Below are 144,179 nucleotides of genomic sequence, written 5' to 3'. Positions count from 1 at the left end.
CGATTCCCGAAATCTCTAGAGTTTCTTTATTTTTTTGCATTTCTAGCTTTCATTAGATTAGAATTCAAAACTCAAATTCCATCCGAACTAGCTTGTGAACGCATAGATTGAATAGTCAAACATATCCATTCCTATGGGACGATCCCTACGCTTGCCGCTATAGTCAATATAGCCGGTAGTTTAGGTGTTTTATAAATTTTGTTTGGTGAGGTGTATTTCTATTCAACGACGGAAAAACACCTTATCAAAATGGCGCCGTTGCCGGGGAATGGCATCATTGTTTGATTCTTCATTCTAGTTCGCTAGTCTAGTTCTTTTTTTTTCATTTTCTTTTTCTTTGAAAACCGAAAAAATGGCAAATTCTTTTGTTTCTCAAGATGATGAGTCGATTTCACTTGATGATCTTCTCTTTCTCCATGATAATTTCCTAAGCTCTTTGAATTTTGAACCTCCAAAATCATTAATTATGAGGCTTGCTTTCATAAAATATCTTGAAATTCAAGAAGAGCTAAGAATAGAATCTTGTTTGTGTTCATTTGAAGTCATGCCCCAACAAATTGTAAAAGGTTTTTTGGGACTTTCTAACCTATTGCAAGAATCTATTAAGGAAGTTTCATGGAGAAGAGATGAGTTTGAGGCTACATTGCCACCTATGATGCATGACATTGAGGAGTTGAGTATTGGAGAGTTTGTTCCTACTCGTTCCTCTTTGAGTGAATGCCTCGATGATGGTGATGAAAATATATTTGCTCCATTTTGCCTTGAAGTGCTTAAATCGATTCAAATTGAGGAAAAAAGTGAATGTGCCAACCAAAAAGATTTTAAAGTGAATGAAGGATCTTATGTTGAGATTTCTTGTGCTTTATGTGATGTGAGTGAAGTTGTTTGTGAATCTTTGGTTCCCACTCCCTTCCCTCATTCCCCTTTCCGAAAGAAGAAACTCAACATTTATCCTTCATTTCCCATTTCTTTTCCCTTTTTGTCAAAACTCCCGCCGCTTGAGGATTCCTTTTCCTCTATTGATCCTAATGATTCTCCTTTACCAAAGGAGCAAAAAGAAGGGAGTATTTCTTTTATTTTTCTTTTTGATTTTTCTTCTTTTTGGCTCCCCGCACCTTGTAGGCAGGGAGTTGTATTCTACTTTGTGCTTGCATCTCATTTGACTCTTGCCTACTTGTTACTATTGGATATGTTTGCCATTGCATATGAAAAACTATTGCGATCGTTGTCGGTGTATTTACTAGAGGTAAGAAGCGTCAAGCTAATGACGTAAAAAGAGCGCTTCTCGGGAGGCAACCCGTGGGTGTTGGCCATTTGGCCCATGTATACTAATTTTTCTTGATTTTTGAAGTTTTTTTTGTGGCTCAAGCTTTCTTGATGTGGAAATCTTTGCATCCATCTTTGCCATGTCCGGCTATTCTTCTTGGTGAGTTCGTTCGTTATTACGGTTCTTTGCGGGACTTGCTCCCACGTCATCACCGGTAATATCCTTCTAACTCACATGCATTCTTTGGGTTGGGCATCTTTATTGCGGGGCATTGGTTGGATGGGTAGCTGTGCCCCTCCTAGTTTCGTTTTAGGCCTTGAGGACATGGCCTAATTCGAGCTTGGGTGGAGATTCTATTGTTTGCTACTTTGATCTCCGTGTGATGGATTGCTTGATTTTGTGAATATTTTGGATTTTGTGCATATTTCTTGTTTAGTTTCTTTTATTTTCTTTATTTTCTTTTTCATTTCTTTCTTTCTTTTTCCTTTTCGATCTTTGTCAAGGCAAGCATTTCTAGCTTTTTAGGCATTATTCTTGATTTGGGCAAATAAAATTGGAACTTGTAGATTAGAATGCTTTTATTCCTAATTGGTAGATGGTTGCACGGTTTTCAATGTCTTGGGTCGAATTTAGGATTTGGTGTTAAGAAAGTTGGTTGAACTTTGGGTAGCATGCGTCTTGAACCCTTGGCTTGTGGTAAGATGGTGTCGATCTCTCTAGTGACTTGAAACCGGAGAGAGTGGTATTTGCTCCCATGTGAGGTTTATGTTCAAAATAGCCCAAACACATATACATATATTGAGTGGCATGGATCCTTAGAATTGACTTTCTTATCCCCCGAGTTTGACCATTTCCTTCCCGAGACCGCGACCGAACTACTTTAGGGGACGATAGAGGCATTTCTTTCGGTGACTATTTCCCTTTTTAGTTTAGGACTTTATTTTCTATTTCTCTCATATGTTTTTGTTTGCATTTGCCCCCTTGCTAGCCATTTGAGCCTTGCCCCTTCATTTCTTATGAGCACATTACAAGCCTATTAGCCTTTGTTTTATTTTCACCCTTAGAAGTGATAGTGAAGCTTTGTGTTATGATGCTTAAGGTTTTGAATGAATATGCAAAGTTGAGGAATGATTGTTATTGGCATGAATGACAAAGTTTGGGAAGTATGTTGTATATAGTGAATAAATGATGCAAAAGCAAAAATGAGAAATAAAAGTTTTGAAAAAGCCAAAAATAGAGAAAAACAAGGCATGAGAAAAGTTTCAATTGAAACACAAAAAAAGAGAAAATCAAATCAAGAAAAGTGCAAAAAGAGTTGTAGTTTAGAATAGTTGTTGAATAAGCTTGGGGGTACCCCAAATAAGTGGTATGAGTTTGTTATGGTTCGATTGCTTGAGTTGAGTTCATTCATTGCGCTTCACTTTAGGTATGAGCACCACATCCCAAATTTGTTCCACACCTTACCCCTAGCCTACGTTTCACCCTAAAAAGTCCTCTTGACCTTTTTGAGTTGAGTCATTGTCGGTGGAGGGAGGATTTGGTCAAGTTTATGGAATGGGATTGTCATGATAAGATGTCGGGTAGCCTAATCTTGTTTTCCGGCGCCTTCGCGGTGTCTCGAGACGCTATCTCAAGGGTGGATAGGATCTAGAGATTTGACGTGGTATGCTCGGTTGTAGGGGAATTGATAAGTGCTTACCCTTAGTTCACTTTGCTTGACACTTGAATCTTTCACTCGACTTAGGACATTGGTTTGCGTGCATTCGTCTATTTAGTTAGTAATATTAGCATTCTTTTGTGCTCGTTCCTTAATAAAGACCCTTATCTTGAGTTTTGTAGTTTTGTTTTTTCATTTTGTTTTTCTTTCTTTTTCTTTTCTCTCCTTTTCTTGGTTTGTTTTTCAAATTTTAGGCCTTGCCTTGATTCAAATTTTTGGAAGAGTTATGGGTGTTTCTCTTTGGAAACCCTTGCGAGATCCCACTCGCCCTCATGAGCGATTGTGGGGTTTAAAGAGCTTGTTGCATGCGCTTAAATGCAACCGTGATTCCTACGAAAGTGAGTTAGTGTGCATTCTTGTAGTTCTTATTTTCGTAATTTTGATTTTTAATAAATAAGCTCATTCTCCTCCCCGTTTCTCATTCTAGCTTTGCTTGAGGACAAGCAAAGGGTTAGCTTGGGGGAGTTTGATGAGCGACATTTATGTCGCTCTTAGCTTAGGATTTTAGTTCATTTTATTAGCTTTTTATTATTATTTTCGCTTAGTTTTATCGTTTTTAGTTCGTTTGTTGCACTTTTGCATTAATCGTAACATTTTCTCGTCTTGCGCATATTTTAGTCGTTTTTGCTCTAAATATGCCTTTTGTGCGCATTCTCATTGCGTAAGAGTCATTTTGAGCATTAACGTGTTAATAATGTGTCATTATGCTTGTCGACGAGTTATATGTTTTACGATTGGTTAAAATGCGAAACGAATTAATAATTTGATTTTCGATTTTTAATAAAATGCTATACGATTTACTAATGTTTTACGGCACTTTGCTCTTGTGTGTGTGTGCAGCTAGGCAAGCATTTAGTTGCTGCCACGAGCCTTGCATTGTCTCAACAACAGGCCATAGCAACAACAATTGTAGTGCATACAAGAGCAAGCAATGGCAGCCACTGCAGTGGACACACACACGAACAACAACAGCCACTGCAGCAGTTTAGAGCTGCTGTATTCGTGCCCTTGCAGCAGCCCCGTGGGCTCTCCAACATGTGCCTTGGCAGCAGCAACATAAGAGCATCCATAGCAGCTATATCCCTGCAGTATTACATGCCAACAGCATCAAGAAAAGCCACAGAGACATCCCACAAGTGCGCTCAAACAGCAGCCATAGCTGCTGTACTTGTGCGCACAAACTGCCTTGTACAGGCTTTGCAGCAGCCCCTTTTGAGCTCGTTTTCACGAGGCTTGCTTGCCCCTTGATAGTGGCTGTGCACGATCATAGAATAGCTGCCACAACACTGAATATAACACGCAACAACAACAGCAATCGAACAAGTACAGCAGCTACACGAGCATCTACTTGGCTGCTGTTGTTTGAGCTTCGTTGCTGCTCACTTGAGTACCTTGATAGCAGCCTTGTAGCTACACAACAGCAGAAATAAGCAAGTGTTATAGCAGCCTTATAGAAAGAAGAATAGAAGCAACGAGCAAGAAGAATAGCAGCCAAAGCAACACGCAAAAACAGCAAGAGCTGCCAGTTGTGCGAACACACAAGTTTGGTGTGCGAGCACACACTTCTGTGCGAGCACACTGAACTTTTGTGCGACCACACGAAATGGAAAAATCGATGCAGGAACTCAGCTATGATTCGTGCGATCGGGCTTACCCAGACGTGCGTTCGCACAGGTAGCACGCAGCAGGCACGCAGTCAGCAGTATAAAAGGGCAGCGATTAGATTAGCGCAGAGAGTAGAGAATTAGAGCGAGAATTAGAGTAGCGTAGCAAGGCAGCAGCGAAGATTAGCGTAGCTTAGATTAGAGTATTGTTAGATTAGATTTTAGGTTTCAATTTCACAAAATCAAACACAAGATTTCAGTTTTAGTTCATCAAATTCGTAGCCATTGTTCTTCAATTTTAGATTTTGTTCTTCAAGGTTTTTCCCCCAATTTTGGTATAATTCTTACTTTTCTAATTCTTCTTTTGATTTTGTTCTTTAATTCTTTAATCTCTTTGTTAATTTCGTTATGCTTTGATTTCATGCTTGAATTCTAGAATTAGTTTCTCATTTTGAATGTTCTTGATTTTTTTCCCAATTTTTGTGGTTTGAATTTTCTGAATTTTATTGTTTCAATTAGCTTCATTGTTGCAATTAGATTCATGATTAGGATTAATATTAGTTTAATGTTGATGTTAATCATGCTAATTGAGTAGTTTAGTCTAGAGGTTAGGGATGAAGCTTTGGGATTGAATTTGGAGAAGTTTTGGGGAAATTCATGATTGATATTGTGATTAAATGTGATTTAGTGATAGGATTTCCATGACTAGTTGAGTAGTACGTAGTCACGAATGTTATTCGATTGGATTAAATTGGAATGTATGATTAGGTTTGGCAAGACATTGTGAGCCTAATTTATGCAAGTGAATGATAGTTCCTATTATATGCTAGTTAGTTTAATCTAGGATTAGGCGAAAGATCTTCCGTGGGTTAGACGCTTAGCGTTCCCTATCCGAGAGTGGCGGATTCGTCATTAGTTTTCATTCCCCTATTTGCTATGTCGTTGCATATTCATGATTGTTTGGACCTTGTGCTTCCTTTGATTCGATCTCAATAGCCGATTCCAGAAATCTCTAGAGTTTCTTTATTTGTGTGCATTTCTAACTTTCATTAGATTAGAATTCAAAACTCAAATTCCATCCGAACTAGCTTGTGAACGCATATATTGAATAGTCAAACATATCCATTCCTATGGGACGATCCCTACGCTTGCCGCTATAGTCAATATAGCCAGTAGTTTAGGTGTTCTATAAATTTTGTTTGGTGAAGTGTATTTCTATTCAACGACGGAAAAACACCTTATCACTTCACTAAAAAGGGTGAGAATGAGTCTTTGAAACATAAAACTAAGTGTATTAAACATGGAAAGACTTTAGAATACTCATTTAAGTTCATTAGTTGAAAGTTGGGAACGAAATAAGCCATTTTAGTCAAAATGTGACCGATAATGATCAAACGAGTTTTAAATGTGCACAACTTCACCAAAACAGGTGAGAATGATTATTTAAAACACAAAAATAAGTGTATCAAACATGGGAATACCTTAAAATACTTATTTAAGTTCATTAGTTGAATGTTGGGACCAAAATAAGTCATTTTAGTCAAAATATGACCGATAATGATCAAACATTTCTTAACTGTGCATAACTTCACCAAAATGGGTGAGAATGAGTCTTTGAAACACAAAAATAAGTGTATCAAACATGGAAGGACCATAAAATACTAATTTAAGTTCATGAGTTGAAAGTTGAGACCGAAATTAGCCATTTTAGTCAAAATGTGACAGATAATGAACAAACGAGGCTTAAATGTGCATAACTTCACCAAAATAGGTGAGAATGAGTCATTGAAACATAAGACTATGTGTATTAAACAGGGAATGACTTTAAAATACTCATTTAAATTCATTAGTTGAAAGCTGGGACCGAAATAATCACTTTAAGTCAAAATGTGACCGATAATGATTAAACGAGTCTGAAATATGCATAACTTCACCAAAATGGGTGAGAATGACTCTTTGAAACATAAAAATAAGTGTATCAAACATGGAAAGACTTTAAAATTCTTATGTATGTTCATTGGTTGAAAGGTAAAACCGAAATTAGCCATTTTAGTCAAAAAGTGACTGATAATGAACTAACGAGGCTTAAATGTGCATAACTTCACTAAAAAGGGTGAGAATGTATCAAACATGGAAAGACATTAAAATACTTACTAAGTTCATTAGTTGAAAGTTGAGACCGAAATTAGCACTTTTAGACAAAAAGTGACCATAATGAATTAACGAGACTTAAATGTGCGTAACTTCAACAAAATGGGTGAGAATGAGTCTTTATAACATAAAAATAAGTGTATGAAACATTTAAAGACTTTAAAATACTCATTTAAGTATATTAGTGGAAAGTTGGGACCGAAATAAGCCTTTTTGTCAAAATGTGACCGATAATGATCAAACGACTCTGAAATGTGCATAACTTCACCAAGATGGGTGAGAATGAGTCTTTGAAACATAAAAATAAGTGTATCAAACATTTAAAGAATTTAAAATACTCATTTAAGTTGATTAGTTGAAAGTTGGAACCGAAATAAGTCATTTTAGTCAAAATGTGACCGATAATGATCAAACGAGTCTGAAATGTGCATAATTTCACTAAAATGGGTGAGAATGAGTCTTTGAAACATGAAAATAAGTGTATCAAACATGGAAAGACTTAAAAATACTTATTTATGTTCATGAGTTGAAAGTTGAAACCGAAATTAGCCATTTTAGTCAAAATGTGACCGATAATTAACTAACGGGGCTTAAATATGCATAACTTCACCAAAATGGGAGAGAATGAGTCTTTGAAACATACAACTAAGTGTATGAAACTTGTAAAGACTTTGCAATACTTTTTAAGTTCATTAGTTGAAAGTTGGGACCGAAATAAGTCATTTTAGTCAAAATGTGACCGATAATGATCAAACGAGGCTTACATGTGCATAACTTCCCCAAAATGGGTAAGAATGAGTCTTCAAAACATACAAATAAGTATATCAAACATGGAAAGATTTTAAAATAGTCATTTAAGTTCATTAGTTGAATGTTGGGACCGAAATAAGTCATTTTAGTCAAAATGTGATCGATAATGATCAAACGACTCTTAACTGTGCATAACTTCACCAAAATGGGTGATAATGAGTCTTTGAAACACAAAAAAAGTGTATCAAACATGGAAGGACCTTAAAATACTTATTTAAATTCATGAGTTGAAAGTTGAGACCGAAATTAGGCATTTTAATCAAAATGTGACCGATAATAAACAAACGAGGCTTAAATGTGCATAACTTCACCAAAATAGGTGAGAATGAGTCATTGAAACATAAAACTATGTGTATTAAATAGGGAATGACTTTAAAATACTCATTTAAATTCATTAGTTGAAAGTTGGGACCGAAATAACCTCTTCAAGTCAAAATGTGGATGATAATGATCAAACGAGTCTTAAATGTGCATAGCTTCACCAAAATGGGTGAGAATGACTCTTTGAAACATAAAAATAAGTGTATCAAACATGGAAATACTTTAAAATACTTATTAAAGTTCATTATTTGAAAGTTGGGACCGAAATAAGCCATTCTAGTCAAAATGTGACTGATAATGAACTAACGAGGCTTAAATGTGCATAAATTCACCAAAAAGGATGAGAATGAGTCTTTGAAACATAAAACTAAGTGTATTAAACATGGAAAGACTTTAAAATACTCATTTAAGTTCATTAGTGGAAAGTCGGGAACGAAATAAGCCATTTTAGTCAAAATGTGACCGATAATGATCAAACGAGTCTTAAATGTGCACAACTTCACCAAAACGGGTGAGAATGAGTCTTTGAAACACAAAAGTAAGTGTATGAAACATGGGAATACCTTAAAATACTTATTTAAGTTCATTAGTTGAATGTTGGGACCGAAATAAGTCATTTTAGTCAAAATGTGACCGATAATGATCAAACGATTCTTAACTGTGCATAACATCACCAAAATGGGTGAGAATGAGTCTTTGAAACACAAAAATAAGTGTATCAAACATGGAAGGACCATAAATTACTAATTTAAGTTCATGAGTTGAAAATTGAGACCGAAATTAGCCATTTTAGTCAAAATGTGACAGATAATGAACAAACGAGGCTTAAATGTGCATAACTTCACCAAAATAGGTGAGAATGAGTCATTGAAACATAAACCTATGTGTATTAAACAGGGAATGGCTTTAAAATACTCATTTAAATTCATTAGTTGAAAGTTGGGACCGAAATAACCACTTTAAGTCAAAATGTGGACGATAATGATCAAATGAGTCTTAAATGTGCATAGCTTCACCAAAATGGGTGAGAATGACTCTTTGGAACCTAAAAATTAGTGTATCAAACATGGAAAGACTTTAAAATACTTATTTAAGATCATTAGTTGAAAGTTCGGACTGAAATAAGTCATTTTAGTCAAAATGTGACCGATAATGATCAAACGATTCTTAACTGTGCATAACTTCACACAAATGGGTGAGAATGAGTCTTTGAAACACAAAAATATGTGTATCAAACATGGAAGGACCATAAAATACTAATTTAAGTTCATGAGTTGAAAGTTGAGACCGAAATTAGCCATTTTAGTCAAAATATGACAGATAATGAACAAACGAGGCTTAAATGTGCATAACTTCACCAAAATAGGTAAGAAGAGTCATTGAAACATAAACCTATGTGTATTAAACAGGGAATGGCTTTAAAATACTCATTTAAATTCATTAGTTGAAAGTTGGGACCGAAATAACCACTTTAAGTCAAAATGTGGACGATAATGATCAAATGAGTCTTAAATGTGCATAGCTTCACCAAAATGGGTGAGAATGACTCTTTGGAACATAAAAATTAGTGTATCAAACATGAAAAGACTTTAAAATACTTATTTAAGTTCATTAGTTGAAAGTTGGGACCGAAATAAGTCATTGTAGTCAAAATGTGACCGATAATGATCAAACGAGTCAGAAATGTGCATAACTTCACTAAAATGGGGAGAATGAGTCTTTGAAACATGAAAATAAGTGTATAAAACATGAAAACACTTTAAAATACTTATTTATGTTCATGAGTTGAAAGTTGAAACCGAAATTAGCCATTTTAGTCAAACTGTGACCGATAATTAACTAACGGGGCTTAAATGTGCATAACTTCACCAAAATGGGTTAGAATGAGTCTTTGAAACATAAAAATAAGTGTATCAAACATGGAAAGACTTTAAAATACTCATTTAAGTTCATTAGTCGAAAGTTGGGACCGAAATAAGTCATTTTAGTCAAAATGTGACCGATAATGATCAAACGAGTCTGAAATGTGCATAACTTCAATAAAAAGGGTGAGAATGGGTCTTAGAAAAATAAAAATAAGTATATCAAACATGGAAAGATTTTAAAATACTCATTTAAGTTCATTAGTTGAATGTTGGGACCGAAATAAGTCATTTTAGTCAAAATGTGACCGATAATGATCAAACGACTCTTAACTGTGCATAACTTCACCAAAATGGGTGAGAATGAGTCTTTGAAACAAAAAAAAAAGTGTATCAAACATGGAAGGACCTTAAAATACTTATTTAAGTTCATGAGTTGAAAGTTGAGACTGAAATTAGGCATTTTAGTCAAAATGTGACCGATAATGAACAAACGAGGCTTAAATGTGCATAACTTCACCAAAATAGGTGAGAATGAGTCATTGAAACATAAACCTATGTGTATTAAACAGTGAATGACTTTAAAATACTCATTTAAATTCATTAGTTGAAAGTTGGGACCGAAATAACCACTTTAAGTCAAAATGCGGACGATAATGATCAAACGAGTCTTAAATGTGAATAGCTTCACCAAAATGGTTGAGAATGACTCTTTGGAACATAAAAATAAGTGTATCAAACATGGAAAGACTTTAAAATACTTATTTAAGTTCATTAGTTGAAAGTTGGGACCGAAATAAGTAATTTCAGTCAAAATGTGACCGATAATGACCAAACGACTCCGAAATATTCCTAACTTCACTAAAATGGGTGACAATGAGTCTTTGAAACATAAAAAAAGTGTATCAAAGATGGAAATACTTTAAAATACATATTTATTTTCATGAGTTGAAAGTTGAAACCGAAATTAGCCATTTTAGTCAAAAATGTGATCGATAATGAACTAACGAGGCTTAAATGTGCATAACTTCAACAAAATGGCTGATAAAGAGTCTTTGAAACGTATAACTAAATGTATTAAACTTGGAAAGACTTTAAAATACTCATTTTAGTTCATTAGTTGAAAGTTGGGACCGAAATAAGTCATTTTAGTCAAAATGTGACCGATAATGATCAAACGAGGTTAATTGTGCATAACTTCACCAAAATGGGTGAGAATGAGCCTTTGAAACATAAAAATAAGTGTATAAAACATGGAAAGACTTTAAAATACTCATTTAAGTTCATTAGTTCAAGGGTGAGACCGAAATTAGCCATTTTAGTTAAAATGTAACCGATAAAGAACTAACGAGGCTTAAATGTGCATAACTTCCCCAAAATTGGTGCGAATGAGTCTTTGAAACATAAAAATAAGTGTATCAAACTTGGAAAGACTTTAAAATACTTACTACGTTCATTAGTTGAAAGTTGAGACTGAAATAAACCCTTTTAGTCAAAATGTGCCAATAATGAACTAACGAGGCTTAAATGTGCATAACTTCACCAAAATGGGTGAGAATGAGTCTTTGAAACATAAACCTAAATTTATTAAACATGTAATGTCTTTAAAATACTCATTAAGTTCATTAGTTGAAAGTTGGGACTGAAATAAGCCATTTTAGTCAAAATGTGACCGATAATGATCAAACGAGTCTTAAATGTGCATAACTTCACCAAAATAGGTTAGAATGAGTCTTTTAAACATAAAAATAAGTGTATCAAACATGGAAAGACTGTAAAATACTCATTTAAGTTCATTAGTCGAAAGTTGGGACCGAAATAAGTCATTTTAGTCAAAATGTGACCGATAATGATCAAACGAGTCTGAAATGTGCATAACTTCAATAAAATGGGTGAGAATGAGTCTTTGTAACATAAAATTAAGTGTATCAAACATGGAAAGACTTTAAAATACTTATTTATGTTCATGAGTTGAAAGTTGAAACCGAAATTAGCCATTTTAGTCAAAATGTGAGCGATAATGAACTAACGAGGCTTAAATTTGCATAACTTCACCAAAATGGGTGAGAATTAGTCTTTGAAACATAGAAATAAGTGTATGAAATATGTAAAGACTTTAAAATAATCATTTAATTTCATTAGTTGAAAGTTTGGACCGAAATAAGTCATTTTAGTCAAAATGTTACCGATAATGATCAAACGAGTCTTAAATGTGCATACCTTCACCAAAATGGGTGATAATGAGTCTTTGAAACATAAAAATAAGTGTATAAAACATGGAAAGACTGTAAAATAATCATTTAATTTCATTAGTTAAAAGTTGGGACCAAAATAAGTCATTTTAGTCAAAATGTGACCGATAATGATCAAACCAGTCTTAAATGTGCATAACTTCACCAAAATGGTTGAGAATGAGTCATTGAAACATAAAACTAAGTGTATCAAACATGGAAAGACTTTAAAATACTCATTTAAGTTCATCAGTTGAAAGTTGGGACCGAAATAAGCCATTTTAGTCAAAATGTGACCGATAATGATCAAACGAGTGTTAAATGTGCAAAACTTCACCAAAATGGGTGTGAATGAGTCTTTGAAACATAAAAATAAGTGTATAAAACATGGAAAGACTTTAAAATATTTAATAAGTTCATTAGTTGAAAGTTGGGACCAAGATTAGCTCTTTTAGTCAAAATGTGACCGATAATGAACTAACGAGGCTTAAATGTGTATAACTTCACCAAAATGGGTGAGAATGAGTCTTTGAAACATAAAAATAAGTTTATCAAACATGGAAAGACTTTAAAATAGTTATTTAAGTTTATTAGTTGATAGTTGGGACTGAAATTAGCCATTTTAGTCAAAATGTGATCAATAATGAACTAACGAGGCTTAAATGTGCATAACTTCACCAAAATGGGTGAGAATGAGTCTTTGGAATATAAAACTAAATGTATTAAACATGAAAAGACTTTAAAATACCCATTTAAGTTCATTAGTTGGAAGTTGGGATCGAAATTAGCCATTTTAGTAAAAATGTGACCGATAATGAACTAACGAGGCTTAAATGTGCATAACTTCACCAAAATGGGTGAGAATGAGTATTTGAAACATAAAACTAAGTTTATTTAACATGGAAGGACTTTAAAATACTTATTTAAATTAATAATTAAAAGTTGGGACCGAAATTAACCAATTTATTATTATACGGTTCATTATTTCTTTGTTATGAACAAATTAAGTCTTAATTTATTGTACGATTCAATATTTATAATATAACTAAAGTGTATATATATTTTTTGATGGTCGTTCTTTTTAAGGTATTCAATACCAAGGGAGCGACCTTTCTTCTTGGAGGAGATAGATGAAGTTCGAGAAACGTTGGCAAACTTCATTACCAGGGATTGTCTTTGATATTTTCTTGTATTGAATGTTAAATTATGGATGCATCTGCTCTCTCACCTCCTCATTCTTCTTCTTCTTCATCTGCTCTCTTTCTCTCTCCTAAATCCCTTCTTTCTCCGCCATATTCCCCCAATTCTGAGGTCCTTTTCGTGAATTCTCCCCCGTTTTCTCGCCGCGGTTTCTTCCCCAGGTAACTCCCATTTCGACGCTTTTTTCTGAATCCCCCCTTTTTTGTTCTAAGTTTTCTCTAATTCGTGGTTTTTTTGGGTTTTTTGCAAGTAATTGTTGAAATTGGGTGACAATTCGTCTTAGTTTTTGTGAAAATTTGCTCGACTCTTTCTCTCCAAGCATCTGGCCTTCGACCTCAGCCTTCGAACTCAGCCGCCTTCGAAATTGAGGAGGTATAGTTTTCTAACTTTTTGTATTTGTTTTTCCCTAATTTCGTATTTTTAGGGTTTCCTTTCAGTCAATTCTTGATTTTTCCCCTAATTTCGTATTTTTAGGGTTTGATAATATAAATTATTCTTATTCTTATTTTTTGTGTTACTTGATCTTTTGGTGATACCACATTACAACTATGGGTTGGTTCTGTTTGTTTGTGCTATATTTTCTCTTGCAGTAAGACTTGTATGATGAAATTTCTATCTGTGCTATATTCTTCAATTTGCTAGAAGTTTCCTGTTTCTGTTAATTTGGTATCTTGTCAGGCTCTTTTTTGTTGCAGTCTTCTTGCTCCTATTCCCTTGTGTATTTAATTATTATTTATATTTTTGGGTATGATGACCAGTGTGGGCAGTTGGATGGAAATATGATTATAGGCTACTTGAAACTTGAAAGGGTTTTCAGTTTCATGGATTAACAAGTTCTGGTTGTTCATATTGATGAGGTATTGTAAAGCTGTTGATGATATTGTGCTCCACCATTTGATATATCCCGAGTTCATAGAGGCTAAAATATAATAAAAGTTTTTGGTCTTTTTAAGTTTAACCAAGTATTTGCATAGGCCGTTGCTTGGTGCTTAGAGGCATAAGGGTAATGTTTTAGTAATGGTATATTAGTATATATGGTGCTGTAAGTATATGTATTTTTTAAAATATTAGTTAATTATTTTACGAAAAATACCACAACCTCTGTATTTCTCTCCACAGTTGTAAACTTGTAATAGGGCTATGAGGATCCAGGTCTGTTTCACCAGCCTTGGACTGCTGTTTTCCGAACACATCTTATTACTGGTGTAACCGAACGCCTCACTCCCAAAGGTTACTTTTTTTTACTCTACCAATTTTACATTTCTTTCTTCACATTTTTATTACTTTTTCTTATGTTTTGCCAAACTCGTTTCTGAAATTTCATTTAACTTTATTGTACCAATAAATTCATTGTCAATCTTTCGAATGAATAATAATAATGTATAATTGCTTACATACTAATTATTTTTTTGTAAGATATGCCTCGGCTAGTAGCTTAGTCGGCCACTCGGAGTGGGTATAAGTTTCTTTTCGGGTAAAAATTAAAAATTAAAAATTAAAAATTACAAATAGAGGAAGGAGCATTCAAACATGTGGCCTACTAAGTATATTTTACACAAGTCCACGTTTTTTACCTTTAGTTCAAGACCTTATTGGTAGAGCGAGTATACTACTAACGAACCTAAGAACTCATTTCGAACTTACTACATGATTCATATGATTAGTTTTAAATTTCCAAGACTCAATCCAATCTATTTATGCACATTTGAGACTTGTTTGGCCATTATAGGTCATATTTAGGCTAATATGACATTTTCGCTCCCAACTTTGAACTAACAAACCTAAAAAATAATTTCAAACTTATTACATGATTCATATGATTATTTTTAACTTTTCAAAACTCAATCCGATCTATTATGCACATTTGAGACTTGTTTGGTCGTTATAGGTCATATTTAGGCTAAAATGAGACATTTTCGCTCCTAATCTTAAACTAAAGAACCTAAAGACTCATTTTAAACCCTTTACATGATTAATATGCTTAGTTTTAAGTTTCCAAGACTCCTTCCAATCTATTTATGCACATTTAAAGCTCATTGGGTCGTTATAGGTCATATTTAGCATAAAATGACATTTTCGCTCCCAACTTTGAACTAAAGAGCTTAATGACTTATTTTAAACTTATTACATTATTATTATGTTTAGTTTTAAGTTTCCAAGACTTATTCCAATCTACTTATGCACATTTAAGGATTGTTTGGTCGTTATAGGTCTATTTAGGCTTAAATGAGACATTTTCACTCCCAAATTTGAACTAAAGAACCTAAGAACTCATTTTATACTTATTATACATTTAATATGCATAGTTTTAACTTTCTAAGACTCATTCGAATCTATTAATGCACATTTAAGGCTCATTGGTTCGTTATAGGTCATATTTAGGCTAAAATGATATTTTCGCTCCCAAATTTGAACTCAAGAACCTAAGGACTTATTTTAAACTTTGTACATGATTAATATGCTTAGTTTGAAGTTTCCAAGACTTATTCCAATCTATTTATGCACATTTAAGGTTTGTTTGGTCGTTATTGGCCATATTTAGGCTAAAATGAGCATTTTCTCTCCCAAATTTGAAATAAAGAACCTAAGGACTCATTTTAAACCTTTTAAATGATTAATATACTTAGCTTTAAGTTTCCAAGACTCGTTCCAATCTATTTATGCACATTTAAGGTTCATTGGGTCGTTATAGGTCTTATTTAGGCTGGATTGACATTTTCGCTCCCAACTTTGAACTAAAGAACCTAATGACTCATTTTAAACTTTTTACATGTTTAATATGCATAGTTTTAACTTTCTAAGACTCATTCCAATCTATTTACGCACATTTAAGGCTCATTGGGTCGTTATAGGTTTTATTTAGGCTAAAATGACATTTTCGCTCCCAAATTTGAGCTACATAACCTAAGAATTCATTTTATACCTTTTACATGATTAATATGCTTAGCTTTAAGTTTCCAAGACTATTAGGACATTGTTATTAGTTGCTTGAATGTTAAAGTGTGATATTTAATTTGAATTTAATCTAATGCTTAGTTGAAATTTCTGTTTTTGTAAAGGTCTACACTCCAAGGAATGCGCCTATACTAGTGAGGAAATTGATGTGGTTCGTGAGCAACGGGCTAAGTGTTTTACCCGCAAGTATTTACTATTGGCTTGAGCGCGCTTGATCGAGGTGGTTTAGTTGTTATAGAACAATCGTTTACATTAAAATGTATGCGTACATTGAAATTGGAACCTATATTTGAATGTAGTACGTGCACTTTGGTTTTGGGATATATATATATATATGTATACAAAACACCAGTTATTATTTTTTATATTTGTTGATCTACAGGTTGCGATATTTTATTTATTGTTGTTGACAGGTTCCTATATTTGGTGTAAGACACCCTAAGTATAGATAAATAAAACTAAAATTTTCCCGCCAAAAGCACAGCTTTGTTGCAGGGGGCATATACTTGTTCGCTGCAACAAGTGTGTAAAATTAGGCAAAAATCAAGACTTGTTGCAGCGTACAAAATGATGTACGCTGCAACAGACTGGTTTGTTGCAGCGGGCTTTTATTTGTACGCTGCAATAAACGCTGCATCAGACTGGTTTGTTGCAGCGTACAAATAAAAGCCCGCTGCAACAAACCAGTCTGTTGCAGCGTACATCATTTTGTACGCTGCAACAAGTCTTGATTTTTGCCTAATTTTACACACTTGTTGCAGCGTACATGCAAATGCACGCTGCAAAAAAGTACTTTTCGCAGCGTACATTGTACGCTGCAACAAGTCAATACTTGTTGCAGGCCCCCCAGTTGCAGCATACGATGTACGCTGCAACAGGGGTCTAAAAGCCCGCTGCAACAAGGGTTTTTTCTACTAGTGATGCTAGTTTTTCATATGATTGTAATGTAATCGAATTTTATATTTACAATTATATACTATTTAATTTAATTATCTATATAATTGGATACTTTTTATGTGACGTATGGAGGTTAATTAGTGGCGTGGTCCAATTGTAATATGTAGCAGGAAAATCGGTTATACAACAAATCTAGATCAAGTGCGACTCATTTATAGGCCAAGTGCGGCTCATTTATATGCCAAGTGCGGCTCATTTATATATCAAGTGCGGTTCATTTTTATGCTTGTGCTGCCCATTTTTATGTCAAGTGCGGGCTCATTTTCAAATTTTCCAGCACCAATTATGTCAAGTGCGGGCTCATTTTCAAAATTGGCAGCACCAAATATGTCAAGTGCGGGCTCATATTCTAAAATTGGCTGCACAAAATATGTCAAGTGAGGGCTCATTTTCAAAATTTGCAGTACTTGAAACATCATGTGCTGCCAATATTTTTGGCAGCACTTGAGAAACATCAAGTGCGGGAAGGCCATGTGTTGCACATGTAAAAGCCAGCACTAAACCCCTTAAAATGAGCCCGTACTTAAGGTTTTTTCCTCTAGTGATAGTCAAAAAGTTGTGACAAAGGACCTTTTTAAAAAAAAAGTTGTGAGATATGACCCAAATTAGATTTTTCGTTGTGAATAGGGACCAATACCCATTTTACGGCAGTCAAACCAAATTCTCCGGGGTTGACCAGCTTGTGCACTATACGTGACCCTTAAAAATTATTTACCTTATAAACCCTAATTTCGACAGTTTGGAAATTGGAGGAATTTGACAAAAACATTTAGGGCTTTTACTCTTACCTACTACGAATCGCAACGAAAATCAAAGGGGAAGTTATGAATTTTTTTTATTTAACCGTAGGCAACGAATTGATGAAGAACATGAAGAATCTTAAGTAGGTAATGTCAAGGAAAACAAAGAAAGGGGGATTTTATTTTTATATTTTTTTATATTTCATGCAGTTAGTTAAGGGAATGAATATTGGAGGGAAAAAATAAAAAATAAAGAAAGAAATTTATTCATTTTTACGTGTCACGTGTAGACGTGTAGTGCACGCGCTTGTCATCGCTGGAGAATTGAGTTTGACTGCCGGAAAATGAGTCTGGGTCCCTATTCACAAAAAAAATTAAAAAAATATGATTTGGGTCCTATCTCAGAACTTTTTTTAACAGGTCATTTGTCACAATTTGTTGAGTATAAAAGGTCATTTCTGACAAAAAATCCTATTTTTTATAAAGAAAAAAAGAGCTTCAAAAATCCAAAAAATCAAGCTGTCAGTAAACACACCTAGTAATTGTTAGCGGCCAATGATAATCACTAATGACATGTGTTTCAGTGGTTTCAGTAGATGTAAATTTGACTTTTGCACTCCCATGAACATGGGTTCGAATCCTCCCACTAGCGTTTTTGTTAAAATTTTCTTCACTTGCCTTTACATAATTCAAATCTATACAACAGGGTTTCTAAATACGTTGGATTTTGCATTAAAATTCTAAATAATGTACTATGCATGTTTTCTTTAATCAACTTTTTGCTATTTATAAATAGATTTTTTATTTAATGTTATAAATATCTACTTACTATAATTCTGCACACCCTATTATTAAATCCGGATACAGCACTGTACATACAGACGTATGTAGGCCAATGAATTCGAAAGCTAGAGGTGATTTCAGTTACTTCATAACGTTCACGGACAATTTCAGTAGATATGGCTACATCTACCTAATGAAACACAAGTCCGAATCGTTTGAGAAATTCAGGGAATTTCATAATGAAGTACAAAATCAAATTGGCAAGAAGATCAAATCTCTACAATTGGATCGAGGAGGTGAATATCTTAGCCATGAGTTTGATGACCATCTTAAAGAATATGGAATTCTTTCTGAATTGATAATTCCGGGGAGACCTTAATAGAATGGTGTGTCGGAACGGACAAACAAAACCTTACTCGATACGGTCAGGTCAATGATGGGTCAAGCCGAACTTCCTTTACAATTTTGGGGACATGAGTTACAAACCGCAACACTCACACTGAAGGGTGCTCCGTCAAAAGTTGTTGAAAAGACTCCATAGGAATTATATATGGACTGGGAAACGTGGTATCTTTTCTCAAGATTTGGGTTTGAAGCATATGTCAAGCAATTAATTTCGGACAAGATAACACCAAAATCCAACAAATATTTTTTATTGGGTATCATAAAGAAACTAAGGGGTATTACTTCTACAACAAATCAGATAACATGGTCTTTTTTCTCGTTACAGTGTCTTTTTGGTAAGAAATCACATTTTCAAAATGACAAGTGGGAGAAAAATAGACCTCAAAGAGATTCGAGACGAACAACAAATATAGAACTCTTTGGAAGAAGTTCAAGATGAAGAACCTCCAAGGTCTTTGGAAGACCCAGTGGGAGTAGTTCCTCAAGACATTATTGTTTCCCCTTGTAGATCACATACAACTAAGGTTCAGCCTGATAGATGGACTGGTGTCCTCTTGACTAATGGCTTAGAAGTTCTCATATTGGATAGTGATGAACCTATTTCCTAAAACCAAGCTATGACGAGCCCAAGCTCCATAAAATGGTTAGAGACCATAAAATCTGAAATAGACTCCATGTCTGAAAATCAAGCCTAGGATTTGGTTGATTTGCCGGATAGGTTTACACCTATTGGATGCAAATGGATCTTCAAATTGAAGAAATAAAACGATGGAAATGTATATGTATACAAATATAGATTGGTAGGAAAATTTTACAGGCAAGTTCACGGTGTTGACTATGATGAAACCTTTTCTCCAGTTGCAATGCTTAAGTCAGTTCGGAAAATCCTTGCTAATAATGTGTTTCAGGACTATGAAATATGGAAAATGGGTGTCAAAACTCCCTTCTTGAAATAGTATTCTTGAAGAGATTTTTTTTATGACACAGCCAGAGAGTTTTGTTGATCCAAAGAATCCAGGAGAGGTATACAAGCTCAAGAAATCCATTTAAGGATTAAAGCAAGCATCCAAGAGTTGGAACATACGATTCGATGAAGCTGTCAATGTATTTGGCTTCATAAAGAATCTTGACGAGTCTTGTGTATACCAGAAGGTCAGTGGTAGTAAGATTGCATTTCTAGTCTTGTATGTCGTTTACATACTGCTTATTGAAAATGACATTCCTATACTAGAGTTTGTAAAGTCTTGGCTTGGAAAGTGTTTCTCAATGAAGGACTTAGGAGAGGCATAATAAATCTTGGATACCAATATCTATATGGATAGATCTAAGAGCTTGATTGGACTAAGCCAAAGTACTTACATTGTTAAGATGCAAGCTCAGTTTAATATGATGGAAGCCAAGAGAGGCCACTTACCCATGTCACGTGGTGTATATGTAAGCAAGACTCAATGTCCTAACACATCTTATGAGCGTAGAAGATGATTACAATTCCATATACTTCGGCTATTGGATCTATCATGTATGCCATGATTTATACAATTAAGGACGGATATTTCGTTCGCTCTTAGTGCAATGAGAAGATACCAGTCAAACCCAGGAGAGGCGCATTGGACTGCTGCCAAGAATATCCTAAAGTACCTGAAAAGGAAAAAGGATAAATTACTAGTCTATGGTGGAACTGATAATTTGATTGTTAAAGGATATACGAATGCAAGCTTCAAATAGACAAAGATGATTTCAGATCATTGTCTGTTTTTGTGTTCTCCTTAAAGGGGGAGATGTAAGCTGGAAAGCAATATTGCGAATTCTATAATTGAAGCTAAGTACATTGTTGTCTGAAAAGCAGCAAAGGAAGCTAGTTGGATTTAGAAGTTCATCGACTAACTTGAGGTTATCCCCTCCATAATGGGACTAGTGGCTTTGTATATATTTTGACAATAGTAGAGCCATTGCCCAGGCAAAGGACCCTAGGATCCACTAGAAAGTCAAACATGTACTACGGCGATTTCACATACTTCAAGAAATCGTTGAACGGAAAGAAATCGATATTTTTAAGGTTGGAACGGACGACAACATCACAGATCCAATAACTAAACCGTTGCCACAAGCGAAGCATAACGCACATGTAGCAACCATGGGATTCAAGCATATTGGAGAATGACTTTGATTTTCTTAGTTTTGTTTTAGAACATTTATTAGATATATGTTTAAAACAATTAGTTAACCATTTAATATTTATAAATTTATATTTTATTATTCATTTAATTTTGGTTTAGTATTAAATGATGAAGTCCAAGTGATTCAAAACATTCAAATGGGATATCAATATTGAATTATTTGATAAAGAAACGCCAATAAGTGAACTTGAATATTGAAGTCACAAAGGATCCCTAATCCAAGTCATTGAATGGTTGGACAAACAATGACTAATGAATATTAGAATGCAAGTAGATTTATAGTTAAGATTCTTGAACTAGATGGGACTTGGATGTCAGAAATCTTTTGCATAGATACTTATTGGAATTTGTATTGGATTGACCATGAGAAAACTTTAAAAGATTATAGTCATGTCATAATTCATTCTCATTATTAATTTGTGATTAGAATCATTCCTCAAAACCTGAGTAATTGTGATTACTTGTTTGATGATTAGTTCGCTTTGATGCTCGCTAAACGTCGCATCGTAAAAGGAGACTATAAAAGCAGTATCCAAGCATACAATGAATCAAAGTAAGTATTTCATAAGTTACAAGATTGGATCGTCCTCCTATCTTTGGTAGGATATGGTGTTGTTGTGTAACATGGCCTCTAGGAGAGTTAGATACTGTGAAAATGCATGGTTGTGCTCAGAATGGTTAAGTCTTAACCTTCTGTAAAGGCTTAACAGTTGAGCTCATTAATTCGAGAAACACTTCTGGACCTAATAAGGATGGCTCAGATCTTACCTCATGTTCAGTAAGTAAAAATAAGAGACAAAGGAATGCGAATGCATACTTGTCTAAAGGACAAGTGGGAGACTAAAGGAAATGTGTCCTTCACCCAAGGTGCACTAGTTTATACCAATTCATTCGGTAAGATAAATTGATTGGAATAGCTAACTTGAGAAATGTATCCGATCACCTAGTGAGTTCGAATAATTATTAGGCTCGCATCTTACTCTTGACTGAACCTACAGGGTCACACAAACGACATAAAATAGATCATTGGATTAAATGAATTTGAAATTCATTTAATGGATATTCGAGAACTTAGCTCGGAAAACGTAAATATACAATAAGATATTGGACCGTAATCGTATATCTTATTGCATATATCATCATCCGGGCATGACGGTTAATCTTATCGCATGACGTTGGATCGTCAAGTGCTATACGACGAACATTGGTCGCAAGGTCATTCTAACACATTCGAGAAGCAGCCCACGAGCTGGAGTGCACAAGAGAAAGGCCCATAGGCGTATCGCACATATATAGCGTAGCAACGTTAGCCCATGGCCTTACTGCTGTATGTTTGGGCGCGCTATGCAGCGAGCAAGCAGCAGTAGCGCGCTGGCCCGAGCACCACCCACGACCCGGCCAGCGTGTAACACCCTAAAAATTCCTTGCTTTTTATAAAACATTTTCCAACTTAAAACAAAGGAATTACCAAGATATTACCGCCACCGTGATAACGAATTAGGCTATTTACCAGAAATACGCAGCGGAAATAATTAACTTTCAAAACGTATTAAATAGTTAATTATCATTAAAACAACTTGGAACCATCAAGGCCCAAACCAAAGTAATAAATCGTTTCAAAAATAGTAATAGTAATAACGATAGTCATGACTATGAAATTAAATAGAGTTTATAAATGCGAAAGAAGAAATAGCCACTCATCACTATTCCCATGATAACTTCTCCCGCAAGTTATCTCTACCAACCTGCTTATTGAAAACTACTCCCCAACAATGCAAGTGCAATGATGGATCATCATAGGGTCATTAAGGCGAAGGCCATGACCAAAAGACATGATGTACGAAGTCAGCAACAGCTGAGTACGAACAAGCTAGAATAACTCCTAATCTAACATGCTTCACTCAACAATAAAGACAATCCACATGCAAAGGCCATTCAAGTAGATCAATTAATCATGAAGACCAACTCAAGACTTGAAAAGACTCTTAACTCGTTGGTTAACAAGAATTCAGCTTCGAACGGGTAAAATAACAAAGACCCACCAAAGGAAACAACCACTGAGGGAAACTGAGGGTGTTGGGAGCCCACCAAACACCAAATAAAGAGTGTGGCTTTCTAACGATAGTCGGACTATACCGACGGAATTCCTGCGCGTTTAATAAGAGAATAACCAAAAGAATGAAACAACGTCTTGTATCATTCAAGGAGTACGAGTTTCTTTGACACGACTCCCCCGATTGTTCATACTCGAGGTATATACGTTCCAAGAGTTTTGAAGCTCATTCCGGTTGCACTTTACGTTAATTAGTATGTTATTTTCAACCGACTCAAGACTCAACACAACACATAACATGCCAACAATTAAACAATTAAACACTTCATTTTAATCCTTTAGGACTTGTGATCAAACATAGGACTCAAGTGAATTTACTCCCATTGTTCCTTCTCATAAACACTGTTTGAGATAACCCGACATTGCTTGTTAACAAGTGGGGTGTGCCCTTAGCACGGATAGTCCTTAGTTCAATTCACATAACTTCTTAAATGTAATCTACACTTGCGGTAGATTAAACGATACACCGAGGCAATATAATAAACGATGCACTAAGGCAATATTCAATAGGCTCATTGTATGCTAGACATCCCGTACTATAGCATAATCATAATAACTTTCATGCGCAACACTCATACATGCATACCAATTTGAACAACATGGTTGACATAATTCAACGATTACCAAATTCCATAACATGATAGTTCAACAAAATCTATAAAGCATAAATCAATTCATAACATGCTCGTTCACATAGATTCAATAACAATTCTCACATGCTTGTGTACACATCAAACATGAATTCCCAATACATAAGTTCACATGATTCGCATTCAATATACTTCATAAAGTCCTCAAGGGATGGGTGGTCTACGTACCTGGAATACCTAAGTACGGGGGCCACTGTGCGAATCACGACTCACTAGAAATCAACTCCTATAAACACAAAGGAGAAACTTAATTATTAATCATGTTTACTAAATTTCCAGCAACTATTTAAGAAACTAGAACCCTTACTTTAATTAGAAATTAATCGTTATTCGTCAAATTAATAGTCTCAAATAGTCAACTCAAGTCCTAGCATAAAAACATTGACATTTTAGCTTTAAAATCATTAAAATCAACACTTTAAAGCTTAATAATAAATCTGAAAATTTAAATTGATTCCCATAATTTAAATCCTCATTAAATTATGTGAATCAATCGCTTGAACAATCGGAATTGAAATCCTACTAATAGGTCACTAATAAAATCATATTTTGACCTTAAAAGTAGACACTTTAATTTACCCTTAAATCTAAAAATTATAATTCTTTTGAATCAAAACCAATCCCATCAATTCGAATACTAAATATTAAAACACGGTGTTCATAACCGTTCCCAGCAACTTAAATAATCCAAATAATTAAATAGCCGCAATTAAATAATTAAAACAATTTAAAAACTGAAATTTGAAAAGCTTGAAAGTATACAATTTGATTATCAACAACACACACACGCAACAATTGATGTGTTGCGTGTGTGGGCAGCGACGATGAAGCAACAACACACGAGCACGGGCCACACCACACAAGCAGCGCACAAGCACAACAGCAACAACGCGCGGGGCAGCGCTGTGTGTGGGCAAGTGGGACGCTGGGCGAGAGAGAGAGGGGCGCGACGGGTGTGCGGGCACAGGAGCAGCAGCGGCATAGCGTGTGCGCTGGCTGCGGGCTGCGAAGGCGAGAGAGAGGAGCGAGGAACTTGCACGTGGGGCGAGGGCTGTCACACGGCTGGGCAGGCACACGAGCAAGGCAAGCTCGTGCCTTGGGGCCGAAGGAAAGAGTCGGAAAAAGGGAGAGGAGAGAGAGAGAGAGAGAAATTTTGAAAATTAAGGTTGGGGATTTAATGAAGGGAAGGGGTATTTATAGGTTCTCATCCCTTCATGGGCTAGGTTTTAGGGTTTAAGGTTGGGCTTGCCTACGGGCTTAATTAATACTAGTCTTATATGCACGCGATGCGTGCGAGAGTATAAAAACTAAAAATTACAACACGTCCACACACAATAGGCAAAAACTTCGCAAATCCCATCATTAGAAACATTAAGCATCATTTATATTAAAAAAAACTCTATTATATAGTGCAACAATGTAATACACAAATACTCATCCCTTTACAATCATTGGTTGTTTAGCATCGTTAGCACTTACACCCAAAAATGCATGGCAGTCAAAGGTAAGGAGTTTATCCCAAAATACATAGCTCCAAAATACTTAACTAATGCATTATCACACTCCATATTGGGGAGTTACACTTCCTTCCATACCATCAAGCTCAGCTCCACGAAATTTGTTGTTCAAGGATACTGGTGCATTATCAGAATGACCATTGCCAATCAGTTATGCTTGAAAAGAAAAGAACAAAAAAAGTAAAGACTTAAGAAAAAAATAAAATCTAGTGTATGTACTATATAAATAGGTTCAAGATCGTAATTGCAGTAGATGGTTTAATCTTCCACGGGATCGGTCTCTATTTCTTGAGTCAGTTCCCTTTGTCAGGCTATTTGCGCCTTTGTCTTGTCCTCCTGCGAAGGAAGACACCTTAAAGGTAAACTGGAAAGCCCTTCAGAGCCTTTTTCCCTCCTGCTTTGGACCAAGCTTGATCATTTGTTTGTGCCTTTGCTTCCCTCCTTTCTTGCAATTCAAGAAAAAAAATGTCATGCAGTAATATTTCTGGTAATTGACTGTTGTTGGCCCAAAAATGTGCGTTAACCCGGGCACTTCAAATTATTACAATATGATAAACCTGAAGGAAATAATGCCCTTGGTCCAAGTATGCATTCTATGTTAAGTCTAATAAATGCGGTTCAGTATTAATTAACAAGTTAATAATTCAGTGAGATCAAGTGAGCTGAATGCCTAGCTAGAGGCCGCTTCAGTTCAAGTGGAATTAATGATATTAATCCACAGCTTACTCTTGACTGACCCGTAGGGTCACACAAATAGTACGTAAACGGATCAAGTATTTAATGGCATTAAATACTCTATCTATGGATATTCGGAAACGACGGATCTTGGTTTCAGTGGGAGCTGAGATCGTCACAAGCAAGAAATGAATACTCCGGAAACGATGATATTGCCGGAAACGGAAATATGGATCGTATCGGAAATATAAATATTATCCAAGTCGTAGATATTGCCGGAAACGGAAACATGGTACGTATCGGAAAATATTATCGGAAATGGAAATATTGCCGGAATCGGAAATATTGCCGGAAACGGAAATATTGTCAGAATCGGAAATATTATCGGAATCGGAAAATAATTCTGGAAACGGAAATATTAAATATTTGTTCGAAACGGAAATTAATTCCGGAATCGGAAATATTAAATATTGTTCGTATCGGAAATGAATTCCGGAATCGGGAATTTAATCGGAAGCGTATCGTACGAATTAGCATCGGACGAGGCCCGCTAGACGAAGGCCCAGCACGAAGCCAGGCCATCGCCCAGCGAGCCGCACGCACCAACGCACGCCTCGACCAGGCCCAACGCAAGGCCAGGCCTAGCCAAGGGCGCGCGCGCGCAGCACAGCAGCTTGGGCTATGCGCCTGTCGTGGGCCGCAAGGCTTGCGCGGGTGCACGGCTTGTGCGATGCTTGTGCGGGAAATCCTAATCCTATTAGGATTTGTGCAAAGATTAAAATCCTAAACCTATTAGATTTGCTTTGTTATTTAGAGTCCTAATAAAGTTCTAATTAGCAAATCCACATCCTAGTAGGATTACAATTCCTTTTCCATACTCCTATAAATAGGTGCCTAGGGTCACAATTTATGGGTACGATTGAAGTATTCAAAGGGTAAGTTTTTGAAATAAAATCAGCCATACACTTGCAAACACTAGCCGAAATTCCTAAGCACCTTAAGGGCGATTCTAGTTGGTCTAACTTGAGGCGGATCCGGACGTACTGTGGACTATCTACGGAGGGACGACATTTGGAGTCCTAAAGAATTGTTCTTGTTCGGTTCGGGCGCAGCTAGGGAAGGCACGCTACAACATGTATGCATCTATTCTATGCTAAATGATTATGTGTAAATAATATGCTTTCCTGGCTTTATGGTTTTTCCGCATGATTTATGAATTGTCATATGTATCATAACCTAACAGTGGTATCAGAGCCTCTTATTATTTTCATAATCTAAATTGCATAAACATGGTTAAATATTACAAATTTGCAAGAATTAGAAGGGGTGATTAATTTTCGTAATTGTTAATTAATTGCAAATTGCGTTTATTTAATTATATGTACGCAGTTTTTCGGCAGTTTTTCGGCAGTTTCTTCGTTACTCATCCAAATCAAGTGATTTTTGTGTCAATTCCGCATGTAAAAGGCATTCTAAAATTTTGACAAAAAAATTATTTTTCGGCCGAACCAAGAATTCCCAAATTCGAAGCCTAACTATGACTTTTCGGAGGTTTTAGTTTTTCGAATGCAAAATTTCGTAAATTTAAGATGTTAAATTAAATATTTGCGATTCTTGTTGATAAATCTTGAATTTTTGATTGACCTACTGTATATGTTTAACAAGTTTGAATGCCTAGCCTTGTTAATTATGCAATCTAATTCGTAATTATGATTAATTTGTTGAAAATTGGAATAATTTAGAATTAATTTGATTTTCATAATTAGTTATAATTTAATTAGATACCTATGATTTTCATAATTTGATTTTTATGTTAAATTTTAAATTTTTATGACCTAGACTTGAATCCATGTTAATCGGAAATCAATAAATTAATAAATTTTTGATTTTTCGCCCTAAAATTATGAAATTAATATGATTTATTAATTTGTCATTAATTTTGAAAATAAAATTTTTAATTTTTACGCGATTCGCTCATATAACTTGCACGCATAAAGCAATGGACTCTACGTGTTACCCTTAAGGGGTGTTGTATAGTGCGGGCATGCGATGACGAGCAAGGGAGCTCGTCGCCCATGCGGTGCGAATGCAGCGAGCAAGGGCATGGTGCACGAGCACAAGGCAGCAGCCCTGCCTTGTGTCGTGGGCTGTGTGCGATGGGCGCATGGGCAAGGGCAAGAGCAAGGCACGAGCAGTCGCGTGTGGGAAGCAAGCGAGCTGCGCCACAACGCGCACTACCTCGCGTGCGTGTGCGACGAGCGCTGCGCCCAGCCATGGTGAGCAGCATGCTTGTTGCGACGAGCGCTTGCGCTGCGCCCAGCAATGGTGAGCAGCGTGCGCGTGCGGCGAGCGCCTGCGCCCAGCGATGGTGAGCAGCGTGCTTGTTGCGACGAGCGCTGGCGCGCGCCTTGCGATGGTGAGCAGCAGCGATGCGACGTAGCGCATGGGCTGCGCGCACATGGCCAGCGATGGCTGTGTGCGTGTGGCCCATGGCTATGCGTTGCGTGGGGTTGTTGCGTTACGATTAGATCGTTTTAAAACTTTAATTTGAAATTTTCAGTTTTCGTAATTTTAATTAATTTTAAAATTAATAATTTAAATTGTTTTCTTGGATTTTAATTTTTGAATATTATAATTATAATAAATTTTATTTATTCTAATTATTTTACTAAAATAAAAATCATGAATTAATTTAAATACGACTGAAAAATAAATTAAATAAGCGGATTCAATTATAAATTTATATGAGCTTTAAATTTTAATTAAATTTGTATGTTTCCGGTTAGACTAGAAATACATTTTTATGTTTAAAATTAGTAAAGCATATGAATTTATTGGTTTAAGTGGGAGCCCTTTTAGTCATAAACTCTTGATTAGGTCTACAAATCCTTAAGGTTAAAACAACTTGATTAGAATTAATAAGGACTGAATAATTGATAGATTATTGGTGCCCTTGATTAATTGCTGCAAATGTTTATGTGATGCATAATGTGTTTTACTAACCAGCTATGTGGGCCATTCATGATAATGAATGGGTGAATGGTATATATTGTATATGTACTGTTTTGCAGGTTATGAAGTGACTAGTATGGCCCAAATAGGATAGAAAATATGGTCTGCGTACCATTAATTTGAATGTAATTGGTCTAAAGAACTAAATAGTTTTTCAATTCAAATATGGTATGCGTACCATCAAATAGTTGTAATTAGTTTTAATTATAGCTTATCCTATTTGAAGAAAATGGTGCCTCCCACGGAGATTTTCAAGACGGACTTTGAAGTTGAAGCTTCAAGATGAAGTCGGGCCATACTAGATCACATTTATCTTATGCATGTTTTAAGTTATTTATTGCTTTTAAATATCTCTTAAATATGCATGAGATCAAAGCTTGATTATGTTGCAGGATTAAGGATTTTAGTTCACTTAAAATCTAACCAACATAGTAAAAGCCTTAAGTTCCAAACTTAAAAATTGAGTTAAAAGGTGCCATGCCAAAATATACACTTGCTTGGATATCCTTTACATCAATCTAGTAATAGTTTTCGCTTAGCGAGGTGTTACTTATTGGTCCTAAAGGGGCAAGGTACATAAATAATTGTGAGTACATGTTAGTTTTGGTGAAACTCAACGATATAAGTAAGGAGTCCTTTTATGTCGTGGAAAAATCGATAGGTTTACCTAATAAGTTCTTAGACGTACCTATCAACCAAGAATAGTTTCTAGACTATTAGCAAAAGGTTTTTGCTTACCTAAAATGTTTTAGGATTGAGTCGACAAAGTGTGCTTAATTCTTCAATGGTTTTAGGGTCTTGGAATCATTTTATTCACACCTACCGGAACAATAAATTCGAATAAAATGCTAATAACTTGTTTAAATTGCATGATTGCTTTAATTTTCAAGTTATTATTCTAGATAAATGTTTAGACTTTGCATGCTTCAATGAATGTTTTAATTATTGTTTATAATTAAATATCTTGCACTGCAGTAAGCCCTTTTAGAAAGGTAACAGTAAATTTCCTTGATTGGTAATGAATCCAAGAACGATTCACGGAAATGAGAGAAAATGAGCAATTTAAAATGTACGTTTCTTATAGCGACTTTTATGGTTGTTTTCGAGTATCAAAATCGAATGGCAAACCAATTGGTGCTTGTGAATTCAAAATACACTGTAGTTTTGAGATCATAAAGCATTGAGCTTAAACGCTCAGCTTTACCAATGGTTAACAACCTAACATCTTTGTCCATTTAATTCTCGAATGAGTCTAGTCCCTAGACATTCGAATAGATCGATGCTTAGAGAACTTTAGAAGCTTCTGGTAAGATCATCTAGTTGAAACAAAATATTCAACATAAATTAAAATGGTAAGAACCTTGTTGGAGTGACATTGGACATGTCTAACAAAGTATAAAAGTCAACACTAGAGAAGTCAATTCTTAAGACTATAAGAAAGGGTACAAGAAATAGGAAAACAAGGAACAAATGAAAGGAATTTATGATTCCGTTTCTACCTATAAGTTTATGTTTAAAGAGAAGTGACCTAGCAATCAAACTTCCTTGGTATCATATACCGCTTGAGGTTCTTACTTCGGTAATAACTCAAACAATGGAAGCTAGGCTACACTAATGGCCTACAAGTGGGAAATGAAGCATGGCAATGCTACATTAGTTGTAGGGTCATCTAGTTTGTTTTAAATCCTTTCAAAGGCTGGAACTTAATGACTATTTTGTTCCATAATCAACATATCCAAATTTCTGCTTCAAACACAGAAAGACTCACATTCAGAAGAACAAAAACAATGCTTGTTTGTTTGTTTATTTGAATGAAATGGTCATTTACGGGTTGAGTCAATATGCTTGATTAAAACAAACAACACTTTAACAATAAAAACGTTACTAGGTTCAAATCAACCCCTTGATTTGAGTTCCACTAATCTTTGGCATTGTTGCTTAGACCATATCAACAAGTTAACATTCATAAGCTCTATTTCGATGGACTTTTGAAAGTTGATTGATTTCTAGATCAATTTAAGACAAGCTAGTCTTACTTGTTGAAAGTAACAAAAAAATATGAACTATTGTTAGAACGCCTAGACAATAGAGTTCACAGCTAGAGAAAGATTTTATGACTTTATTATTTCACATGGACTTGAGTGAATATAGGTTTATTTACTCAAATGTGATATAAGTTTGAATCTGTTTGGCTAGTTCAAAGATTCAGAAGTATAAAAATCCACATGGCAAGAAATCATAAAGATCTAGGATAGATCATGTTAATAATTACTTGAGACCAAAAATGATCATCAATGATTGTGTGTTGTAATTTCACGATCGAGCTCCATAAGATATGGCATATCTAAGTTGGATTGATCGAAGTCAATTAGTACTTGATTCGATCAATGATGGATCATAAAGACTTTTCCTATAATTTCTAAAACAAAATTCTCAACTACCACCAAACTAAACCAAATTCGTCAAAGATATTGAAAAGTAATTTCAAAATATCTTTTCATAATATATCTAAAGAGTTCCTAAACTCAGTGGGAGCTTAGTGTTTGTTATTCAACAAACTAAGGCCCCAAGTATAGATATATGTTTCATTGTGATTTATTCAAATGAGACACAAGGGTATTGTTTCTACCACGTATTTTTGAGAACATAATGTTTGTTTGCTCGAAATGGTGTCCTTTTGGAGATTCGTTTCCAAAATGACAAGTGGGAGAAAATAGACCTCGAAAGTCTATGAGGCGAACAACAAACATAGTCGGACATTCCGGAGGCTTTTCGAAGTTCTTTAGAAAATCCGAACACGTATTCTTTAAGGACTTTAGAAGTGGCTTTAAAGAATAGACATCTCTTAGAAGACTTTACAAGTTCTTCAAGGAGAACAGAATATTCAAAGGACTCTCAAAGTGCCTGTTGATATTCTATTGTTTGATGTTCTATACCCAAGTAGGCATAGAGTTCAGGTCAATGAAACTATGAGATTCTTCTATTAATAGTGAAGAAACCTACAACTTGCAGTCAAACTATTAATGAGTTTGTGACCTGTAAGAAAGCTATGACGAAACCCAGATTCCCTAAAATGGTTAGAGGCCATATATAGACTCAAATGTTTTAGATGGTTAAAGGCCATAAAACATAACCAATGTTTTGATGACAAAATTGAAATTTTGTTGATTTGCAAGAATAGTTTCACACCTATTGGTTGCAAGTTTGTTTTAAGGATAAAAACCATCAAACATGGAATTGTGTTCACATACAAAGCTAGATTAGTTGCTAAAGGTTACAAGCAAATTCATGGCATGGATTGTGTTGAAACCTCATGCATAATCGTAATGCTCAAGTCTATAATTCAAGCAATGATTGCATATTGGTACATATGACAATTGGATGACAAAATGTATTCCTCAATCAAATGTTGGAAGAAAACTATGTACATGGCATGTCATAGGATTTGTGGATCCAAATAAATGCTTAAAAAGGAATGCTAACTTATGAAATCTAAGTACAGATTTAAGCAAGCAATTGGGAATTGGAATTATATTTTAGTGAAGCTAATAAGTATTTTAGTTTCATAAAATGTACATGATTCTTATAGATATATAAGAAGTTTAGTGGGAGTACATAAAAACTTAATTGGTCCTATGTGTATCACACACATATCTCTCTATTGTAAAATAACATTCAAATGCTAATGACTTAGATTTGAAATTATTCATCAATAATGGACCAAGGCGAAACTTAGTACATACTGGGTATTAAGATCTATTTACAAAGATCTTATATTAATGTTTTGGATTAAGTAATGGCATTTACTAAATCAAACACGAAAGACTCCATTGGAGATATTCGACCCATGTGAATAAATCTAAGTAAAGAATGTTTGAACTTTGTATAAGCATTTACTAAGTTAAACATCAAAGGATCTAAGTAAAATTCTTAACCTATATTATACGTCAAATAATTTAGCTGGATTTAGTATCTACTGAAACTAGATGAGCTAAAGTTACATGAATAGAATTCAATTGGGAATTATTCTGCAAAAGAATTTATCATGTATGATATAATATGAGGATCGCCAAAACCGTATCGTATGACTTTAGGCATGACGAACATATACCAATCTCTATTGATCTAAGTGAAGATCAACTAGATTGAGATCAAGAATACTTATGGTACTTGAAAAACTACATAAGATTAGTTCTTGATTCAAGGAAATAAAGATATGCTAAATATTGATGCTACACGCATAAACACTGGCAAAGGATCAAGCAAGACCCTTTGGAGTTAACCATTGATAAGGACGAGCTATAGAGCATCGTGTTTTTAAATGGCAACATGGATTGAAGACCATGAGTTGTTGCGTGGGATATTAAAATATTAATTTCTATGTTCTAAGATACAGCTGGAAAGTATTCCACATATCTATGAACTGCTTGGATAAGTAATTCCAAACAAAGCATCACTAGCAACCTATAAAGTTGAAGTAAAAGTACTTATTGCCTAAGAAGCAATAAAACAGGGTTGTTTATGTTAAAGAGTTCTTCACTGAACTTGGGTAGATCACATGTCTGCTGGCTTGATGGTTCTTCATTGAAAAATGCGTAGAACCACTCTTGAAGTAAGAAAAGACTAGATCACAAAATAAACATACTCAAAAGATCTTATCATCCATCTCGAAGAACATTCGATGAAAAGGATATTAAGATTGGCAAAGCATGATAACTAAACCTATGCAACAAGTGAGAAACAACACTCACATTGTGGCACTGGAAATCAAGCATAGCTTTGAATTCCATGAAATGTTTTAAAGATGGGTTAGAGGCCCATGGTTGTAAAACGTTGGGGTTGAACATTTATCATATATGAAATGTATTTTTCATATTCCATTTAATCTTGGTTTAGTATTAAATGATGAGTCCCTTCAATTTGACGATATATTCAAGATAGACTGTCAGGACCAGTCCTATGACTAAGAAATGTCTATCAAGTGAACTTGAATGTCAAAAGATGAAAATGGTCCCTGGTCGGAGTTTTCTATAAAATTGGACGCATAGAAAACGTTAGACGATTAGAATGCAAGATGACTAGTAGTTCTGTTTCTTGAACTATGTGGACATGGCAATGTCATAATCATTTGCATAGATACTTACTTTGGGAAGACTAGTATCGGACAGACCTATGAAACTTTACTGTAAGAGATGAAAATCTGTCATAAGTAAATTTCATTAAAATTATTAGACACTAAATCCTCAATACCTGAGTGATTTGAGATTACTTGTTTGAGAACTGATTGCTTTGACGTTGACCAACCGTCGCCCCGTAAAAGGAGGCTATAAAGGCAACGCTCAGGTAATCACCTATCAAACGAAGTCTAATCTCAAGATCGCAAGATTGGGATTGTCCTCCCATAAATCGGGATGAGATGCTTAAAAGTTGTACAAGGCCACTCGGAGAGCTAGAAACTGTGAAATGCATGGCCGTGCTCGGATGAATCATAGGTTATGATTATCTGTTTATTTGATCAGTTGAACTCTGAAACCGAGAAACACCTCTGGACATAATAAGGATGACAACTCTTACCTTATGTTCAAGAGAAAGCATCGAGCGACAAAGGAATTAGGAAATGCACACTTGTCCCTAAGGACAAGTGGGAGACTGAAGGAAATAATGCTCTTGGTCCAAGTATGCATTCTATGTTAAGTCTAATAAATGCGGTTCAGTATTAATTAACAAGTTAATAATTCAGTGAGATCAAGTGAGCTGAATGCCTAGCTAGAGGCCGCTTCAGTTCAAGTGGAATTAATGATATTAATCCACAGCTTACTCTTGACTGAACCCGTAGGGTCACAAAAATAGTACGTAAACGGATCAAGTATTTAATGGCATTAAATACTATATCTATGGATATTCGGAAACGACGGATCTTGGTTTCAGTGGGAGCTGAGATCGTCACAAGCAAGAAATGAATACTCCGGAAACGATGATATTGCCGAAAACGGAAATATGGATCGTATCGGAAATATAAATATTATCCAAGTCGTAGATGTTGCCGGAAACGGAAACATGGTACGTATCGGAAAATATTATCGGAAATGGAAATATTGTCGGAAACGGAAATATTGTCAGAATCAGAAATATTATCGGAATCGGAAAATAATTCCGGAAACGGAAATATTAAATATTTGTTCGAAACGGAAATTAATTCCGGAATCGGAAATATTAAATATTGTTCGTATCGGAAATGAATTCCGGATTCGGGAATTTAATCGGAAGCGTATCGTACGAATTAGCATCGGACGAGGCCCGCTAGACGAAGGCCCAGCACGAAGCCAGGCCATCGCCCAACGAGCCGCACGCACCCACGCACGCCTCGACCAGGCCCAACGCAAGGCCAGGCCCAGCCAAGGGCGCGCGCGCACAGCACAGCAGCGTGGGCTGTGCGCCTGTCGTGGGCCGCAAGGCTTGCGCGGGTGCACGGCTTGTGCGATGCTTGTGCGGGAAATCCTAATCCTATTAGGATTTGTGCAAAGATTAAAATCCTAAACCTATTAGATTTGCTTTGTTATTTAGAGTCCTAATAAAGTTCTAATTAGCAAATCCACATCCTAGTAGGATTACAATTCCTTTTCCATACTCCTATAAATAGGTGCCTAGGGTCACAATTTATGGGTACGATTGAAGTATTCAAAGGGTACGATTTTGAAATAAAATCAGCCATACACTTGCAAACACTAGCCGAAATTCCTAAGCACCTTAAGGGCGATTCTAGTTGGTCTAACTTGAGGCGGATCCGGACGTACTGTGGACTATCTACGGAGGGACGACATTTGGAGTCCTAAAGACTTGTTCTTGTTCGGTTCGGGCACAGCTAGGGAAGGCACGCTACAACATGTATGCATCTATTCTATGCTAAATGATTATGTGTAAATAATATGCTTTCCTGGCTTTATGGTTTTTTCGCATGATTTATGAATTGTCATATGTATCATAACCTAACAAAACCAAAATGAGATGTTGGTGGGGATCATACAAATGCGGAAGTTAGCATTAATTCATCAACACACTCTGGAACAATAAGCACCCATCAATCTACAGTTTATCATCATTAAAATCAGTGAATTTTAGGGCAAATTCAGAACCAATAATCAAAATTCCACTTCAGTATAAAATCAACGACAATATCTTCTTATTTAAATAATAACAGTACAGACAATCAGTAAATTACCAAACATCGAATTTTTTTCCCATAAAGTTAAATATATTCAACAACATCGCCAATTGCCACAACTTCAGCTCCAAATAAGAATATCTCACAAAAACAAATTAATAATTCAGTTCAATTCGCAAGAAAGAGCTTACAGTGTTAATGAGATCAATTAGTGTAAATAAGCAAGCTTTTAGTACAGTTTAGGGATGTGAAGGAAGTGGAACCATGTGCGACTTTGCTTGACAATATTCATGTTTGTGGTCTGACCATTGGATTAACTACTAACTACTGTACTATACTATAATCTCAGAGGTAGTCATGTGATCTATCACGTGATTATGTTAGTTTAGTTTTCTTGAAGTTATAAAAGTGTAATTAATTAATGCATGCTTCTTTCTTTTCTGTTTTCTGATAATCTTGGGATAATTTTAATTTTCTTGAGTTAACAGAAATCTGAACTCGGAATCAGAACACTGCATATATTTGTTGCTTTGTACTTGTAAATCTTACAACTGTCTTTAATGAACAAAATTAGCATTTTTGTCAAATTCACTTTTTTGTTGTCCCACATTCTCTCTCTAACATTTTTCAGCTGGAATTTCTCACTTGTTTTTGCTAATAGCTGACTCATCTACTACATCTTATTGTTAAAGGTTAATGAGGGATCAAGAGCCTTATATGCAGGGATAACAATCTTTGGCATAATGACATAACAACACAATAAAGCATATATGAATCTAAACTGAAATTTGTCATATAAAGTCCAATGTAAGATCCTTATAATCATAAGAAATACTACTTCTTGATTCTTATCCCATGCTCTATAGTCTACATAACATTCACAATTTCCCATAAATTTAATTCCTTGGCATACTTTCCAAAGTCAATTTACCCTTAAAAGGCTCAAAAGTTAATTAAGTTTTCAATCCTGGCCCTACCTTAGCCCACAATCCATAACATTATTCAGCAGTTAATCAGCCAAAATATTAGATCATAAATAACCAAGCAAACTCAAATTGCACATTTTAGGATAAAAAATTATAGTTTCTGCAAAAGATTGCAAAAAAGGTGATCGATTTACTTGAAAACTGGTGCTCATATCAACAAAATAACACCAATTCTGTTAAAATAAAACAGTAAATAGTACTACTAATTACAACAAACTTAGTAATGATCTGATCCAAAACCATGAGTTTTGTTAAGATACACTTCACAAAAACCATTCTTTAACGAAATAAACAAAAACCAATGAAAAAACTCAAGAAACACAATATTTAAATTATCAATCCTCTTTAGTAAAGGTTACTTGCCTGCTTATTAAGTTGTCAATCCTCTCGATCGAGATCTTTCCCCTTCCCATTTTTCTATTTGTCAAATTTTCAACCTATATCAATGCAAAATCAACAAACATCAACAATTAGTTAAAAGATCTACTTAAGAAAGTTATTCAAAATGAAACAAATCTGGGGAACATAAATTGTAATTGCATAACAACAAAGAAAATTGGGGAAAAAAATCTGGTTCACACCTTGGAACATAAAAGCCCCAAATAAATCAAATTTTTATAAATGGAAATTGAAGTACACCCTAGAAAAATCTTGAAAGAAAAGGGTTACAACTTCACTTACACAATCTGGGCAACTCTCGTCAGCTAATTTCTGCAATTGGTTGAACTGATCATCCAAATAATGCTGCCAAATTCATCAAAAAATTGAGAAAAGTTAGGTTTAATTCCAAAATCATAAAAAAATTGAGAAAAATTAGGTTTAATTCCCAAATCAAATCCCCAAATCAAATCCAAATTCGTATCAAAAATAAATCCAATAGGACCCAAGATAACAGTACCAAAATTACAGTTTGCTTCCCTGCCCAGATTTTACACTCAAAATGCAATTCAACCTAAATCTCACAGCCCACAACACCCTAGATGTCATTCATAAACAAATACCAAAAAAATCCAACAAAATAAAAACAAAAACAACAAAAACAAACCCATCAATAAACTAGTACAATAAAACCCCAAAATACAAAAATTACCACCAAAAATTAACAAATTCATTAAATAAATAAAAATATAAAAATAGCACTAACACAATAATTCAAAGCGACATACCCTCCAGCGTTTGAGGCGTTCAATAGGAGAATTCTTAGTAGTGGTAATATCAAACGGACTAATCCCACAACCATCCTCGTCGGAACTCAGGAACTATATATTCAAGAACAAAGTATCAAGAACAAAATTATCAAAATACGAATAAATAATCCAAATCCAACCAAACAAATTAGATCAAAGCACACCCAGAAAATAATCAAGATAAATTTCAATTTAACACCGAAACAAAAATGGAAAAATGAATTCACCTCCAAAAATGATGGTGGCGACGGCGGTGATCGGAAGAGATCGAAAACGCACGATGGAGGCGAGAGAGAAAGGGAGAGGAACCCACCCTCCGATGACGACAATTTGGGGGAATTAATGGTGGCGACGGCGGTTAAGGATGGAGGCGATCGAAGGAGATCGAAGATTTGAGGGAGATCGAAGGAGGGAGAGGGAAGGAGAGAGAAAATATGCGAGTGATAGGGGGGCGGCGGAGGACACGAAAAGTACCCCGAATAGGGTACGCGAAGCGGGTTGGCAGCAAAACTTTATGGGTATTTTCGTCTTTTTCATGGTGGACAGGAAAAGTTAAGTTACTGAAATGCCCTCAGGAGCTGGCTTATATAATAGAGATTAATTCCTTGCAAGCCTTGTTCAGTTTGATCATGAAATTTGACTGGGCTTAGGTTAAATTAAATTCGTTTTCAAAATAGGACCCAACCAATCCCGATTAAATAAATTCGTCGAATATATTTAATAAAATACGGTGTTCGTGAATAATTAATAATTAAATTAATTAAAAATAAAATACATTTAATTCCCATTGAATACAATTAAATTCATAAAAATCCTTATAAATATAATAAATATATTTACAAATTACGAAAAATACGAGGTATTACACAGCGGCTGTGCGGCTCGGCGTGCTGGTTGGACTTGTGCTTCCAAGCCTTGGCCAGTTAGCATAACAAACCTAACGGTTATTTCATTCACCCTATGCAAAACGTTTTCCATACATTAGACACATCAATCTAACCCTAGAGAAAATTAGGAACCCTAATCTTCAGTTTGCCTCCAAGGTAAGGTTTTCCCAAAATCTAAAACCCTTGTGGAAGTTCTAAGCTAACGAAATCAAGGTGGATCTTAACATTAGAGTTATTATTCTTGTTTGTGAAGTTAGTGGGAGTACACGGTACAAAAGTATGTTTACGTTTAACTAATACTTTTACATGTGATTATGGATTCAGGATTGTTTTCCGCTCTGTTAATTAGACTAGCATAAATCCCAACAGTTAGAATATTCAAAGTTTAAGCATGTTTAAATAAGATCAAAGTCTTTATAAATTATAACACTTTCAAGTCTTGGAGCATATCAAAGATGAGATTTTTCTAACATGAATCATTTTTTATTTGAATATTTAGCTTGATAAGTTCAATATTCAAGTTCAATATTCAAGTTCAATATTCAAGTTCAATATTTTTTTTCAAGTCCTAAATGGATGATACTTAAAAATGAGCAACCTCATTTTAAGGTTAGATTCATACAAATCGGGTTTAAGGGAAAATATGTCACTTGAACAAAGTTTTCCCCTTTTGATTTAAAGTCTTCAAGAACGCCCCTTTCAATTATTTTATTGTAGTTTTGATTATTTATGCTTGAAGTTTCTTATTTAATCTCTTATTTCAATTTTCGCACCTTTTCCATTCATGTAAAAGTTTTATACCTAGTCTTTCTAGGTGGTGTTGCAACTAGTCCATTCTATATGGTGTATATTTTTACTTTATTCGCCCTTTACAATATTCTTGTAATGATTTGTTTTACATGTTTATTTCTTTCATCATCGCACATGCTAAATACAAAAATTCACAAAGTTCAATCTCCCTTAAACAAGATAATTTTTGGACAAACTAGCCTAGGTTTCTTAATTTGACTAAAGCGAAACAATCACCAATTTCTACCAATTTGATGTTCTACAATGCATGCCAACCTGCCAAAATAGTATAATGCTAGGATTTTCTATACGAAAACGATCCTTGTATTGAATTTACCATACTTGAAATCTTTCTAAATAAGTGTCTCGTTCCCAAATCTGGATCTCTATTCGGTTTCGATTCCAATTCCTTATCTGTGTGTCATGGTCTTTCTAAACGGACCTTGTATTGAATTTACCATACTTGAAATCTTTCTAAATAAGTGTCTCGTTCCCAAATCTGGATCTCTATTCGGTTTCGATTCCAATTCCTTATCTGTGTGTCATGGTCTTTCTAAACGGACCTTTAAAAAGTGTGGTGGCAACTCCTTCTAAATTCAATGTCCAAAGCCCTAGGGGCACTACTATTTTGTATTTTGATTTTTCAATGTTCAAAAACCAATTAACATCATTAGCATGATTCTTGAAGTTGGCTCCCTTTGGGGGTTGGATTGTAAAAAATAAAGTCAACTTTTGCCAATCATACTTTTCGATAAGTTGGTCAAAGTTTGGTGCGTTTAACAATTTTCAATCGAGTTTTGTTAAACCTCCAAAACTTGCATTCAAAAATATCAATATACAAAAAATAGCCCCCTGCAGTGGTCATGGACGTAGTCCCAGATGTGAACGTGGTTACGGATATGGTAAAAGTTGAGGTCAAGGCAGGTAGTTCTTTCAAGAACTTACATACGCACCAGGCGTGGGATTATAAATATGTTAACAAGAAAGAGAAAGATAAAAATTAGAATATGATAATATATGTTACCGTTGTGGAGGAAAAGGTTATTGGTCTCGTACATATTGTGCACCAAAGAATTTTGTTGAAATTTATCAAAAATCATTGAAGGAAATAGAAAAAACGTAGAATAAAAATCGTGTGTATGAAGAGGGTGAAAGAGACCTTGATTATGGCGATACAACCACCTAGAAGTTGTTGATTTCTTCACTACCCCTGAAGGGAATAATTTATCCTTAGATGTGATTATGGTCATTTAAAGAATAAAATTTTCTTTCTTTAACTTATGATATTTTATTATGGATTATATGTTTGTACTATAATTTTATTTATTTATTTTTGGTCTTAGCACCCGATTCACCCTTAGGGGCTAATCCGGATTCGGGGCGAGTTCTGGGTGGATAGGTTCCAGTCCCCTCCCAATTTTATTTGTTTTATGAGACATTGTTAAATGGGTTATTTTAATGAGTTGTTCGCATATGTGATTGTTATTTTATTTATTTGAAGAACATGAATACTCCACAAGTTCAATTAGAAATGAATAGTAAATCTTTATGCCTAACAAACAGTGTAACTATTCACACCATACTGAAAAGCAAGAGACATTTATCTCATTTAACAATGAAAGAAGCTAGTGTGAGTATTATATCAGGTAAATTACATACAAAGATTATTAAATTCTCTAGAAGAGAAAATATATTATTACTAATGGGAACGAAATTTGAAATTATTGATCAATTATACTCTCCCGAGTCTCAAAGAAATTAATTGAGTTTTAAAGATATTATCCATAATGGATATCAAGTTGAGATAATGAGTGAAAGAAATGCTTACTAAATTATGAGTATTACCCAAGGCACTAAACATATCTTGGAGAAATTACTTACATTCTCTACTGGTTTATGCTACATGTACTAAAATAAGTACAGTTAAAACATATGCTATATAAAAGCACAAAATTTACCGATACTTTCATTGTTTAGCATGACCGGTTAGGCCGTCCTGAATCAATAATCATGCGTAAAATAATCGAAAATTCATGTGGATATTCATTGAAGAACCATTGAAGATTCTTTATAATTATTTGTCCTGTGTTTCTTGCCTACAAGGCAAGTTGATAATACGACCTTCAACAACCAAAATAAATTTTGATTCTATCAGTTTTCCTGGAAAGTATACAAGGAGAAATTTGTTGACCAATTCACCCAACGTGTGGAACATTAAAAAGTTATGGTTTTATTTGCACATCGACTAGATGGTCACATGTATCATTACTATCCACCCACAACCTGAAGTTTTTGAGACTACTTTCGCAATTGATTTGATTACGAGCACAATTCAAGATTTTTCTTTGAAGGTAATTCGTAATGATAATGTTGTTAAATTACTTTTCATGCCCTTGATGATTATTGCACGTCCATGGGGATAAGTGTTGAACATCCTATAAAACATGCCATACACAAATGATCTAGCTGAATCATTAATGAAACGTCTGTAGTTGATTTCTGGACCATTTCTTACAAACACCAAACTCTGTTAATTATACAGAGAAATATTTTCTTTTGAAGATATATGAAAAAAACATTTTTAATCGGTTCCAAAGCATGAGAAACTATCGAGTGCGGTTGTACTTTTTTTCTTTAGAATATTCCTAATTTGAACACCAGATATTATTATATCATATTTTGTCTTATGTATCTTATATTTATTTAGTGAATTTGGATTACATGATGAATTTTCGTGTACGAATGTTATAAAAAATTCATTTTTACAAGTGTGCGTACACTATTTCAAAATCTTGGATACGACCACTTCATCCTAATATGCGTGTGTAGATTCGGTAAGCCACATATGTTAGTTAGTTAAAGTTTCAGAGTCTTGTAGTTGTACCCAAAAATTAAGATCAATCTGGTCTTCATCAATGAAAATATAAACAAATCTTTTAAAAACTGGATAAAGTATGTATATTTAATTAGAATATAAAATCAAAATAGAATTAGCTAATTATAACATAGAAAAAGAGAAACATGTTCTCTTTTTTCTCCTATTTGATAGGAAATATCACTTCATATGTGTGCTTATATCACAAAATTCATACACATAAAAGTACCAATCCGAATTCAAATAGGAGCCACGAAATTTCAACCATTTTGCTTGTTTCTTTATTTAGTAATTCTTTACTTTTATAGCTATATATGTTGAATCAACATCTATCACTTATGATATATTATTATAAATAATTATCCTTAATCTCTTTCAAAATTCACTAACATAAATACATGATCTAAGCTTTTCATACAAATACCTTGTTCAAAATGATGATAAAACAAATATTTCTTTGTGCTTTTCTCATCTACGCTTCATGCAACTTCTTAAAATTGTCTATTGCTAGACCCATGTTAGAAGTGGTGGATGTAGGTCCACAAGATAACCCGGGGATCAACAACACCCCATTAACACAAACTGACAGACCGATTTTCACTCCGGAGATTAGGAGGGAGCCGTTTTCATCTTCACTCTCTCAGATTCCACGCGACGACTTCCCTAATAAGTTACCATTCTCTAGTGACACGACATCCTCGTCTAGGGTTCCTATAGTGTCCCGTGGAGAAGGGGAAAAGTCATATAATGGCCATGGAAATAAATGGTGGTATAAGGTAAATGCCAATGGTGACGTAGATGCATCTCCCAACTTCTCAAATGATAACAGTGTACCATCAGAAGTTAAGAATCAAGTTCAATCGACGTCCGATCAATTGAAGCATCAAGGTCATCTTTAATCACTCCTTCCATTCTATCAATAAATAATAGTCGCATATATTTGATGACATTGTCATTCAATATGTTAGGCCTTAAACTAGTTTGGTATGTGATTGGTTTGCACATAATCCTTTCTAAGATTGTGTAATAAGGAGTATCAAAGTGATCTTCCAACAATTTGTTCGACGGAGAAAATAGTTATTGGAGCGACTTGGGATTGGTTTTTGGTTTTGGCACTGTTATTGTTAAAAGAGTACAAAAAACTGTGCTCTTACATATGGGATGTAAACAAATCAAGTTTTGGAGTGGTGAAATTAGATCTAGTCTAATGAATAAAATGTAAAGTTTTGATATAAGGGTTGAGATAATGTGACATTTATAAATGTTTTACCCAAAATTATTTAAAATAGATATGAGAAAAATTTGTAACATTACCTTTTTATTTTATTGATCAATTAGCAAAGTGGCTATCAAATTCAATTGTTAAACACAGTATTTCCTTTTTCTAATAATCAACTACTATTGGGCCCGGACGATACCCAAGATTATTATGTGAAAAACAATTAATTATTATAAGTACTTATTGAAATTATTTTCGAATTTTATAACAAGATAATTTTTCTGTATTATATTAATATTAATTTTGCACACAACATGTAAAAGGTCATAGCTTAATTGGATAGTGTTCTACTGTTCAAACAGGAGGTCACATGATCGAATCTTAAGCAACCCATATTTCTCATTTTTAAAATGAATGTGGAATTAAAACATGGATTAAGGGAGGCACCACGTGGCATGTACACATTTGTAGAAAAGTTTTAACATAGAGTACTAGTATTCTATGCACGCGATACATACTGATATTTTCAAAAACTAATGTGATATATAAGCAAGTAATATTCCCATGTTTTATATAGACAAATTAACAATTTTTTTAAGGGTATTATCGATATCTTACGTGGACACCTAAGTGCTAAGTTACTTAATTAATGTTTGATCAGAATGAACTAAAATAATACTTTAATGACCTTTTCCTCTAACTTGTTAGTTAAAACATAGTCCTATATACACGCTACGCTTGCTTAAAAGTAAGCACACTTGCTAAAACATGTAAGAATTATTATGAATGTGGAATTACATACACACTACATGTGCTTAAAAGCAACCCATATTTCTCATTTCTAAAATATAATCCTATATACACGCTACACGTGCTTTAAAGCAACCAATATTTCTCATTTATAAAATGAATGTGGAATTATAACATGGATTAAAGGAGAGCACCACGTGGCATGTACATTTGTAGAAAAGTCTTTAAATATATAGTACTATTATTCTATGCACGCGATGGGTGCCAATATTTTCAAAAACTAATTTGATATATACGCAAGTAATGGTCCCAAGTTTTATAAACAAAATTAATAATTTTTATAAGGGTATTATCGATGTATTACGTGGACACCTAAGTGCTTAGTTACTTAATTAAAGTTTGATTAGAATGAACTAAAATAATACTTCAATGAAATTTTCCTCTAAGTTGTTAATTAAAAAAAAAAATAAAAAAAAACCAAAACCATCTAACTGGAAAGAAAACCAGCCAATGGTTTTGATTTCTTCCAAACAAAATAATTTGAGTTTGCGTGCTATGCCTTCCAAACCCACTGGCGTGAAGGCACAACCCAATGCCATATATACATAATCCGTTGATTAGTCCCTAATTCTCCACTAAAGCACAGTATGAGTGAAGACATATCTGCTTTAAATTTGCTGAATATTCTGATTTACACTAACCAATTTCATCTTCAATATTTTAAAAATAACGTACTAGAACAAAGAAAAAGGGTATGAATTAATTACCAACATACACATATAGAGATAAAATAACAATTTTATAAAGAGGGTGCTTAAATATATCCAATCAAAAAAAATAGAGTTATATATCTCAATAAAATTAAATTAATTACAAGGATTCAAAAAATTAACCACCTAAAAATTAAGACTAGTATCAAGAATAATCTTTAAAAATCCAGATCTGCAACTAAAACATAAAAATCATGTACAAAAACCTCTAGACTTGGATTTTTCACTAAAAACATCAATCTTGGATTCTTTATCTGAAACCCAAATCTTTTTCTCCATAAAATATCAATCGTGATCCTCCATTCTTTGACTAAAACCTAAAAACCAACCTTTTCCGGTGATTATTTATCAGCGATGGAAATGCAAGTGCGGTGACGAGCGAGATGAATTGTTGAGATGATGAATTGCAGCTTCCACATGTGATTTGTAGATAGAACGATAATTTTTGGGGATTACAGGGCTATCGCAACGCGGAGGTCGAAGGTGTGGGAGTAGCAGATAGAAAGGGTAGAGAGTTTTGATTAAGAGAGGAGGCGGAGATCGATGGTTGTGATTGATTCTAAGGATAGGCAAATCGATTTAAAACACCAAAGTTTGATGTTATTGTGTTGAATTTTTAGCAGGAAAAAGAGTGGGGGAGATGAAGGGGGAGGTTGCCTGGTGAGAGAAATAGGGGCTTGTGAGAGAAAGAGGCAGGAGAGAGTGGCTTTATTAGGGTTATTAAACAAGAGAAATTGGTACTCCGTAATATATTCTCGGTAAAGCAGTTTTTTACGGACTGTTATTGTGGTCGGTAAATAATTTTTTACCGACTACCTTATGTGCGGTCGGTAAATAGTTATTTAGCGACTGTTTCAGCAGTCGGTAAATGTTTTTTTAACGACTATCTAGTCAGAGGTCGGTAAATTACTTTTCACCGACTGCTTGGGCGGTTGGTAAAATGTATAATTTATTTTGGAAATAGTTGGGTTTTTACTGACTGCTATTTAGTCGGAACACACGGGGGGAGAAGTCGTTAATTTATCGACTGCTATAGAGGCGGTCGGTAAATGTAAAAAATAACGACTGCTTCTAATCCGGTCGGTAAATTAACGACCGCTTCCAAAGTGGTCGGTAAATTTTGTTTTACCAACTACTTTTCTGGCGGTCGGTAAATTTAGTCAGTACTCGAGCGCCTTCTTGTAGTGAGTACAGCAGGCGGAGACACATCAAAGTAGTTCTTGTATTTTTATTTTAAACTTCTTTTTCCTATTAATCATTATTTGACTAATCTATCTACTACAATCAACATACAAATAGAATAAGATATTTAAATTTTGTTTATTCTTGATTCACCAATTTTAAACAAGTGCCACATCAAGTTACTATTGTAACACCCTAATAATTCCTTGCTTTTTATAAAACATTTTCCAACTTAAAACACAGGAATTACCAAGATATTACCGCCACCGTGATAACGGCTAAAACTATTTACCAGAATTACGCAGCGGAATTAACTAACTTTCAAACATATTAAATAAATAGTTAATGGTCATTAAAACAAGTTGGAACCGTTGAGGCCCAAACTAAAACAAACCGTTTGAAATCCATTAACTGAAAATAGTAGTAGTCATGACTTTAAATAAAAGTAAATAGTGTTTATAATTACGGAAGAATAAAACTCTCAACTCGAATCCCATGATAACTTCTCCCGCAAGTTATCTCTACAAACCTGCTTTATTGAAAATCTACTCCCCAACAACGCAAATGCAATTGATGGATCATCATAGGGTCATTAAGGCGAAGGCCATGACCAGAAGACATGAATCACGAAGTCAGCAAAAGCTGAGTACGACCAAGCTAGAATAACATTCTATCCTAACATGCTTCACTCGTCAAATTAAATAATCCACATGCAAAAGCCATATAATAAACAAATAAAGATGGAGACAAGACTCGACACGAGACACGACTCTTGACTCACAGATTAATAAAAAGCAGCTTCGAACGGGTAAAGTAAAGTATCCTCAAAGGGAAAGAAAGGGTGATGGGAGCCAACCATACACCAAAATAAGTCGGGCTACTACCGACAGTCGGGCCATACCGACAGGAATTCCAATGCACAACGGCATAAAACAAAATGAAACAACGTCTTGTATCATTCTAGGAGTACAAGTTTTCCGGAAAGACTCCCCCCATTGTTCATACTCAAGGTATATACGTTAATTAATATATTATGTTCGAGGCGACTCAAGACACAACATACAAGCAATTGAACAATTTAAACAATTCAACAATAACAATTTAATATTTTACTTCTTTAGGACTTGTGATCAAACATAGACTCAAGTAAAATTACTCCCATTGTTCCTTCTCAAAAACACTGTTTGAGATAACCCGACATTGCCTATTAACAAGCGGGGTGTGCCCTTAGCACGAATTGTCCTTAATTCAGTTCACATAGACTCTCTAACATATTCTACCCCTTTGGCATAATATATATTGCTCACTGGCAATATTCAAATGGCTCAATAATTATGCTAGACATCCTGTACTATAGCATAATAATAATAATAACTTGCATGCGCACTACTCATACATGCAAACCAACTTGAACAACATGCTTGATATAATTCAACGATTATAAAAGTCCATAACATGATAGTTCAATAGAATCTATAAAGCAAAATTCGATTCATAACATGCTCGTTCACATAAATTCAACAATAATAATAACATGCTTGTTCTCAACATTAAACATGAATTCATAATAACATATTCATTCCCAATCATCAAACATGAATTTCCAACATATAAGTTCACATGATTCGCATTCAATACACTTCATAAAGTCCTCAAGGGATGGGTGATCACCCTAGTCTTGTACGTACCTGGAATACCTAAGTACGGGGGCCACTGTGCGATTCACGACTCACTAGAAATCAACTCCTATAAAACAAAATAAGAGAACTAAATTATTATCCATGTTTACTAAATTTCCAGCAACTATTTAAGAAACTAAAGCTCTTAGTTTAATTAGAAATCATTCAATAATTGGTAATTTAATAGTCTCAAATAGTCAACTCAAGTCCTAGCAAAAAAACTTTGACTTTTTCGCTATAAAACCCTTAAAAACCAACTTTTTAAAGCTTATAAACAATCTGAAAATTTTATTTGATTCCCATAATTTAAATTGACATTAAATTATGTAAATCAATTGCTTAATTAATTTGAAACCAAAACCCTAACAATAGTTTAATCCGAAAACATGTTTTGACTTCAAAAATCAACACTTTATAAACTTATGAAATCTAAAAATTATAAACTCAATCATCAAAACCAAAGTCTTTAATTAAAACACAATACTAACCCAATACGGTGTTCATAACCGTTTTAATTAATCCAATAATTAAATTTAATCACAATACTTAAATCAATTTAAAACTGAAAATTAATATTTTTGAAAACAAAATCTGATTATCCCAATTAACAACACACACCCACACAACAATTAATTGTGTTGTGCGTGTGTGTGTCGAACAAGCAACGCAACAATAACAACAACACACGCACCGCAGCAAACACACACAGCAGCAGCGATGGTGCTGCGCTGCGGGGCGAGGCACGAAGAGAGAGGGGCAGCGAGGCTTGGGAGCACGGGGCTGGGCACACACACACGACACAAACTCGTGCCTTGGGCTGCAAGGAAGCCGGACGAAAAAAAGAGAGAGGAGAGGTGTGGGGTTTGCCGCAAGAAAGAGGGAGAGGAGAGGGAGTGTGAAGTTTGTGAGGGTATAATGAGAGGGTCTATTTATAGTTTTCTCTCCCATGTGGGCTAGGTTATGGTAGTTTGAGTTGGGCTTATTACCGGGCTCAATTCATTAAATCCCTTGCAAGCTTTGTTGGGTTTAATTAAAACAAGACGACCGGGCTTTAAGTTTATTAAACTCGTTTTTGAAATACGACTCAACAATTCCCGACTAAATAAATTCCTTGAATTTATTTAATAAAATCCGGTTTTCAAAATAATTAATATTTAAATGAATTAAAATAAACGCGCATTTAATTCTCATTAAATGAAATTAATTAATAAAAATACTTTATAAATACGACGAAATGCTTTATAAATATAATAAAATATATTTATAATAAAAGAAAAATACGAGGTATTACAGTCTACCCTCCTTAAAAGAAGTTTCGTCCCGAAACTTGGGCCCAGAAATCACAATTTTAAAATTAAACTTGAGACTATTTTGAGACTTTAGTGCGTTTTCTTTGCAAAAAGTTTTAGTTGCTGTACTCTTTAAGTAATTCAACATGACAATAAATAGTGAAACTTCGCTGGAAAGAACGATTCAAGTATATCCTAAAGGATATATTGGGTAAATAAGGTAAAAAGCGCGAAATTCTACCGCACTCTACCCCCCTTAAAGAAATCGAGTTACGGCCTCGTAACTCAACTAACTTCGGGAAAAAGCTCGGGATATTTATTTCTCATTTCCTTGTCCGCTTCCCAGGTAGCTTCCTCAGATTCTTTGTTAGACCACAAGACTTTTACGATCTTAACATCCTTAGTTCGAATGCTACGCACTTTGCTATCAAGTATCTTGACAGGTCTTTCCTCGAAGGTCAAACTTTGGTCTAACTCTATGGTCTCCGATTGCAGTACATGAGACTTATCCGGGACATACTTCCTCAATTGGGACACATGAAACACATTATGCACTCTATGCAAATCCATGGGTAAGGCTAGTCTATACGCTACCTTCCCTATCCGTTCTAAGATCTCATATGGGCCTATATATTTTGGGCTAAGCTTTCCCTTCTTCCCAAATCTCATCACTCCTTTCATTGGTGAAACCTTTAACAACACTTTGTCACCTACTTGGAACTCTTCATCCCTACGCTTTAAATCTGCGTAGCTCTTTTGGCGATCTTGCGTGGCTTGGATTTTGGATTGAATAGTCCTAACCTGATTCATAGTGTCCTCTATCAATTGGGGACCTAGTACAATGGTTTCACTAATGTCATTCAAACATAGTGGACTTCTACATTTTCGTCCATACAGGGCTTCGAATGGTGCCATTCCAATACTGGCTTGATAGCTATTGTTGTAGGAAAACTCAATTAAATCTAGGCTATCTTCCCATCCTCCTTGGAAATCAATCACACAAGCTCTTAGCATATCTTCTAGGGTTTGAATAGTCCTTTCGGTTTGTCCATCCGTGGCTGGGTGGAATGCTGTACTCATTTTCAATGTGGTACCAAAGTTCTTCTGCACAATTTTCCAGAAATTCGAAAGGAACCTAGAATCTCTATCTGATACGATATCCTTAGGAATTCCATGTAATCTCACCATATTTTTGATGTAAGATTTGGCAAGTTATTATATTTTCCAGGTTTCTTTCATTGGTATGAACACTGCTGACTTAGTCAACCTATCGACCACTACCCAAATGGTGTCATTTCCACTTTTCGACTTCGGTAAACAAGTGACAAAGTCCATTGAGATACAGTCCCACTTCCAACTCGGAATTTCTAAAGGTTGGACCTTTCCCTGAGGTCTCCTATGCTCAATTTTAACCTTCTTACAAGTCAAACACCTTTTCACGAATTCAGCCACTTCGTTCTTCATCCTTGGCCACCAATAGACCTTTTTCAGATCCTTATACAGCTTGTCACCTCCCGGGTGAACAGAATATGGCGGATTGTGACCTTCTCTCATCAACTTCTCCTTTAGTTCATCACACTTTTGAGGTACGCACCATCGTCCTTTATACCTCAAACTTCCATCGTCGTGGATCTTAAAATCAACCTCCTTTCCTTGCGAAATCTTCTCCTTGATCCGCTCTATCTTAACATCACCAGCCTGATTCTCCCTGATTTCATCAAATACTGACGACTGGATGGTTAAGGCATTAATCATACTCTCAAGGCATTCTCCACTCACTATTTCTAGATTCAATCGCTGCATGTCCTTACACAGCTCGTTAGCAACTACTAACGTATTCACACCATGACTTGATTGCCTGCTCAAGGCATCTGCAACTACATTGGCTTTTCCCTCATGGTACTGAATATCGAGATCATAGTCCTTGATCAATTCCAACCACCTACGTTGGCGCATATTTAAGTCCTTCTGTGTGAAAATGTACTTCAAACTCTTATGATCTGTAAATATCCTACATTTCACACCATACAGATAGTGTCTCCATATCTTCAATGCAAACACTATGGCGGCTAACTCTAAATCATGGGTAGGGTAATTGGATTCATATGGCTTCAACTGCCTCGATGCATACGCTATCACTTTCCCGTTCTGCATCAACACGCACCCTAAACCATTCTTAGAGGCGTCACTATACACATCATAAGTACCGCTCTCATCTGGCAAAGTTAACACTGGCGCGGTTGTCAATCGCGTCTTTAAGGCTTGGAACTCTTCCTCACACTGGTCATTCCATTCAAACTTCGCTTCTTTCTTCATCAAGGTTGTCATTGGTTTCGCGATTCTAGAAAAGTCTTGCATAAAGCGTCTATAATAACCCGCTAAACCAAGAGAACTTCGAATATCGGTGACACTCTTGGGTGTAGGCCACTCACTTACAACTTTTATCTTTGCAGGGTCCACTGCAACTCCTTCCTTAGATACAAAATGTCCTAAGAACGCAACTCTTTCTAGCCAGAATTCACACTTCGAGAATTTGGCATACAACTGATTGTCTCTAAGGGTACTCAACACTGACCTTAAGTGTTCCGCATGATCCTCCTCATTCTTAGAGTAGACCAGAATGACATCTATGAAAACCACTACAAACTTGTCCAAGAATGCATGGAATACTCGGTTCATTATGTCCATAAAGATTGCAGGTGCATTAGTTAACCGAAAAGGCATAACAGTGAACTCATAATGACCTTATTTAGTCCTAAATGCAGTCTTTGGTATATCGTGATCTTCGATTCTCAATTGATGATAACCTGACCTCAAGTCAATCTTCGAAAACATTCCTGCTCCCACTAGTAGAAAAATATTAATTTGCTGCTATGACTTAGCGGCGTTAATTTGAAAACGCCTATAATTAAATGATAAAAAATTCATTGGCGGCGTTAGTTGTAACTATAACGCCTCGAATCAATGCTAATAATTAGTTAGCGGCGTCATTTTGTTTAACGCTGCAGTGTTATGTCCCCGACAAAATATCACCCACGCTTAATTCTTTCTTTGGGTTCTCGTCGGTAGACAAAAGCTCCTCCTTCTTCCTTCAAACTAGGTTCGACTCTGACCTCCATTTTCTTCACCATCAAATCTCGCCGGGTTCACCATCAAATCTCGCCGGGAAAAGTGAAGCTTAAGATTCATATCCACCGTCATTAGCCTTCGAACTCATCTCCACCACCGCCGTTCTTACTTAAGGTAAATGATGCTTTCACTCACCCTTCCTCCTCCTCTTTGCTGGTTTTCCTTTCAATTACCCTATTCCCCTCGTTTCAGTCTCTCAATTTACATGAATTATCGAATTATTTTTCTCTTGCTCTCTCCTCTCCTCTCTCCCGCTGAAGCATAAAACCCTAATTATCAATTTTAATTTTTCGCATAAAGAAACCTTCAAAAAATTTCGAATTTGAGGTTAGGTAATTTCGTATATCTAATTTCGTCTGCAAATTTGATATAGTTTAGGTGCTTCCAAGAAAGAGGAGCGCAAATTTGAGAAAAACACCAGTTTTGTTTTCCAGTAAGACATCTTTTTTACTTTGCTAAAATTCTACCTAATTTTGTGGGTTTTACTTTAATTGTTGAATTGTTTATTTATATTTTTTGGGTTTGGTTTGAAATGAGTGCAGAAATCATGGAGGCTGTTGCAACCTCAAGTGCTAAGAATATAATTCACAAGGTGAATTTTAAATTAAACTTCTTGATGTGCTGTCTTCTGAAGAAACACGGAGGCTGTTGCAACCTCATATTCATTATGCAAGATATGTTTTGATATTTTTAGTCCCCTTTTAAGAACAATGTTGTTGCCTGAAATTAAATTCGTGTCATGCTAGGTTAGTCTAGGGTTGAATTAGATTCGTTTTATGCTAGGTAGTGTGTCCACATGGACTGAATTCGTTCTTGGGTTACATTTGGGTTTTCATATGCTGTCATGCTAGGTAGTGTGCCCACATGGTTTGCTTAGGTTGTTCTCTGATCTGCTATTTAGCTAAGTTTTGATCTGCTTAATAGTTGTTGTGGTTGATCTGCTTGCTGCTGTTGCTTGCTGTTGTTGCTTTCTGTTTTGCTGAAATTCTACTTAATGGTTTGGATTTTACTGTAATTGTTGAATTGAATATTTATATTTTCTTGTTTTGGTTTGGGATGAGTGCAGAATCAGGGAGACCATTGCAACCTTAAATGCTAAGAAGACAACTCAGAAGGTAAATTCTCGTTCCGTTAATTTCTTATACACAAACTTGCAACGTGCATCTGAATATTTCGACTTCTTTTTTACAAGGTTTTTTTTTACTTATTACTGTCACATTTGGTCACTTGGGATTTGATTATTTCTTTTCCAGAAGAGAAAGAGTGCAATAAGACGAAAAAAGAAAGTGAAGGGATATGACCTATCCCACCCAAATGAGTTCTTGCCTGAGCTGAAAGAAGAACAACAACTTGCTCTTCCACCTAACGAAGTGAACTGCAAATCCAGACAAAACCTATTGTAAGGGCTACTTTGAAATTTTCATATTTCATCTTCATCTTTTTAATTTTAATTGATAAACTTGATTGGTTGATATTTCAAATGTGGGGTTTTGACACTAAACTGAAGTGCTGAACTTAACTTAACTGTTGCTTGATAGATGCTTACTGTTGGAAGATTTTGTTTGTTGTTGTTGATGATGTTGTTGACCTTGATCTCAATTCTTAGTGTTGCTAGTTATGTTGTTCATCTTGAATTTCGCACTAAAGGCAGCAATGCTTTTGTAGAAAATTTAGGCATGAACATTTTCTGAGAACATCATTTTGTCAGAAACCTTTTAATAATGACAATGCGGTAGTAAGAAATACAAATAATCAATCATGTTGATCTGCAAATTGTGTTACCTAAACCGTTCGAAGCATGCATTTCCGATGCATTAGTGCTGGCTTAATGAGTTAGATCTGATAAACTAGGGGCAGCCGTTTGGCTGTTTGCCTAGTTGTTGGTGCTTTTCAATTCCTTGCAATTCCTAAATGCTGATTGACCATCCCTTCCCTGGTAAAGCTATTGCATTGACTTGTGAAGGTCTAAGGGCAACTGCCCTTTTCTAAGCTTCTTTCTCTACTTCTGTATCAGTTCATGCCCTTATTTGCTTCTCAGTCATCTGTTTTGATATATATTTGAACATAATGTTATTTATATGTAGGAAAATATGGGTTAGTTGATGATTAAGTTGTATGTAATGTAATGTATAAACATTAAACAGCCTTGGGTATGATTGTGCAGGAACTTGGGATTTTGGTCATGATGGTTCTGCTAATGGTTTAAATAGGAGAAGTGGAGACCGTTTGGATAGTTCCATGCCACGAAACTTTCGACCTATCCTACTTCCAAAGACCATCAAAAAGCAAGAGGAGACTATCTGCAGGGGGCATAAAAATTACGAGTTGATGCTCAACTTGCAGCTAGGAATAAGGTAGTTTATTACAGAATTTGCCCTTTTCTAAGCATCTTTCTCTACTTCTGTATCAGTTCATGCCCTTGTTTGCTTCTCAGTCATCTGTTTTGATATATATTTGAACATAATGTTATTTATATGTAGGAAAATATGGGTTAGTTGATGATTAAGTTGTATGTAATGTAATGTATAAACATTAAACAGCCTTGGGTATGATTGTGCAGACATTCTGTAGGAAGACCAGGGCCACCAGTAAAGCGTGACTTGAAGTCTTCGGCTTTTGATCCCAAAGAAAAAGTTTGGACGAAATTCCCACCAGAAGGATCCAAGCACACTCCTCCCCACCCATCCTGTGATTTCAAATGGAAGTACTATTGTCCTTTGGTTTTCAGGTTAGCCTTGTCATATAGCTACTTTTGATTCTTCAATAAATCTTTTCTGATATAAAAAGCATCTTTGATTGAGGCTTCTTTATACTTTGTGCTCATGGTGTGTAGTCAGTGTATGATTAAAGTCCATTATTTCTTAATTAATATCTTTCAATCAGTATATTGATATTTGAAGTTCCAATAAATTCGTTATAAAATTGTGCTCTAATTGTTTCTTAGACTTAAATGTGCCTTAAATGAAAAACAAAGATGAGAATGAGTCTTAGCAACCTAATACTAAGTATATTAAAGATGTAAAGGGTTTAGAATACCTATTTAGCTCCATTAGTTGAGAGTTGGGAGCGAAAACAACCTTTAAAGTAAAAATATGTCCTATAACGATCAAACGAGCCTTAAATGCGCATAACTTGACAAAAGTAGAGATAATGAGTCTTATCATCCTAATATTAAGTATATTAAACATTTAAATTATTTAGGATACTTATTTAGCTTCATTAGTTGAGAGTTCGAAAATAACCATTATAGTCAAAATATGTCCTATAACGATCAAACGAGCCTTAAATGTGCATAACTTGACAAAAGTAGATGAGAATGAGTCTTATCATCCTAGTATTAAGTATATTAAACATTTAAATTGTTTTGAATTGTTTAGGATACCTATTTAGCTTCATTAGTTGAGAGTTAACCCTTATAGTCAAAATATGTGATATAACGAACAAACGAGCCTTAAATGTGCATAACTTGGAAAAAGTAGATGACAATGAGTCTTATAAACCTAATACTAAGTATATGAAAGATGTAAAGGGTTAAGAATACCTATTTAGCTTCATTAGTCGAGAGTTGGGAGCGAAAACAACCATTATAGTCAAAATATGTCCTCTAACGATCAAGTGAGCCTTAAATGTGCATAATTTGACAAAAGTAGATGAGAATGAGTCTTAGAAACCTAATACTAAGTGTATTAAACATGTAAGGGTTTAGAATACCTATTTAGCTTCATTAGTTGAGAGTTGGGAGCGAAAACAACCATTAAAGTTAAATATGTCCTATAACGATCAAACGAGCCTTAAATGTTCATAACTAGACAAAAGTACATGAGAATGAGTCTTATCATCATAATATTAAGTATATTAAACATTTACATTGTTTAGAAAACTTATTTAGCATCATTAGTTGAAAGTTGAGCGAAGATAACCCTTATAGTCAAAATATGTCATATAACGAACAAACGAGCCTTAAATGTGCATAACTTGACCAAAGTAGATGGGAATGAGTCTTAGAAACCTAATACTAAATATATTGAACATGTAAAGGGTTTAGAATACCTATTTAGCTTCATTAGTTCAGAGTTGGGAGCGAAAACAACCAACACTTGTTATTTTCTATTTTGCTAGTTGTTTTTAGATCTAACCGAAGATAACTTATTTTATGATATATATTATTTTGTTAGGTTTGCCCGTCACTAAGTGGAGATCCTTTCACCGATGAGCAAATTGCTGAAATACGAGACACATGGGCATCATACTTCACCGAACATTTTGTGTAGATAATTAACACTTCATCGATCTCATTTTGTGGATGTTTCCTGGTATTGAAATCATATACAATTGCCTTATTATATTTTTGGTGTGAATTTGTAACGTACGAAGTGTAAAAGATATAGTTATGATCAACTTGAAACCATTTAGTTGGATTATTTTTGTAAACATATGATGGTGGTATTATATGTAAAAATCAAAGTTTCTTGGAAGTTATTGGTTGTTGACGATACTTTTGGACATTGTATAAATGTGGCGTTAGTACAGGTTCTACTTTTTTGGGTTTGTTGAATACAGAAAAGAAATTATTTATAAAAAAAAGAATTACACATTATTGGCGGCGTTTATTCTCCCGCAATTTTACAATGTTTGAGGCGTTTAGGTAGAAAACGCCGCCTAACAATACTATTAATTTGAGGCGTTTTTCTGCCTATACGCCGCAAATGAATTTTTCATTTGAGGCATTTTTTAACGCCGCAAATCAATCCTATTCATTTGCTGCCACTCTATTTCCTGCTACGCCAAAAACGCCGCAAATGAATATAAAAGTGACGCCTCAAATGAATGTTTTTCTACTAGTGCTCCTTTCAACTGGTCAAATAGATCATCTATCCTAGGAAAAGGATACTTATTCTTGATTGTGACCTTATTAAGTTCCCTGTAGTCTATACAGAGTCTCATGCTACCGTCCTTCTTCTTCACAAACAAGAGTGGCGCTCCCCAAGGCGATGCACTTGGTCTAATATAACCTTTCTCTAGCAATTCCTCAAGTTGACCTTTCAACTCACTCATTTCTGCTGGAGCCATTCGGTATGGGGCTTTCGAGATAGGTGCAGTTTCGGGTGCTAAATCTATGGTAAAACGATTGGTCGACTGGGCGGCATTCCCGGGATCTCCTCCGGAAACACGTCGAAGAATTCACTCACCACTGCAATATCCCTTGGTTGCTCTTTCATTACATGGTCTAGGTCTCTCACATTGCATAGGAAGACAGGGTTCCCTTTGTGTATTAATTTCACGAGCTCCATTGCCGTGACGATTCCTACACTCCTAGGCTTGGCTTCCCAAAACGGCGATACATACCACCTTTCCTAGACTAGACTTCAAGTGAATCTTCTGCTTCTCACAGTCAATCTTAGCTTTAAACATGGCCAACCAGTCCATTCCCAAAATCACATCTAAATCTCCTAACTCAAACTCAATTAGGCTAGACAAGAATATGGTCTTGGCTATGGTTAAAGGTACATTCCTATGGATCTTAGTGCATTTCACGATCTCACCTGTTGGTATCACTATGGGTACTTCTATCTCTTCGGGTTCCTTCAGTTCTAACTCCTCTAAGATACCCTTTTATATAAACGAGTAAGTCGCACCAGAATCAAATAGTACTTTAACTAAAACGGAGTTAATAGAAAAAGTACCAGCTTTGACGTCAGACGAGTTTTCGGCTTCCTGCCTAGTGATGACATTCAGCTTCCCTTGGGCAACTCCCTTGTTATAGCCACTTCCATTGGCATTTCCATTGGCATTTCGGTTCCCATTTGGTTGATAGTTCCCTCCGGGCTTTCCATTACCCTGGCCACTATTGCCATTGTTTCCACTCTGGTTACCCCTTTGGTTTCCACCATTATTTCCTCCATTCCGGTTTTGGTTATTCCGGTTGTGGTTCTGGCGGTTGCCTTGGTTACCTTGGTTGGGTTTCCCATTCTTGGACCAACACTCAAATTCTCTATGGCCTAGCTTCTCACAAACCCTACAGAGAACTTGGTTAATTTCCATTACAGTCTCGTCCTGGGTGATTAGTATGGCAACGTCCACACTCATAGACTCTCGTTCCATTCCCTGCAGACTGATTCTTATCTCCATTGTTATTGTGGAAGTTGTTCCTATTTCCACCATGGTTTCCCTTGAACTGGAAATGGTTTTTTCCCTTGTTTTTCTTAAAATTCCCTTGGTTTTGCTGGCCACCACCTTGGTTATGGTTACCATCATCCTTTCTCTTTTCACCAATCCCATTCTTCCTTTGCTGCAGACCATACAAGTGGGCAGCTTTTCCATTTAGGGTGTCAAGAGAGGTAAAGGTATCTCCAGCAAGCATTAGTTGCACTAGCTAGTCATTCAATTAATGTACATACACAAAAAAATTCGGACCCTAAGCCGGATAGGCGCCTATTTATGGGCCGCTTTTCCCCTTAGTCCGCATTACAAAGTTCAAGTGGTGGAAGATTGGACCACCTTGCAAGTACAATTTCATTGAAGAAATGCATAAAATTCCTTTCGCGATAATCGCTCAAAGATAGTATAGACATAGAATTAAGGATATAAGAAGGAATTCTAGATTTTATTACTTCAATGGGAAAATAAATGATACATCCTTTGGATCGTACTTTATTCGGAAAACCACAAAACCGAACTACTAAAACCATAAATAGTAGTGTACTACTTTATTGCTTCACTAAATCTAGGCACTAGCTATTACAAAAGCTTAAAATGCTACTCAACTATCCAGCCACCCTTACAAACAGGTGAAGAGGGCTCATGGTCTTCATAATCATCAAAGTCTTCCTCTGGATCAGACTCGTACTCCATATCCTCATTGTTGTGCTGTAACACACTGTTTACCTCATCATTGTCGACTTCAGGCTCAATTTCTGTGTCACTGGAGATCTCAATAGTGGGTTCAGGAATGATAGGGTTAGGGTTCTCAATCTCAACAACATCATCATCAGTGTCCTCATCCATCTGAGTCTCTGTATCATGATCTAATCCTGTAAGGTTGATGTTCTACCGTCTTACCATCATCAAAACATTCCTCTGCGAGCTCTATAATCATAGTCAAAATCTCCAAATCATATCTCCATCTACCATCTGGAGTACCATACTTGTAGAAATTAGGAATACTATTTTCCATATGCATATCCCTAAATCGATTCTTAAGCTCTATGTATGGGTTCTTGGAAGGTAAGCAATGAATAACCATCTCTGCCATAACATCTTTCTTTCTCAACTCAGGTAGGTTCTTCACTGAAGCAAAGTAATTGCAGGCAAACTCAATCTTCTTGACATAAATGTGTGGGGTCTCACAGTCTAGCTTCTCTAGGTTTCCTAGATTTGCGTACTTTGAAATCAACATCTTAATCCTGAAAGTTAACAACTACAAAGTCTTACTAAAAGTGTTCCAAAACAAAGTAAGTTCGTTGAGCCATACAATTTTCAATGCACAGGTACATGCTTAATCATGAACCGTGATGCAATTAATCACATAAAGCAAAACAAAACATGATCAAACTTTAATTAAAGATCACAAAAATCAAGTCATAATCACATAAACACTTGATTAGAAAGGCATACTTAAACAACACATACTTAGACTAATTAACCCTTCTTATTCTACCCATTCCTCACTTAGAAAAGAATTAAATAAATAAATAATTAATTCAGAATTTTCGAAAAATATTTACCATTATTTTTTTTTCGAAAATTCGGAAAAAATTCGTAAATAGATTTTTTTTTTTTTTTTTTTTTTGAAAATTCTGAAAAATCCGAAAATAAATAAAAGTTTTTTTTTTTTTTTTTTTGAATAATCCGAAATTTTTTCGGAAATTCGAAAAATAATTCGAAATTTAAAATAATTTTCAAATACTAGAAATAATTGGTATTTGGCTTTTCAAAATTTTGGGTACTCATAAATAACGTTTTGACTTTAGGAAAATAGTTTTCGAAAATCTTAAAGTTCCGCAATCGTAGTTTAAGGAGTTACCACTTTGCACTATTAATTAATGCAAAGCAGCTCTCAAACTAGAGCTCTGCAAATACCACTTTGTAGTGTTACACTTACTACAAAGGAGGACTGAAACTAAGCTCCAGTATACCACTTTGTAGTATAAATTACTACAAAGCAGCCTTAGGCTTCTGAATACCACTTTGTAACACCCTAATAATTCCTTGCTTTTTATAAAACATTTTCCAACTTAAAACACAGGAATTACCAAGATATTACCGCCACCGTGATAACGGCTAAGGCTATTTACCAGAATTACGCAGCGGAATTAAATAACTTTCAAACATATTAAATAAATAGTTAATCGTAATTAAAACAAGTTGGAACCGTTGAGGCCCAAACTAAAATAAACCGTTTGAAATCCATTAAATGAAAATAGTAGTAGTCATGACTTTGAATAAAAGTAAATAGAGTTTATAATTACGGAAGAATAAAACTCTCAACTCGAATCCAATGATAACTTCTCCCGCAAGTTATCTCTACAAACCTGCTTTATTGAAAATCTACTCCCCAACAACGCAAATGCAATTGATGGATCATTATAGGGTCATTAAGGCGAAGGCCATGACCAGAAGACATGAAGCACGAAGTCAGCAAAAGCTGAGTACGAACAAGCTAGAATAACATTCTATCCTAACATGCTTCACTCGACAAATTAAATAATCCACATGCAAAAGCCATATAATAAACAAATAAACATGGAGACAAGACTCGACACGAGACATGACTCTTGAGTCACAGATTAATAAAAAGTAGCTTCGAACGGGTAAAGTAAAGTATCCTCAAAAGGAAAGAAAGGGTGATGGGAGCCAACCATACACCAAAATAAGTCGGGCTACTACCGACAGACGGGCCATACCGACAGGAATTCCAATGCACAACGGCATAAAAGAGTATGAAACAACGTCTTGTATCATTCTAGGAGTGTATGTTTTCCGGCAAGACTCCCCCCATTGTTCATACTCAAGGTATATACGTTCCAAGAGTTTTGAAGCTCTTTGAGTTACACTTTACGTTAATTAATATATTATGTTCGAGGCGACTCAAGACACAACATACAAGCAATTGAACAATTTAAACAATTCAACAATAACTCTTAAATATTTTACTTCTTTAGGACTTGTGATCAAACATAGACTCTAGTGAAATTACTCCCATTGTTCCTTCTCAAAAACACTGTTTGAGATAACCCGACATTGCCTATTAACAAGCGGGGTGTGCCCTTAGCACAAATTGTCCTTAATTCAGTTCACATAGACTCTCTAACATATTCTACCCCTTTGGCAGAATATATATTGCTCACTAGCAATATTCGACTGGCTCAATAATTATGCTAGACATCCTGTACTATAGCATAATAATAATAATAACTTGCATGCGCACTACTCATACATGCAAACCAACTTGAACAACATGCTTGACATAATTCAACGATTATAAAAGTCCATAACATGATAGTTCAATAGAATCTATAAAGCATAATTCGATTCATAACATGCTCGTTCACATAGATTCAACAATAATAATAACATGCTTGTTCTCAACATTAAACATGATTTCATAATAACATATTCACTCCCAATCATCAACATGAATTTCCAACATATAAGTTCACATGATTCGCATTCAATACACTTCGTAAAGTCCTCAAGGGATGGGTGGTCACCCTAGTCTTGTACGTACCTGGAATACCTAAGTACAGGGGCCACTGTGCGAATCACGACTCACTAGAAATCAACTCCTATAAAACAAAATAAGAAAACTAAATTATTATCCATGTTTACTAAATTTCCAGCAACTATTTAAGAAACTAAAGCTCTTAGTTTAATTAGAAATCATTCAATCATTGGTAATTTAATAGTCTCAAATAGTCAACTCAAGTCCTAGCATAAAAACTTTGACTTTTTCGCTTTAAAACCCTTAAAAACCAACTTTTTTAAGCTTATAAACAATCTGAAAATTTTATTTGATTCTCATTATTTAAATTGACATTAAATTATGTAAATAAATTGCTTAATTAATTTGAAACCAAAACCCTAACAATAGTTTAATCCGAAAACATGTTTTGACTTCAAAAATCAACACTTTATAAACTTATGAAATCTGAAAATTATAAACTCAATCATCAAAACCAAATTCTTTAATTAAAACACAATACTAACCCAATACGGTGTTCATAACCGTTTTAATTAATTTAATAATTAAATTTAATCACAATACTTAAATCAATTTAAAACTCAAAATTAATAATTTTGAAAACAAAATCTGATTATCCCAATTAACAACACACACCCACACAACAATTAATTGTGTTGTGCGTGTGTGTGTCGAACAAGCAACGCAACAATAACAACAACACACGCACCGCAGCACGCAGGCAGCGCGACAGCGTGCGACGAGGGCGAGAGAGAGGGGCGTTGGTGCGGGGCACTCGACACACGAGCAGCAGCGAGCACGAGGCTCAGCGCTGCGGGGCTGCGGGAAGGGACGCGGCACACGCGTCACACAGCAGCAGCGATGGTGCTGCGCTGCGTGGCGAGGCACGAAGAGAGAGGGGCAGCGAGGCTTGGGAGCACGGGGTTGGGCACACACACACGGCACAAACTCGTGCCTTGGGCTGCAAGGAAGCCGGACGAAAAAAAGAGAGAGGAGAGGTGTGAAGTTTGTGAGGGTTTAATGAGAGGGTCTATTTATAGTTTTTCTCTCCCATGTGGGCTAGGTTATGGTATTTTGAGTTGGGCTTATTACCGGGCTCAATTCATTAAATCCCTTGCAAGCTTTGTTGGGTTTAATTAAAACAAGACGACCGGGCTTTAAGTTTATTAAATTCGTTTTTGAAATACGACCCAACAATTCCCGACTAAATAAATTCCTTGAATTTATTTAATAAAATCCGGTTTTCAAAATAATTAATATTTAAATTAATTAAAATAAACGTGCATTTAATTCTCATTAAATGAAATTAATTTATAAAAGGAAATTTTGGTATTTACTACCTTTAAAATACACCACTTTTGTATTTACTACCTTATGAAATTTTTATTTTAAATTACTACCTTAAACTTCCAGATTTTTTTTATTTACTACCACTTTACAGTTTTCTCATTTTAAAATTAAGATATCTCCTTCGTTTCTTAATCGTTTAAAGTGATTCGAAGTTCATTATTTTCCTTTTTCTATAGGGATTTCATTGAGAACGTCATTTCAAAAAAAATCGTTTGATAATTCATAACTATTTTAAAATTTTAAAAATAATATTTAATTTGTTTAAACTTTTACGAAATGTTAAAAGGTAAGATCCCTATGGAATCCTTACATATAAATGAGAAGAATGAGCTTTGAATCACTTAAAATGATTAAGAAACAAAAGAGATATCTCAATTTTAAAATAAGAAAACTGTAAAATGGTAGTGACTACAAATAAAATGGAACTTTAAGGTAGTAATTTAAAATAAAATTTTCATAAGGTAGTAAATACAAAAGTGGTGTATTTTTAAGGTAGTAAATACCAAAAAATCCTTTATAAAAATACTTTATAAATACGACGAAATGCTTTATAAATATAATAAAATATATTTATAATAATAGAAAAATACGAGGTATTACAGTCTACCCTACTTAAAAGAAGTTTCGTCCCGAAACTTGGGCACAGAAATCACAATTTTAAAACTAAACTTGAGACTATTTTGAGACTTTAGTGCGTTTTCTTTGCAAAAAGTTTTAGTTGTTGTACTCTTTAAGTAATTCAACATGACAATAAACAGTGAAACTTCACTGGAAACAACGATTCAAGCATATCCTAAAGGATACATTGGGTAAATAAGGTAAAAAGCGTGAAATTCTACCGCACTCTACCCCCCTTAAAGAAAACGAGTTACGGCCTCGTAACTCCACTAACCTCGGGAAAAAGCTCGGGATATTTCTTTCTCATTTCCTCCTCCGCTTCCAGGTAGCTTCCTCAGACTCTTGGTTAGACCACAAGAGTTTTACGATCTTAACATCCTTAGTTCGAGTGCTACGCACTTTGCTATCAAGTATCTTGACAGGTCTTTCCTCGAAGGTCAAACTTTGGTCTAACTCTATGGTCTCCGGTTGCAGTACATGAGACTTATCCGGGACATACTTCCTCAATTGGGACACATGAAACACATTATGCACTCTATGCAAATCCATGGGTAAGGCTAGTCTATACGCTACCTTCCCTATCTGTTCTAAGATCTCATATGGGCCTATATATTTTGGGCTAAGATTTCCCTTCTTCCCAAATCTCATCACTCCTTTCATTGGTTAAACCTTTAACAACACTTTGTCACCTACTGGGAACTCTTCATCCCTACGCTTTAAATCTGCGTAGCTCTTTTGGCGATCTTGCGCGGCTTGGATTTTGGATTGAATAGTCCTAACCTGATTCATAGTGTCCTCTATCAATTGGGGACCTAGTACAACGGTTTTACTAATGTCATTCCAACATAGTGGACTTCTACATTTTCGTCCATACAGGGCTTCGAATGGTGCCATTCCAATACTGGCATGATAGCTATTGTTGTAGGAAAACTCAATTAAATCTAGGCTATCTTCCCATCCTCCTTGGAAATCAATCACACAAGCTCTTAGCATATCTTCTAGGGTTTGAATAGTCCTTTCGGTTTGTCCATCCTTGGTTGGGTGGAATGTTGTACTCATTTTCAATGTGGTACCAAAGTTCTTCTGCACACTTTTCCAGAAATTCGAAAGGAACCTAGAATCTCTATCTGATACGATATCCTTAGGAACTCCATGTAATCTCACCACATGTTTGATGTAAGCTTTGGCAAGTTGTTCCATTATCCAGGTTTCTTTCACTAGTATGAACACTGCTGACTTAGTCAACCTATCGACCACTACCCAAATGGTGTCATTTCCACTTTTCGACTTGGGTAAACAAGTGACAAAGTCCATTGAGATACAGTCCCACTTCCAACTCGGAATTTCTAAAGGTTGGACCTTTCCCTGAGGTCTCCTATGCTCAATTTTAACCTTCTGGAAAGTCAAACACCTTGCCACGAATTCAGCCACTTCGTTCTTCATCCTTGGCCACCAATAGACCTTTTTCAGATCCTTATACAGCTTGTCACCTCCCGGGTGAACAGAATATGGCGGATTGTGACCTTCTCTCATCAACTTCTCCTTTAGTTCATCACACTTTTGAGGTACGCACCATCGTCCTTTATACCTCAAACTTCCATCCCCGTGGATCTTAAAATCAACCTCCTTTCCTTGCGAAATCTTCTGCTTGATCCGCTCTATCTTAACATCACCAGCCTGATTCTCCCTGATTTCATCAAATACTGACGACTGGACGGTTAAGGCATTAATCATACTCTCAAGGGATTCTCCACTCACTATTTCTAGATTCAATCGATGCATGTCCTTGCACAGCTCGTTAGCAACTACTAAGGTATTCACACCATGACTTGATTTCCTACTCAAGGCATCTGCAACTACATTGGCTTTTCCCTGATGGTACTGAATATCCAGATGTTAGTCCTTGATCAATTCCAACCACCTTCGTTGGCGCATATTTAAGTCCTTCTGTGTGAAAATGTACTTCACACTCTTATGATCCGTAAATATCCTACATTTCACACCATACAGATAGTGTCTCCATATCTTCAATGCAAACACTATGGCGGCTAACTCTAAATCATGGGTAGGGTAATTGGATTCATATGGCTTCAACTGCCTCGATACATACGCAATCACTTTCCCGTTCTGCATCAACACGCACCCTAAACCATTCTTAGAGCCGTCACTATACACATCATAAGTACCGCTCTCATCTGGCAAAGTTAACACTGGCGCGGTTGTCAATCGCGTCTTTAAGGCTTGGAAGTCTTCCTCACACTGTTCATTCCATTCAAACTTCGCTTCTTTCTTCATCAAGGTTGCCATTGGTTTGGCGATTCTTGAAAAGTCTTGCATAAAGCGTCTATTATAACCCGCTAAACCAAGAAAACTTCGAATATCGGTGACACTCTTGGGTGTAGGCCACTCACTGACAACTTTTATCTTTGCAGGGTCCACTCCAACTCCTTCCTTAGATACAAAATGTCCTAAGAACGCAACTCTTTCTAGCCAGAATTCACACTTCGAGAATTTGGCATACAATTGATTGTCTCTAAGGGTACTCAACACTGACCTTAAGTGTTCCGCATGATCCTCCTCATTCTTAGAGTAGACAAGAATATCATCTATGAAAACCACTACAAGCTTGTCCAAGAATGCATGGAATACTCGGTTCATTAAGTCCATAAAGATTGCAGGTGCATTGGTTAACCGAAAAGGCATAACAGTGAACTCATAATGACCGTATCTAGTCCTAAATGCAGTCTTTGGTATATCGTGATCTGCGATTCTCAATTGATGATAACCTAACCTCAAGTCAATCTTCGAAAACATTCCTGCTCCTTTCAACTGGTCAAATAGATCATCTATCCTAGGCAAAGGATACTTATTATTGATTGTGACCTTATTGATTTCCCTGTAGTCTATACAGAGTCTCATGCTACCGTCCTTCTTCTTCACAAACAAGAGTGGCGCTCCCCAAGGCGATACACTTGGTCTAATATAATCTTTCTCTAGCAATTCCTCAAGTTGACCTTTCAACTCACTAATTTCTGCTGGAGTTGCCAAAACGGCGATACGATACCACCTTTCTTAGACTAGACTTCAAGTGAATCTTCTGATTCTCACAGTCAATCTTAGCTTAAAACATGGCCAACCAGTCCATTCCCAAAATCACATCTAAATCTCCTAACTCAAACTCAATTAGGCTAGACAAGAACATGGTCTTGGCTATGGTTAAAGGTATATTCCTATGGATCTTAGTGCATTTCACGATCTCACCTGTTGGTATCACTATGGGTACTTCTATCTCTTCGGGTTCCTTCAGTTCTAACTCCTCTAAGATACCCTTTTATATAAACGAGTAAGTCGCACCAGAATCAAATAGTACTTTAACTAAAACGGAGTTAATAGAAAAAGTACCAGCTATGACGTCAGACAAGTTTTCGGCTTCCTTCCTAGTGATCACATTCAGCTTCTCTTGGGCAACTCCCTTGTTATAGCCACTTCCATTGGCATTTCCATTGGCATTTCGGTTCCCATTTGGATGATAGTTCCCTCCGGGCTTTCCATTACCTTGGCCACTATTGCCATTGTTTCCACTCTGGTTACCCCTTTGGTTTCCACCATTATTTCCTCCATTCCGGTTTTGGTTATTCCGGTTGTTGTTCTGGCGGTTGCCTTGGTTACCTTGGTTTGGTTTCCCATTCTTGGCCCAACATTCAAATTCTCTATGGCCTAGCTTCTCACAAAACCTACAGAGAACTTGGTTTCCATTACAGTGTCGACCTGGGTGATTAGTATGGCAACGTCTACACTCATAGACTCTCGTTCCATTCCCTGCAGACTGATTCTTATCTCCATTGTTATTGTGGAAGTTGTTCCTATTTCCACCATGGTTTCCCTTGAACTGGAAATGGTTGTTTCCCTTGTTTTTCTTAAAATTCCCTTGGTTTTGCTGGCCATCACCTTGGTTATGGTTCCCAACATCCTTTCTCTTTTCACCAATCCCATTCTTCCTTTGCTGCAGACCATACAAGTGGGCAGCTTTTCCATTTAGGGTGTCAAGAGAGGTAAAGGTCTCTCCAGCAAGCATTAGTTGCAAGTCCATAGTCAATCCACTTGATGAACTTCGAATAATACTCTGTTACAGACATACCATCCATTTTCAACTCGATGAACACTTGAGGTTTCTGCTTCTTCAGATGTGGTGGGTAAAACTTGTTTCTTAAGGCTACCTTGAATGATTTCCATCCAAATCAAGGTGTAGCTCTCAAAGCATTCTCACATCTTTGCCACCATAGATCGGCTTCTCCCCTAAGGTAATAAACAGCACTATTAATCCTAAGGTTCTCTGGGCAATTGACAGCTACGATAAGCTTATCAAACTCCCTTAGCCAGTTCTCAAGTACGGTTGGGTCTATCTCCCCTTGGTACAAAGGAGGCTTACTTTGGGCCACCTTCTTAAACATCTCACCAGCTGGATCAACTCCCTGGTTATTCCTATTCTGTGCTAAGTTCTGCACTACTTCAGCCAGTTGCCTGACCACGTCAGCAATTCCTTGGGTAGTCATTTTCCTTCTCCATAATAAAACAAAAGACTAACTTTAACAACTGAGGTTGGACACTGCCTTACTAACACATTGCACTAGCTAGTCATGCAATTGGTGTACATACACAAAAAAATTCGGACCCTAAGCCGGATAGGCGCCTATTTATGGGCTGCTTTTCCCCTTAGTCCGCATCACAAAGTTCAAGTGGTGGAAGATTGGACCACCTTGCAAGTACAATTTCATTGAAGAAATGCATAAAATTCCGTTCGCGATAATCGCTCAAAGATAGTATAGACTTAGTATTAAGGATATAAGAAGGAATTCCATATTTTATTACTTCAATGGGAAAAAAAATGATACATCATTTGGATCGTACTTTATTCGGAAAACCACAAAACTTAACTACTAAAACCATAAATAGTAGTGTACTACTTTATTGCTTCACTAAATCTAGGCACTAGCTATTACAAAAGCTTAAAATGCTACTCAACTATCCAGCCACCCTTACAAACAGGTGAAGAGGGCTCATGGTCTTCAAAATCATCAAAGTCTTCCTCTGGATCAGACTCATACTCCATATCCTCATTGTTGTGCTATAACACACTGTTTACCTCATCATTGTCGACTTCAGGCTCAATTTCTGTGTCACTGGAGATCTCAATAGTGGGTTCAGGAATGATAGAGTTAGGGTTGTCAATCTCAACAACATCATCATCACTGTCCTCATCCATCTGAGTCTCTGTATCATGATCTAATCCTGTAAGATTGATGTTCTCTACCGTCTTACCATCATCAAAACATTCCTCTGTGAGCTCTATAATCGTAGTCAAAATCTCCAAATCATATCTCCATCTACCATCTGGAGTACCATACTTGTAGAAATTAGGAATACTATTTTCCATATGCATATCCCTAAATCGATTCTTAAGCTCTATGTATGGGTTCTTGGAAGGTAAGCAATGAATAACCATCTCTGCCATAACATCTTTCTTTCTCAACTCAGGTAGGTTCTTCACTGAAGCAAAGTAATTGCAGGCAAACTCAATCTTCTTGACATAAATGTGTGGGGTCTCACAGTCTAGCTTCTCTAGGTTTCCTAGATTTGCGTACTTTGAAATCAACATCTTAATCCTGAAAGTTAACAACTACAAAGTCTTACTAAAAGTGTTCCAAAACAAAGTAAGTTCGTTGAGCCATACAATTTTCAATGCATAGGTACATGCTTAATCATGAATCGTGATGCAATTAATCACATAAAGAAAAACAAAACATGATCAAACTTTAATTAAAAGATCACAAAAATCAAGGCATAATCACATAAACACTTGATTAGAAAGGCATACTTAAACAACACATACTTAGACTAATTAACCCTTCTTATTCTACCCATTCCTCACTTAGAAAAGAATTAAAATTTTTGAAATTAATTAAAATAAATAACTTCAAATATACGCGAAATTATTAGAAATTAAAATCGAAAATTTTAAATAATTACTCGAATAATCTAATTAATTCGATTATTTTCAAAAATAATTCAAAATAAATAAATAATTAATTAATTAATTTGGAATTTTCGAAAAATATTTACTATTATTTTTTTATTTTCGAAAATTCGGAAAAAATCCGAAAATAGATTTTTTTTTTTTGAAAATTCAGAAAAATCCCAAAATAAATAAAAGTTTTTTTTTTTGAAATGTCCGAAAATATTTCAGAAATTCGAAAAATAATTCGAAATTTAAAATAATTTTCAAATACTAGAAATAATTGGTATTTGGCTTTTCAAAATTTTGAGTACTCATAAATAACGTTTTGACTTTAGGAAAATAGTTTTCGAAAATCCTAAAGTTCCACAATCGTAGTTTAAGAAGTTACCACTTTGCACTATTAATTAATGCAAAGCCGCTCTCAAACTAGAGCTCTGCAAATACCACTTTGTAGTATTACTTACTGCAAAGGAGGACTGAAACTAAGCTCCAGTATACCACTTTGTAGTAAAAATTACTACAAAGCAGCCTTAGGCTTCTGAATACCACTTTGTAACACCCTAATAATTCCTTTCTTTTTATAAAATATTTTCCAACTTAAAACACAGGAATTACCAAGATATTACCGCCACCGTGATAACGGCTAAGGCTATTTACCAGAATTACGCTGCGGAATTAACTAACTTTCAAACATATTTAATAAATAGTTAATGGTCATTAAAACAAGTTGGAACCGTTGAGGCCCAAACTAAAACAAACTGTTTGAAATCCATTAACTGAAAATAGTAGTAGTCATGACTTTAAATATAAGTAAATAGAGTTTATAATTACGGAAGAATAAAACTCTCAACTCGAATCCCATGATAACTTCTCCCGCAAGTTATCTCTACAAACCTGCTTTATTGAAAATCTACTCCCCAAAAACGCAAATGCAATTGATGGATCATCATAGGGTCATTAAGGCGAAGGCCATGACCAGAAGACATGAATCACGAAGTCAGCAAAAGCTGAGTACGACCAAGCTAGAATAACATTCTATCCTAACATGCTTCACTCGTCAAATTAAATAATCCACATGCAAAAGCCATATAATAAACAAATAAAGATGGAGACAAGACTCGACACGAGACACGACACTTGACTCACAGATTAATAAAAAGCAGCTTCGAACGGGTAAAGTAAAGTATCCTCAAAGGGAAAGAAAGGGTGATGGGAGCCAACCATACACCAAAATAAGTCGGGCTACTACCGACAGTCGGGCCATACCGACAGGAATTCCAATGCACAACGACATAAAAGAGAATGAAACAACGCCTTGTATCATTCTAGGAGTACAAGTTTTCCGGCAAGACTCCCCCCATTGTTCATACTCAAGGTATATACGTTCCAAGAGTTTTGAAACTCTTTGAGTTACACTTTACGTTAATTAATATATTATGTTCGAGGCGACTCAAGACACAACATACAAGCAATTGAACAATTTAAACAATTCAACAATAACTCTTTAATATTTTACTTCTTTAGGACTTGTGATCAAATATACACTCAAGTGAAATTACTCCCATTGTTCCTTCTCAAAAACACTGTTTGAGATAACCCGACATTGCCTATTAACAAGCGGGGTGTGCCCTTAGCACGAATTGTCCTTAATTCAGTTCACATAGACTCTCTAACATATTCTACCCCTTTGGCAGAATATATATTGTTCACTGGCAATATTCGACTGGCTCAATAATTATGCTAGACATCCTGTACTATAGCATAATAATAATAACTTGCATGTGCACTACTCATACATGCAAACCAACTTGAACAATATGCTTGACATAATTCAACGATTATAAAAGTCCATAACATGATAGTTCAATAGAATCTATAAAGCATAATTCGATTCATAACATGCTCGTTCACATAAATTCAACAATAATAATAACATGCTTGTTCTCAACATTAAACATGAATTCATAATAACATATTCATTCCCAATCATCAAACATGAATTTCCAACATATAAGTTCACATGATTCGCATTCAATACACTTCATAAAGTCCTCACGGGATGGGTGGTCACCCTAGTCTTGTACTCACCTGGAATACCTAAGTACGGGGTCACTGTGCGAATCACGACTCACTAGAAATCAACTCCTATAAAACAAAATAAGAGAACAAAATTATTATCCATGTTTACTAAATTTCCAGCAACTATTTAAGAAACTAAAGCTCTTAGTTTAATTAGAAATCATTGAATAATTGGTAATTTAATAGTCTCAAATAGTCAACTCAAGTCCTAGCATTAAAACATTGATTTTTTCGCTTTAAAACCCTTAAAAACCAACTTTTTAAAGCTTATAAACAATCTGAAAATTTTATTTGATTCCCGTAATTTAAATTGACATTAAATTATGTAAATCAATTGCTTCATTAATTTGAAACCAAAACCCTAACAATAGTTTAATCCGAAAACATGTTTTGACTTCAAAAATCAACACTTTATAAACTTATGAAATCTGAAAATTATAAACTCAATCATCAAAAACAAATTCTTTAATTAAAACACAATGCTAACCCAATACGGTGTTCATAACTGTTTTAATTAATCCAAACAATCCAATAATTAAATTTAATCACAATACTTAAATCAATTTAAAACTGAAAATTAATATTTTTGAAAACAAAATCTGATTATCCCAATTAACAACAGACACCCACACAACAATTAATTGTGTTGTGGGTGTGTGTGTCGAACAAGCAACGCAACAATAACAACAACACACGCACCGAAGCACGCAGTCAGCGCGGCAGCGTGCGACGAGTGCGTGAGAGAGGGGCGTTGGTGCGGGGCACTCGACACACGAGCAGCAGCGAGCACGAGGCTCAGCGCTGCGAGGCTGCGGGAAGGGACGCGACACACGCGACACACAGCAGCAGCGATGGTGCTGCGCTGCGGGGCGAGGCACGAAGAGAGAGGGGCAGCGAGGCTTGGCAGCACGGGGTTGGGCACACACACACGGCACAAACTCGTGGCTTGGGCTGCAAGGAAGCCGGACGATAAAAAGAGAGAGGAGAGGTGTGGGGTGTGCCGCAAGAAAGAGGGAGAGGAGAGGGAGAGTGAAGTTTTTGAGGGTTTAATGAGAGGGTATATTTATAGTTTTTCTCTCCCATGTGGGCTAGGTTATGGTAGTTTGAGTTGGGCTTATTACCGGGCTCAATTCATTAAATCCCTTGCAAGCTTTGTTGGGTTTAATTAAAACAAGACGACCGGGCTTTAAGTTTATTAAATTCGTTTTTGAAATACGACCCAACAATTCCCGACTAAATAAATTCCTTGAATTTATTTAATAAATTCCGGTTTTCAAAATAATTAATATTTAAATTAATTAAAATAAACGCGCATTTAATTCTCATTAAATGAAATTAATTTATAAAAATACTTTATAAATGCGACGAAATGCTTTATAAATATAATAAAATATATTTATAATAATAGAAAAATACGAGGTATTACAACTATGGTCTATATATAGGATTTTAATGTCGTGGACATATTTCTTTCTTAACATATATAGACAGGTACAACAAATAACTTACAAAATTGTTTGTACAAAGTGTAATCATCAATTATCTAGCAATACAATCAACAAAGTGTTTTATCATAACAATTTGATTATCAATATTAAAAATGGGCTAATGATTAATAAAATAATGGATAAATTTATAATTTATATTGATTTTGGTCTGAAAATTCCGGTTTATATTAAATTAGGCGAAAAAAAGTTTGGTTTTGAATTCACTAGAATTGTACTCACTTTTTCATACCCCCATCTCTAACTTTTTGGATCCGCCATTGGCAAGAGTTCATCACAAATGCCTGATCGAAAAGTTAAGAAAATTGTTAAAAAAGATCTATACAACCCGTTGTATGATTTTTGTCGTCAAATAGAAGTTTTAACAATAATTTGAGATATATTAGTAAAGGATATATACCCCCGTTTCAATTGATCTATACGCTTTCTGTTTTAGTCAGTTTCATGATATTTTTACATTGTGTTTTATTCTATCTTTCGACATGAAACTTTACTATCTTACCCAGGGGCGAATCCAGAAATAATAAAATGGGGGTCCCAAATTTAATACAACTTCATTGGACAAAAAAATTAAAATTTACCTACTAATTTCAATAATCAAAATAATAAAATCGTTCATAAGATACAATAAAACTAATGAAAATATATTTTAAAAAAAATTACAAATGCCCGCGCCGATTTTGCATTCCTTGAAACTGCTTCATAATAGCATCATCACTAACTTGGATAAAAAAATCTCTCTATATAATGACCAAACAATCATTCAATACTTGATCACCCATACGATTTCGCAGACGATTCTTCACAATCTTCATGGAAGAGAATGATCTTTCCACACCGGTCGATGCTACGGGGAGAATCAACACTAACTTTATGAGCAAATAGACTTGTTGGTACACTTTATGCTTTTCAGTCATAACTAGCTTCATAGACAGTACACTCAAATCTTTCAATCCCCAAAATCTATTATTTCTCCACATATCTGCAAAATAACTATCAAATTGATCATCAAGGCTTAGTAATTCAACATTTGAGAACTCATTGGGATAAAATTTAGGAGGTTTAAGCACTTTATGTTTATCAAAAGAATAAAAAATATTAAGCGGAGTCAAAGAACTCATACAATTAAGCAATTCCATAATCACCTTATTGAATCTATTGTTGATCTCTTGAAGTTGAAGATCTATAATTCCCAAAAACTATTCAATTAAAAAATGGCGGTAATTTGTAGTATCCAACCAACCACGTTTCTTTCTCCCCGGGGGAACAAAAACATCATTCGCGTCAACTATTGTTATACCATTCTTGTAACAAACTGAAATGGTTGTTTCAATGATAGATTCCCACCCATTTTCCCTCATGTCTTGTAATCTTTCTTTAGTCAAATTCACAAGTGACATAGCATTAATAATATCTTGATATTTTTTTTTCCAATGCTTTGTTTAGTTCATTCACAATCCCAAAAATCTTTTTCATCAAATGGATCATGAAAATGAAATTAAAATGACTCAAATGCAAAACTTACATGTTCGGCTTTTCAAGCATCATTCCAAATCAAATCAACAGCCACACTAATTACCGGATACAAATCAATCACATTCAAAATCAATTTGTAATTTGACCCCCAACGTGTATCACTCGGCCGACCCAAACCAAGTTCTTGGTTCACACCTTTTCCGTTTTCAATTTCACCATCTTCTAAAGCTTTTACAATTGTTTTAGCCTGTTTCTTTTACAAGATACTCCAACAACTTTTAACAAGTCTCCAAGTGTGTCAAAAAACTAACCATAATCTTTAATTTTCTTTAAAACGACAACAAGGGTTAATTATAGTTGGTGAGCAAAGTAATGAATATAATATACATAAGGTGTTTCATTTATTCTCAAGGTTTTAAGGCCATTAATCTCACCGTTAATGTTCCTAGCCCCATCAATAATTGGCCACATACACTAGACAAAATCAAATAATTCTCATTAAGAAAAGCAATGATGGCCTCTTTAAGAGACAAAGTTTTAGTATCTGCAACATGGACAATACCAAGAAATAACTCCACTACCATTCCCTTTTTATTAACATAACGGACATAAAAAGCCATTTGTTCTTTATAAAATACATCGTTAGACTCACTAGTATTCCAAAAGCCATTTGTTCTTTATAAAATACATCTTTATAAAAAGCCATTTGTTCTTTATAAAATACATCTTTATAAAAAGCCATTTGTTCTTTATAAAATACATCTTTATAAAACACATCACTAGTATTCCAAAAATAATCCTTACCAGGCCAAGATCTTCCACAATTTCCTTCTTATCCACATACCAAATATAAATTTCTAAATAATTTACGTTATTACTTTATTTCTCACTTTCATCATGACCACAAAATGCCAAACTTTTGTCCAAAAGAAACCTCAAACAATGAAGTGAAGCAGTTAAACAAATTTCATATTCACTTTTAACTTATTCACATTGTTGGTTTAAAGAAGCTTGAATAGAATATTGTGGATTTTTGAAAGTTTCAAACTTTCCAAAATCTTGATTATGAGCACTATTAGCACCCCCAATATGCTTCTTTAGCCTACATGGCTTATTCCAACCTTGAAATCCATTTATGACAAGTGCATCTCCTCCCGCTACTTTAGTTGTTTCATTCTTAAACAAATAGCAGTAAAAGCAATACGCGCCATCTTTTTAAATATTATACTCAAGCCAAGAATACTCCTTAAACCAAGAGGGATTAAAGGGACGCATTTTAAATTCTGTTTTGGGAAATATTTGCGTCTTTGGTTGACAAGAACCTCTTTCAATGTATTATTTCCTCACCACTTCGTGGTCCATGGGATGATAGTCTACAATTATTTTCCATTTGGACGGATCATGTGGAAGAGAATTTACATCAAGTTGTTCTTGTCTATCCTTGGATGCAGAAGTGGTACCCATACTACAATGAGTAGTAGGTACCGATCTCGTTGCGGTCTCTTGAGATTGAGGAGTGTCATTGGATAGGGAAGTAAACTCTTGTTCAGCTTGAGATGTAGGAGGACATAAAGGTTGAGTTGGTGAAGATGTCAGAGTGGGCAATTGTGAACAACTCGATTCACCTTTTTTTTTTTTTTTTGAACAAACCAATCCAAGGTTGCTTTCTTCCTTTCCCGTGAAGGGCTACCCTTGTCATTAGTAATCTTCTCACAATCTCACTAAGTGTCTAAGTCACTGTATAAATTAACCAAACAACAACAATTAATATTTTAATAAGGTTACAATATCAGTATATCACCAATTTCTTATAATTAGCTTGTTTCATAAATATTCGTTTTTAATAAAATCAGTTTTTAAGATTAGATGGCTAGATGCCTCGTTTAATTTCACTACTAAATTACTAATGATCTCTATATTTGTTTTTTTCTCCACCTTTAATTTACTGTTTTTTACAATCAAGCCAATTATATTACAAATAAATATTATTCTACCCCCAATTTCACAAGTTTCATCAATTAATCAAGGTTGTTTAATATTTCCAAAAAATATATTACAAATAAAATTATAAAATCAACTAATCAAGCATTCATCAAGGTTGTTTAATATTTCCAAAAAATATATTACAAATAAAATTATAAAATCAACTAATCAAGCATTCAATTAAATTTTACTTACTCAGTAATCAAAACACTACAACTTAATAATATCCTATGATTGAAATTACAAAACCTAATAAGATTAAACAATATAAGTGGATTAGTTGAAAAATTAAGAGTTTGGAGAATAAGAGAATACCATAGTCGACGAACGACGGAGATCCGACTATCGGAGGCGGAGCCGCGACTGGTGGGCGGTGGCAGAGCACAGAGCGGAGCAGAGACCGACAACGGGTAGCACACTAGCACAGCGCGGTTGTGCTACTGCAGCAGACCAGCACTCCAGCAATGCAGTGCGAGAAGGCATAGAGTGGAGACACGACAGACACGGATTTACCGGAGTAGGGTCGTAGGAAGCCAAAAAGCAGTCAAGCAGGAATTAGAGAAACTAAGATAGACACGTTGGAAAGTATGGAAACTTGGAATTGTGATTTGTGAGGATGAGAGAGAAAGTCATAATATTGGGGGATTTGGGAATCACTGTTTAATAATAATAAAAAAAAATTAATTGTGGCCTTGTTCGAAAGTGTTCACGTGATTTTGGGGGAGTGGGATTTTCTTTGTCTCCTTTCCCATTTCTTTGTCGCTATAGGTCCTACCATAGGGGAACACAATTGTACTTTTTTTTTATTATTAAAATTACATATACTTTCTAAATTTTTTTAAAATTTCAATATGGGTCCTAGGGACCCCACGGGGTATTAATAGGTCTGCCCCTGATCTTACACCTCTTTCTCCCACAACATTTATATCTTTCCACTAACTTTCTCTAATTTATTCATTTTTCCTAACATCCACCTACCTTTTTACATTCCCTCACTTACCTTATCCATATTTTATTACATTCACCCACCTTTTCGCACAATCTTCCATTTTTGTCTTCATTCTTGTGCAACGAACATTATGAAACGGATGTAGTATTATTCATCATAAATATGGTTTAAAAAATAATTATGAAAAACCTAATTCTATTGTCATATACATTTCTTGTTTTAAGAACCAAAAATATTTGTGCCAAAAAAACAGACGCAAAGAAAAACAAAAGACTTTGTATGCGCAGTGGGTCTTGAAGTACTATTTATGCGTCTTCTTTACCAAACCCACCCACATTAGGATTACTCGTTAATGGTTGATCAAGTTTGATAGATTCACCCTCAGAAAAAAGAAGCTCTGGTCCTCGAGGATAATATCAACCACTTCACGTCCATCCGACGATTCTGCTATGTTTACTTCGTATCCGCCCTTTTCTTTTCGTACAATTTTCTTTACTATACCTGTTGCTGCGGAATTATAAACTTTATTATTACTCTTGCTTCCGTCAGGATTAATTTGACCCCTTCCCCTGTTACCACCTACATATATCGGATATTTTAATAAGTGAACATCTCTTTTATTGGCAGGATCTGGGGGCAAGAATAGGAAATGTAATTTCACTATATGTTTGCCTAGGAACAGGACCTATCACAAGAATATTTTGTTTATTGGGGCGATAGCTCTGAAAAGAAAGATTCCCTATATTTTCTTTTATCTCTGGAGAAATACGATCGGGTGGGGCTAATTCAAATCCCTCGGGTAAAATAAGAACATCCCCCACATTCAAGCCACCATTTTTTCCGTTAGCTAAAACTTGTTTTAATTGCATATCATAAGGAATTCGAACAACTACTTCAAATAAAATATCTGGAAGGACCGCTTGTGGAACCTCAACATCCACGGGCTTATTAGCTAAATGGCAATTGGCACATACAATACGTCCCGTCACCTCTCGTGGATTTTCATAACCTTGCTGTGCGAAAATGGGATATGGATTCGCAATGGATGACCGAGTAATTATATATAATATAAGTGATATGGAAATGGATCGGTGATAGTTTTTCACTATCAAAGAAAAAAAACAAGATACTAGATTGACAATATTTTGGAAAGGTGTTTCTTGTAGTAAATTTATATATAATTTATTACTACAGAGTGCACGTTTTTAATTGTTTCTTTATAACAATTTTATGCATTATGATTGGTGAGAATGATTAAAAAAAATTATTGCATCAATGCATTAACAATAACATAACGTACATATGATAAAAAAAAAATTGTAGCAGAAAAGCTGATTATAATGTGAAAAAATGAAAATTAACATCATTTTTATCTAACTATTTAGTTTCTACAAAAAATTAGGAACAAAAAAAATGTTAAGAACTTGATTAATTAGTTAATAAGGAGTAATAAACAATTATTCATCTTTTAATAAATAAAAGGGAGACGTTGAAATGTTTAAAATGAAATTATAGATTGAGATCCACCAAATGTGTGATAATTTTAAGATGTTAATTATAAAAGAAATTGGTAGCTAATCAATTGAAATACAACACCAATTATGATGATTAATACTCTATAAAGTAAATGTATAACATGGCCCTACATTAGAGATCAAATACACAAAGAGCGAAACTTATATACTTTTTTTTGTCGAGGGGAATACATACTTCGTAGTAGATAAATGCACGCTACGTATTTTTGGCTTCTTGAGAGGTGATTGACATGAATCATGGATTAATTGATATTATCCCCAAACCTAGCTTTATCATAAATTATAATGGAAATAATCACAGAGATGACATAATCATAAACTTTACAAATTTAATTATGATTGAATTATTCTTGATTTAATTTAGGGAAAGATTTATTATTTATTTTTGTTTTATTTCTTACATGCAATTATACTTTAGTCTATGCTTAGTTTGTACCAATTTTCTTATATACAGACAAATTTGAGGTAATATTAATTTGGTTAGTATTGGTTTTTCTATTTTATTCAAATTTATGTCAAGTTATTATTCTAATAAAAATTAAGTTATATTTTTTTTAGTGTATATAGTGTCTTGTTTTAATTAATTGCTTTTTTTTTAATTCAATTATTTATTTAGTTATGAGGGACTGTATTACAGACTATTCATAAGGGGTCATCAAAAAGTTATTGACCTTTCAAATTCCCTTATGTTATATGGAGTAGATATTATATCGTGGTTTGGAGAATTATGATTGTTATTAACGACTATATTTTGCCGTAAAATGAGTACTTTTGACTTTTTACAATTGGAATGTTATTCCTAATAGACTATGAATAATTGCCAGTAAATACGTTAATAAATAATATGGAGTATAATAATTGTTGTCACTAAATAATAAATATTTTTTTTTATTTAATATAATTTAATTTGTAATAATTCAATTGGAAACAAAAGTATTTTAGACTTGTAGGGGGTTTTTTCTTCCTTCGACAAGTTTGTATTTGCCCTACTGAAGGCTTTTGTAATTTTTGGATTTCGAAGGAGTCGCCACCAAACATTTTTAAGGGTCCCGTTTGAAAAGACCAAAATTGACTCTATATCGGATAAGGCATTGAATCTTAGAAACGGATGGGTGAGATCCGGGCAAAGGAACGAGATGCTTATTCCGCGAGCCATAGAAATTGTATTCAAATGCATGGCATAAAACATTTTTGAAATACCCTTGTCATGACATTATGTGGGTTTGAATTTAGAACTTGCACAAATAGAAATTCTATCGTGACCACTTCGCTTTAAAGTTAATTTAAGGTAACCTAAGGCCGGTTTGTCCAAGAAATTATCTTTGTTAAGCGTGGTGTAACTTTGCACTTTGTTATATTTAGCATGTGAGGTGATGAATGCAATAAACAAGTAAAGCAACATCACAATAGAAAATAAGTGCGTAATTAGTAAAATACATCACCACCTAGAAAAGGACTAGGTGGGAAACCACATTGCCTAGAAGGACTAGGCAAGTAAAGTTGCATAAATAGAAAGTGCAGAATTGAAAGGTGCAATATTTAAAGGCATTATTGAAATTGCGATATTGAAGTGCATAATTGAAAGGCGTTATTGAAATTGCGTTGTAGGGGGGTTTTTTTTGGTTATTTTTCCTGTTTCCTACAAGGGGGGGTTGAGCCGGCTCGTTTAGAGAACCGTTTGAATTTTTGCACCTCGAAGGAGTCGCCACCAAACTTTATTTAAGGTCTTGTTTGGAAAGACCGCAAATGCCTCTATTTTCGGATAAGGCCTTGAATCCTTGAAACGGATGGGTGAGATCCGGGCTCGGGAACGAAAATGCTTATTCGGCGAGCTTTAGAAATATTTAAGTACGTTGGCACAACATTAGTTCGAAAATAAAACCCTAGATTAGACTAAGTGGGTTTGAATTTTAGAGCAAAATAGAATTTCTAATTGTATGGTGGTCACTTTGCTTTAAAGATTGATTTAAGGAACCTAAGGCCGGTTTGTCCAAAAAATATCTTTGTTAAGAGTGATGTAACCTTTGTATTTTGTTGTATTTAGCATGTTGGTGATGAAAGCGATAAAGCACATAAAGCAACATCACAATACTAAATAAAGTGCGGAATTAGTAAATACAAGACGCCGTAGAAAATGACTAGGGAGTAGGTCCACATTGCCTAGAAATGGACTAGGCAAGTAAAGATGCGGAATTGAAAGTGCGGAATTGAAATTGCGGTATTGAAATTGCGGTATTGAAAGTGCGATATTGAAAGTGCGATATTGAAATTCCGATATTGAAAGTGCGATATTGAAATTTGTACTTGGGCACATGAGATTCGAACGCCAAGCGGCCCCTTAAAAATAAGTGCGCCCGACACGAATTCAAAGCCAAAAATCTCAACTTGGGAGAGGTTGCTAAACCCAAATATCCTAGATTTTGCATATTAAACTTGAAATTGAAAGGTTGAATATTGAAATGTTTGAACTTGAAATGATTGAAATGTTTGAACTTGAAATGATTGAAAATTGAACTTGAAATTATCCTAGTTTAGGGAAATAACTATGAATAACCCTAAACATGCCAAGATCTTTGAAAATTGAAGACTTGAACTTGTATATTCAAAATGGAGTTTTGAATCTCAAAGATTAAACCTTTAAATGTTAAAAGGTGTTTATCTTTGATTACCCCATGTTTGATGGTGATTCTATCGCAAGTGATGATTGTCAACAACTTGGACATCCTTGAATCTTTTAAAATTGTATTTTGTATTTCAAAAAATCTTGTATTTTTGAAAAACATGTGTGATTGTTGCAAGTGGTGTTTTTTATTGATTAAAAACACCAACTTGCTAATCACTTAGTAATCAAAGCAACATAATAGATTAAAATGGGATTCGGATTTACCTAGTTAGATTTAGGCAAGAGCTCCCAATTGCTTTGGAATTTTAGGAATTTTGTATGTGTTTTTGAGGAGTTTTGAGTTGTATTTTGAGACGTAATGTCGAAATTACGACGTTGTATTGTTGTTCCTCCCCTTTTTTCGATGGAAATGAGGGGTATTTATAGGAGGGAATGGTGCAAAACGCCAGCACACGCCAGCGCCTGGCGCCAGGCCAGCGCTATGCGCTGCTGACGTGGCTTGAATGCCGCCAAAGCAAGGACGGGGAATCGTCCTTGTTTCTTCTTGTAGCGTTGTACCTGTTGTACGAATTGTACTAGGTTTGGCGTTTTGTATTTGCTTGGAGGTTAAGGCATGGTTTAGCGTCTAAAAACAAGCCTTTCTCGGGTTTTTGAATTTCGACTTTACGGGACGGGGCCCGGCATGCTCGGTTTTGTGGGTCGGCGCCCGAATTTGACTTGCCTTATATGATTTTGAGTGGAAAAGGCCTAGGAAAACCAATGGGATGGTCCACTAGTTTAGATTGTACTTGGATTTTGAAATTGGATTTTGGAAGTTGTATTTTGTACCGAGTTCCGGAAGGGGAACGGTCTCGGGGGTTGGATTTTGGATCTTGAATTTGGAAATATTCTTAGCACATCGGATTTCCGCCTGGAGTTACTCCAATCACCTAAAAAGGATAATGGTATCATCATCATCCCAAAGGGGAGACACGAATTAGATGTCTACATGGGTATTGAACTACATAATTGAAAGATGCGATATTGAAATTGATCTATTGAATTTGAGATCCGAACGCCAAACGACTACTTAAGAATAAGTGCGTCCTACACAGATTCAAGTCTAAAAATCTCAACTTTAGGACAAGTTGCTCATCCTAAAGTGTCGTAGATTTTGGACATAGAAATTGAACTTGAAATATTGAATCTTAAATATTTTACTTGAATATTGAAATGAGGAGTCTTGAATCTCAAAGATTAGACCTTTTAATGTTAAAAAGTTTTCAGCTTTGATATGATCCTTATGTTGAAATGACTCTAGTTTAAGAAAGTGATTACAAACAACCTTAAACATCATAGAATCTTGAAAATGAAACTTGAACTTGACTATTGAAAAGTGGAGTCTTGAATCTCAAACATTAAACCTTTAAACATTAAAAAGGCCTCACCTTTGACTACTCCATGTTTTGAAAATGATTCTAGTTTAAGGAAGTGATTACAAACAACCTTAAACATCATTGAATCTTGGAACTTTGTATTTGTATCATAGAAAGTGTTGATTTTGTAAAAATATGTGATTGTTGTAAGTGACACTTTTAAGAGTAAAAGTGCCAACTTTACTAATCATTTTGAAATAGAAATTATAAAAACGTGGTAGATTAGGATTGGGATTCAGAATTACCTAGTTAGGTTTAGGCTAGAATTCCTCTTGGAGCTCCCAATTGCTTAGAAGTTTGAGATTTGTATGGGTTTTTTGAAGAATTTGTATTTTGGATTTTGAGTGGCGATTTCAGAATTACGACGTTCTGGTTGTGTATTGCTGCCCCAAAAACCTGGAAATTAGGGGTTTAAATAGGAAAATGGGAGGCTAAATTCCACCTGACAGCTGCGTCCAGCGCATCAACGATGCCTGGCGCCGCTGACGTGGCACAGAAGACGCCAAGCAAGGACGAAGATGTCGTCCTTGCGTTTGGCTTGTAGTGGGCGTACCCTTTGTACGAATTGCACTGTTTTTGGCACGTAGCTTTGCTTGGTGGTTAAGGAAATTTGCGATTAGAAACTAGCCGTTTCGGTTTTTCGAATTTGGTTTTACGGGATGAGGCCCGGCTTGCTCGATTTTGTGGGTCGGCGCCCGAATTTGGATTGCTTAGTGTCATTTCGACTGGAAAGGGTCTTGTAAAACCAATGGGATAGTCCATTGGGTGAGATTGTACTTGGATTTTGAAATTCATTTTTGGAAATTTAATTTTGTACCGATTTTCGTGATGGGAACGGTCTCGGGAATTGGATTTTGGATCTTGGATTTTGGAATATGTTTTAGCAATTTGGACTTCTGCACGGAGTTGTTACAACCACCTAGCAAGGATAATGGTATCGTCATCATCCCAATGGGGAGACACAATTTAGGTGTCTACAGAAGCCCCCACTTTGACTGAGCGTCTGGTTAGGAAAGCGCAAGTCAAAGTTTTCGACTCGTGACGGAGAACGGTCAAGATGTTGTGCAATCAAGACCATTCTTTGAACGTCGGTACCTGCACAAGGCAGGCGTTAGAAAAAAGGATATAGTTTACCACCGTGCGGTTATGACGACTCTGATTTGTATTTGTACTACTCTTCCGCCTTTGGTTTAGGATGGAGCTTGGCATCGGAAATCTTGATTTTTTGAATCTTTGAATCTTGAATTTTGAATTTTGAATACCCGGAGTTGACCCGCTGGGGATGTACTTCACTGGGGAGAAGAGCTTTTTATTGGCTTTTAAGATTTTGAAATTTTGGCTGACTTTCCTGGAGCTTGGGTCCGTTTGGAGTCGAACGCCTGAGTTCTTGTATTTTTCGGACTTTATTTTCTTGAAATATTTATCTGTTGGTGCTTGGAGACACAAGTATATACCCGTAATTTCGGAAGATAGCATGATTTGATGTTTGATGCCTGGTGCTGAAAACCGTAGCAGTAAAGGACGTTGTGAGGGGGTCGAAAAAGCACGAGGCTAATGCGTGACCTCGTCCCTCGTGGGTGTGACGTTTCTTTTTGTCAAATCAAGTGTAATTGGATTTCCTGTGAGTTTACACCCAATTGACTAGTAATATAGGAGTCGCCATTCAGTTTTTAACGACAATGAGAAAAACTGACAAAACCTGGTTATCGTGACATAAAGGGAGTGCAATTATGTTTGACCACGACGGCCGTAGGTTCCCTTGTGATCCCTGGTGTGGGGATCTCTCAACATACACCCACAAGGTAGAAATTGAGGGTTCGAGGGACTGTAACTACCGAGAGGAGTACTCGCTCTTCGATAACTCCAGAGGCAGGATATCCTTACTAGCTCAGCATAAATAATTGAAGGGACATGTGTTAACTATTAAACTAACTTGAGTTGATTTTAACAATATGCAACATATAATACTAGATCGAGCGTGATTATCTGATTTAGATTGTATTAAGGGACCTAGCATGATAATCCAATTTCCCAAAAATATCATAATTATTAGGCGTGATAGAACAATCAGATTTAGTTAGTTTAAAAGTTCATAAAAAGGGCGAGGAAAGCAATTAAATCATGGAAAAGGGACACATTACGACGCACCCTTGAGAGGTGCGTCACGGTTCTCATAAAACTAACCACTTTGACTTTGCTATTTCTCCTTTTATTTAACGAATCTCAAGTTATGGGACAGGATACGTTCTGTTCGATTTATGGATCGATTGCGACAGGACGCGTGATCAGTTTTGCAGCGTGAGGCTTAGGCTTAGGGGTTTAGAGTCAATACTCAGAGTAATAATTGTGTGTTGTTCTTCTTTTCACGTCGAACTTGGGCTATATTTATAGAAAAGAGTTCGTGGAAAGATAGAATTGTAGAGCTCTAATCCACGAGGAATTAGGAAAGAATACGTCCCAGGTAATTTCAGCGCCCAGGCCTGGGCGCCGAAGATTTCGGCGCCCAGAGCCAGGCGTTGAAAATAGGATCTGGGCTGTTTTCTTAGTCAGATTCGGATTCCTAGAATCCGGAGTGTTTGAGACTTAATCGAGTCTTTTAGTGCGTATTAACCTTGTGACGGAATGCGTCTGGGCCCGTTACGAACTCTAGGCTCGTTAGGATTTTAATTAATACGTGACTCTTATTTTCGAATCGTATTAGGAATAGAATTCTCTCGTTATCTCTATCTCATTTAGGATTTATGTTGGAGTGCAACACCTAATTCTGACAGGTTTCTATCTTTTATGACTTGCCACTTTTAACAACTACCCATTACGGCAGTTACTATTTTTAGCAGGTTTCCATAAATAGCAGGTTTCGGGTGAAATGAAAAGGGGTGATCGAGATTCGTTATTTTATAGGAGATGCGTTGTCAATTGGAGATTTATGCTCTCATCATCGAACCTTCCCTTACGGGAATGGGGACAAAAGTAGGTGTCTACAGTTAGCCCCCACTTTGACTGAGTCTTGGAGTAAGACGATGGTCAAAGTATTAGACGGAGTGCACCACACAAGTCATGGTGACCTGCTTTTGCGAGGGTCTCACGAGCCCCCGAGTGATAACATTTGACTTAAGGGTCATCACTTGAGGTGTCGACATATCCCTCACGTGTCATTGGGATTTGTCAATGGATAGTATAGGAACTCCCTCACTTTGTCATTGGAAGTATCTAAAGAGGCGTAGAAACTCCCTCACTTTGTCATTGGGAGTAGCTACAGATGTTTTCGAAATCAAAGCTATAAAGTGTAATTGGGCCTAGCCAAGCCCAATCACGAGGTAAAATGTTTTTAAAGATTCTCATTTTCAGGGTTAGCTAAACGAGAAAACCCCCTTGTTTTTATAGGACGTAAAACGAAGGAAAATCCAGCACATCGTTCTTTTTTGGAAAAACGGAAAACCAATCCTTTAATTTTTGGAAAAAAGGAAAACTACTCACATCGCTCTTTTTTTGGAAAAAAGGGAAAACCAATCCTTTAAAAAAAGGAAAACTACTCACATCGCTCTTTTTTTGGAAAAAACGGAAAACAAATCCTTTAATTTTTGGAAAAAGGAAAACTACTCACATCGCTCTTTTTTGAAAAAACGGAAAACCAGAAAAAGTTATCGCTCCAGCGACTAAGGACCTGCGCGGTTAGTGGCGCAGACCCCGCCGGCTAAAGATGGCAAGCCTGTCCGCTAAGGGTGGACACCCCGTCCGATAGGAGTGGACGAATCTGTTTTGAAATTTGAAAATAAGGACCTACGCGGTTTGTGACGTAGACCCCGCCGGCTAAAGATGGCGAGCCTGTTTTTTTGCTTTGTTTTGAAGATTTTATTTTTCGAAAACTAAGGACCTGCGCGGCTAGTGACGCAAACCCCGCCCGCTTAAGATGGCGAGCCTATTTTGAATTTCTTACTTTCTTTTCATTTTGGAAAACTGAGGACCTGCGCGGTTAGTGACGCAGACCCCGCCGGCTGAAGATGGCGAGCCTATTTTTTTTTTCGAAGAATTTTATTTTCTTTCGAAGGATGCTCGGATTTAGTTGCAACCTGAATGTGGGTTGACAATGTGCTTAGACGGACCATTGTCTTGTGGTCATCATCTTTCATGGTTTTGAGCTAGTCTTTACGGCTCAATTTTGCCACTACCTGGGTCCTTGATTAGGGGACTATGTATAAGTATCAACGGCGGCCTTTGTCTTGAGGTCGTAATCCGGTTTTATCTTTCGAGATTATCCAAACACGGGATTTCGTACAGGTAGTCTGGGAATATTGTTTTCACTTTTCATACTCTCTTTTGAAATGTATATTTTCTTTCGAGCCCCGAAGCACTCGCGCTTGACGGTCATTTCTTGTCAAAGAGGTTCCTTGGGGATACGCATTTTGTAATGTCCTTGATCGTGTTTGGGATCGTGCTCGTAAGTGCGAGCGATCTTTGTAGTGGTGTGCTACTCTTAACAAAACTGTGAGGTGCGACTTTCAGTAAAGAAATCGGCAATTTTCGAGTCGAATGGATACAGCAGGGCCCTATAGAAGTCAGGGGCCTTTTCTGGTCTAGGACCATTTTCGGCGCCCATGCCTGGGCGTTAAAGATTTCGGCGCCCAGGGCTGGGCGCGGAAAATGATTTCTGGGGAGGTTTCTTGACGACACAGTTGGCTTCTTGTTCGTTCGATTTCTTCTTTTTCTTTTTTTCTTTTTTTTCGTCTAGAGATTCTTTTTTTGGAACGAACCGATCATTTGAGATCACCGTTAATTGGTGAATAATTATTTCTCGAGAAACCGTAGCCTAATAGTGGACCAACGGTGTTTATTATTTCCTTATTCGTTCGCCATTTCTTAGCTTAGAACGATTGTGGGATTAATCTTCAACGCCCAAAGTCAGGCGTGGATTTGGCGTCGGAGTTGATTATTGGGCAGATCTGCCTCTTTTCCGTTCGCTTATTTCACTTGGAGATTCTACGTATTCTCTTCTCTTTTGTTTTTCTTTATTTTTGGAACGTAGAATTTTATTAGAGATCACAATGAGCTGAGTGATCGTGATGATTTCTCGAGAAGCCGTAGCCGATTGGTGGACTACGGTGTTTGTCGCTTTGGGGCGATTATTTAAAAGAACTATCGCTCTTAAGGCGTGCAGTTATTGCGATAGTTGGGCGAGTCTATATGGCCCGTGGAACATACCTTGAGGCGTAAGACCTTGATCGCTCTTGTATATACTTTTTTTTTTAACGTGTTCGTGAATGTTTGATACTTAGAATTATGATATGTATGTGCGAACGAGCGTTCATAGAATGGTCGTTGCGTGCGGTCCATTAATCAGTTTGCTTGAATAATTTTTTCCTTGAGCAATGACTGATGTTGAATAGTTTGCTTAGAAGCTTGATAGGGTTCAGGCCCATTCATGAAGTGGGCTCAAGCATCGTGCCCTTTCGATCGTTCAAACATTTGCTTCGAGATTTTTTATTTTTTTATTTTGCTATGGTCGTTTCGTAGCTTGGAGCCCCCAAGTATGCGTGTTGGGATAACATTATTATTTTTTGCATTGGAGTACTTCATCACGCCTCGTTCAGGTGCTCGAACAAGTGTAGCACCTTCTGTGCGGGTTTGCACGGCTTATTACTTCGTTCGACGCGAGGATTCATAGATGGTTCTTTCTTGTTTTTATATCTGGGCAAAATTCGGCATGGTAGAGAGATTCAGCGCCCAGGCTGGGGCGTTAAAGATATCGGCGCCAAGCTCTGGGCGTTGAAAATGATCTCTGGGCAGTATTTGACAGTTTTTTTTTATCCTTGATTTTTCTTTTGCTTTCGCTTTGGAACGACGTAGACTATGTAACGAGCGCTTGTAGGGCGAGCGTTATGTGCAGTAGTTTGACCGGAGTTTTGGTGACTCGCGATTTTTAGTCACCCTTGATAGTGGGGTGACTTCATATATTCTAAGTAGTCCTTAGAATTTGGGAGGGGTTGTAGCCATTCTAAGGTTCGTTTTACACGATTATACCTTAGGATTGTGCCCCTATGACGTGTGTATATCATTAGCGTCGAGAATTTGCGATAAAATTGTCATTTCGACCATTTTTAAGTTGTTTTTCTCAAGCCCCCAATTGTAGCTACGGGATTGGCTTGGTGCTATAATGCTTGGCATACGTTTTTATGCATTCATGGTGACACGGATCATGAATAGTTTGAACCAGACTCGTTTAGTGCGAGGTATGTTCGAGTAGTGATTTGCTACTTCTCTTGTAAATGTCGTATTGTGCGACATTGCCATGGTCAAGATAGTCACATGTTGAGGTGTGCCTTGACCAAAAGCTAGGTGCCTTTCTTTACCCATAACCATGTTTAGAAATCTTTTTGACTCACTTGCAACATCGAGATAAACGCATACTTAGCTTAAACCAACGACACTTTATTATGTTCGAAGAAGTCTTTGAAAATTATTTGAAGTCCGAGTCCTACTGTGTACAATTCGAGGTGTCCAAAGTAGGTTGGCTTATATAAGGGCTCGTATAGGATTACATGAGTGAATCAAAATACTGTTACGATTTTTGGAATGCTGTCTAAGGATTTCTTGGAAGCCAGGGTGCAGGTGTCAAGATATTACTTGTGCCCGTTTGGCATATGTTTTTAGGTTTTTAGGGCCATCTTTTCCAGAATTGCGGGAATATAAACCGTTTTCAAATTGACTTAGATTTACTTGGTGTATGTCTGCACAAAAGGTCAAGGTATACTTAGTTCTTTCCCTAGCTCTTTCATTTCAATTTTTTTAGCCCCCAGTTGCTATTATGTCTTCCCATTAATGATGCTTTCAGATTTCGATTTTAGATGCCCGTGTCATATGTCTAAGTAGGGTGAGCCTTGGTTAAGTGCCAAGTCCTATTGACAATGTCTGATTTTTTCCTCAAAGGGGATTCGCAAGCATTTGAGTTACCATGAACGGGTGCCCTGAGTTCGAAGGAACGATGGGGCGATGTCGTAGAATAATCCTCTTTATTGCAAGCTTTACTGCCTTTACTACTTGTTGGCGATTATGACCGTGTCTAGTGGTGAAAGAAGGTCTTTATGCGAACGACTATGTCTAGTGGTGAAAGAAAGTCTTTAAGTGAGTTAGTTCGCTTTTAGGGAGGGTCAAGTCGAGTACTTTAGAGGTCATGGACTCTTGCGCTAGCCCCCATTCAATTGAGGCAAAGCGATCTTTTGAGTCTTGGCTAAGTGCCTAGGAGTGTGAGTGCTCCTTCTGGCAAGGGTACGTGCCCCTATAATTTTTCGATGTGTGCTCATTTTGGCATCTTGGTGACTTGGATTCTTCCTTTGACTTTTTCTTTCGACTTGGGTTGCAAGTAATTAAATTTCAATAAGGGACTTCTATTTTTTATTCTTGTTTTTCTATAGGCTTTAATATTTTTGCAAATTGGTTGGACCGAATCTTGCATTGCCTACAAATCTGCCTTAAATAGATTTAATTTGGAATCAGGTCTTGCGTAGTTCTTAGCCTAGAAAAAGGTTTCTTAGAATGCCGATTTTAAACAAGTACGTTATGAGGTGGAAACATATTATTTGAAACGGTAGAATAAGTGACGTTTATTATTATTTTAATCTGCTGCCTTGCCGTAAGCCAAAAAATTGTTTTATATTTTTTTTTGAGTACATGTATTTTTTGGTGGTACGTATATCTGAATACGTGCTGTACCCCCCAAGTGTTTGTTATTGTTCCGTGTATGTGCGGATAAAATGACGAGCATTTCTGGACAAATTTTAGCAAGCAGAGAGATTAAGCGCCCAGGCTGGGGCGCTAAAGATTTCGGCGCCCAGCTCTGGGCGCTGAAAATGACTTCTGGGCGGATCTTTTTTGGTGTGCTAAATGCTTCTTTTCTTTTTAGACGAACTTTTAAAGGCGCTTTGCAATGTTTGCTTTTTTACTATTTATTATTTTTTGTACTTTTCATTTGTCTTCTTTTTTTTTATTCGTGACTCAAGACGGTTTGAAAGATGGGTTGAACGAGATAGGATAATTTGTATGGGTATTGGTCAATCATGAGGATTATATCTGCCAAGGCTAATGAATAGCATAGGGACGACTTCAAGCATGTATCCAAATAAGTTATATGGTCATTATACTAATGGTGGTGTAATAATGGGTATGACGCACGTGTCAATGGCCGTACATGGTTTGCGGTTGACAACAAGTTCAAGAACAAGAGTCGAGGTAATGGTTTCTTGGGTTATGGCAATGAGAACATGGATGGGTTAAATGAGCTGAACAGGGGCCCCAGAGCGAAGGCGTCTAAGAACATAAGGATTGGAAAGGGTAGACATCGTAGAATTTTATGATTTGGATTGGTTGACTCAATTCTTTTCCTTCGTTTACTTGGGTAAATGTTGCACTTTGGGAGGTACGTGATAAGTATTCCATGGCTCGCTCTTTTCGCTCTCCCTTTTCTCTTTCTTTTTAAGTATTTCATGGCTTGCTCTTTTCTCTCTCCCTTTTCTCTTTCTATTTTTCCTTTTTGCTTGGGATTTCTCCCCAACATAAATCCTTCAAATTTTTTATTTGGGCTAAGAGGTAGATGGTTGTGGTCTTTAAGTCACGAGGCGAGACTGAGTGAGCCTCGTTTGGTAGGCCTATAGTGGACCTTTAATTTTAGCGGGCCTAGGGTGGACCTTTAATTTTAACAGGCCTAGGGTGGACCTTTAAATTGTCTTACTTTACAAGCGTATTTAGTCGTTTCTTAAAATGTGCAAATAGCATAGATTCAAAATGTTGCTTCTACCTTATTGAAATTTAACGAAAGAATTACATCAAAAATAATTTTTTTGCTTCTTTTCAGATTCCAATTTTCGGGATTTAATTGGGAGTTGTGATTTAGACTCGAACTTTCATTAATTTTTCAGATTATAACCCGTGTAGGAATACAAGGAGGTGGCCTAGACTCAAAATAATGACGTGGCGTAAGCCTATAATACTTGACCAAGCAACTTTCAAACTTAGGCTAATTGGACCATAACTTTCGTTGGTTGACACTTTAGATTTTAACCCTTGGGTGTTCATTTGTCATGTGCCATTTTGCTTAATGTTGGCAAGGTAGTTAATTGGGGAGATCGAATTTTTATTTTTGCAAGACTAGAATCATTAGTGCGACTTCTCTCTTAGTGTGTATTGCTTTACCCCAATGGTAGCCTTATGGCATGCCGATTTGGGTATTTTCATGGTTTGTCATGTTGCATTCATGGAAAATCTTTTAGTCCGTACTTAGGAATACTTCAAGGGGCGAGTGGCTCGAGAGGACTATGATTAGTCGTGACCCAATGTGATCATAAGCCTTGAGGCCATTAATTTTTTGCTAATGGTATTGACACCTTAGGTTTACTTTGGGGGTTGTGCGACTATGGGGAAATGATTTCCAGAATGTGACTGTTTCCATTTTGCAAATACATAACATATTCCTTTTATTGGTGAGAGAGAGTATTGAGGTCGTGGATGAAGGAAATAATGCCCTTGGTCCAAGTATGCATTCAATGTTAAGTCTAATAAATGCGGTTCAGTATTAATTAACAAGTTAATAATTCAGTGAGATCAAGTGAGCTGAATGCCTAGCTAGAGGCCGCTTCAGTTCAAGTGGAATTAATGATATCAATCCACAGTTACTCTTGACTGAACCCGTAGGGTCACACAAATAGTACGTAAACGGATCAAGTATTTAATGGCATTAAATACTCCATCTATGGATATTCGGAATCGACGGATCTTGGTTTCAGTGGGAGCTGAGATCGTCACAGGCAAGAAATGAATACTCCAGAAACGATGATATTGCCGGAAACGGAAATATGGATCGTATCGGAAATATAAATATTATCCAAGTCGTAGATGTTGCCGGAAATGGAAACATGGTATGTATCGGAAAATGTTATCGGAAATGGAAATATTGCCGGAATCGGAAATATTGCGGAAACGGAAATATTGTCAGAATCGGAAATATTATCGGAATCGGAAAATATTTCCGGAAACGGAAATATTAAATATTTGTTCGAAACGGAAATTAATTCCGGAATCGGAAATATTAAATATTGTTCGTATCGGAAATGAATTCCGGAATCGAGAATTTAATCGGAAGCGTATCGTACGAATTAGCATCGGACGAGGCCTGCTAGACGAAGGCCCAGCACGAAGCCGGGCCATCGCCCAGCAAGCCAAGCGCAACAACCACACGCCAAGCATACGATCAGGCCCAGCGCAAAAGCCAGGCCCAGCCGAAGCTTGGGCGCGCGCGCGGACAAGGCTGCGACAGTGGGCATTGCGCTGTGCGCTCGGCGTGGGCCGCAAGGCCTGCGTGCGGATGTGCGGTGCTTGTGCGCCACTCGTGTGTGTTACTCGGAATCCTAATGCTACCGGGATTCGTAATATGATTAAATCTAATCCTAATAGATAAAGTTTGTTTAATTAGAGTCCTAGTAGGATTATAATTAAATAGATTTGTATTCTAATTGGATTATAATTCCTTTCCATAAACTCTATAAATAAGTGCCTAGGGTCACATATTTACAACGAGTTTTCAAGTATTCAAAGTGAGTTTTTGAGAGAAAAATTCAGTCACACATTTGCCTATAAAGTGCCGAAAATAATAGTACCTTAAGGGCGATCCTAGTTGGTCAATCTTAAGGCGGATCCGGACGTGCTGTGGACTATCTACGGAGGGACGACACTTGGAGTCCTAAAGACTTGTTCTTGTTCGGTTCGGGCGCAGCTAGGGAAGGAACGCAACAAAGAGTATGCATCTAAACTATGCTAAATGATTATGTGTAAATAATATGTTTTCCTGGCTTTATGGTTTTTCCGCATGATTTATGAATTGTCATATGTATCATAACCTAACAGTGGTATCACGAGCCTCTTATTATTTTCATAATCTAAATTGCATGAACATGGTTAAATATTACAAATTTGCAAGAGTTAAAAGGGGTGATTAATTTTCGTAATTGTTAATTGATTGCAAATTGCGTTTATTTATCCAAATCGAGTGATTTTTGTGTCAATTTCGCATGTAAAAGGCATTCTAAAATTTTGACAAAAAAAGTATTTTTCTGCCGAATCCAGAATTCTCAAATTCGAAGCCTAACTATGACTTTTCGGAGGTTTTAGTTTTTCGAATGCAAAATTTCGTAAATTTAAGATGTTAAATTAAATATTTGCGATTCTTGTTGATAAATCTTGAATTTTTGATTGACCTACTGTATATGTTTAACAAGTTTGAATGCCTAGCCTTGTTAATTATGCAATCTAATTTGTAATTATGATTAATTTGTTGAAAATTAGAATAATTTAGAATTAATTTGATTTTCATAAATAATTATAATTTAATTAGATACCTATGATTAAAAACCACCATAAAAATTGTAAATTTATGTTAAATTTTAAATTTTTATGACCTAGACTTGAATCCATGTTAATCGGAAATCAATTGAATAATAAATTTTCGATTTTTCGCCCTAAAATTATGAAATTAATATTAATTATTAATTTGTCATTAATTTTAAATATAAATTTTTTAAATTTTATGCGATTCGCTCATATAACTTGCACGCACAAAGCAATGGACGCTACGTGTTAACCTAAAGGGGTGTTGTATAGTGCGGGCATGTGACGACGAGCAAGGGAGCTCGTCGCCCATGCGGCACGAATGCAATGAGCAAGGCCATGGTGCACGAGCACAAGGCAGCAGCCCTGCCTTGTGTCGTGGGCTGTGAGCAATGGACGAATGGGCGAGGGCGAAAGCAAGGCACAACAGTCGCGTGTGGGCAGCAAGCGAGCTGCGCCACAGCGCGCACTGCCTCGCGCAAGTGTGCGAAGCCTCGCGCGCAGCGAGCGCAAGCTCGCGTGCCACGAGTGCTACGCCCAGCGTCGATGCCTCGCGCAGCGAGCGATGGCTCGCAGGATCGAGCGCTGGCAAGCGCGCGCAGCGAGCGCTGGCGAGCGCGCGCAGCGAGCAATGGCCCGCATAAAGCGAGCGCTGGCGAGCGCGCAAAGCGAGCGCTTCCTCGCGAGAAGCGAGCGCTGGGGAGCGAACGCAGCGAGCGATGGCTCGCGTGCATCGAGCGCTGGCGCGCACGCAGCGAGCACCAGCTCGCGTGATGTCTTGCGAAGGAGAGCAGCAGCAGCTATGTGACGCAGCGCATGGGCTGCGCGCACATGGCCAGCGATGGCTGTGTGCGTGTGGCCCATTGGCGTACGTTGCGTGGGGTTGTTGCGTTGCGATTAGATCGTTTTGAAATTTTAAATTGAAATTTTCAGTTTACGTAATTTTAATTAATTTTAAAATTAATAATTTAAATTATTTTCTTCGATTTTAATTTTGAATATTGTAATTATAATAAATTTTATTTATTCTAATTATTTTACTAAAATTAAAATCATGAATTAATTTAAATACGACTGAAATTAAATTAAACTTTTTGGATTCAATCATAAATTTATATGAGCTTTAAATTTTAATTAAATTTGTATGTTTCCGGTTAGACTAGAAATACATTTTTATGTTTAAAATTAGTAAAGCATATGAATTTATTGGTTTAAGTGGGAGCCCTTTTAGTCATAAACTCTTGATTAGGTCTACAAATCCTTAAGGTTAAAACAACTTGATTAGAATTAATAACGACTGAAGAATTGGTAGATTATTGGTGCCCTTGATTAATTGCTGCAAATGTTTACGTGATGCATAATGTGTTTAACTAACCAGCTATGTGGGCCATTCATGATAATGAATGGGTGAATGGTATATATTGTATATGTACTGTTTTGCAGGTTATGAAGTTACTAGTATGGCCCAAATAGTATAGAAAATATGGTATGCGTACCATTAATTTGAATGTAATTGGTCTAAAGTACCAAAGTTGTTTTTCAATTCAAATATGGTCTGCGTACCATCAAATAGTTGTAATTAGTTTTAATTATAGCTTATCCTATTTGAAGAAAATGGTGCCTCCCACGGAGATTTTCAAGACGGACTTTGAAGTTAAAGCTTCAAGATGAAGTCGGGCCATACTAGATCACATTTATCTTATGCATGTTTTAAGTTATTTATTGCTTTTAAATATGTCTTAAAATGCATGAGATCAAAAGCTTGATTATGTTGCATGATTAAGGATTTTAGTTCACTTAAAATCTAACCAACATAGTAAGAGCCTTAAGTTCCAAACTTAAAAATTGAGTTAAAAGGTGCCATGCCAAAATATACACTTGCTTGGATATCCTTTACATCAATCTAGTAATAGTTTTCGCTCAGCGAGGTGTTACTTATTGGTCCTAAAGGGGCAAGGTACACAAATAATTGTGAGTACATGTTAGTTTTGGTGAAACTCAACGATATAAGTAAGGAGTCCTTTTATGTCGTGGCAAAATCGATAGGTTTACCTAATAAGTTCTTAGACGTACCAATCAACCAAGAATAGTTTCTAGACTATTAGCAAAAGGTTTTTGCTTACCTAAGATGTTTTAGGATTAAGTCGACAAACTGTGCTTAGTTCTTCAATGATTTTAGGATCTTGGAATCATTTTATTCACACCTGCCGGAACACATAACTTGAATAAAATGCTTAATAAACATTGAATTATGCATGTATGCTAGAATTTAAGTTTATTAAGAGAAACTGTGAATGGTTATTTATTTGTTTATTCTTTTCAATTGTAGTTTTAAATATGGCAAACAACAATTCATTCAACATTCGATCAATTCTCGAAAAAGGAGAAGTTGAACGGGAAGAACTTCCTTGACTGGCAAAGGAACTTGCAAATAGTTCTTATGCAGGAAGAAAAGGAGTATGTCCTAGAAGAGGCGATGCCCGAAGCCGCAGGCGACGGGGTCACTCAGGCAGCCCTCAATCGTTGGATTGATGCCAACAAAGATGTAAAATGTCTAATGCTCGCCACCATGAGTGCAGATCTGCAGAAAACGTTCATCAACTCAGATGCTTTCACAATCATCAGTTAGTTGAAGAACATGTTCCAAGATCTGGCTCGAGTCGAAAGATTCGAGACTCATAGGCAAATTCTTGAGACCAAGCTTAAGAAAGGTGAGCCCGTAAGTCCACATGTTCTCAAAATGATTGGACTCATTGAGAATATGAGTCGGCTGGATCAGCAATTTTCTCAGGAAATGGCTATAGACACCATCCTCTATTCTCTTCATAGCGGGTATGATCAATTCAAACTGAACTACAGTATGAATAGTCTGGACAAAACGCTCACTGAGCTTCACGGTATGCTGAAGACCGCTGAAAAGACGCTCAAAAGTGATAAACAAGATGTGCTTATGGTGCGTGGGGGCAAGTTCAAGAAATCTGGAAAGAAGAGGAATGCTAAGAAAGGTGGCAACAAGGCCAGCCCAACTAAGCAAACTGGCGCCAAATCTGTAAAGAGGAAGGCCAGTCAACCCACTTCTGAATCCGAATGCTTCTACTGCAAGAAGAAGGGGCACTGGAAGAGAGATTGCTTGAAGCTAAAGGAAGATCAGAAGAACGGAACAGTCGTTCCATCTTCAGGTATTTTCGTTATAGACTGTATACTTGCTAATTCAACTTCTTGGGTATTAGATACAGGTTGTGGCTCACACTTATGTTCCAATCCACAGGGACTAAGAAGAAGTAGAAAGTTAAGCAAGGGTGAAGTCGACCTACAAGTGGGAAATGGAGCACGGATTGCTGCATTAGCTGTAGGAACTTACTATTTGTCGTTGCCCTCCGGGCTAGTTTTGGAACTGGAAGAATGTTTCCATGTTCCAAGTCATACTAAAAACATCATTTCAGTTTCTTGCTTAGATGCTAAGGGATTTTCCTTTTTAATAAAAGACAATAGTTGTTCGTTTTATTTTAAAGAGATGTTTTATGGATCTGCTAGATTAGTCAATGGACTTTATTTATTAGATCACAACAAACAAGTATATAACATAAATACCAAAAAGGCCAAAAAGGATGATTCAGATCTCACCTATCTGTGGCATTGTCGATTAGGCCATATAAACTTGAAACGCTTAGAAAGACTTCAAAAGGAAGGAATTCTAAAACCATTTGACTTAGAGGATTATGGTAAATGCGAATCATGTTTACTTGGAAAAATGACAAAGCAACCTTTCTCTAAAGTTGGAGAAAGAGAAAATGAACTATTGGGTTTAATCCATACAGATGTATGTGGACCAATGAGTACAAATGCTAGAGGTGGTTTCAGCTACTTTATCACTTTCACTGATGACTTCAGTAGATATGGTTATGTCTACCTAATGAAGCATAAGTCTGAATCCTTTGACAAATTCAAGGAATTTCAGAGTGAAGTAGAGAATCAATTAGGCAAGAAGATTAAGGCACTGCGATCTGATAGAGGCGGTGAATATCTGAGCTATGAATTTGATGACCATCTGAAAGAATGTGGAATTCTATCAGAATTGACTCCTCCTGGAACACCACAATGGAACGGTGTGTCGGAACGGAGGAACAGAACCTTCCTAGACATGGTCAGGTCAATGATGGGTCAGGCCAAACTTCCATTAGAATTTTGGGGACATGCACTAAATACAGCTGCACTCACTATAAATAGAGCTCCGTCTAAAGCTGTCGAAAAGACTCCATATGAATTATGGTTTGGAAAGCCTCCAAATATGTCTTTTCTTAAGATTTGGGGATGTGAAGTATACGTCAAACGATTAATTTCAGACAAACTTCATCCAAAATCTGACAAATGTATCCTTGTGGGCTATCCAAAGGAAACAAAGGGGTATTACTTCTACAATACATCTGAGAACAAGGTGTTTGTTGCTCGAGATGGTGTCTTTTTGGAGAAAGATTACATTTCCAAAATGACAAGTGGGAGAAAAGTAGACCTCGAAGAAATTCGAGTCGAACAACAAACTTTAGAGAATGCTCAAGATGACATTCATGATGAAACTCAGAGATCTTTAGAAGAATCTGGTGAGAATCATGGTCAATCTAGAAATGTTACCCCGCGTAGATCACAAAGATATAGATCTCAACCAGAAAGGTACTTAGGTATTTTGACGAACGAGAGCTATGACGTTCTATTACTTGAAAGTGATGAACCTGCGACTTACAAACAAGCTATGACGAGCCCTAGCTCCAAGCAATGGCAAGAAGCCATGCAATCTGAATTAGACTCCATGTCAGAAAACCAAGTATGGGATTTGGTCGGTTTGCCAGATGGCTATGAAGCCATTGGAAGCAAATGGGTTTTCAAACTGAAAAAGGACAAGGATGGGAAACTTGAAGTTTTCAAAGCTAGATTGGTTTCAAAATTTTACAGGCAAGTCCACGGTGTGGATTACGATGAAACTTTTTCACCAGTTGCAATGCTAAAGTCTATTCGGATAATGTTAGCAATCGCTGCATATTACGATTACGAAATATGGCAGATGGATGTCAAAACTGCTTTCTTAAACGGCGTTTTAACAGAAACTGTGTTTATGACACAGCCTGAAGGTTTTGAGGATCCAAAGAATGCTAAAAAGGTATGCAAGCTAAAGAAGTCAATCTACGGATTGAAGCATGCATCCAGGAGCTAGAATATACGTTTTGATGAAGTAGTCAGTGACTTTGGTTTCATCAAGAACGCAGACGAATCTTGTGTATACAAGAAGGTCAGTGGGAGCAAAATTGCTTTCCTAGTATTATATGTCGACGACATATTACTTATCGGAAATGACATTCCTATGTTGAACTCTGTCAAGATTTGGCTTGGGAAATGTTTTTCGATGAAAGATCTAGGAGAAGCACAGTACATATTGGGCATCAAGATTTACAGAGATAGATCTAAAAGGATGATTGGACTTAGTCAAAGCACTTATATCAATAAGGTGCTTGATAGGTTCAAGATGGCGGACTCCAAGCGAGGCTACCTACCCATGTCTCATGGAATGACTCTAAGCAAGAATCAGTGCCCAAAAACACTTGATGAGCGTAGACGAATGAATGGGATTCCATATGCATCATTGATTGGTTCAATAATGTATGCTATGATATGTACACGCCCGGATGTTGCGTATGCACTCAGTGCTACGAGCAGATACCAGTCAGACCCAGGAGAGGCGCATTGGACTGCTGCCAAGAATATTCTGAAGTACCTGAAAAGGCACAAAGATGACTTCCTGGTCTATGGTGGAGATGATGAATTAATTGTTAAAGGCTATACGGACGCAAGTTTCCAAACCGACAAAGATGATTTCAGATCACAGTCTGGGTTTGTCTTCTGCCTCAACGGAGGAGCAGTAAGCTGGAAAAGTGCTAAGCAAAGCACCATTGCGGATTCTACAACTGAAGCGGAGTACATTGCTGCACATGAAGCAGCAAAGGAAGCTATATGGCTAAGGAAGTTCATAGGTGAACTTGGTGTAGTCCCCTCCATTAAAGGACCAATAGCCCTTTTTTGTGATAATAACGGAGCTATTGCACAGGCAAAGGAGCCTAAACACCACCAGAGAGTCAAGCATGTACTTCGTAGATTTCACCTTCTACGAGAGTTCGTTGAAAGAAAAGAAGTCGAGATAAACAAGATTGGAACTGATCAGATCCATTGACTAAACCTCTGCCGCAGGCGAAGCACAACTCGCACACTGCAGCTATGGGAATCAAGCATATTGGAGAATGGCATTGATGACCCTGTTTAATGTTTTAAAGTTTTAGAGTTTAAATCTTTGTAAAACATTATTGGTTAATCATTCACAATAAATGAAAAGAATTCATTTTTTCCATTTAATTTGTGGTTTATTAAATGATGAGTCCCTTCAATTTGACAATATATTCAAGATAGACTGTCAGGACCAGTCCTGTGACTAAGAAATGTCTATCAAGTGAACTTGAATGTCAAAGGTTGAAAATGGTCCCTAGTCGGAGTTTTCTATAAAATTGGACGCATAGAAAACGTTAGACGATTAGAATGCAAGATGACTAGTAGTTCTGTTTCTTGAACTATGTGGACATGGCAATGTCATAATCATTTGCATAGATACTTACTTTGGGAAGACTAGTATCGGACAAGACCTATGAAACTTTACTGTAAGAGATGAAAATCTGTCATAAGTAAATTTCATTAAAATTATTAGCCACTAAATCCTCAATACCTGAGTGATTTGAGATTACTTGTTTGAGAACTGGTTACTTTGACGTTGACCAACCGTCGCACCGTAAAAGGAGGCTATAAAGGCAACGCTCAGGTAATCACCTATCAAACGAATTCTAATCTCAAGATCGCAAGATTGGGATTGTCCTCCCATAAATCGGGATGAGATGCTTAAAAAGTTGTACAAGGCCACTCGGAGAGCTAGAAACTGTGAAATGCATGGCCGTGCTCGGATGAATCATAGGCTATGATTATCTGTTTATTTGATCAGTTGAACTCTGAAACCGAGGAACACCTCTGGACATAATAAGGATGACAACTCTTACCTTATGTTCAAGAGCAAGCATCAAGCGACAAAGGAATTAGGAAATGCACACTTGTCCCTAAGGACAAGTGGGAGACTGAAGGAAATAATGCCCTTGGTCCAAGTATGCATTCAATGTTAAGTCTAATAAATGCGGTTCAGTATTAATTAACAAGTTAATAATTCAGTGAGATCAAGTGAGCTGAATGCCTAGCTAGAGGCCGCTTCAGTTCAAGTGGAATTAATGATATTAATCCACAGCTTACTCTTGACTGAACCCGTAGGGTCACACAAATAGTACGTAAACGGATCAAGTATTTAATGGCATTAAATACTCCATCTATGGATATTCGGAATCGACGGATCTTGGTTTCAGTGGGAGCTGAGATCGTCACAGGCAAGAAATGAATACTCCGGAAACGATGATATTGCCGGAAACGGAAATATGGATCGTATCGGAAATATAAATATTATCCAAGTCGTAGATGCTGCCGGAAATGGAAACATGGTACGTATGGGAAAATATTATCGGAAATGGAAATATTGCCGGAATCTGAAATATTGCCGGAAACGGAAATATTGTCAGAATCGGAAATATTATAGGAATCGGTAAATAGTTTCGGAAACGGAAATATTAAATATTTGTTCGAAACGGAAATTAATTCCGGAATCGGAAATATTAAATATTGTTCGTATCGGAAATGAATTCCGGAATCGAGAATTTAATCGGAAGCGTATCGTACGAATTACCATCGGACGAGGCCTGCTAGACGAAGGCCCAGCACGAAGCCGGGCCATCGCCCAGCAAGCCAAGCGCAACAACCACACGCCAAACATACGACCAGGCCCAGCGCAAAAGCCAGGCCCAGCTGAAGCTTGGGCGCGCGCGCGGACAAGGCTGCGACAGTGGGCATTGCGCTGTGCGCTCGGCATGGGCCGCAAGGCCTGCGTGCGGGTGTGCGGTGCTTGTGCGCCACTCGTGTGTGTTACTCGGAATCCTAATGCTACCGGGATTCGTAATATGATTAAATCTAATCCTAATAGATAAAGTTTGTTTAATTAGAGTCCCAGTAGGATTATAATTAAATAGATTTGTATTCTAATAGGATTATAATTCCTTTCCATAAACTCTATAAATAAGTGCCTAGGGTCACATATTTACAACGAGTTTTCAAGTATTCAAAGTGAGTTTTTGAGAGAAAAATTCAGTCACACATTTGCCTATAAAGTGCCGAAAATAATAGTACCTTAAGGGCGATCCTAGTTGGTCAATCTTAAGGCGGATCCGGACGTGCTGTGGACTATCTACGGAGGGACGACACTTGGAGTCCTAAAGACTTGTTCTTGTTCGGTTCGGGCGCAGCTAGGGAAGGCACACAACAAAGAGTATGCATCTAAACTATGCTAAATGATTATGTGTAAATAATATGTTTTCCTGGCTTTATGGTTTTTCCGCATGCTTTATGAATTGTCATATGTATCATAACCTAACAGTGGATTCTTAGCAAGGGATGACAATTACATATGGGTGCTTATTGATTTACATGTTAGGAGGGAAGACTCAATATGGTTTAACCTTTTAACTTGTAGAACGACGCCAAGCATTAGGACCAATTCTATGGATAAGACAACTAAGACTTAGGATTTGGATTGTACTTTGGCATAGCCTAGTCTAGACTCGGATTTATTTATTTTTTATTTGAACATTTATTTTTTCTCGAAGACTTCATTTGAACATTATTTTTTGAATACTTTACCCATGTGACATTCAAGGTTATTTCAATTAGCGTGCTCGATTTTGGAGCCGAACATTGTCGTCATAGGAGGCCTAACAACGACACAAAGAGTTATTTTATTTTTTACAAGTCGCTTTTAGAATCGAGTGCCTTTTCATACGCCCTTGCAGCAATTTTTACGAAAGGTTTTTTTTTTGCTACGTATATTTTTTATGCACAGGCAACGAGGCTGCTGCGCCTGACCAAAAGGCTGGGCAGCAACTTCAGCGCCCAGCGTAGGGCGCGAGAAATATTGGCGCCCAGCCAGGGGCGTTGAAAATGCGTCCCTGGCTGGTGCTCGTTTTCTTGTTTGCGTATATTTTTTATTTATGCGACTTTGATTTTGCGTGTTTGCCTAATAACGTCCTTTACGCGTTACAGCGTTTTGTGGGATTCGTTACGGGCCATCCCGAGCGTCGCTTATTTTTGTGGCGATCGTTTGGGTTTGCGGAACACGTATTTTGGTATAACTCTTTGGCCAATTGGTTTATGAATGTTTGGGCAATTTTTAAGGTCGTTGGTTTTCTAGCATTATTTGTAACACACAATCACATAATTCGCTACACATAACTAACATTGCATCATGAGGCAAAATAATAATATGTCATGTAGTTTATGATAGGCTTCTATGGGTAGTATTTGCGCCGGCTTGGTACCGCTTCTATCGCAGATCCAACACATGCCCCGGTCGAGGTAGTGTCTTAAACAGACGAATTTCGCCCAAGAGGCCAATCACGATGTAAGCCAAGGGGGCATGCACCAATGAGAGGGACTTAATGGGCGAGCGATTGGGTTTGGGACGGGTGTACTACTAGCGAAAGTGCCGAGTGGACAACATTCGAAGCGTATGCACCCCCTGGTTGGCGATGGGTATCCTTAGTCCCAACTCCTGGGATGAAACATCCAAGGGAGCCAAGATTCGTTATGCGGTTCTGTCCGTTCACATTAATATGCTGATTTTCAGGTCGTCCCAACTTGATGGGGAAATAAACGCGGGGTAGGATCGTTTCACCCTTCGGCTATTTTGATTACCTACGAACACGAGTAGTTCCTACACTTTCCCCAGTGAAGTCGCCACTGTGAGGGGGTCGAAAAAGCACGAGGCTAATGCGTGACCTCGTCCCTCGTGGGTGTGACGTTTCTTTTTGTCAAATCAAGTGTAATTGGATTTCCTGTGAGTTTACACCCAATTGACTAGTAATATAGGAGTCACCATTCAGTTTTTAACGACAATGAGAAAAACTGACAAAACCCGGTTATCGTGACATAAAGGGAGTGCAATTATGTTTGACCACGACGGCCGTAGGTTCCCTTGTGATCCCTGGTGTGGGGATCTCTCAAAATACACCCGCAAGGTAGAGATTGAGGGTTCGGGGGACTGTAACTACCGAGAGGAGTACTCGCTCTTCGATAACTCCAGAGGCAGGATATCCTTACTAGCTCAGCATAAATAATTGAAGGGACATGTGTTAACTATTAAACTAATTTGAGTTGATTTTAACAATATGCAACATATAATACTAGATCGAGCGCGATTATCTGATTTAGATTGTATTAAGGGACCTAGCATGATAATCCAATTTCCCAAAAATATCATATTTATTAGGCGTGATAGAACAATCAGATTTAGTTAGTTTAACAGTTCATAAAAAGGGCGAGGAAAGCAATTAAATCATGGAAAAGGGACACATTATGACGCACCCTTGAGAGGTGCGTCACGGTTCTGAGAAAACTAACCACTTTGACTTTGCTATTTCTCCTTTTATTTAACGAATCTCAAGTTATGGGACAGGATACGTTCTGTTCGATTTATGGATCGATTGCGACAGGACGCGTGATCAGTTTTGCAGCGTGAGGCTTAGGCTTAGGGGTTTAGAGTCAATACTCAGAGTAATAATTGTGTGTTGTTCTTCTTTTCACGTCGAACTTAGGCTATATTTATAGAAAAGAGTTCGTGGAAAGTTAGAATTGTAGAGCTCTAATCCACGAGGAATTAGGAAAGAATACGTCCCAGGTAATTTCAGCGCCCAGGCCTGGGCGCCGAAGATTTCGGCGCCCAGAGCCAGGCGTTGAAAATAGGATCTGGGCTGTTTTCTTAGTCATATTCGGATTCCTAGAATCCGGAGTGTTTGAGACTTAATCGAGTCTTTTAGTGCGTATTAACCTTGTGACGGAATGCGTCTGGGCCCGTTACGAACTCTAGGCTCGTTAGGATTTTAATTAATACGTGACTCTTATTTTCGAATCATATTAGGAATAGAATTCTCTCGTAATCTCTATCTCATTTAGGATTTATGTTAGAGTGCAACACCTAATTCTGACAGGTTTCTATCTTTTATGACTTGCCACTTTTAACAACTACCCATTACGGCAATTACTATTTTTAGCAGGTTTCCATAAATAGCAGGTTTCGGGTGAAATGAAAAGGGGTGATCGAGATTCGTTATTTTAAAGGAGATGCGTTGTCAAGTGGAGATTTATTTTTTCTTGCTTTTCTCTCTCAAAGGTCGACTACTCTCCCCTTGATCTTGTTGTTTTTGCCTTGTCCATGTAAGTATTTCATGTTTTGTTTATGAAATAAGCTCTAGGATTGCATTTTTGTACTTTGAAATACTTGTTGATATGATGTTTGTATGATAGTAGGCTTCTTGAATCTTGTAGAAAATTGTTTGGTAGCCACTTGAACTTGAACTATTGGAACTTGTAGAATTTTGTACTGTTGGAACTTGTAGAATAGAATCTTGAACTTTCCCTTGAAATTTGTACTTGGCATTTGTAGATAGTGACCTAACTGAAGACCTTGTTGGGTCTTGTAATAGAGTAGGCTAGAATGTCCTAGATGTTGTTTGTAGAATTGTTTTAATTTTGGCTTCCGCATGGATAGCCTAGGTGTTGGTGTAGAACTTGTATACCTGCTTCGGCATAGATAGCCTAGGCGTTGGGGTAGAACTTGTATTCCTGCTTCGACATGGACAGCCTAGGCGTTGGGGTAGAATTCTCTTGTTGAAGTAAAGGTCCCTGGCTCAACTTGCATTGCCACTGGGGATTTTTAAATTTGTTTTTTGTACGGGCTAGTATAAGATAGCTCCCAATCTTGAATGTTTATTTTTTTGTATTTCGAATGCTTTAGTATGCCTCGTCACACCCGGAGGAAGCTTGCCGAATGTTCGGCGGTTCGAGCTGCTATGGAGGATGCTTCAGATGACGAAGTGGCGGCAACGAATGTGCCAGATCCAGGCATGGTACCACGAGGAGTCCCTACCTTTGACGACAAGGGTTGTCGGCCTTCAATCTTTTATTTAGGCCAGAGTTTCATTTGTCTCAGCGGCCACGCGTTGGTTTGGTGAGCCTTGTACTGTGCTTTGAATGTGTCTCTTAAATTTGTATAGGTCTTGAACTGATCCACCCATTTTTAGATTGACGGGAAGCCACTGCTGCGAGGGGGTCGAAAAAGCACGAGGCTAATGCGTGACCTCGTCCCTCGTGGGCGTGACGTTTCTTTTTGTCAAATCAAGTGTAATTGGATTTCCTGTGAGTTTACACCCTATCGACTAGTAATATAGGAGTCGCCATTCAGTTTTTTAACGACAATGAGAAAAACTGACAAAACCCGGTTATCGTGACATAAAGGGAGTGCAATTATGTTCGACCACGACGGCCATAGGTTCCCTTGTGATCCCTGGTGTGGGGATCGCTCAACGTACACCCGCAGGGCAGAGATTGAGAGTTCGGGGGACTGTAACTACTGAGAGGAGTGCCATCGATAACTCCAGAGGCAGGTTATCCTTACTAGCTCAGCATAAATAATTGAAGGGACATGCGTTAACTATTAACTATTCTGAATTGATTTTAGCAATATGCAACACATAATAATAAATCGATCGTGATTATCTTGTTTAGATTGATTTAAGGTACCTAGCATGATTGTTCGTTTGTCCAAGATATTATCTTTATTAGGCGTGATAGATCAATCAGATTAATAGTTTAATAATTTTATAAAGGGTGATGAAAGCGATTAAATCATGCGAAGAGACACATTACGACGTGAAGGAAATAATGCCCTTGGTCCAAGTATGCATTCAATGTTAAGTCTAATAAATGCGGTTCAGTATTAATTAACAAGTTAATAATTCAGTGAGATCAAGTGAGCTGAATGCCTAGCTAGAGGTCGCTTCAGTTCAAGTGGAATTAATGATATTAATCCACAGCTTACTCTTGACTGAACCCGTTGGGTCACACAAATAGTACGTAAACGGATCAAGTATTTAATTGCATTAAATACTCCATCTATGGATATTCGGAATCGACGGATCTTGGTTTTAGTGGGAGCTGAGATCATCACAAGCAAGAAATTAATACTCCGGAAATGATGATATTACCGGAAACGGAAATATGGATCGTATCGGAAATATAAATATTATCCAAGTCGTAGATGTTGCCGGAAACGGAAATATGGTACGTATCAGAAAATATTATCGGAAATGGAAATATTGCTGGAATCGGAAATATTGTCTGAAACGGAAATATTGTCAGAATCGGAAATATTTTCGGAATAGAAAAATAATTCCGGAAACGGAAATATTAAATATTTGTTCGAAATGGAAATTAATTCCGGAATCGGAAATATTAAATATTGTTCGTATCGGAAATGAATTTCGGAACCGGGAATTTAATCGGAAGCGTATCGTACGAATAAGCATCGGACGAGGCCTGCCGGACGAAGGCCCAGCACAAAGCCGGGCCATCGCCCAGCAAGCGAAACGCGCGCCACACGCCAAGCCAAGGCAGCCTCCAGGCCCACCGCAAGGCAGGCCTAGCGCGCGCCAAGGCCATGGCTGCGTTGCGGGCCTCGTGGCGTGGGCTGAGCGCGCGCGCGCATAGGCGCCCCTCTTGGGCTGCTGTGCGTGTGTGTGTTTGTGTTCATGCACGATTCCTAAAGCTATTAGGATTTGGTATATGATTAAATTCCTAATCCTAAAAGGATAAATTAATTAATTAGAGTTCTTATAGGATTCTAGTTTAATTAATTCGTATCCTAGTAGGATTCCAATTCCCTTTCCATACTTCTATAAATAAGAGCCTAGGGTCATAATTTATAGACACAATTGAAGTATTCTAAAGGTAAGTATTTGAAAGAAAAATTCAGCCATACACTTGCTACACAATAGCCGAAAATTCCTAGTAACCTTAAGGGCGATTCTAGTTGGTCAAACTTGAGGCGGTTCCGGACGTACTGTGGACTATCTACGGAGGGAAGACACTTGGAGTCCTGAAGACTTGTTCTTGCTCGGTTCGGGCGCAGCTAGGGAGGGCACGCTACAAAGTGTATGCACCTAAATTATGCTAAATGATTATGTGTAAATAATATGTTTCCTGTCATTAAGGTTTTTCCGCATGATTTATGTTTTGTCATATGTATCATAACCTAACAGTGGTATCACGAGCCTCTTATTATTTTCATAATCTAAATTGCATGAACATGGTTAAATTATACAAATTTGCAAGGAATTAAAAGGGGTGATTAATATTCGTAATTGTTAATTAATTGCAAATTGCGTTTATTTAATTATATGTACGCAGTTTTTCGGCAGAATGTTCGTTACTCAACCAAATCGAGTGATTTTTGTGTCAATTCCGCATGTAAAAGGCATTCTAAATTTTTGCTGAAACGCATAATTCCCAAATTCAAAGCCTATTTATGACTTTTCGAAGGTTTTAGTTTTTCGAACGCAAAAATTTGTAAATTTAAGATGTTCAATAAAATATTTGCGATTCTTGTTGATAAATCTTGAATTTTTGATTGACCTACTGTATATGTTTAACAAGTTTGAATGCCTAGCCTTGTTAATTATGCAATCTAATTTGTAATTATAATTAATTTGTTGAAAATTCGAATAATTTAGAATTGATTTGATTTTCATAATTAATTAATAATTTAATTTGATTCCTATGATTAAAAACCACTATAAAAATTGTTAATTTGTGTTAAATTTTAAATTTTTATGACCTAGATTTGAATCCATGTTAATCAGAAATTAATTAATTAATAAATTTTCGATTTTTCGCCCTAAACTTATGAAATTAATATGATTTATTAATTTGTCTTTAATTTAGGAAATAAAAGTTTTAATTTTTATGCAATTCGCTCATAAAACTTGCACGCACAAAGCAATGGACGCTACGTGTTACCCTTAAGGGGTGTTGTATAGTGCGGGCATGCGACGACGAGCAAGGGAGTTCGTCGCCCATGCGGTACGAATGCAGCGAGCAAGGCAATGGTGCAAGAGCACAAGGCAGTAGCCCTGCCTTGTGTCGTGTGCTATGCGCGATGGGCGAGTGGGCAAGGGCGAGAGGCAAGGCAGCAAGCAGTCGCGTGTGGGCAGCAATCGAGCTTCGCCACAGCGCGCACTGCCTTGCGAAGCGAGCGCGGGCTCGCGCGCAGCGAGCGCGGGCTCGCACGCAGCGATTGCTGGCTCGCGTGCAGCGAGCAATGCCTCGTGCAGCGAGCGCTGGCTCGCGTGCATCGAGCGCTGGCGCGCGTAGCGAGCACTGGCTCGCGTGCTTCGATTGATGCCTTGCGAGGGTGAGCAGCAGCAGACGCGACGCAGCACATAGGCTGCGCGCATCGTGGCCAGCGATGGCTGCGTGCGTGTAGCCTATGGCTGTGCGTTGCGTGGTGATGTGCGTACCTTGTTTTACGATTAAATCGTTTTAAAATTTTAATTTGAAATTTTTAGTTCATGTAATTTTAATTAATTTTAAAATTAATAATTTAAATTGTTTGCTTGGATTTTAATTTTGAATATTATAATTATGATAAATTTTATTTATTCTAATTATTTTACTAAAATTAAAAAAACTTGAATTAATTTAAATTCGAATGAAAATAAATTAAATGAGCGGATTCAATTATAAATTTATATGAGCTTTAAATTTTAATTAAATTTGTATGTTTCCGGTTAGACTAGAAATACATTTTTATGTTTAAAATTAGTAAAGCATATGAATTTATTGGTTTAAGTGGGAGCCCCTTTTAGTCATAGACTCTTGATTAGGTCTACAAATCCTTTAAGGTTAAAACAACTTGATTAGAATTAATAAGGACTGAATAATTGGTAGATTATTGGTGCCCTTGATTAATTGCTGCAAATGTTTATGTGATGCATACAATGTGGTTTAACTAACCAATTATGTGGGCCATTCATGATAATGAATGGGTGAATGGTATATATTGTATATGTACTGTTTTGCAGGTTATGAAGTGACTAGTATGGCCCAAATAGGATAGAAAATATGGTCTGCGTACCATTAATTTGAATGTAATTGGTATAAAGCACCAAATTTGTTTTTCAATTTAAATATGGTCTGCGTACCATCAAATAGTTGTAATTAGTTTTAATTATAGCTTATCCTATTTGAAGAAAATGGCGCCTCCCACGGTGAAATTCAAGACGAATTTTCCATTTTCAAGACAGACTTTGAAGTTGAAGCTTCAAGATGAAGTCAGGCTATACTAGATCACATTTATCTTATGCATGCTTTAAGTTATTTATTGCTTTAAATATGTCTTAATTAGGCATGAGATTGTGGCTTGATTATGTTGCTGATTAAGGATTTTAGTTCACTTGAAATCTAACCAACATAGTAAGAGCCTTAAGTTCCAAACTTAAAAATTGAGTTAAAAGGTGCCATGCCAAAATATACACTTGCTTGGATATCCTTTACATCAATCTAGTAATAGTTTTCGCTCAGCGAGGTGTTACTTATTGGTCCTAAAGGGGCAAGGTACACAAATAAATGTGAGTACATGTTAGTTTTGGTGAAACTCAAAGATATAAGTAAGGAGTCCTTTTATGTCGTGGCAAAATCGATAGGTTTACCTAATAAGTTCTTAAACGTACCTATCAACCAAGAGAAGTTTCTAGGCTATTAGCAAAAGGCGTTTGCTTACCTAAAAGATTTTAGAATTGAGTCTAAATACATAATGTGCTTAATTCTTCAATAGATTTTAGGATCTTGGAATCATTTTATTCACATCTGTCGGAACACATAACTTGAATAAAATGCTTAATAAACATTGAATTATGCATGTATGCTAGAATTTAAGTTTATTAAGAGAAACTGTGAATGATTATTTATTTGTTTATTCTTTTCAATTGTAGTTTTAATTATGGCAAACAAAAATTCATTCAACATTCGGCCAATTCTCGAAAAGGAGAAGTTGAACGGGAAAAACTTCCTTGACTGGCAAAGGAACATGCAAATAGTTCTTATGCAGGAAGAAAAGGAGTATGTCCTGGAAGAGGCTCGAAGCCGCAGGCGACGGGGTCACTCAGGCACCCTCAATCGTTGGATTGATGCCAACAAGGATGTGAAATGCCTAATGCTCGCCACCATGAGTGCAGATCTGCAGAAAACGTTCATCAACTCAGATGCTTTCACGATCATCAGTGAGTTAAAGAACATGTTCCAAGATCTGGCTCGAGTCGAAAGATTTGAGACTCATAGGCAAATTCTTGAGACCAAGCTTAAGAAAGGCGAGCCCGTAAGTCCACATGTTCTCAAAATGATTGGACTCATTGAGAATATGAGTCGGCTGGATCAACAATTTTATCAGGAAATGGCTATAGACACCATCCTCCATTCTCTTCATAGAGGGTATGATCAGTTCAAACTGAACAAGAGTATGAATAGTCTGGACAAAACGCTCACTAAGCTTCACGGTATGCTGAAAACCGCTGAAAAGACGCTCAAAAGTGATAAGCAAGATGTGCTTATGGTGCGTGGGGGCAAGTTCAAGAAATCTGGAAAGAAGAGGAATGCTAGGAAAGGTGGCAACAAGGCCAGCCAGACTAAGCAACCAGCTGGCGCCAAATCTGAAAAGAGGAAGGTCAGTCAACCCACTTCTGAATCTAAATGCTTCTACTGCAAGAAGAAGTGGCATTGGAAGAGAGATTGCATGAAGCTAAAGGAAGATCAGAAGAACGGAACAGTCGTTCCATCTTCAGGTATTTTCGTTATAGACTGTATACTTGCTACTTCAACTTCTTGGGTATTAGATACAGGTTGTGGCTCACACTTATGTTCCAATCCACAGGGACTAAGAAGAAGTAGACAGTTAAGCAAGGGTGAAGTCGACCTACGAGTGGGAAATGGAGCACGGATTGTTGCATTAGCTGTAGGAACTTATTATTTGTCGTTGCCCTCTGGGCTAGTGTTGGAACTGGAAAAGTGTTTCCATGTTCCAAGTCTTACTAAAACCATCATTTCAGTTTCTTGCTTAGATGCTATGGGATTTTCCTTTTTAATAAAAGACAATAGTTGTCCGTTTTATTTTAAAGAGATATTTTATGGATCTGCTAGATTGGTCAATGGACTTTATTTACTAGATCACGACAAACAAGTCTATAACATAAATACCAAAAAGGTCAAAAAGGATGATTCAGATCTCACCTATCTGTGGCATTGTCGATTAGGCCATATTAACTTGAAACGCTTAGAAAGACTTCAAAAGGAAGGAATTCTAGAACCATTAGACTTAGAGGATTATGGTAAATGCGAATCATGTTTACTTGGCAAAATGACAAAGCAACCTTTCTCTAAAGTTGGAGAAAGAGCAAATGAACTATTGGGTTTAATCCATACAGATGTATGTGGACCAATGAGTACAAATGCTAGAGGTGGTTTCAGCTACTCTATCACTTTCACTGATGACTTCAGTAGATATGGTTATGTCTACCTAATGAAGCATAAGTCTGAATCCTTTGACAAATTAAAGGAATTTTAGAGTGAAGTAGAGAATCAAGAAGATTAAGGCACTGCGGTCTGATAGAGGCGATGAATATCTGAGCTATAAATTTGATGACCATCTGAAAGAATGTGGAATTCTATCAGAATTGACTCCTCCTGGAACACCACAATGGAACGGTGTGTCGGAACGGTGGAACAGAACCTTGCTAGACATGGTCAGGTCAATGATGGGTCAGGCCGAACTTCCAATAGAATTTTGGGGACATGCACTAAATACAGCTGCACTCACTATAAATAGAGCTCTGTCTAAAGCTGTCGAAAAGACTCCATATGAGTTATGGTTTGGAAAGCCTCCAAATGTGTCTTTTCTTAAGATTTGGGGATGTGAAGTATACGTCAAACGATTAATTTCAGACAAACTTCATTCGAAATCTGACAAATGTATCCTTGTGGGGTATCCAAAGGAAACAAAGGGTTATTACTTCTACAATACATCTGAGAACAAGGTGTTTGTTGCTCGAGATGGTATCTTTTTGGAGAAGGATCACATTTCCAAAATGACAAGTGGGAGAAAAGTAGACCTCGAAGAAATTCGAGTCGAACAACAAACTCTAGAGAATGCTCAAGATGACATTCAGGATGAATCTCAGAGATCTTTAGAAGAATCTGGTGAGAATCATGGTCAATCTAGAAATGTTACCCCGCGTAGATCGCAGAGATATAGATCTCAACCGGAAAGGTACTTAGGTATTTTGACGAACGAAAGCTATGACGTTCTATTACTTGAAAGTGATGAACCTGCGACTTACAAGCAAGCTATGACGTGCCCTAGCTCCAAGCAATGGCAAGAAGCCATGCAATCTGAATTAGACTCCATGTCAGAAAACCAAGTATGGGATTTGGTCGGTTTGCCAGATGGCTATGAAGCCATTGGAAGCAAATGGGTTTTCAAACTGAAAAAGGACAAGGATGGGAAACTTGAAGTTTTCAAAGCTAGATTGGTTTCAAAATTTTACAGGCAAGTCCACGGTGTGGATTACGATGAAACTTTTTCACCAGTTGCAATGCTAAAGTCTATTCGGATAATGTTAGCAATCGCTGCATATTACGATTACGAAATATGGCAGATGGATGTCAAAACTGCTTTCTTAAACGGCGTTTTAACAGAAACTGTGTTTATGACACAGCCAGAAGGTTTTGAGGATCCAAAGAATGCTAAAAAGGTATGCAAGCTAAAGAAATCAATATACCGATTGAAGCAGGCATCAAGGAGCTGGAATATACGTTTTGATGAAGCAGTCAGTGACTTTGGTTTCATCAAGAACGCAGACGAATCTTGTGTATACAAGAAGGTGAGTGGGAGCAAAATTTCTTTTCTAGTATTATATGTCGACTTCATATTACTTATCGGAAATGGCATTCCTATGTTGAACTCTGTCAAGATTTGGCTTGGGAAATGTTTTTCGATGAAGGATTTAGGAGAAGCACAGTACATATTGGGCATCAAGATTTACAGAGATAGATCTAAAAGATGATTGGACTTAGTCAAAGCACTTATATCAATAAGGTGCTTGAAAGATTCAAAATGGCAGACTCAAAGCGAGGCTACCTACCCATGTCTCATGGAATGACTCTAAGCAAGACTCAGTGCCCAAAAACACTTGATGAGCGTAGACGAATGAATGGGATTCCATATGCATCATTGATTGGTTCAATAATGTATGCTATGATATGTACACGCCCGGATGTTACGTACGCACTCAGTGCTACGAGCAGATACCAGTCAGACCCAGGAGAGGCACATTGGACTGCTGCCAAGAACATTCTGAAGTACCTCAAAAGGCACAAAGATGACTTCCTGGTCTATGGTGGAGATGATGAATTAATTGTTAAAGGATATACGGACGCAAGCTTCCAAATCGACAAAGATGATTTCAGATCACAGTCTGGGTTTGTCTTCTGCCTCAACGGAGGTGCAGTAAGCTGAAAAAGTGCTAAGCAAAGTACCATTGCGGATTCTACAACTGAAGCGGAGTATATTGCTGCACATGAAGCAGCAAAGGAAGCTATATGGCTAAGGAATTTCATAGGTGAACTTGGTGTAGTCCCCTCCATTAAAGGACCAATAGCCCTGTATTGTGATAATAACAGAGCTATTGCGCAGGCAAAGGAGCCTAGACACCACCAAAGAGTCAAGCATGTACTTCGTAGATTTCACCTTTTACGAGAGTTCGTTGAAAGAAAAGAAGTCGAGATAAGCAAGATTGGAACTGATGACAACATATCAGATCCATTGACTAAACCTCTGCCGCAGGCGAAGCACAACTCGCACACTGCAGCTATGGGAATCAAGCATATTGGAGAATGGCGTTGATGTCCTTATTTAATGTTTTAAGTTTTAGAGTTTAAATCTTTGTAAAACATTATTGGCTAATCATTCACAACAAATGAATAGAATTCATTTTTCCATTTAATTTGTGGTTTATTAAATGATGAGTCCCTTCAATTTGACGATATATTCAAGATAGACTGTCAGGACCAGTCCTGTGACTAAGAAATGTCTATCAAGTGAACTTGAATGTCAAAGGTTGAAAATGGTCCCTGGTCGGAGTTTTCTATAAAATTGGACGCATAGAAAACGTTAGACGACTAGAATGCAAGATGACTAGTAGTTCTGTTTCTTGAACTATGTGGACATGGCAATGTCATAATCATTTGCATAGATACTTACTTTGGGAGGACTAGTATCGGACAGACCTATGAAACTTTACTGTAAGAGATGAAAATCTGTCATAAGTAAATTTCATTAAAATTATTAGACACTAAATCCTCAATACCTGAGTGATTTGAGATTAATTGTTTGAGAACTGATTACTTTGACGTTGACCAACCGTCGCACCGTAAAAGGAGGCTATAAAGGCAACGCTCAGGTAATCACCTATCAAACGAAGTCTAATCTCAAGATCGCAAGATTGGGATTGTCCTCCCATAAATCGGGATGAGATGCTAAAAGTTGTACAAGGCCACTCGGAGAGCTAGAAACTGTGAAATGCATGGCCGTGCTCGGATGAATCATAGGCTATGATTATCTGTTTATTTGATCAGTTGAACTCTGAAACCGAGAAACACCTCTGGACATAATAAGGATGACAACTCTTACCTTATGTTCAAGAGCAAGCATCGAGCGACAAAGAAATTAGGTAATGCACACTTGTCCCTAAGGACAAGTGGGAGACTGAAGGAAATAATTCCCTTGGTCCAAATATGCATTCAATGTTAAGTCTAATAAATGCGGTTCAGTATTAATTAACAAGTTAATAATTCAGTGAGATCAAGTGAGCTGAATGCCTAGCTAGAGGCCGCTTCAGTTCAAGTGGAATTAATGATATTAATCCACAGCTTACTCTTGACCGAACTCGTAGGGTCACACAAATAGTACGTAAACGGATAAAGTATTTAATGGCATTAAATACTCCATCTATGGATATTCGGAATCGACGGATATTAGTTTCAGTGGGAGCTGAGATCGTCACAAGCAAGAAATGAATACTCCGGAAACGATGATATTACCGGAAACGGAAATATGGATCGTATCGGAAATATAAATATTATCCAAGTCGTAGATGTTGCCGGAAACGGAAACATGGTACGTATCGGAAAATATTATCGGAAATGGAAATATTGCCGGAATCGGAAATATTGCCGGAAACGAAAATATTGTCAGAATCGGAAATATTATCGGAATCGGGAAATAATTCCGGAAACGGAAATATTAAATATTTGTTCGAAACGGAAACTAATTTCGGAATCGGAAATATTAAATATTGTTCGTATCGGAAATGAATTCCGGAACCGGGAATTTAATCGGAAGCGTATCGTACGAATAAGCATCGGGCGAGGCCTGCCGGACGAAGGCCCAGCACGAAGCCGGGCCATCGCCCAGCAAGCCAAACGCGTGCCACACGCCAAGCCAAGGAAGCGCCCAGGCCCACCGCAAGGCAGGACCAGCGCGCGTCAAGGCCATGGCTGCGTTGCGGGCCTCGTGGCGTGGGCTGAGCGCGCGCGCGCATAGGCGCCCCTCGTGGGCTGCCGTGCGTGTGTGTGTTTGTGTTCATGCACGATTCCTAAAGCTATTAGGATTTGGTATATGATTAAATTCCTAATCCTAAAAGGATAAATTAATTAATTAGAGTTCTTATAGGATTCTAGTTTAATTAATTCGTATCCTAGTAGGATTCCAATTCCCTTTCCATACCTCTATAAATAAGAGCCTAGGGTCATAATTTATAGACACAATTGAAGTACTCTAAAGGTAAGTTTTTGAAAGAAAAATTCAGCCATACACTTGGTACACAATAGCCGAAAATTCCTAGTAACCTTAAGGGCGATTCTAGTTGGTCAAACTTGAGGCGGATCCGGACGTACTGTGGACTATCTACGGAGGGACGACACTTGGAGTCCGGAAGACTTGTTCTTGTTCGGTTCGGGCGCAGCTAGGGAGGGCACGCTACAAAGTGTATGCACCTAAATTATGCTAAATGATTATGTGTAAATAATATGTTTCCTGGCATTAAGGTTTTTCCGCATGATTTATGTTTTGTCATATGTATCATAACCTAACACGGCGCACCCTTGAGAGGTGCGTCACGGTTCTCAGAAAACTAACCACTTGGCTTTGCTATTTCTCCTTTTATCTAACGAATCTCGGGTTTCTGAGCAGTGTTCCAGTATTTAGGCTTAATTCATCAGCTACAAGGGACAGGATACGTTCTATTCGACTTTTGGGTCGATTGCGATAGAACGCGGGATCAATTTCGCAGCGTGAGGCTTAGGCTTAGGGTTGGAGTCAGATTATGATTTGTGATGTGTTGTGTTGTGTTCATGTCGGTTTTTAGGCTATATTTATAGGAAAACGTGGCGTAGAAAAATAGATTTTCAGGAATATGAATACGAAACGGATTAGGAAAAGAATCCGTCCCAGGTATTTTTGGCGCCCAGCACTGGGCGTCAAATATTTCGGCGCCCAGGGCTGGGCGTTGAAAATAGGATCTGGGAAGAATTCTTTGTCAGATTGGACTCTAGAGTACGGAGTCCATTAAGAGACTTAATCCGAGTTATTTGGTGCGTATCAATTTACGACGGAATGCGTCTAGGCCCTTTACGAACTCTAGGTTCGTTATGAGTTTAATTAGTACGTTAACTCTTTTATCGAATTGCGATAGGAATAGAATTCCTTTTACAATTTCTATCTCTTTTAGGATTTATGTTGGAGTTCAACACCTAATTCTGACAGGTTTCTATCTTTTTATTCTTACTACGTTTAGCAATTACCTTTTACGGCAATTTTTAGCAGGTTTCTATAAATGGAAGCTTTGGCTGAAATCAAAGGGTGATTTGAGATTCGTTATTTTATAGGAAACGCGTTGCCAAGTGGAGATTTATGTTCTCATCATTGAACCTTCCCTTTCGGGAATGGGGACAAAAGTAGGTGTCTACAGTTAGCCCCCACTTTGACTGAGTCTTGGAATAAGACGATGGTCAAAATATTAGACAGAGTGCGTCATACAAGCCATGGTGTATGTGACCTGTTTTGCGAGGGTCTCACGAGCCCCCGAGTGATAACATTTGACTTAAGGGTCATCACTTGAAGTGTTAACACATTCCTCATGTGTCATTGGAATCTGTTAACCAATAGTATAGAAACTCCCTCACTTTGTCATGGGAAGTATCTACAGATGTTTTCGAAATCAAAGGCATAAAGTGTAACCAGGCCTAGCCAAGCCCAATCACGAGGTAAAAATGTTTTTAAAGATTCTCATTTTCAGGGTTAGCTAAAAGAGAAAACCCCCTTGTTTTTATAGGACGTAAAATGAAGGAAAATCCAGTACATCACTCTTTTTTGGAAAAGCGGAAAATCAATCCTTTGATTTTTGGAAAAAGGGAAACTATCCTTTGATTTTTGGAAAAGGGAAACCATCTTTTGATTTTTGGAAAAAGATAAACCACCCTTTGATTTTTGGAAAAAGATAAACCATCCTTTGATTTTTGGAAAAGGGAAACCATCTGTTGATTTTTGGAAAAAGATAAACCATCTTTTTATTTTTGGAAAAAGATAAACCAGGAAAAGTTATCGCTGCAGCGACTAAAGACCTGCGCGGTTAGTGACACAGACCCCGCCCGCTGAAGGTGGGCGAGCCTGTCCGCTGAGGGTGGACGCCCCGTCCGATAGAAGTGGACAGGATACGTTCTGTTCGATTTATGGATCGATTGCGATAGAACGCGTGAACAGTTTCGCAGCGAGAGGCTTAGGCTAAGGGGTTTAGAGTCAATACTCAGAATTTATTATGTGTTGTTGTGTGTTCACGTCGAAACTAGGGGCCTATTTATAGGGAAGATTTCGTGGAAAGATAGAGTTGCAGAGTTCTAATCCGCAAAGAATCAGGAAAAGAAACGTACCCAAGTATTTTCAGCGCCCAGGCCTGGGCGCCGAAGATTTTGGCGCCCAGAGCCAGGCGTTGAAAATAGGGTCTGGGCTGTTTTGTTTTGTCAGATTCGGATTCCTAAAATCCGTAGAATTTGAGATTAGTTCGAGTCTTTTAGCGCGTATCAATTTTGTGACGGAATGCGTCTGGGCCCGTTATGAACTCTAGGCTCGTTAGGATTTTAATTAATACGTAACTCTTATTTCCGAATCCTATTAGGAATAGGATTCTCGCGGTTTTCTATCTCATTTAGGATTTATGTTGGAATGCAACACCTAATTCTGGCAGGTTTCTATCTTTTATGATTTGCTACTTTTAGACGCTACCTTTTACGGAAGTTACTATTTTTAGCAGGTTTCCATAAATAGCAGGTTTCCATAAATAGCAGGTTTCGGGTGAAATGAAATAGGGAATCGAGATTCGTTTATTTTATAGGAGATGCGTTGTCAAGTAGAGTTTTTATGCTTTCATCATCGAACCTTTCCCTTGCGGGAATGGGGACAAAAGTAGGTGTCTACAGTTAGCCCCCACTTTGACTGAGTCTTGGAGTAACACGATGGTCAAAGTATTAGACGGAGTGCGTCACACAAGCCATGGTGTATATGACCTGTTTTGCGAAGGGTCTCACGAGCCCCTGAGTGATAACATTTGACTTAAGGGTCATCACTTGAAGTGTCGACATATCCCTCACGTGTCATTAGGATTTGTCAACTGATAGTATAGAAACCTCCTCACTTTGTTATTGGAAGGATCTAAAGATGCGTAGAAACTCCCTCACTTTGTCATTGGGAGTAACTACAGATGTTTTCGAAATTAAAGCTGTAAAGTGTAATTGGGCCTGGCCAAGCCCAATCACGAGGTAAAACGTTTTTAAAGATTCCCATTTTCAGGGCTAGCTAAACGAGAAAACCCCCTTGTTTTTATAGGATGTAAAACGAAGGAAAATCCAACAAACCAATCCTTTAATTTTTGGAAAAAGGGAAAACCAATAAAATTTATCGCTGCAGCGACTAAGGACCTGCGCTGTTAGTGACGCAGACCCCGCCCGCTGAAGGTGGGCGAGCCTGTCCGCTGAGGGTGGACCCCCCGTCCGATAGAAGTGGACGAATCTGTTTTGAAAATAAGGACCTACGCGGTTTGTGACGTAGACCCCGCCGGCTGAAGATGGCGAGCCTGTCTGCTGAGGGTGGACCTCCCGTCCGATAGAAGTGGACGAATCTGTTTTGAAAATAAGGACCTACGCGGTTTGTGACGTAGACCCCGCCGGCTGAAGATGGCAAGCCTGTCTGCTAAGGGTGGACCCCCCGTCCGATAGAAGTGGACGAATCTGTTTTGAAAATAAGGACCTACGCGGTTTGTGACGTAGACCCCGCCGGCTGAAGATGGCGAGCCTGTCTGCTGAGGGTGGACCCCCCGTCCGATAGAAGTGGACGAATCTGTTTTGAAAATAAGGACCTACGCGGTTTGTGACGTAGACCCCGCCGGCTGAAGATGGCAAGCCTGTCCGCTGAGGGTGGACCCCCCGTCCGATAGAAGTGGACGAATCTGTTTTGAAAATATGGACCTACGCGGTTTGTGACGTAGACCCCGCCGGCTGAAGATGGCGAGCCTGTCCGCTGAGGGTGGACCCCCCGTCCGATAGAAGTGGACGAATCTGTTTGAAATTTTATGTTTTTTTTTTTTGAAAATAAGGACCTACGTGGTTTGCGCCGTAGACCCCGCCGGCTGAAGATGGCGAGCCTATTTTAAATTTGAAGACTTTATTCTTTGAAAAACTGAGGACCTGCACGGCTAGTAACGCAAACCCCGCCCGCTGAGGGTGGGCGAGCCCAGTTTGAATTTCTTATTTTGCCTATGTAGAAGAGCTTTTGGCGATTACAACCTGTTGGTGGGTCGTAATATTTCCTGATTAGATGTGTCCTATAAGTGGGTCCACACTGTGTATATTTAACAATATATTTTTTGAGATATCCAAACATGATATGGTGCGTGGCGAAGTCTGGGAATGTGATTTTGACTGCGCGCTCTTTGTTGGAGCCCACTTTTCACGAGCCCCCAAGTGTTGGGGCTCGTCGGTTGTTTTTCGCGTCTTGTAATCATGTTCGGGGTCACGCTCGTATGTGCGAGCGACCTCCTATAGTAGTGTGCTATTTTAGTGAAGCCGTGGAGTGCGACTTTAGCTTTCAGGCGACATCCGGTTTTGGCTTGGCCCGGATTATCCCTTTGACAGACAGACATTTTCTATTTGGAAAACCAATGACTTGACGACACATATTTTTGGTGTTTCGAAGAATGACCATGATATTTAACTTGCTTTTTTTGAAAAGTGTACATGAGCGTTTTCTTAGATGAGTCTAAGTTTCGACCAAGTTTCAATGCTTATTTGGGGAGCTAAAGGTGCTTTGGGCTTGATCTTACTTGTAATAGGGCCTCGTGTTTTAGCAACACAGTCTTAAGTTCTTTCCTATTCCGTGTTTTTGTGAAATCTGGGCCTTGGGCTGCATTTACAGCGCCCAAGCTCAGGCGTTAAAAATTTCGGCGCCTAGAGGTGGGCGCTGAAAGTTCTTTCCTGGTAATATTTGATTTTCGGATTTCTAAACACGTTTCCGAATGGGATGAGGATGTTTATTGGGTGCGTTCAGCTATATATAGGGGCTAGGTACGTCCTTATTTTCCACCACTTTCAAATTCTTTCTCTCTTTTTTGCTGTGCTCTAATTATTTACTGCTTTTGCCATGTCGATCCCTACTTTCTCACTCCAACGGACTGTTAGGCGTTGGCTACGAGCCCTTACTCCCACAGAAAAAGCTTTGTTAAAAGAATACCACTTAGAGGCACTTTTAGGCTTACAACAAATTAATATTGATTATAATTTTCTGCATCCTGCCCTAAACTTTTGGGACTCCGATCATCATGTTTTTTCCTTTCGGGGCCATGAAATATGTCCTTTGCCTGATGAATTTGCTGCGATCCTTGGTTATCCTACTAATGCTACTCCTGTTACCCCTGGCACTATTGAAGAGGGTAAAACAACCATAAGGGCTTTCCTAGGGCTAGATGATAACATGTTTGCTGAACTTGTTGTAGACGATAAGGTTAACTTGGCAAAACTCGTAAAACATCATTTTAGGCCTAGTAAGAATATGACCGAACAAAAATTGAACATTCGAGCCCTTGTATTTTGCTTGTTGAATCATTATTTGCTGTCGAATAATAATGGTGAGTTCGGTGACATAAGGCTGATCCCCTTGATTAGCCAGATGGAAAGTTGCTATTCTATTATGTCGTTGGTTGTTGCTGAGACTTTGCTGAGTGCGGATGAGCTGAAGAAGGATGCCAAATCCGAAATTTTTAAGGGAAGCCCCCTATTACTGCAGGTAATCTATTTTTCCTCTTTGCGCATACATATGCCACATTTATATATTTTTTTGCCTGGGGCTGAGTTTCAGCGCCCAGGGCTAGGCGCTGGAATATTCGGCGCCTGGTCCTGGGCGTTGAAACTGCGCCCCAGGAACCTTTTTTCTTTCTTTTCATTCTTTTGATTCGATCGTACCTGTTTTTGCAGATTTGGCTTGCGGAACGGCTTAGACTATTGGAAGCTCCTGCCGATCCTAAACATTATCACCCTATAGGTTTGGGTAACCGAAAATACTTGCACCAAGGCCAGGACGAGGCCGAATGGACATCCTTTTTTACTTATGGCATTTGTTCTCTTAAGTGGGTGGTACCATGGTGGGGTTTGACTACTATGACAGGGGGGTCTGATGTATCGGTTTATATTTCTTTGTTGGGGCTATCTTGTCCCATTTATATTTTCCCTTACCGAGTCATGCGTCAATATGGTTTAAGGCAGACTATCCCCTTTTCTGATACGGTACCACCTAAGGTAGCGACCTTTGCACAAACACGGGTCTTAGCGTGGGCTAGGTATTATGATGGTCTCCCGCGTTGGGCTGTAGCTACAAATGGGTTTGTGGGTCTTTCTGAAAACTATAAGTTGTGGATGAGTTCCGATGACAAGGATGTGAGGACCGAGGCTCGTAATGGGGAGCCGGCTGAGCTTTTGATACCTCGTATTCGTGTTAAGTATGAGGGTCCTGATTCTGCCAGACCTTGTACCTATAGTTTTAAGACTGTGAAAGCTCGTCCTGATCGAAAGCGAAAGGAAGTTCTTTCCCATTCCAGTGTCAGGCCTAAAAAGGTGCTTAACATGAAGGGGCCTGCTGTTGTTAAAAGAAATGCAAGCTCTCGCGGAGATCGTCGCCGGAAAAATGTATGGGTTAGGAAGGCTCAGCCGCCTGTAGAAACAGTGGCTAGTCCAGTTGATGATAGTAATCCTTCTCCCACCACTGTTTGTGCCCTTGAGGCTGAGCGGGCTATAACTGAGAATGTTTCTAAAGCTTTGGCATCTTTGGAAGTTAGTGTCCAGGAGCCAGTTCTTATGGAGATTGATATTGGGGCAGCGCAGAAGACTATGGGGGTGGATCCTGCGAACATTGCTCTCTTCAAGACTTTATTTGATGATCCGGAAGAACTAGAGTAGTGTAGTTCTTTGCTAGGGTGTAGGTGCCCTCTATTTATTTCAGTTGTGTTTGTTTTTATTCCTAACACTTTGTTTTCCTTCTTATTATATTTTAATAAAGGCGTATTTTTAGTTCACATTCAATTTTGTTTATATGTCTAACACTTTTTTACACGAAGAATATAATTTTTTATTATTATTTGGACCGAATCCTTGGTAAGGATTGCCTACGTATCTTGTCAGAATCAGGTCGCGCGTAGTTCTTAGCTTTAGAATAAGTTCTAGTATGCCGCATTTCGGTAGATATGTCCTGAAGTGGAAACATATTACTTAATCGGTCAAATGAGTGAAGTATTTGCCATTATTTTCATCTGCCGTTTTCCATAGGTTGCGTAAAATTCGACCAATTTGTTGGTTGCGTAAAATTCGACCAATTTGTTGGTAAACCTATTTGGATACGTACTGTACCCCCCAAGTGTTCGTTATTTTTCCGTTGTGTGCGGATAAAATGACGAGCACTTTTTGAAAAAAGGAAAACTTTTGGCAGGCAGAGAGTTTCAACGCCCAGGCTGGGGCGTCAGAAATTTCGACGCCCAGCCCTAGGCGCTGAAAATAACTTGGGCGGTCAATTTTGACGTTTTTGCTTCACATGTTCTTGCGTTTATTTCTATTTCGTTTTTTGTGCCTTGATATTTTGTTTCGTAGTTAAAGTTAATTTTGAGGCTATTTTGGAGGCTTTTTTTACTGTTAGCGTGAAACGCATTTTTGTCCAGATTAATTTTTTCTATTGGTGACTCAAAACAGTTTTGAAAATGGAGTTAGGGTGCGGAACTTATGAAGATCTTTGTGGAGGGTATGATGGAATCTATGTGAAACCGCTGTTGGTGGATTCTATGTTTTATGAATTTATTTTTTTGGTAACATTTGCATTTGTTTTAAATTTTTTATTTCTTTTTGATTTTGGGTGCATGGATTGGCTCTTATGATGGTTGGCTTTTTGAGGATGGGATAGTGTGGTTTATTTTGTGGGTTTCGGGAACTGGTTCACATGGCATTATTTCAAAACCGAGTGGGCTTTGTTTGTTGGGCCTATAGTGGGCCGCTTCTTTATTATATTTTTTTTATTTTGCAAGTACATTTGGTGTTTATTTAGTGTTAGAATAAAAAAATTTAGGAGAAATATTACGCCTTTATTGATTTGGAAAGTAAGGAAAACACACTGAAATGAAACTGACCCATATTCTAAAGGGCCTTAGGACCATCTAAAGTCTCTATTATTTTTTCTTATCAATCTAAAGAACTACTAATGGTGCTCTATATGGCTCAAGCCTGGGGTTTAGTCTCATAAAACTTCGGTCCTTCACCGGTACTCATCTTGAATCCTATTCCTTTTGCGTTGACCCACTGATATGTCTTCACCCATCCGTTCCCGACCTCTTCTAGTGTTGATGCAGGAGAGATTAGCCGGGTTGGATCGAAACCTTCATCTTGTAAAGCTAGGGTAGTCATCACAGTCTCGTTCTCCATAGGCCTGGATTCGTTAAACAATGTCCATAGAGCCTGGTTGTCCAATATTTCAGCTGTTTTAGTCTTGGTGAGGTGGGGTGCCTCATCCAAGGTGTGACAGTCATGGAAAATTTCAAATCCGGGTTTTAGCAAGCCATCCTGAACGAAGGGTTCAGGGAAATCACAACATGGGTGTTCTTCTCCTTCCCGAACAAACATCCCGTTAAGGGTCCTTTGATATGGGGGAAGGTGGGTGGTTTGTTTGGCTTTGTTAAGGCGTAGCCTAGGTAGGCGGTCAGCAATATCTTCCTCCGTTGGTTCATAACCTAAGCCAAATGGAGTAGATTTGTCGGGAAAAGGATGGAATGTGCATTCCTTCTTCCTTATGCCCCATGGGGTTCCTGGGAAATAACCTTGAGCTAACAGCATTTTAGGGATGACTCGGGATGCATGCGGGTCTAGGAATGCTGGATCATAATCTTCGATGAACTGGATTGCTTCTTCCATTTGAAACCCATAAAGGTCATCTGCAGTTTCGGCCGTTCCAACCATAGTACAACTGACGTCGAGAGGAGGGGCGCGGATTTCTAGTATTACCCCGTTATGGTTAAGTTTAACCATTTGGTGCAAGGTTGAAGCCACACCTCCTAAGTCATGGAGCCAAGGTCGCCCCTAGAGTAGGGTGAAAGTGGGCTTGATGTCGATTATTTGAAACTCCGTGGTGCGTGCCACAAGCCCAGTTTGTATGGTAAGGTTGATTTTTCCCAACACAGGCATTCGGGAGTTATCATAAGCTCGTACCCCTTGTGAGGAGGTTTGGAAGTCATCGCTTCCTAGCCCCAAGCAATGGGCGGTTCGCAATGGGCAGACATTAACCGCCGAACCATTATCTACGAGCGCTAGGGGGATTTTTTTTCCTTTGCATCCAACCACTAAGTAAAGGGCTTTATTGTGAGCACCCCCCTCTTTGGGTAAGTCTTTATCAGTGAAAACTATGGCCTTTTCTCCGGCATCTCTCGTGACATGACTAACCAATGAGTCAGGTGTGATATCTGTGGGTACTGAGATGAGGTCAAGTGAGCGAATAAGCTTTTCGCGATGTTCCTTTGAAGTACACATAAGATCCCAGATGGTAATCTCTGCCTTGGTTCTTTTCAGTTGTTTTAGGAGAGGATTTTCAATGACTTCCGCGACGGTGGCGTGCCGCCCGTTCTCAGGAGTTTGCCTAACCGGGATGTCGTCCATAGGAGGTGGGTGAATATCCGGTTGGTATATCCTTTCGGATCGGGTGAGGTTGTCGACCTCGGGCTCCTGAGGGGTAGTGTCAATGAGAGCATTCCCGGGCCAAGTTTCAGTGAAGAGGTCCTGGCCCGAGACTTGAGATAGGTAAATATCTTCAGCATCATCGTTCCACACACCGCATACTTCCCCCTCGATTCGATCCATAGGTACCACAGCGAGTGGTGCACCTTGAGGTGTAATATACACCGTGGGGTCGAAATTCTCTGGTTGGTCGAGAGAGATGTGACAAGAGCCGAGTGGGCTCTTGTTGTTGTTGGGTTTGCCAACGTTAGGGAGAGGTATTACTTCATCCTCTATCATGTCCTGGATCGTATGTTTTAGATGCCAGCAGTTTTCAGTGTCATGCCCATTTCTTTGATGGAATTTGCAGTAAGTACCTTCGACCCAATATTTGTTTTTGACAGGAGGGTCACGGGTGGGGCCTATAGGTCTCAACTTTCCTTGATTGGTTAGTCTTTCAAAGGCTTGTACCAAAGTTGACCCGAGTGGGGCAAACTTTCGGTCTCGGACCCATCTTACAGGGTATCTTCGGGCGGGAGCCTCTTCTACAGCATGGACTTCTTGGGCTTGGGGTGTGTTACCCCGATTATAGGTGTTGGTCTTATATGCAGGTTTTCTCTGTATGGTTTTGGCGAGGTCGTCCTTGATTTTTATTCCCACATCATAAACCTTTTGAAAGTGTCGAGTCCCAGGTACCTAAGGTGTTGTCTGTAAGCCGGGTCTAAGTTGTCAATGAATTTTTGGACCAATTCTGTTTCGGGAGGCCTATTGATTAGCTGGGCCGCCTGGTCCCTCCATCTAGCAAAGTAGGTTGTGAAACCCTCATTTTTCTTTTGGAAGAGAACTTCCAGCTCGCGCATGGTGACTTGGAAATCCATGTTCGACGAGTATTGCTTGATGAAGACATTGACAAAGTCTTCCCAGGTGGGGAAGAGCTTAGGGTCCTTGATAGTACCATTTGAGCGGCACAGGTTCCAAGGACAAAGGAAAGGCAGGTAGGTACATGGACTTGTCCACGCCTTTCAAGTTCATGGTATTCACAAAGCTCAGTAGATGATCACGGGGGTTGTCCGTGGCCTTGAACTTTGGTAAGTCAGATGAACTGAACTTTTCTGGTAATTTTCCAGAAAAAGGTTCAGGCTCGAGGGAGAAGTATTTGCTCCCCATGGTTTACTGTAGGACCATTTTTTCGATCCTCTTCTCGTTTTCGAGGTCATTTTTGGCTTGCGCAGCCGCTAAGGCTTCGTTTTCCATTTTCAGTTGGCCCATGAGTTGGGTCATTTGGACCATCTGGTCTCGCAAATCTTCGATGGACATGTTTGGAGGTGCGAATCGAGGTTGGGGAAGCGGAGATCCTTGAAATGAGGGACGACGGACGGAGCTTGGAGTTGCTAGACCTGGTGTTGGTGATGTATCTTCGAGACGCACTAGCCGTTGATTCCCTGATCGGCACCAAGTGGCAGGACCAGTCCTAGGCATAAGATAAGCTAAAGTTTAGGTTCCCAAAGTTTCAGGCATTACTTAGTCTAGACTTCGACTCTCTAAATTGGTTTTTCACTTTTCGCTCTTTCTTCTGTCGGTACACTTTTTTTTTTGGGGGGTTTTATTTATTTTGGTCATTCTTTGGATTTTCGAAACACTTGCCTGTGTGACATTCATAGTTGTTAGCATATTCGGTTTTGGTGCCGAGCATTGCCGTCGTAGGAGGCCTAACGACGACACAAAGAGTTATTAATTTTTCGCGAGTCGCCTTTTGAAATCGAGTGCTTTTCTTACGCCCTCGTAGCAATTCTTTTGATGAACATTTTTTGTGCTGCGTACTCTCTTTTTGCTTGGGCACCGAGGCCGCTGCGCCTGACCAGAAAGTCAAGCAGCAACTTCAGCGCCCAGCAGTGGGCGTGAGAAATTTTGGCGCCCAGCCAGGGGCGTTGAAAATGCGTCCCTGGCTGGTTCTCGTTTTCTGTTTCTGTTTATGCGACTTCGATTTGCGTGCTTGCCTAATAACGTCCTTTACGCGTGACAGCGTTTGTGGGATTCGTTACAGGCCATCCCGAGCGTCGCTTATTTTGTGGCAATCATTCGGGTTTGCGGAACACGTGTTTCGGTATAACTCTTTGGCAAATTAGTCTATGAATGTTTGGGCAATTTTTAAGGTCATTGGTTTTCTAGGATAGTTTGTGACACACAATCACATATTTCTCTATACATAACTACATTACAAACATGGATTTGAAAATTAAATATGCCACATAGTTTATTTACGCTTGGCTTGGTACCGCTTTATCGTAGATCCAACACATGCCCCGGTAGAGGTAGTGTCTTCAACAGACGAATTTCGCCCAAGAGGCCAACCCGCAAGTGCAAGCCAAGGGGGCATGCAGGCGAGAGGGACCTAATGGGCGAGCGATTGGGTTCGGGATAGGTGTACTACCTGCACAAGTATCGAGTGGGAAACATGCGCGGCGTATGCACCCCCCTATTGGCGAAAAAGGTATCCTTAGTCCCAACTCCCGAGGGAGCCGAGATTCGTTATGATGTTCTGCCCGTTCACATTAATATGCTGATTTTCAGGTCGTCCCAAATTGATGGGGAAATAAACGCGGGGTAGGATCGTTTCACCCTTCGGCTATTTTGATTACCTACAAGCACGAGTATTTCCTTCACTATCCCCAGTGGAGTCGCCACTGTGAGGGGGTCGAAAAAGCGCGAGGCTAATGCGTGACCTTGTCCCTCGTGGGTGTGACGATTATTTTTATTCAATCAAGTGTAATTGGATTTCATGTGAGTATACACCCAATTGACTAGTAATATAGGAGTCGCCATTCAGTTTTTAACAACAATGAGAAAAACTTACTAAACTCGGTTATCGTGACATAAAGGGAGTGCAATTATGTTTGACCACGACGGCCGTAGGTTCCCTTGTGATCCCTGGTGTGGGGATCTCTCAATATACACCCGCAAGGTAGAGATTGAGGGTTCGGGGGACTGTAACTACCGAGAGGAGTAATTCGCTCGTCGATAACTCCAGAGGCAGGATATCCTTACTAGCTCAGCATAAATAATTGAAGGGACATGCGTTAACTATTAAACTAATCTGAATTGATTTTAGCAATATGCAACATATAATACTAATTCGATCGTGATTATCTGATTTAAATAGCATTAAGGGACCTAGCATGATAATCCGATTTCCCAAAAATATTATATTTGTTAGGCGTGATAGAACAATCATATTAGGTTAGTTTAACAGTTCATAAAAAGGGCGAGGAAAGCAGTTAAATCATCGAAAAGGGACACATTACGACGCACCCTTGAGAGGTGCGTCACGGTTCTCAGAAAACTAACCACTTTGACTTTGCTATTTCTCCTTTTTATTTAACGAATCTCGATTATGGGACAGGATACGTTCTGTTCGATTTATGGATCGATTGCGACAGAACGCGTGAACAGTTTCGCAGCGAGAGGCTTAGGGTAAGGGGTTTAGAGTCAATACTCAAAATTTATTATGTGTTGTTGTGTGTTCACGTCGAAACTAGGGGCCTATTTACAGGGAAGAGTTCGTGGAAAGATAGAATTGCAGAGTTCTAATCCGCAAAGAATCAGGAAAAGAAACGTACCCAGGTATTTTCAGCGCCCAGGCCTGGGCGCCGAAGATTTCGGCGCCCAGAGCCAGGCGTTGAAAATAGGGTCTGGGCAATTTTGTTTTGTCAGATTAGGATTCCTAAAATCCGTAGAGTTTGAGATTAGTTCGAGTCTTTTAGCGCGTATGAATTTTGTGACGGAATGCGTCTTTTAGCGTGTATCAATTTTAATTAATACGTAACTCTTATTTCCGAATCCTATTAGGAATAGGATTCTCGCGGTTTTCTATCTCATTTAGGATTTATGTTGGAATGCAACACCTAATTCTGACAGGTTTCTATCTTTTATGATTTGCCACTTTTAGACGCTACCTTTTACGGCAGTTACTATTTTTAGCAGGTTTCCATAAATAGCAGGTTCCATAAATAGTGGAGTTTTTATGCTTTCATCATCGAACCTTTCCCTTGCGGGAATGGGGACAAAAGTAGGTGTCTACAGCGTCCCAGGCAGGACTTTCTCGTGATGATTTCTCGAGAAGCCGTAGCCGATTGGTGGACTACGGTGTTTGTCGCTTTGGGGCGATTATTTAAAGGAACTGTTGCTCTTAAGGTGTAAAGTTATTGCAATAGTCGAGCGAGTCTATATGGCCCGAGGAACATACCTTGAGGTGTAAGACTTTGATCGCTCTTATATTTTTTTCTTTTGAACGTGTTCGTGAATGTTCGATACTTAGAATGTATGTTCGAACGAGCGTTCATATAATGGCCGTTGCGTGCGGTCCATTAATCAGTTCGCTTGAATCAAATTTTTTTTTTTGAGCAATGACTGATATTGAATAGTTTTCTTAGAAGCTTGATAGGTTCCAGGCCCATTCATGAAGTGGGCTCAAGCATCGTGCCCTTTTGATCGTTCAAACATTTGCTTTGAGATTTTTTTATTTTGCTACGGTCGTTTCTTAGCTTGGAGCCCCCAAGTATGTATGTTGGGATGCTTCCTTTTGGCATACGATTTATGTAGATTCTTTCGAGAAAGATGCCTTGGGGTTCCGCTCGTGTAGGTGCGAGCCATCCCTTCCGTGGTAGGTAATGTTTTGCTACCTTTAATCCTTCATGTAGAAATCGTGTGGCTTGCATTTTGAATTTGGGCGATAAGTAGTCTTTGCCTCTTTTACACATGCTCTTGGTCGTGCCCGCATCAGTGCAATATGCCTTACTCTCTTTTTTTTAGACTTGTACCATGGAATGGTTGAACTTATGGTGCGACGTAGGCTTGTGTGGCCTAACAGCGTGTCTTAGAACATTCCTCCAGGTGTTGGGATATCATTATTATTTTTTGCATTGGAGTACTTCATTATGCCTCGTTTAGGTGCTCGAACAAGTGTAGCACCTTCTACGTGGGTGTTCACGGCTTATTACTTCGTTTGATGCGTAATAGATGTTTCTTTCTTTCTTTTTTTTTATTTTTTTTTTATTTTTTTATTTTTATCCTTGATTTTTCTTTCGCTTTTGCTTTGGAACGACGTAGACTGTGTAACGGGCGCTTGTAGGGCGACCGTTATGTGCAGTAGTTTGATCGGAGTTTTGGTGACTCGCGATTTTCAGTTACCCTTATTAGTGGGGTGAATTTATATATTCTAAGTAGCGTTTAGAATTTAAGAGGGGTTGTAGCCATTCTAAGGTTCGTTTTACACGATCGAACCTTAGGATTGTGCCCCTATGACGTGTGTATAGCATTACCGTCGAGAATTTGCGATAAAATTGTCATTTCGAGCATTTTTAGAGTGTTTTTCTCAAGCCCCCAATTGTAGCTACGGAATTGGCTTGGTGCTATAATGCTTGGCATACGTTTCTATGCATTCATGGTGACATGGATCATGAATAGTTTGAACCAGACTCGTTTAGTGCGAGGTACGTTCGAGTAGTGATTTGCTACTTCTCTTGTGAATGTCGTATTGTGCGACATTGCCATGGTCAAGGTAGTCACATGATGAAGTGTGCCTTGACCAGAAGCTAGGTGCCTTTCTTTACCCATAATCATATTTAGAAATCTTTTTGACTCACTTGCAACATCGAGATACACACACTTAGCTTAAACCAATGACACTTTATTATGTTCGAAGAAGTCTTTAAAATTATTTGAAATCCTAGTCCTACTGTGTACAATCCGAGGTGTTCTAGGTAAGTTGACTTATAGAGGGGTTCGTACAGGATTACATGAGTGAATCAAAATACTGTTACGATTGCTGTCTAGGGATTTGCTGGAAGCCAGGGTGCAGGCGTCAAGATATCACTTGTGCCCGTGTGGCACATGTTTTAGGTTTTTAGGGCTATCATTTCCAGAATTACGGGAATATAAACCGCTTTCAAATTGAATTAGATTTACTTGGTGTATGTCTGCACAAAAGGTCAAGGTATACTTAGTTCTTTCCCTAGCTCTTTCATTTCAATTTTTAGCCCCCAGTTGCTATTATATCTTCTCATTAATGATGCTTTCAGATTTCGATTTTAGATGCCCGTGTCATATGTCTGATTAGGGTGAGCCTTGGTTAAGTGCCAAGTCCTATTGACATTGTCTGATTTTTTCAAAGGGGATTCGCAAGCATTTGAATTACCATGAACGGATACCCTGAGTTCGAAGGAATGATGGGGCGATGCCGTAGAACAATCCTCTTTATTGCAAGCTTACTGCCTTTACTACTTGTTGGCGATTATGACTGTGTCTAGTGAGGGAAAGAAGGTCTTTAAGTGAGTTAGTTCTCTTTAGGGAGGGTCAAGTCCAGTACTTTAGAGGTCATGGACGCTCGCGCTAGACCCCATTCAATTGAGGCAAAGCGGTCTTTTGAGTATTGGCAAGGGTACGCGCCCTTATTATTTTTCGATGTGTGCTCATTTTGGCATCTTGATGACTTGGATTCTTCCTTTGACTTAAATTTTTCTTTCAATTTGGATTGCAAGTAATTAAATTTCAATAAGGGACTCTTTTTTTATTCTTGTTATTCTATAGGCTTTAACATTTTTGCAAATTGGTTGGACCGAATCATGGATTGCCTACGTATCCGCCTTAAATAGATTTAATTTGGAATCAGGTCTTGCGTAGTTCTTATCCAGAAAATGGTTTCTTAGAATGCCGATTTTATACAAGTACGTTCGAGTGGAATCGTAATGTTTGAAATAGGGTGAAATAAGTGAAGTTTATTATTATTTTAATCTGCTGCTTTGCCGTAAGCCAAAAATTTGTTTTATATATTTTTTGAGTACATAATTTTTTTGAGTACATGTATTTTGAGTACATGTATTTTTTGGTGGTACGTATATCTGAATACGTGTTGTACCCCTCCAAGTGTTCGTTATTTTTCCGTGTATGTGCGGATAAAATGACGAGCACTTCTGGACAAAATTTGGCAAGCAAAGAGATTCAGCGTTCAGGCTGGGGCGTTAAAGATATCGGCGCCCAGCTCTGGGCGCTGAAAATGATTTCTGGGCGGATCTCTTTTGTGCGCTAAATGCTTCTTTTTTAGACGAACTTTAAAGGTGTTTGGCAAAGTTTCATTTTTTTTACGTTAAGCGTAGAGTGTACTTTTCATTTGTCTTTTTTTATTTGTGACCTCAAGACGTCTTGAAAGATGGGTTGAATGAGATAGGATAATTTGTATAGGTATTAGTCAAGCATGAGGATTGGAAAGGGTAGAAGATCGTAGAACTTTATGTAGTTTTTGTGGTATGATTTGGATTGGTTGACTCAATTCTTTTCCTTCCTTTACTTGGGTAAATTTCGCACTTTGGGAGGTACTGGCTAAACATTTCATGGCTCGCTCTTTTCGCTCTCCCTTTTCTCTTTCTCTTTAAGTATTTCATGGCTCGCTCTTTTCGCTCTCCCTTTTCTCTTTCTCTTTAAGTATTTCATTGCTCGCTCTTTTCGCTCTCCCTTTTCTCTTTCTCTTTTTTCTTTTTCGCTTGGGATTTCTCCCCCTTTTTACTTGGGCTAAAAGGTAGATGGTTGTGGTCTTTGAGTCACGAGGCGAGACTGAGTGAGCCTCCTTTGGTAGGACTATAGTGGACCTTTAATTTTAGTAGGCCTAGGGTGGACCTTTAAAATGTCTTACTTTGCAAGCGTTTTTAGTCGTTTCTTAAAATGTGCAAATAGCGTAGATTCAAAGTATTGTTTTTACTTTATTGAAATTTAACGAAAGAATTACATCGAAAATAACTTTTTTGCTTCTTTTCAGATTCCAGTTTCCGGGATTTAATTGGAAGTTGTGATTTAGACTCGAACTTTCATTAATTTTTCTGATTATAACCCGTGTATGAATACAAGGAGGTGGCCTACACTCAAAATAATGACGTGGCGTAAGCCTATAATACTTGACCAAGCGACTTTTAGACTTAGGCTAATTGGACCATAACTTTCGTTGATTGACACTTTAGATTTTAACCCTTGGGTGTTCATTTTTCATGCGCCATTTTGCTTAATGTTGGCAAGGTAGTTAGTTGGGGAGATCGAATTTTCATTTTTGCAAGACTAGAATCATTAGTGCGGCTTCCCTCTTAGTGTGTATTGCTTTACCCCAATGGTAGCCTTATGGCATGCCGATTTGGGTACTTTCATGGTTCGTCATATTGCATTCATTGAAAATCTTTTAGTCCGTACTTAGGAGTATTTCAAGGAGCGAGTGGCTCGAGAGGACTATGATAGTCGTGACCCAATGTGATCATAAGCCTTGAGGCCATTAATTTTTTTGCCAATGGTATTGACACCTTAGGTTCACTTTGGGGGTTGTGCGACTATGGAGGAATGATTTTCAGAATGTGACCGTTTCCATTTTGCAAATACTTGAATTACATAATATATTCTTTTTATTGGTGAGAGAGAGTATTGAGGCCGTAGATTCTTAGCAAGGGAAGACAATTACATATGGGTGCTTATTGATTTAAATGTTAGGAAGGGAGACTCAATATGGTTTAACCTTTTAACTTGCAGAACGACACCAAGCATTAGGACCGATTCTATGTATAAGACAACTAAGACTTAAGATTTAGATTGTACTTTGGCATAGCCTAGTCTAGACTCGGATTTATTTATTTTTTATTCGAACATTATTTTTCCTTGAAAACTTTATTTGAACACTATATTTTGAATACTTTGCCCATGTGACATTCAAGGTCATTTTAATTAGCATGCTCGATTTTGGTGCCGAACATTGTCGTCATAGGAGGCCTAATGACGACACAAGGAGTTGTTTATTTTATAAGTCGTTCTTAGAATCGAGTTCTTTTTCATACGTCCTCGTAGCAAATTTGTTACGAATTTTTTATTGCTACATATATTTTGTGCGCGGGCACCGAGGCTGCGGTGCCTGGCCAAGAGGCCAAACAGCAACTTCAGCGCCCAGCGGAGGGCGTGAAAATGTTTGGCGCCCAGCCAGGGGCGCTGAAAATGCGTCCCTGACTGGTACTCGTATTCTGTTCGCGTATTCTTTTTCTTACATACGACTTTATTTTGCGTGCTTGCCTAATAACGTCCTTTAAGCATCGTGCAGCGTTGTGGGATCCGTTACAGGCTGTCCTAGGCGTCGCTTATTTTTGTGGCGATCGCCCGGGGTTGCGAAACACGTGTTTAGGTATAACTCTTTGGCCAATTGGTGTTTATGAATGTTTGGACAATTTTTAGGGTCGTTGGTTTTCTAGCGTTATTTGTCACACACAATCACAACACAATCACATAATTCGCTACACATAACTAGCATTACAACATGAAGCAAAAAATAATATGTCACGTAGTTTATGATAGGCTTCTATGGGTCATATTTGCGCCGGCTTGGTACCGCTTCTATCGTAGATCCAACACATGCCCCGGTCGAGGTAGTGCATTCAACAGACGAATTTCGTCCCAAGAGGCCAATCACGATGTAAGCCAAGGGGGCATGCACCAATGAGAGGGACCTAGTGGGCGAGCGATTGGGTTTGGGACGGGTGTACTACTAGCGAAAAGTGTCGAGTGGACAACATTCGAAGCGTATGCACCCCCTGGTTGGGATGAGTATCCTTAGTCCCAACTCCCGAGATGAAACATGCCAAGGGAGCCGAGATTCGTTATGCGGTTCTGTCCGTTCACATTAATATGCTGATTTTCAGGTCGTCCCAACTTGATAAGGAAATAAACGCGGAGTAGGATCGTTTCACCCTTCGGCTATTTTGATTACCTACGAGAACGAGTATTTCATTAACGTTCCCCAGCGGAGTCGCCACTGTGAGGGAGTCGAAAAAGCACGAGGCTAATGCGTGACGTCGTCCCTCGTGGGCGTGATGTCGTCAGATCAAGTGTAGTTGGATTTCCTGTAAGTTTACACCCAATCGACTAGTAATATAGGAGTCGCCATTCAGTTTTTAACGACAAAACCCGGTTATCGTGACATAAAGGGAGTGCAATTATGTTCGACCACGACGGCCATAGGTTCCCTTGTGATCCCTGGTGTGCGGATCGCTCAACGTACACCCGCAGGGCAAAGATTGAGAGTTCGGAGGACTGTAACTACCGAGAGGAGTGCTCATCGATAACTCTAGAGGCAGGTTATCCTTACAAGCTCAGCATAAATAATTGAAGGGACATGCGTTAACTATTAAACTATTCTGAATTGATTTTAGATATATGCAACACATAATACTAAATCGATCGTGATTATCTTGTTTAGATTGATTTAAGGTACCTAGCATGATAGTTCGTTTGTCCAAGATATTATCTTTATTAGGCGTGATAGATCAATCAGATTAATAGTTTAATAATTTTATAAAGGGTGATGAAAGCGATTAAATCATGCGAAGGGACACATTACGACGCACCCTTGAGAGGCGCGTCACGGTTCTCATAAAACTAACCACTTGGCTTTGCTATTTCTCCTTTTATCTAACGAATCTCGGGTTTCTGAGCAGTGTTCCAGTATTTAGGCTTATTTCATCAGCTACAAGGGACAGGAGTACGTTCTGTTCGACTTTTGGGTCGATTGCGACAGAACGCGGGATCAATTTCGCAGCGTGAGGCTTAGGCTTAGGGTTGGAGTCAATACTCAGATTATGAATTGTGATGTGTTGTGTTGTGTTCACGTCGGTTTTTAGGCTATATTTATAGGAAAAAGTGGCGTAGAAAGATAGATTTTTAGGAATATGAATACGAAACGGATTAGGAAAAGAATCTATCCCAGGTATTTTCGGCGCCCAGCACTGGGCGTCAAAGATTTCGGCGCCCAGGGCTGGGCGTTGAAAATAGGATTTGGGCAGAATTCTTTGTCAGATTGGACTCTAGAGTATAGAGTCCATTAAGAGACTTAATCCGAGTTATTTGGTGCGTATCAATTTACGACGGAATGCGTCTAGGCCCTTTACGAACTCTAGGTTCGTTATGAGTTTAATTAATATGTTAACTCTTTTATCGAATTGCGATAGGAATAGAATTCCTTTTACAATTTCTATCTCTTTTAGGATTTATGTTGGAGTGCAACACCTAATTCTAATAGGTTTCTATCTTTTTATTCTTACTACTTTTAGCAATTACCTTTTACGGCAGCTACTATTTTTAGCAGGTTTCTATAAATGGAAGCTTTGGCTGAAATGAAAGGGTGATTTGAGATTCGTTATTTTATAGGAAACGCGTTGCCAAGTGGAGATTTATGTTCTCATCATCGAACCTCCCCTTTCGGGAATGGGGACAAAAGTAGGTGTCTACAACTGCGAACATTTTGGGCTTTGAAGGAGCTTTATGATGTTTTCCCGGTTGTCTATGGCGACGCGGAGGATCGGGCGATCTGGTTGCAGACGGGCCTGGTTGATTTCTGGCATGCTATGGGAGATGCCCAAGGGAGGACGCGCATCAAAGCCCGACTACATGCTCTGATGGAGCGGTGGTGGGATATCACCAACACTTTTCATATGATGTGGGGGGAGGTCACCATTACCCCTTTTGAGTTTGCTATTTTTTTTGGCCACCCCTTTTTCTAAGAGGAGTGTTACCTTTGATTCCAAGTTGACATTGCACTCGAACGGTGTCAGGGAGATGATTGGCCATGTTGTTGACTTGATGACAGATGATACCCGTGCTCTTGTGATGGTGATCATGGTTGGGATCCGCAGCACTGAGATATCTGCGGAGCAGAGGGTTTGGCTCTTCCTACTGGCCCTTATTAGTAGAGTGATGGCCCCGAGCAGGAGTAGCCGGGTGATGATTGGCTTCTTGGGAGCTTTGAGGGACTTGAGGGATGTTTCAGGCCTCAACTGGGGTGGTCTGGCATATAGCCACCTTTTGTACGAGATGAAGAACGCCTCTCGGACTTCACCGGAGAGCAAGGCGAGCGTTGCTGCTTTGGGGAGCGTGCTGGAGGTATTTGGGACTCCTTGTACTTTGTATTTTGTACTTGTATGTTTGTATCTTGAATCTTGTACACATAGGATTTGACCGATGCTTTTGCTTTCTTTCTTTTGAAGATTTGGATGTACGAGCATTTTTCGACTTTGGCGCCGGCTCGTACTGGGGTTGCGGCTTACCCGTATGCTGCTTCTTGGGTAGGAGCGGTGCGCAACATAGTGTCTTTGGCGACCTTCCGTAGAGCTTTGCGGGTTTTTCTTGTTGAGCAGGTATGCCTTTGTACTGCTCTGGTCTTTTTTATTTGTACTTGTATACTTGTCTGAGTTATCTGTTTTGTAGGTGGTTTGTCGTCCTTTTGCTGGTGCGCCTATACCCGTTTCGGCCATGCAGGCCCACTTCTTGTCTAGACGACGGGTTTTTCTCCCGAGGGTGTATCGCCACATGTGGCATCTGGGGGAGCAAGTGTCCCTTCAACATAGTACGAGGGGTAGGCTTATCCCCAAAGATCCGCCGGAGACCATGTTGGCGATGATTGAAGATGTTGCCCAGTTCTATTTGGATGCCATGGAAGCTGGGGGTGATGCCGTTTGTCTCCCTTGGGAGAACTTTGTAGATAGGAAAAGCAGTCATGATGGCCTTTTGAAGAGGCTTGCTCCACCTGTACGCTTTGTACTGTCGGTGAGCTTTTGAACTTGTATCTTGTACTTTTGTATTCTTGTATTCTTGTATTCTTGATCATTGTATGAATATTTGTAGGAGGAGGAGATCGACCACGAGGATATCCCCTATGCTGACATGGTTATCCGCTATGATAACTCGGACGGAGAGTAGGTGGAGGTGACCGTTCCTGTGGCTCCTCCTCCGCATCGGAGGTCGTATGATGTTGTACCGGAGCATTATGCAGCTGTAAGTACCTGTTGTATTCTCTTGAAATTGATTGTAATCTTGTATCTGGAAGTTGATTATGTATCTTGTATGCAGGCGCCTCGAGCGAGAGTGTGTCGCTGGATGCTTGCTATTGATTCCCTGAAGAGGCATTGTGTCAAGCTGACCCAGAAGCTTACTGACCGGGACAAAGAGGTGCATTCATTGACTGGGAATTTTGTATTCTTGATACTTGAATATGGATGAATGATTCTTAAATTTTGTATAGGAGCGTCGCCGAGGTCGCAGAGATTCTGTGGAGAGGGAGCCCCCGGTGGAGACTTCGAGAGAGCAAGACGGGCCGAGCTTAGTCCTGGGCCTAGGCTCTGGTACTAGTACTTATCAGAGGCATTCTGATGCTGATAGAGGAGTTGTTCCCTTTACACATGCTGAGCCTACCAGGCATTCTGTTGGAGGTCCGGGCAGTTCGATGCCTTTTATGTCTCCCCCTGGTACGTACTTCGGAGCGAGTAGCTCCCAACTTGGGAGTGCAGATTCTTGGGCTTACTTGTATGACATGGAGCGGATGCGACAGGCCCAGGTTTTTGGGATGCAGCGCCAGTTCATGGCGATCCCGCAGCCTTATCAGTACTCTTCCCCTCAGCAGGGAACCTATCGTCCTCCCGTTACTCTTCGTATTTCGGAGCAGGAGCCTGTTACCCCTGGGATGGAGCTGGATCAGGATCTGGAGCGTTATAGGAGCCGAAACAGGAACAAGGAGCTTGTGGTTTACATTACGGCTGATGATGACTCGGACTGATCCTGTATGGTAGCGAGTTCCAGCTTGCCTTGATTGGATTTTGTATGAATTGTTTTTGTATGGATTTTGTAGGTTTGTATTTGGAACTTGAATTTTGTATGGTTGTATGGTTTTGAACTTGAATTTTGTAGAGTTTGGAATTTTTGGATTTTGTATGGTAAAAAATTTGGATTTTGTATGGTTGAAAATTTTAATTTTGTATGGTTTTAATTTTGTATGTGTCTTTGCAGGGTTTGGATTTCGTACGCGTTGTGTGTGCTTTGAAATTTGTAGCTATATGTATGCATGCAAAATTTGCAAAACTTTGCCCATTTTTTCGGGTTTAAATATTCACTATAAGCCCCACTTTGACTGAGGGTTTTTGGTTAGAAAAAGCGCAAGTCAAAGTATATTCAACTCTTTCTTATGCACATACAGACTCTTAAAAAAAAATTGCCCATTTTTTCGGGTGTACATACCCACTATAAGCCCCCACTTTGACTGATGTTTTTTGGTTAGAAAAAGCGCAAGTCAAGTATATTCAACTCTTGCTTATGCATATGCAGACTCGACTTAGGACGCCGATCTAGAATGCTTGAATTTTGAACAGATTGAACCTAAATCGGCCCGAAGCGCTGACTCGCACTACTTGAAATTGCGCGGCTTGCGGCTTTGGAATCTTGAATTATTGAGGCTGCACTTAGCTGTCAAAAGTTATAAAGAGTGCGTACTCGGAATAATAAAGGGGACGGTGGCCTCTTCCTTGTTGCAGGCCCCTGCGCTTGGCGCAGGCTTCGGCACCCAACGCCGGTGTACTACCATAAATGCCGGTTTTTGTATGAATAGGGAGCTTTCCAGATCATACTTTGCAACAATCCTTCCCTGCAACAATACTGATTCTTTACGAAAAAGAGAGAAATGGCCATGTCTTTTGAAAATGCCTTGAACTCTTGGCTTGGTTCGTTAAGCAAGATGGAGAAAAGGGAGCTTGATGGCATGAATCTTGGGGTGCTCGCCTCTTTTTTATTTGTGAAACTTGATGTGCACTTCATTCTTGCTGCTATGGAGGCTTGGGATTCAAATAATTACGTTTTCCGCTTCGGAAATAATGAGGTATGTCCCCTCCCTGAGGAGTTCAGTGTTATATTTGGGTGGCCCGTTATGATGGAGCCATGCAAGCCTAGTGTTGAAGAACACTTTTTCTTGGGCTTTGAAAGGTATTTGGGCTTGAAGCCCCCACTTTTGAGTGCTGTTGTATATGGCCGAGGGGTGGATTTGTCCCTCGTTGTCACTTACTTTGTTGGGCTTGATGTCCCCAAGGTTTTCCGCTTGAGGGCCTTGAGTTTTTATATCTTTGCTGGCTTCCTCTTTTAGAAACAGGGGTTTGGCAATGGCGATGCCTCCCTAATAAAGATTGTGGAGAAGTTTGCTAGTGGCCGGGACCCAATGACACTCGTGATTGGCAAAACATTAATGGGCCTTGATATGCTGAAGTCGGACCCCTCTTCTTTGTCGTCGGGAAGTCCGGTATTACTCCAAGTAAGGATCTGGAGCTTTCTTGTATATTGAAATTGTACTTGTATTTTGAATTTTGAATTGCTTTTCTTGTATCATCTCCAAGGTCTGGCTTATGGAGAGGCTCATACTGGTGGCACCACCGGAGAACATGGAAAGCTATAATTGGAAAGGGTTCATTGTGCGGCCCATGATGTATGGCCGGCTTACATTGGATGAGTGGCGCTGCGCACTCTATGGGGTTGAATCTTGTATCAAGTGGGTAGTTCCTTGGTGGGGAATTGCTGCTATGAGACATGCACCTGGATCTATTGCTTTGAGGGTGCCTAGCCTCACAATGTTAGTCTTCTACTCTCCTGCTCGAGTGATGAGACAATACGGCTTGAAGCTAGAAATACAGGATTGTGCTGAGGAGCATCTGAAACCTGTTGTACTGAATGCTAATCGACTTGATGTTTGGAGGCGGTATTGGGTTGCCAAACCATTCTTGAATGTTCAGTTCCCACCTGAGCCTGCTACTCTGTCTGCGGGGTATATTGTATGGATGAATGGCCCAAAGGAGGTTCGTCATCCTCCCGTCTTGGAAGACTAGCAAGTTCCTTCTCCCGCCGCTTGTCCAAGGGGAAGATTGATGAATGATTGCGGGAACAGCCAGGGGATAGTACTCAAGGTGCCAAGACTCAAGAGCATAGTCGCTCGACTCCAGATCTTTGTAGGCTCAATGTGTTTGATTTTGTATTAGCTAGAACTGTGTTTAAGAGTGTGTTAAGAAGATGTGTTTAGAAATTGGGTTTAGTGGAAGTGAAAAGGCTTTGAACTTTGCTTCACTTGATCCCAACCTTGTATTTGAATTAGCTTTGGTTGAGGCTTTAGAGCCAAATAAAAAGGTTATTGTGTTAAATTCCGCTTGAACATGCTTTGCTTTTAGAATTGCACATTTGGAATAAAGACAACAACAACAATTGAATTTTGAATTTTGATTTGATTTTTAGGATTC

At 37.8% G+C, this 144,179-nt stretch overlaps 1 long non-coding RNA gene and 1 pseudogene across 1 annotated transcript; one reads left to right on the top strand and one right to left on the bottom strand.

Moving 5' to 3' along the window:
- The first annotated feature begins 53,576 nt into the window (after positions 1 to 53,576).
- LOC130465854 (uncharacterized) lies at positions 53,577 to 55,264 on the top strand. The gene is made up of 4 exons (XR_008925869.1): positions 53,577 to 53,643; positions 54,118 to 54,166; positions 54,305 to 54,450; positions 55,216 to 55,264. It is a non-coding gene; the product is annotated as an uncharacterized lncRNA (long non-coding RNA).
- A 20,592-nt stretch (positions 55,265 to 75,856) lies between these two features.
- Positions 75,857 to 139,707, bottom strand: LOC130464132 (cytochrome f-like; annotated as a pseudogene).
- Between the last annotated feature and the right edge of the window lie 4,472 nt (positions 139,708 to 144,179).

This window comes from Spinacia oleracea, chromosome 1 (genome assembly GCF_020520425.1).
Source record: "Spinacia oleracea cultivar Varoflay chromosome 1, BTI_SOV_V1, whole genome shotgun sequence".
Classification (NCBI taxonomy): domain Eukaryota; kingdom Viridiplantae; phylum Streptophyta; class Magnoliopsida; order Caryophyllales; family Amaranthaceae; genus Spinacia; species Spinacia oleracea.
This window is presented reverse-complemented; position numbering and strand designations above follow the sequence as displayed.